This window comes from Macaca fascicularis, chromosome 6, assembly GCF_037993035.2.
Source record: "Macaca fascicularis isolate 582-1 chromosome 6, T2T-MFA8v1.1".
NCBI classification, from domain to species: domain Eukaryota; kingdom Metazoa; phylum Chordata; class Mammalia; order Primates; family Cercopithecidae; genus Macaca; species Macaca fascicularis.
Window position 1 is genome coordinate 58,996,096 of NC_088380.1, and position 144,179 is coordinate 59,140,274.

At 35.9% G+C, this 144,179-nt stretch overlaps 1 protein-coding gene across 16 annotated transcripts; it reads left to right on the forward strand.

Annotated features, from left to right (window-relative positions):
- Window positions 1-5,191: 5,191 nt before the first annotated feature.
- On the forward strand, window positions 5,192-121,549 carry NDUFS4 (NADH:ubiquinone oxidoreductase subunit S4). 16 transcript variants are annotated; one of them, XR_012413658.1, is made up of 6 exons: window positions 5,192-5,310; window positions 17,483-17,560; window positions 46,754-46,832; window positions 79,742-79,832; window positions 82,792-82,885; window positions 83,430-83,563. XR_012413658.1 is itself a non-coding variant. In XM_065546247.1 (6 exons), the coding sequence occupies exons 1-6, from the start codon at window positions 5,216-5,218 to the stop codon at window positions 121,439-121,441; spliced, it is 603 nt and encodes a 200-aa protein (XP_065402319.1). In that variant the 5' UTR covers window positions 5,192-5,215; the 3' UTR covers window positions 121,442-121,549. The 16 variants fall into 16 exon arrangements, 15 of the variants coding, with proteins under 15 accessions (XP_065402319.1, XP_073849539.1, XP_065402330.1 ...); XM_065546247.1 differs by lacking the exons at window positions 79,742-79,832; window positions 82,792-82,885; window positions 83,430-83,563 and adding exons at window positions 89,650-89,822; window positions 101,663-101,736; window positions 121,338-121,549; XM_073993438.1 differs by having other exon boundaries at window positions 82,792-82,848; window positions 83,430-83,566.
- The last annotated feature ends 22,630 nt before the right edge of the window (window positions 121,550-144,179 follow it).

Here is a 144,179-nt window from a genome sequence, read left to right on the forward strand (position 1 = left end):
GGCTACTCCAAGCTATAAAGAGGCTGAAAAATAAAGTCTTTATTCCAGAAACCAGTAAAAATAAAATAAAATAAAATAAAATAAAATAACAGGTTATATTACCAACAAAAGGGGGAGAAAATATATTGAGGCAGGCAATTACTATATTTCCTTGATTCTAAGATGTGCTTTTTCCCACAGTTTACCTCTCTGAAATCAAGATATATAATTAGTGCTATGTTATGGTTCAATTGCTGTGTTTTTTTCTTTCTTAATAGTACAGAAAATAATGGAGCCTTTTACAGTTGATGACAGGTATTAGAAGAAAGATGATAGTACGTATCTTGCCAAGGCAGAGATACTGAGGGGAAGAACAGATTTTCTTGGGGCAAGAGAAAGGGGAGAAATAGAATGAGTTTGGTTTTGTATATGTTAAGGTTGAGAATGACCTATATACAGTTGAAAATTTAAGGGTGAAACTCAAGCAGGTGATGAAGTATGTTCTGAAATTTATGTGGGAAAATTCCTTGAGTTCTTAAGAATTTGATTATTTGTACCTCTTGTTTTCCAAAAATAATTTCAAGTGACAGATCTTCACTATAGGTAGAAATTCTTTCATTTGTTGCCAAAACCTCAGCTGCACTGCTAGATGTCATGATAATTTTATAAGATGATAAGGTATTAAGTTTTTCAAATAAATTAGCAGTGAAAAATGAGATGTGATTAAAAAAATTAGTTTGTAGCCAATAAAGTGATGGTGGAATTTTGTCGTGTCTATAGTAATCGTATGTGAAACTTTTGATAGAAATGTCTGGTTTTAATTTATTTTTTTCTGAATGCTTTACTAAAGACCCATGTGCAAGCGGAAAAATTAAAAACAGACAACCTCAGATCCACTGTAACTTTCACATGCCATCAAAAAGTCTAAGATAAATGTTTCTTTTGGCCATCATGGATGAAGTGCAAGCAAAAAGTAAAGTCAATTTACATTTTAATACTCCTATTTGAAATAATAAAACAGTATTTGGACATAGGCATTTTACTAGCTTGCTGATAGAAGGTATAGTTTGGTTGAAGTTATGAAAAAAACGCACACAGCAAATTATTTCTGTTCCATTCTCAGGTCTGTATCCTTATTTGAAATGTAAGAAAAAAGGAAATGAAAGAGGTTATTACATTTTTTTAATGCAAGCTCAGTAAAAGGTAAATTTATGTTTTTGGGTATCTTGCCAGCAACATGGAGCTCCTATCCCCAATATCTCACCAAGTTCTTCAGGAAACAGAAACTGATCGAACATGAAATTTTAGAAACTAATAAGATCTGTAGACCCAAGAGATTAATCACATTAATTTGTACTAGCTTTTCCTAAGCAAAAATAGCAAATAGAGATAGCACTGGTTTTTTTTTTTTTTTTCATTTTTTGACATTTTAAAAGTTCCAGTTAGTTTCATTCACTTATTCCATATATCCTTTGGAGCCTACTATATGTGAGGGACTAGGCTAGTCCCTCACAGGGAAATTCATGAATGAAATTCATTCATTCAGGTGCTACGAAGAAGGAAGATATGATGCTAGGAGACTCTACAGAAAAAGTTGACATAAAGGAAAGTCAGAGAAGTACTTTTCACATAAGAGCATCGGAAAAGATGTTTCTAGATGCAGAATATCTAACTAATGGAGGTTTAAACAATTAAGTCATTTACTATCTCATGTAACAGGAAGTTTGGAGGTATTTTCATCAGGTTTGGTTTAGAAGTCGGTTCAGGATTGGCTCAATGATGTCAACAAAGCCCTAGACTCTTTTCCTCTCTTTATTCTTCCACCTCTTCTTGCTAGCTAAGTTCTTATGCTTGTCCCCTCAAGTTCAGAAGATGCCACAATTCTAGGCATTATGTTCTCATACAACTGAATTCAGAGGCAGGAAAAGAGGTATTTCTTCTTGTATGTCTTTTTTTTTTTTTTCCGGAAGTCTTTTTTCTCAAAAGGGATTTCAGATCCCGTTGGCTTTGGACATGTTCATGTGCTACCTGTAGGAGCTCATGGGAAAGCCAACATAGAGCAACTTCAGTGTCTATCATTGGAGTCAGGCTCTGTCAGCAAGGATGGTGGAGGTGAAAAATGCCTGTAAAACGTAATTTCTACTACGGGGAGTGACTCTGAAGGATGTGACTCACAGCTGTGATTTGAAGGGCAAGGAAGATGACTACAGAAGAGGCAAAGAAGTGGACTCCAGTAGTTAATATCTTCTGGGGCAGCACATTGAAATAACAAAAATGGCACTTGGACCTAGACATTCTATTAAGGTTAATGGTACAGCCTGTGGTATAGGTGAGATAGTATAAACAAATAAATGCACATATCAAGTTATTTCTGTTCCATTCTAAGACCTATGTCCTGTATGTAAGGTCAGAAAGGACCTCAGGAATGGGCAGCTGAGGGAATCCAGCAGAAGTTGAAGGGAATCAAAGATTCCACTGGAGTGCTGGCAATGCTGATGTTGGATTATGGACTGCATGAAAGACAAAGAGACTAGAGACTGGGGGCTTTCCTGGGGAATTCAGATCCATGGAAGTTGGGGACTAGAATAGGTAGTAGGTGGAGAGGTTGAGCTTTGGTTGATAGGGCCAGTAACAGGGCTATAGTAAGTTGCTCTTATGAACACTGGGACACATCCCGTTACTTCTTGACATAGAAAATCTTTATTAAAATTCACCCAGACACCAAAGCCACCCTTGGGCTTAAAATTTCTCTCTGAAATAGAGAACCCAGAAATAGCCACACACAAGTATGGCCAACTGATATTTTGACAAAGGTGCAAAAGGTACTCTACGGAAGAAGGCTAAACTTTTCAATAAGTAATGCTAGAGTAATTGGATAGCCACCAGCAAAAACCTGAACCGAAACCTCACACCTATTAATGGAAAACTTAACTCACAAAAATGAACCCAAAATGAGCCATAGACTTAAATGTAAAAGGTAAAACTAAAACAACCTTTGAAAGAAAACAAGACAAAATCTTTAGGATGTAGGATTAGAGAATAGTTCTCGGACATGACACCAAAAGCACAATCCATAAATTTAAAAAATGAATAAACTGGACTTCATCAAAATTAAAAATATTTGTTCTGTGGCAGATCTTGTTAAGAAAATGAAAATACAAACTGCAGATTGAAGAAAATATTTGTGAATCATGCATCTGACAAAAGACACATCTAATATATGAAGAACTCTCAGAATGTTACAGGAAAAAAACAAATAATACTAATTAGAAAAAGGGCAAAAGACATAAGATATTTAACTGAATGGAATATACAGATGGCAGATAAAAACATGAAAAGATATTCAAGATTATTAGCCACCAGGGGAATAAATGTAAAACTGTGATGAGGTATTACTATACATTTATTATTTACTTTAGCTCAGCTAAAATAAAAATAATAATAGAAAATGCTGGTGAGGATACGAAGAAACTGGATTGCTGGAGGGAATGTAAAATGTTACAGTCACTCTGGAAAATAGATTCTAATTTCTTTAAAAAATGAAACATACATGTATCACATGACCCGGCAATTGCACTTTTGGGCATGTATCTCAGAGAAATGAAGATTTCTGTCCACATAAAAACCCGTATTCAATTATTCACAGCAGTTTTATTTGTAATAGCCCCAAATGGGAAATAACCAAAAGGTTCTGCAATAGGTGAATGATTAAACAAATCGTGGTACATCCATGCTGTGGAGGAATATTACTCAGCAATAAAAAAGGAATGAACTACTGATAAATGCAACAACTTGCATGGGTCTCAAGTGCATTATGCTAAGTGAAAGCAGCCAATCTCAGAAGGTCACATACTGCATAAGTCCATTTATATAACATCTCAAAATATCAAAATTATAAAATCAGAAACAGAGATCACTAGGGTTAGGAGGGCAGGTGTTACTAAAAAGGTTAGCACCAGGGAGATCTTTGTGAGGGTGGAATAGTTCTGTATCTTGATCATGGTGGTGGTTACACAAAATATGTAATAGAATGACATAGGACTATACAAATACTTTATATCAATGCCAGTTTCCTGGCTTTGATACTGTACTAGAGTTATATGAGATGTAATCACTGGGGGAAACAGGTACACAAGACATCTCTGTACTGTCTTTGCAACTTCATGTGAATCTACAACTATTTCAAAATGAAAAGTTTAAAAGAAAATTTTCTCTGAGGCATCTCTCTCTTGCTTTCTTTCATCCTGTGCATTTCTCTTTACCCGAGTATGACTTTTTTTCTTTCTTTCCCCCTTTCCCTTATGTACTGGGTTTTCCTTTAACCCATAATGCCAAACTAAGTCATTCCCCATCTTCCTGTTGTTCCTATTTATTTAATGAAGGTTATTCTTTCATGTGCTTAATTTTAAAAGCAGGAAAATACTAACTCTTTAAACAAATTTCTTAAAAAACAAAATCCAAAACTAACCTGCTTTTTATTTTATATAATTCAGTTAATCATTGTTCTTTAAGGTCAGAAGTCCACAATACAAACATGTTTCCAACACTTGTATTGGAAGATAATTTTTGTCGTATACGCATGGAGCATTAATATCATTCTTCATGTCTATGGATTATGAACGCACATTTAGGATTTACTGGGGAAACAATGACATAAAATATTATGTTCTATTGATTCTTCATATAAATCTACATGTCAAAAATAATCCTTTGCCAGATCATGTATCTAGATTTTTCGTTTGGAAAATATGAACATTACAACTACAGAACATCAAATGCAGCCCTGTCCTGAGGGCTTGCAAAGTGAATCTGGCAATACTTTGGAAAAGTACTACTTTAGATTCTAAAGGACCCAAAGAGCTCTCCGGCTTTTCCAGTGGGCTCAGCCCCAACCATTCTAATTTCTTCAATAAATTACGACTTGCAGGTGTTTAAATATGCAAGTATCTTTTGATCTTTTCATTATCATTGTAAAACACCAGTCCTAACAAGCAGTAAAGATTACACTTTATGGCGGTAATATTTACATTTAATGCACTTCTGCATTTCTTCCCACACATTTTTCGTCTTAATTCTTTCAACTAAACGTTTACCCTCTTTTTTTAAGCCTCAGTATTAAAAAGAAAATAAAATCCCACAGAATTTCGCAACATTGCGATTGCACTGGCTTGAGAACGAAGGAAGTTAGTCCCTTGTGGTGATCCGTCCTTTCATCCTGGTGTTTGCCTGCAGCAAGATGGCGGCGGTCTCAATGTCAGTGGCGCTGAGGCAGGCGTTGTGGCGAAGGGTAGTGGCTGTAGCTGCCCTTTCCGTTTCCAGGGTTCCGACCAGGTAACAGAATTGTCACACTTTTCTTCAAGCTTCTTGGGTCCCTCCACTTTTGCGGAGTCTCTGCTGGCTGAATTCCGGAGGAGGCCTCGGGGAAAGCGTCCTCTGCTGACCCTTTTCTCGGGAGAGGTCGGGCGGACTAGGGACTGTCTGCTATCAATGGGCGCTGGCCAGGCGAGTGAGGGCGTGAGTGAGAGGCCGGGGAGGAGGACCTGTGGTTTTCTGGAAGCTTTTGGCTTATGGCTGAGGGAGAGGGTCCGTGGGGAGGATTTGCCGCCGGAGCTGCATGCTGAACCTTAGCTTAGAAGGAGAGGTGTCTCACTGATTTCTGTCTTCACTTTCTGCATCCCTTCCATTTGTCACCTGTTTGCCCACGCAGCACTCCAGTCCTTACAGAAGGGTTAAATCACGTATTCCTTCCATGGTTTTAAGTGGTTTTAATTTGGTTTCTGCATAGGAAAGTTGTTTATTCATCAGTCTGCTTGGGAGGAAAACTTGTTTGGAATTCAGTGTTAGTAAAAATATCACGGTTAGTGATATTGGAAGGTAATTTTTAAAAGGCTGGTGGTAATGCCCGGAAGTTTTCTAGGGATTTTATTAAAACCTCACAATAATTGAGGGATTGAATTGAGTTGTTGAGAGCTCTTTGCGTCCTTGAGAACCTAAAGTAGTACTCTTCCAAAGTATTGTCAGATTCAGTTGTCAGTTGATTGTTACTGTGTTTCCTTGAAACATTTTTGTGATGATTTTTTTTCGGCCGTATTAACCCTCCATTTTCTGTTTTTCAGAATTTTCCAGAGCTTTATTATAGTGCTACTATACATACATACACACACATATTAGAACAAAGATTAGAAAGGCTGGATGGAGAGATTTGAAGGGGGTAGGAGGGGGATGCAAGTGGTTAAAGGTTGAAAAGAAAGTCTAATGGAATGCTAATTGATTTAGTGTTAAATAAATATAAATGGAATGCAGAAAATTAGGATGAGTTAATTCGGAAGAATTTTTAAGGATGAGTTTTATTAAGGTTTAAATAATGGGTGTTGAGTGGGAAAGAAGAGAGTGTCCCAGTAGGGTCCGTGGCTTGTGAAAAGGCTTGAAAGCTTTAGTAAAACGATTACTAAATACATGGAATATAGTCACTCAAAAGTAAGGGTGCTAAGGTTAGGGAAAGGCAAATGATGTTTGTAGTTAAGTGTTCCATATATGGAAAGTATTTTTCTTTTTTCTTTTCTTTTTTTTCTTTTTTGAGATATAGTCTCACTCTGTCGCCCAGGCTGGAGTGCAGTGGCGCGATCTGGGTTCACTGCAACCTCCGCCTCCCGAGTTCAAGCATTCTCCTGCCGCAGCCTCCTGAGTAGCTGGGATTACAGGCGCGCACCACCATGCCTGGCTAATTTTTGTATTTTTAGTGGAGACGGGGTCTCACCATGTTGGTCAGCCTGGGTTGAGTATTTTTCTAAGGTAAAATACTGGTTAAGGTAAAACACTGGGTAACTTAGAGTAATATAGCGGTGACCAAGATTAGCCCTTCCCTTCGTACACGCTATGGGGATTAATTGTGCATTCCCAGATAATAATGTATTCATGGTAGCCCCAGAACTGAAAACAAGTTTGATGGGACCACTGGTTTATGGCTAATCAAAACATGGCTGTAATTTTAAGTCACAGCCATTTTGTCAGCAATTATAGTAATTGAAGTTAAGATGATATTAGAATTTTGAAACTCTGATGATAATTATTACTGCATATCCAAACTTAAGAGTTTTTGCTTGCAAATGTAAGAGATTTGAAAATAAATCATTTAATCTTGAAAAAAATCTTAGCATAACGCCCAAGAAGACATTTTCTAAATACAAATTAACACATTTATTTGTTTTCTGTGCCACATTTTTACCCCAAGAGCTTGTCATGTTCATCTTAATTTGAGGGAGATTTATAGACCCTCTCCCTTACATATTGTTTGTTCTTCGCCGTTAAGCATTCTTTTTCCATTATGATTTGATAGTAATGAGGATCCGAAAAAGGTGAGTAGAAAGAACCAATTAATGGGAAAATCTACATCTAAAATTCATTTTACTGTAATGCTTAGAAAAACATTTGCAAATCATGTAACATTTCAGATCATTTGAGTAGAATATGGGAAGTGGAATCAGTAAGGTAAGGAGTGGAGTAGGGAACTGAAGAAAAGGATGCTGTTAGCTGCTACTTTAACTTATGAATTCAATTATAGTATATCATCAGTAAAAAGCAAAACAAAGAATGCAACAACATATACACACAAGAGAAAAAATTAAGTAATGTGAGTGATTCACCTGATCTAATGTGGGCGATTCACCTAATCTAGTTACTCACTGAGCTTGTGCCGTAGTGTTGGTCTCCGTTTCCGTGTGCTTCTCATTTCCCTGTACTGAATGTGAGAAGGGAAAAAAACGGGTTAAATTGTCTACATTATTATTATTTTTTTTTTGATATGTAGTTTCGCTCTGTCCCAGTTTAGAGTGCAATGGCGCAATCTCAGCTCACTGCAACCTCTGCCTCCCAGGTTTAAGCGATTCTCCCGCCCCAGCCTCCGGAGTAGCTGGGATTACAGGTGCCCGCCACCACGCCCAGCTAATTTTTGTATTTTTAGTAGAGACGGAGTTTCACCGTGTTATCCAGGCTGGTCTCAAACTCCTAACCTCAGATGATCCACCCACCCGGGCCTCCCAGAGGGCTGGGATGACGGGTAAGCCACCGCGCCCCTCCCTAAATTGTCTACATTTATCCTTACTTTCCCTGACTTTCCTAAGGGATTTTCCAGGGTAAATTTAACTATTCTAAATGCATTTATGAGGCAGATGAAATGGCACTGTATTTCAAAATAGCAATACTTAAGATATTTGATGCAGTGCTGTTATTATTTATTCACTTATTTAAGTATCTTCATGTATATTTATCTCACCTCAGTATTTACTAGGTCTTGTATTTTCCTCCAACAAGTCTTTAGGGTGTTAAGTCACCAGAGGATTTTAATTAATGACTGGTGGGGACTGAGTGTATGGGACCTGTTTGTGAGGCCTCTTTTATGCCCTGATAAAGCAGGCTTTATTCTGTTGCTGTATTTCGTTCTTCAGCGTTATATAAGGTAGCATGAAATTGAGTCTTCAATTCGATGGGGAATTGAATTTGGACCCTCCAATTAGTAAGCAGTCCTTAAGATTGACAAGAATTCTGTGTGTGTTAACAGCTTGCTGGGAAATAGGCTAAGCTCAGATTTAGGACAATTCAGACCAATAGGTTCACTTCTACCTCAGATAAACTAAATTCCTCTCCGAGGGGCAGCTATTTTTGCTATCTTTATAACACATTCAAGCCAGAGTTTGAGAGCTTGAAAGGTTTCTAGTATGTTTTCTGATAGGTTTATTTGTTTTGTTTCTTTTCCTGTTTCCAAATGCCCATACTTAGTCAGTTTTCATCAGTAGCAGACATCTTCGTTTAATTTTTGTTAGAAAAATTATTATTAGTTTTTGAGACACAGTCTCATTCTGTTGCTCAGGCTGGAGTGCAGTGGCACAATCTTGGCTAATGCAGTCTCCACCCTCTGGGCTCAGGTGATCCTCCTGCCTTAGCCTTCACAAGTAGCTGGGACTATAGGTGTGCTTGCCACCACGCCCGGCTAATTTTTGCATTTTCAGTACAGACGGAGTTTCACACTGGTCTTGAACACCTGACCACAAGTGATCCGCCCGCCTTGGCCTCCCAAAATGTTGGGATTACAGGCATGAGCCACCGTACCCAACCGGAAAATTAAATATTTTGATATGTAACGTCTGGCATATAGTAAGCCTTCCCTAGATAAATGGTAATTTTATTATCGGTTTGAATAGTCTGAATATTTTTCATTTCTTTAATCTTGGTCATAAGTATTTTGATAGATTGTGTTATTGTTCAAAGTATTCACTACCATTATGTGTAACAGGATTACATATCCAAAAACCACTGGCCAAATGACTTGCTTTATCCAGTGAAATGTTAGTGGAAATAATATACCATGTCAAACAGGAGCTTTGAGAGCTGTCCTGTGTTTTGTCATATTCCTTTTCCCTCTGATGTGAGGTAGGCATACTCTAGGTGGGGTCTGCTGTTTTAGCCCACATCTTGGATTGTAGACTACATAGCACAAAGCGGAGAACTGATTCTTGTTGCAAGATTTTATAGAATATAAATTGAGTGAAAAATAAACCTTTGCTGTAAGCCACAAAAGTGTTTGGTTGTTGGTTACCTCAGCATTGCAACCTATACTGACTCTATTTTATATACACGCATATTTGCAATTGCACAGGTTTTAGCACATGAACTGGTATATCAGCAGTGAGGTTTCAAGCTTTTTGAGGACATGACCACATTTTTATTTATTTTTGTGTACTTCATGGCATCTAGTGTAATGGCTTGCATGGAGCAGGTAAATGCTTATCTTACAGATGAATAAATACATATTTAGAGATGAGTGGTTGTGAGGAAAAGCAGGGAGCATTACACAGTGTTTCTTTTAATAGCCTCATCAGCGATAGCCAGGTAGGCACTAACCTACATAAATATGAATATAAACTATATACAACACGTATTCTTTCTAATTATTTGCAATTGTCTGAGTGTAGGATATTCACCTAGAACTCTCTTAACTTTTGGATTGAAGTTGTCTTATGAATAGCTTTTGTACTCATACACTTTGACAATGTTCAGACACTTCTTTTGTATTCAAATTTAAAAATGCAAGAGGAAATGAATCTATTTGGGAAGGGGTACCCTTGGAACATGAGAACTTTTTTGGAGTAAGAGTAACTTTGTGAAGTTTTAGAAAGTTGGTAATACGGCCAGGTGCGGTGGCTCACGCCTGTAATCCTAGCACTTTGGGAGGCCGAGGCGGGTGGATCATGAGGTCAGGATTTGGAGACCAGCCTGGTCAACATGGTGAAATGCCGTCTCTACTAAAAAATACAAAAATTAGCTGGGTGCGTTGGCGGGTGCCTGTAATCCCAGCTACTCGGGAGGCTGAGGCAGGAGAATCGCTTGAACCTGGGAGGCGGAGGTTGCAGTGACACGAGATCGCGCCACTGCACTCTAGCCTGGGTGACAGGGCAAGACTCCAAAAAAAAAAAAAAGTTAATACATGGAACTTAATGGAGAAAGATGGAGCAACTTGGTTCCTGTATAATACTTGCTAGAAGAGATCTGTTTGGTATGAGGTATACATAGAATTTAGACAGAATGCATATTGTCTGTACTGAATACAAACAATTTCAAATGGAAGAGCTTCTAAAATAGATCCCTTGATAGAAGCTGAGAATGGTTTATTCTGAGTAAAATTAATTCCAAGTAACATTTACTTTTAATTTACTGTGTATCAGCTACTGTGCCAAGGATTTCACCTGTATTGTCTCATATGTTTCCCACACTAATCCTATCAACTCAGGTGTTGTAATCCTTATTTTTCAGATGAGGAAACAGGTACAGAAGTGAAATTACTTAAGTTTACATTGCCAGGAAATGATTGGTTCCAGGACTCCTCAAGGACACCAAAATCCGTGGATGCTCAAGTCCCTGATTTAAGATGGTGTAGTATTTGCGTATAAGTTCTGCACGTCCTCCTATATACTTTAAATCATCTCTAGATTACTTATGATACCTAATACAATGTAAGTGCTTTGTAAATAATTGTTATCTTGTATTGTTTAGGAAATAATGACAAGAAAAAAGACTGTACATGATTAAGTACAATATCTGTAAAGATAAGTACAGATGCAGTTATTCCCCCCCGCCGAGTGTTTTATTTATTTATTTATTTTATTATTTTTTTTTGAGATGGAGTCTTGCTTTGTCACCCAGGCTGGAATGCAGTGGCGCGATCTCGGCTCACTGCGACCTCTGCCTCCCGGGTTCAGGCAATTCTCCTGCCTCAGCCTCCCGAGTAGCTGGTATTACAGGCACGCACCACCACGCCCGGCTAATTTCTTTGTATTTTAATTAGAGATGGGTTTCACCATGTTGGTCAGGCTGGTCTCAAACTCCTGACCTCGTGATCCACCTGCCTTGGCCTCCCAAAGTGCTGGAATTACAGGAGTGAGCCACTGAGCCCAGCCCCCTTTAATATTTTAAATCTGAGGTTGGTTGAATTCATGATGTGGAACCCACGGATGCAGAGGGTTAACTGTAGTCTGATATAGCAGTCTAAATGAATATGTTGACTTTTGCAGTGAGGAGTATTATGTCTAGTAATCAGTTCAAACCCTAATGTCCTCTCTGTTTTTTCTGCCTTTTAGCAAAGTGTTTCTTTATTTGAGAGACCATGGAATACTCTTATTTTTACTGTTGCTCCATGGTTCCGTTTATACAGTGAGAGTTACCAAATGCACAATTAGTTGTTTATTTTTTTTAAGCTAATGATTTTTTCCCCCTTAATTTTGTAATTATTTTTGGTGAGGGACTTTCCATAGGTGACTTATACTTTTTTACCCTCTTAAAAAATATATAGTGCATGTATTAAACAAGATATACTGGACATGTTTTTTTTTCTGTTTTCTTACTGATTCCATTGATCATTAGGAAAAGCAGTTGTATTCTGTGGCCTTTAGGAAGGATTAAGTGTCTGCTGTGCTTTCTGAGTTCTCATGTCTGCTTTTTAATAGTGTTACATTCTTCCTTAACTGGTCTGCTTCCCTTTAGCAGTTTTAGCACCCCTTTTTCATTTATTATGGATTTGAATGTCAACCAACTAAACCTATTAGAATTTTGTGTAAAACCAAGTATGCTTAATAAAATTCTGATGATGACAGAAGTTTACTGTTTGTGATTAAAGACTTGAGCTCTTTTAAGGTTAACAAGTAATTGTATTTAATATATGAGCTCTTGTGACTTTTCTAGCTTGTAGAAGTCCAAAGATCCTGATGGAACCCTGTTGAACCTGCATTATGCAGTGACCACGTTCTTCACAACAACTTTCATCTAAATATTTGAATAGTTTAATAAACTATTTTAATTTTTTTCTTTTAATTCAGCAATTCTGAATTCTTGTTTCAAGTTCTATTTTGTTGTCTGTTACTGAGTATTTTGGTAGTTAAATACGACTTTAGGTTCTTTAGAACTAGTTAATTGCTCAAAGGTGACCTTTTCTTCTTGTCTGTACTCACTAGACTTAATTTTTCTTTTATGGGCTCATTCTCCAGGTCACTGGTTTTTAAACCCTTGTGTATCAAAATTATCTGTTGTGTGCCTAAAAAATTCAGATGCCTTGTCCCCAGTCTATGTTGGTTCAGTAAGTTTAGGTTGAGGCTTAGCTCTATGGTGATTCTAATGGGAAGCTAGGGCTGAAAACTGATTAAAAAAAAAAGAAGTTTCCATATTATATCCTGTAAGACTTAGGAAATACATTTTTCCTTGGAAGAAAGTTCAGGGAGATTTCCAGAAACAAAAATTCTTCCATTTTTGCATATTTTTCTATTCTAAATTAAGTTTTATGCTTTTCACCCATGCACATAAGAGGTATTTTCTTGGAGAAAGTTTCCTTAGAGGGAAAAAAGGCATTTTGATAATTTTGGAGAAAGCAGGCCATATTACTGTCTCTCCAGAGACTCTTGTTCTTCCTTTTGGAAGGGCTCAGATTTAATATAGCACAGCTGTTGAACTCTGCCCTTCAAAATTTTAAGAAAGTGTTTTATCCTTTAAAATGGAAAGGGCTTTTTTTAGGGGGGTGGTCTTTGGCTGGTTGTAGTTCTCTAAGAAAGTTTCATGCTTCTCTATTCTTTTGTGTTTGAATTGTTTCAAATGTTGAGAGAACTGTCTCTGGGAGTAAAATCTGGCTGCTTTTGCAATATGTTTTCTGTATTCTTAAACAAAGCTAGATGAAGAGTTTGTTTTTTTGTGTTTTCTAGGACTCAAAAATATGTTTTTCCCTTTATTCAGCCACTTCATACATAAGTAAATGGTCCTTGAATAGGGCTTACTAGACAAAAGATTCTGTTCTAGATGACTGTTCAGCAAGCCATATGCTTCTCCTAAAAATGTCAGTCTGTCTTGATGAGCTTTAAAGTGAATACAGATGTTTTGGCTCTTTTGAGGACTACCACTCTTTGTATGGAAAGAGTACTTCTTTTTCAAATGATCTCTTCAATATACTTACAGAAATTTGCATGAAATTTATGACTTTTGCCTTTTAAGTCTAACAAGATTAGACTTAGACATTTGTAATTTGAATTTAATTTTAATATTCATAGTACAAATGAGATTTGGGGAAATAAAATACATTTCATAATATGGCTTTTTGTTCAGATCTTGTATTCAACCTTTTAAAAAATGTGAAACTTAAAGTGCTTTGTAATATTTACTTTTGTGCAATAAAAAGTGATATTTTGGCAGGAAAGGTTGCCTTTTTAGATGTTCAGTGTCTTCTATCTTTGTAGGTTAACTCTAGAGTTATAGTTCATAGATTTATGTAATATTTAAGTTGGAAGAAAACTCTAGAATCATTAAGTCCAATCCTTTGTTTAATGCAAGAATCTTTAGAACTTCCTGCTTCTTGATTATCTAGTTGTTGAGGAAGTTTGGTGACTTTCTGATAACCCCAGAAAACACACTGTACGTTTAGACTTACTGGTAAGTGATATTTTTCTTTGAAACTATGTAGAACAAGTTTAACCCCGTATACACTTGTCAGCCCTTCAGATAATTGAAGACATTTGTCGTCACTCATTCTCCCTGCAAGTCTGTGCTCCAGGCTTAGCATGTCCAGTTTGTTTACTCTTTATTAATGATCAAATTTCCTGATGCTTTACTACCTCTTGGTACCCTTTAGGATGTTTTCCATTTTGTCAGTGTTGATCTTTGAACTATATACTGTACTTTTGTTTAAATGAGATTATCAGAGATGATAGTTTCATGAGCTGTGATTGAATTGAGGAAAAAAGTTGACTCTAGGTTGGATTTATTTTATTTTTAAAATTATAAAGAAAAATTAACTGTTTCTCTTTTGGTGTATACTTCTTAGAGTTTTAACACATGTATGGGTTATGTGTAATCACCACCATAATCGTAGTACAGAATACAGTAATATTATGCAAATAACTGTTTTACTGTATTGTTTCAGGGTACAGAATACCAAAAGACTTCATTACCCCAAGACTCCCTCATGTTATCCTTCCCTGAACGCTGTAATCCCTGTTCACAGTTACCTGTTTTCATCTTTATAGTTTTACAGTTTTGAGACTGTAATATAAATGTAGTCATATAGTATATAACCTTTTGAGATTGTCTTTATTCAGCATAAAGCCTTTGAACTTCATATAAGTTTCATGTATCAATGGTTTGTTCTTTTTTACTGCTAAGTAGTATTCCATTGTGTGGAGGTACCACAGTTTATCCGTTTATCTATTGAAGGACATATGAATTATTTCTGGCTTTTGGCAGTGTAAATAGAGCTGCTGTAAACACTTGCATACAGGATTTTATGTGAATTATGATTTTGTTTTTCTACAGTAAATGCCTAGGTAGGAGATTCCTGGGTCATAGCTAAGTATATGTTTAACTTTATAAGAAACTGTCAGACTGTTTTCCGGAGTGGTTGTACCATTTTGCTTTCCACCAGCACCACATGAAACTTTTAGTTGTTTTGCATCGTTGTTAACATTTGTATTGTCAGTTTTTTTTTTTTTTTTTTTTTTTTTCCTTGAGACGGAGTCTTGCTCTGTCACCCAGGCTGAAGTGCAGTGGCAACATCTTGGCTCACTGCAAGCTTCGACTCCCGATTTCAAGCGATTGTCCTGCCTCAGCCTCCTGAGTAGCTGGGATTACAGGTGCACGCCACCATGCTTGGCTAATTTTTGTATTTTTAGTAGAGACGGAGTTTCACCATGTTGGTCAGGCTGGTCTCGAACTCCTGACCTCGTAATCTGCCTGCCTCGGCCTCCCCAAGTGCTGGGATTATAGGCATGAGCCACCGCGCCTGGCTGTATTTTTTATTTTAGCCATTCTAGTAGGTGTTTAATGGTATTTCATTATGGATTTTTATTTTGGAATGGCTTTATTGAGCTATAATTTATATATTATAAAATTTACTCATATAAAGTATACAATTTGATGGGTTTTAGTATATTCACAGAATTGTACAACCAAAACTACAATTTTAGAACATTTCCATCACTCAAAAGGAAACTCTGTACCCATTAGCAGTCACTTCTCCTCGAGTCCTAGATAATGACTAACCTTCTTTTTGTCTCTGTAGATTTGCTTATTCTGGACATTTTATACAAATGCAGTCATATAATATATCATCTTTTGTGACAGGCTTCTTTCACTTAGCATAATGTTTTCAAAGTTTATCCAAGTTGTAGCATGTACCAGTACTTTATTCCTTTTTATTGAAGAATAGTTTTCTATTGTATGGACAAACCACATTTTATTTTTAAGGGACATCTGGATTGTTTCTACCTTTTGGCTATATGAATAGTGTTCTGTGGACATTCAGGTACAAGTTTTTATGTCAACATATGTTTTTATTGTTTTGGGTGTATACCTCAGAGTAGAATTGCAGGATAATGTAATAACTCTATATTTAGCCTTTTGAGTAACTGTCAGACTGTTTTCCAAAGTGGCTGTACTGTTTTACATTCCCACCAGCAGTGAATGAGGGTTTCACTGTCTTTGCATCCTCTCCAACTTTGTTATTATCTATCTTTTTGAAATTAAAACTATCCTAGTGAGTGTAAGATGGTGTCTCATTCTGGTTTTGATATGTACTTATACGATGGCTAACTCATTGTGGTTTTAATATGCATTTCTCTAATGGCAGATGATGTTGAACTTTGGTGAAGTATCTGTTTATGTCTTTTGCCCATTTTTAATCATGTTATTTTCTTATTGTTCAGCTTTTATAGTTCCTAAAATATTCTGGATACAAATTCTTTGTCATGTATGGGAAAAAATATATCTCTCTAGGTTCATGGTTGAGCCCCCTACAACAAAAGACAGTTGAAGAAGAGAAAAGCATACAAATGTATTTAGTATAAGTTTTATGTAACATGGGAGCTTTCATAAGGAGATAAAGATCCAAAGAAACAGTTAAACTTGTGTATTTTTATGCTTAGGTTAGGTGAAGAGTACATAGTCAGGGAGAAATATGATAGAACAAAGGGGATTTGATATATGGTAATAAGCTGGGGGAAACAGCAAAGCCAGTTTTTTTGGTTCATCTCTGTGGTGGACCATTTGTCTTCAGAGATAACAGTGTTCCTTTCTTTTGGATATAGGGAAGACACCTCTCACATTAGAGTTTTATAGGGAAGGTTAGATAATCCTAGATTTCATAACCTACTTCAGAAAAGAAGGGATGGGGGAAGAAGGTCAAAGGTACCTTCCTACTTTGGGCGTTTTTCAGTATTACAAGGTGGCACATTTTGGGGTAGCATGTCCTGAACTCTACCAATCAGATGTGTAATTTTCAAATATTTTCTCCTAATGTGTAGTTTTCCTTTTTCATTCTTTAACATTAGTTTTCACAAAGTAAAAGTTTTAAATTTTGATGAAGTTAGTTTACTAGTATTTTTCCTTTTAATGATTGTGCTTTTGCTGTTGAGCTCTTTGCCTGACCCCAGGCTGTGAAGATTTTTTTCTGTATTTTCTTCTTGAAGTTTTTGTTTTGTTTTGTTTTGTTTTTGTTTTTTTAGGTAGTGTCTCACCCTGTTGCCCAGGCTGGAGTGCAATGGCACAATCTTGGCTCACGGCAACCTCCACCTCCCGGATTCAAGTGGATTGTCCTGCCTTAGCCTCCCAAGTAGCTGGGATTATAGGCACATGCCACCACACCTGGCTAATTTTTTGTATCTTTAGTAGAGACGGGGTTTCACCATGCTGGCCAGGCTGGTCTTGAACTCCCGACCTCGTGATCCACCTGCCTTGGCCTCCCAAAGTCCTGGGATTAGAGGCGTGAGCTACCGTGCCTGGCCTTTGTTTTTTTTTTTTTTTTTTTTTAAGAGACAGAGTCTTGCTCTGTTACTCAGGCTGTAGGGTAGTGGTATGATAATGGCTCACCACAGCCTCGACCTCCTGTACTCTAGCGATTCTCTCCCACCTCAGCCTCCTGAGTAGCCAGGACTACAGGTGCACACCACCATGCCAGGCTAATTTTTATATTTTTTTTTTGTAGAGATGGATGCCTCCCTATGTTGCCCAGACTGGTCTTGAATCCTGGGTTGAAGCAGTCCGCCTGCCTAGGCTCCCCAAAGTACTGGGATTACAGTTGTGAGCCACTGCACCTGGCCCATCTTTCTTTTTTCAAAATTGTAGCTATTTTAGCTCCCTTCCATCGTTTAGATTCAGCTCTTTTATATCTATGAAATCCTACTATGATTTTGATTGTATTGTATTAAATCTATAGATTAATTTGGGAAAAGTTGACATTTCTGCTGTGTTGAATCTTTCAATACATAAACATGGTATGTCTCTATTTATTTCATCAGTGTTGTAGTTTTGAATGTGCAGATCCTGTATATGTTTCGTTAGATTTATGCCTAAGTATCTCAATTTGGGGGAGCTATGGTAAAGAGCATTGCTTTTAAAATTTTCTTTTCTTTATTTTTTAGAGACAGGGCCTTGCTCTGTCATCCAGGTTGGAGTGCAGTGATGCAGTCATAGCTCACTACATCCTTGAGCTCCTGGGCTTAAGCAGTCCTCCCACCTCAGCCTCCCAGGTAGCTGCTACTATAGGCATGTACCACTAAGCTTGACTAATTTTCTTATTTTATTTTATTTATTTTATTTTATTTTATTTTATTTTATTTTTTTGTAGAGACAGGTTGCTATACTGCCCATGCTGGTCTCAAACTCCTGACCTCAGGTGATCCTCCTTCTTCAGCCTCCCAGAATACTAGGATTATAGATACGAGCCATTGCATCCAGCCTAAATTTTATTCTCAAATTGCTGTAGATAGAAGTGTGATCGATTTTTGTGGTTGACTTTGTATCCTGCGACCTTGCCACATTTATTTGTTACATCAAGTTATAGAAATTTTTTGTAGATTCTTTGGGCTTTCTAAGAAAATAATCATGCAGTCTGTGAAGATAGAAATTTTGTTTCTTCCTTTCTAATCACTAGGTCTTTTGTTTCTTTTTTATTTCCAGGAGGATGCTAAGAATGGTAACAGCAGACATTCTTTTCATTTACCAATATTAAGGGAAAGCATTCAGTTTTTCACCTTTAAGTATAATGTTAGCTAAAGGTTTTTTGTAGAAATACCCTTTATTAGATCGAGGAGGTTCCCTTCTGCTTCTGCTTTGCTAACAGTTTTCATCATGAATGGATGTGTCTAATGCCTTTTATGCATCAGTTGGTGTAGTCTTGTTTTTCTTCTTTAGACTGTTAATATGGTAGATTGATTTTCAAATATTGCATCAGCTTGCATTCTCAATAAACCCCACTTAGTTGTGGTGTTGAATTCTTTTCATATACTGGCATATTTGGTTTGCTAGTGCTTTGTTGAAGATTTTTACATCTGTGTTTATGAAGGATACTGATCTGTAGTTTGTTGCTTTTTTATTTTGGTACTGTGTTTAGATTTGGTATCAGGGTAATGCTGGACTCATAAAATGAGCTAGGAAATTTTTCTTCATCTTTTCTTTTGAAGTGCTTAGTTTCATGTTACAAATTTAGATATGTTGTATTTTCATTTGGTTCAAAATATTTTATTTCCTTTGAGACTTCGTTTTTGATCTGTAGATTATTTAGAGGTATTTTGTTTAATTTCCATGTATTTGGAGACTTTCTTTTTTGTTGTTGTTGTTATTTATTTTTTGTTTATATTTATGTTCTGAGAACCCAGTTCCCTGAAGTTTCCTTTATCAGTGTCCATCCAGAAAATTGTGGCTGTCATTACCTTACACTATAGTTGTACCTAAATCAGGGGCTAAGGGACTAAAGGACAGAGAGAGAAAAAACAGAAAAGCAATGGGTGTTGGCCCCACCTTTTCAGAACCACAGCTCCAACGGACATAGAGGAAGAACCCTCCTTCAGATTTTTGGCTCCTGCACGTTCCACACTGCATGTGGCTATAGGATTGCCTATGGCTGATTCATGGTGTATGAGAGAAAAGAGAAGAAAATGGGGATTTTCTGTCATTTCTCTGAGCATTCGTTTCTTTTCTTGCTCCTTGAGGCAGAGTGCTTCTCCTGGAGAATTGCTCATTTCATGTTTCCAGCCGCATTTAAGTTCAGGCTGGGGACATTCAAGGGAAAAGCTGTTTCAGACTCACTGCTGGTTCAGTGGTCCTTCGAAGTCTGATGATCTTCCCTGATTTGCCTGCTATTTCCTTTTCAGAGCCTTCAAACAGCTGCTCCATGCATCCTTTCCAGATTTTATGGTTGCATTCAGTGGGAAATACAGGGTAGAGTGTGTTTGCTGCATTTTACTCAGGACAAGCCCATCCTAGGATGGATTATTTTTAAAGCTAAACTCTAACATTTCTTGCATCTTAGCACATCTGAATGGATTAAAGGATCTAAAATGACTCAAAATATTATTTATATGATCAGATTCTTTTTCTTTTTTTTTTTTTTTTTTTGGAGACAGAGTCTTGCTCTGTCGCCCAGGCTGGAGCACACTGACATGATCTTGGTTCACTGCAACCTCTGCCTCCCGGGTTCAATCGATTCATGTACCTCAGCCTCCTGAGTAGCTGGAATTGCAGGTGTGCACCACCATGCCTGGCTAATTTTTTTTTATTTTTGATAGAGATGGGGATTTCGCCATGATGGCCAGGCTGGTTTCAAACTCCTGGCCTCAAGTGGTCTGCCTGCCTCTCTCTCCCAAAGTGCTGGGACTACAGGCGTTAGCCACCATGCCTAGCTTATACAATCAGATTCTTAACCAGTTGATTCTCAACTGTGGTGGGAGAAAGGGAGGAATTCACATATCATAATCTTGGAAATGGCATAGAGAAAGGGTTTCACAATACATGTACTTGTGGTTGAAAATCATGACTTTAAATAAAAGATATTGCCCATGTAAGTGATGCAGAGGCAGAAAAATACATGGAATCACTGGTTTTGACCATCAAACAATAAATCTTCTTTGAGAGGGTGTAGAGGTCAGAGATCTGTTTGGAGTAATTGATGGAAGTTTCGGTGACTTTTTTCTAGAAATAGATACAGTCATATATATAAAATCAGAGTGGGGGATTAATGGATCCCAGGCTTTGTAGCCTTTCCATAGATAGTATTAGGTCTCATACAGTGTTTTGTTCATACTTGTGTTTAAGTTCTTCTGTTAAGCCTTTCTCACAAGTGACAGAAACCTAAAATCTCAGATGGCTGGCTTAGGCAAGAAGAGAGAATTGGTTTACATTACCAAACAATGGAAAGGGTAAGGGTGCACCTAGCTAGTCTCAGGGACCTGAGCTAGAAAGCCACCAGGCTGTTTTTCTAATTTGTCTCTGTCTCGGAATGACAGCTAGTATTTCAGATTGTTTTTTCCCATGTGGTAGAAACTGTAACTGATATAAATTTTTTCAGGTTTATATCTCCATAGCTTTATTACCAGGGAGGAACTGAAAGTTCCTTTCTCTGATACCAAGTTTAAAAATCCTGGAGAAATACTTGATTTGAGTCAGATTAAACAGACTAAGGGTTTACAAAAAATACTCAATGTTTGTGGTTCTTTTTATACTGCTGTATCGTATGAATGTAGATCATAGGAACCTTGAGAGTGAGATGTAATAAAAGCTGGGACCTCCTAGTCAAAAATTTCAAAAAGGAATATTTTGTGTAGTGTTATCTTCAGGGAACAAATAAAGTTTGTGTATATTTTATGGGTTAACCTTCTACCTTTTTTCCTAATGAATTCTGAGACTTTGTTTGCTAATGTTTGTTCACCCATTCAACAAATATTTGTATTTCTTTTCTAGCTTCAAAGGCTGCATTTCTACAGACTTGACTAGGGTGTATGCTCTTGGAACATCTGTTTCGAGGATTAGCAGTGTTCAAGCAAAGGCCAAATACTCATTTCTCAGGGTTTGTATAGGGCTTCGTCTTAGTTTGGCTTCTCCTTGAGTAGAGTCTGAGACAAGGATATAAGCCTAGATGGTTTATTTGAGAGCTTACCTGGAAATTAGTAGTGAAAAGCCTGGGGAGTGAGATGGGGAACAAAAAAATATGATGTTGCAATTGTTGCTGTGAGCAGTAGAGAAACCTGAGTAGTGTGTAGAATACTACCCAGTGTTACCCATTTGAAAGGTGGAAGGTTTGACCATTTATCCATAAGTTCTCATTCCCCTTTGATTAAAGGTGTTAACTCTTCTGTGCTTTAAACTATACTTGTGCTTCTGAAGATGCTGAGGCATAATGGGTTCACTTGAGGTGGGATGCTAGATGATAATGGGAGTATGAGCTCCTATAGCTGTGGGCCAAGGGAGTGTGACATGAGCATCAAAGATGTCTGTTATAGGAACCTCATAACTAAAGAGTCTCTATAACCTGCTTTTTTTTCTTTTTGGCCCTGGTAAGGGGTCTAATAGCTATTGTTTATTGAGCACTTAGGCATTGAGGTAATTACTTTAGGTATATTGTTTCATCTCACTATAGTAAACATCTCATTTTAGATAGTCTCTTGGTGATTATATTATAGTTTGATATTTTCCCAGGTTGTAGAAGAATTCACCCTTACTGGAATTTGTTTTACTCACCTGTTCTGAAGGATATGACAAAGGATTTGGAAATTGAGATCTTCCAACTCACTTAACTATAAATAATAATAGTTCTCATGGAAAGAGATAGCTTCTTCTATATAATGTTATGTTTAAAGAATTCATGATAGCAGAATATTCCTATGCCATGTGCCAGGGTAGTTGACCCAGGATTGTGTATAACATCCCAGCTAACAAAGATCAACCTACAGTTTTCTTTGAATTTGGTAGCCTAGATGATCTGATTCTCTGGATGAGCATATATTTTCTCTTCAATGATACTGTCTGAAAGACTTAGGGTAGTTAAGAGAATTTTCTTCAACAGCTGCCTTTTAGTCTTGCTCCTGTCCCACTTTCATCTCTGACTGATTATCATTGTGGCAGTCTTGTCTTCCATTTTATTAATGTTTCAGCATACCATTTTAGTGCATAGTTTATACTAGAATGGATGCAACATGCATCTGAGTTTATTTAACAATTTTTAGATTCTTCTTTCCTTAGCTGAGACTTTAAACATTGTTATTCTGTTGCTGATGAAGTCCATGGTTTATGTCCATCTTAGTTACTGCTTGTAAGTGGCCCCTTATTAAGGCTCAAGTTTTTAATTTTGGTTCCAGATTTAGTTTTTTGGCTTTAAGTTCAAATTATTGCTGTGGCCAACTCCCTTAATAGTCTCTTACCAGTGTCCTTGACCCTAGCTTTGGGAAAGACTACTTTCTAGAAATTTTCTGTTGGTTCATGATATTAGCCATGCTGTTAGGCTGTTTTCTTAGCCTTCTCATACTTGAGCTACTATATTGGACCCGTCATGTCAGTCTAGCAGACTAGTTAAGAACCCAGGTTTTAGAGTCAGCTCTACCTACATTTAAGTTCCTGGTCTGATAGTTCCTAACTCTGTGCTTTCCTTGTTTCTGTGTCCTGTTCCGTAACATGGACATAATAATTCCTGTTTTGTAAAGTATATAAAATGCATAGTACAGTGCTTGGCATATGCTATAAGTGCCTGAAAAATCATAAAAAGAACATTATCATCACTGTCCTGCTCCTCCGCAATAGCATCATCATCATTCTTTCTTTTGTAGGTTCTTTCTTTTCCTTTTTGCTTCTTTCTCCCTCCCTACTTTTTTTCTTTCTGTTTTCTTTCCTTTTTTTTTTTTTTGGTAAATCTTACCTAGATTCCAATTTCTTGTTTTGGTTTATCAGAACATCCTTGATTTCGTCTTATTTATTTGCAGTATTTTATGCATAAATATATAATAGAATTTTGTGCACCTGGCTTTTTCCAAATTGTGACCTCCCATGCACTCCCCAACCCAAAACAGTCTATCTTTGGCATCTACCATTCCACTGAAATAGCTTTGATCAAGGTAAGCAGTAACCCTGTTGCTAATTGAATGTATTCTTCTCGGTTCTTATTTTCCGTGACCTTTACCATCCAAGGAGATGACTGTCTCATTCTTGAAAGATTCTTCCCTTGACTTCTGTTTTGGCTTTACTCCGTCTCAGTTTTCTTTGATTATACATTATCTTTGCCCATTCATTGAACTATCATTGTTTCTTAAGAGTTTGATTTATACCTTTTTACTCTTTCTAAAATGTTTCAAATTATATAATATTTTATATACACATGAATATATGTATCATATATATGTTAGGAACCATAATAGCAAAATGAATTCTTGTGAACCCACCATCCAATTTACACACTAGACAATTACCAGTACCTTTATTTTTCTGTATTCTCTGTGGTTGGCTGAATAATGACACATCCACCACCAAATATTTTCATGTCCTCATCCCCAGAAAGGGGAAAAGGCAAAAGGGACTTTGCATGCCTGGGCAACATAGCAAGACCCTGTCTCCAAAAAAGTAAAATCAAATAAAAATTTAGCTTGGTGTTGTGTCATGTGCCTGTAGTCCCAGCTACTTGGAAGGCTGAGACGGGAGGATTGCTTGAGCCTAGAAGTTAGAGGCTTCAGTGAGCTGTGATTGCACCGCTGCACTCCAGCCTGGGTGACAGAGCGAGACCCCATCTCTTTAAAATGAAAAGGAAGGGAGGCTTTGCAGATGTGATTAAGCTGAGGATCTTGAGATGGGAAGATTACCCTGGTGGGCCTGATGTAATCACAGTGGTCCTTATAAGAAGGATGCAGGTGGAGTCAGAGAAACAGACAGTGTAGAGTTGGAAGCAGAGATTGGAGTGATGTGAGTACATGTCAAAGAATGCCAACAGTCTCTAAAAGTTAGAAGGAACAAGAAACAAATTCTCCCCTGGAGCCTCCAGAAGAGTCCATTCTTGCTGACACATTGATATTAGCCCTGTGAGACTGATTTCCAACTTCTGACTTCTAGAACTGTAAGAGAATAAATGTAATAAATGTGTGTTGTTTCAATCCACCAATTTCGTAGTAATTTGTTACTGCAGCTATAGGAAACTAATATACTTTCCCTGTATCTCATTATCCACCATGACTTCATTTACCATCTGTATACATTAAGGCCTAAATGTATATGATTTATTTGTGTCATATGTACTTTTCACTTAAGAAATTCAACACATCTACATGACAATTACAAATGGGTAGAGAATTTTTAAAAAGCAGTTAAAAATGCAAGCTACTGTGCCCGGCTACACTTATTTTCCTTTTTAGTAATTGTCACCAACACCCAGCCACTTGTCTAAGCCAACTCTAAGCCATCTCTCCGTCCTCTCTTAGGCTTCATATCACCTAGTCATTAAATTCTAGTGTTCATTTTCCTAACTCTGAATCAATTTCCATCTTTGCTGCAGCTATTGCTGTCATCCTGCCTCCTAACTGATCTCCCTCTCATCAGTCTCAATTTGTTCTCCATGTTGGGTACATGTTGCAAAAGTCTGAACTTCCCAACATGCCACAGAGTTCTTCGTATTCCCTGCTCACTTCATTCTTTGGCATTCATACTTTCATCAGTCCCCTTCTGACCCAATCTCCAGCTGTACATAAACTCTATATTTTAGTATTTCTCAACTGCTTGCAACCCCTAAATGTTTTCTCTCTCTTCTGTAATTAAGGCTCTGTCTGCCTAGACTATGTCTTCTGCTTTCCTATCTGTTCCTTCTCTGCCCCTGCCTTACCCGCAACACCCTTTGCCTATTTAAGTCTTGTTTATCCTTCAGGTGGCAGTTTAACCATCATTTTCTTTGAGGAGCATTGTCTGAACTCACAAGTTTAGATTAAGTACTTATCTATGAAGTCTTAGAGCGCCCTCTCTTACCTCATCATTATGTTTTTGGAAACTGCTACTTTAAGGGAAACAATGTATAAACAAAACCAATTTAACCATAGGCTAATTGATATAAAACAAGAGTTAAAAAAAACATCATCACATTTCTAAATAAAGGCCCACGCATTTCTAATATTAATCATTAAAATAAATGTGAGCTAGGGCTGGGTGCAGTGACTCACGCCTGTAATCCCAGCACTTTGGGAAGCTGAAGCAGGCGATCACGAGGTCAGGAGATTGAAACCATCCTGGCTAACATGGTGAAACCCCGTCTCTACTGAAAATACAAAAAATTAGCTGGGTGTGGTATTGGGCGCCTGTAGTCTCAGCTACTTGGGAGGCTGAGGCAGGAAGATGGCGTGAACCCAGGAGGCAGGGGTTGCAGTGAGCCGAGATCGTGCCACTGCACTCCAGCCTGGGCAACAGAGTGAGACTCTATCTCAAAATAAAATAAAATAAAATAAAAGTGAGCTATATACATGTTTAAGAAAGATGAATAAAAACAAGTAAGATACTTATCCATTTATTTCAGTTCAGGGTCAAGAGTGGCCAGAGCCTGCCCCTATAGCTCAGAGCACAGGACAGGAAACAGCATTGGACAGGATGCCATCACATTGCAGGGCACATTCATGCATACCCACACTCACTCAGACTGGGGCCATGTATACATGCCAATTCAGCTCTCATGCACATCCTTGGGATGTGGGAGGAAACTGGAGTACCCAGAGAAAACCCATGTGAACATGAGGAGGATGTGCAAACTTCACACACCCTGGCTGGGAATTAATTTCGTTTTTTCTTTTTCATCAACATATAACAAAATGAACTTGAACAAGCTGATATTATTCAAAGACATGCTGTACTTATATGCTTCATCGTGATGGCCTGTTTACTTGTCTGTGTTTCTCCTTAGACTTAAGTTCTTCAAGATCAGGAACTTGTTTCTTCATCTGTGTGTTTTTATAGGATAACACAGTACTTAGCATGTAATAGATACTTCATATAATAGATACTTGGTAAACATCTATGGACTAATTTGATTATGGAATCATATAGAAATTTAAAACTAATGCATAGCAGCATCTCCATAAGCAGTATAGCATATGTATGTAATATATATAATGCAATTGTTTGCATTTGTTATAAAAATATATTTTTTATATTTGCATTTATATTTTATATTTGCACTTATAATGCAATTGTTTGCGTTTGTATATATAAAAAATATATATATATATATTTTGAGACGAAGTCTCACTCTGTTGCCCAGGCTGAATTGCAGTGGCGTGATCTTGGCTCACTGCAAGCTCTGCCTCCTGGGTTCACACTATTCTTCTGCTTCAGCCTCCTGAGTAGCTGGGACTACAGGCGCCTGCAACCATGCCTGGCTAACTTTTTGTATTTTTAGTTGAGGCAGGGTTTCACTGTGTTAGCCAGGATTGTCTTGATCTCCTGACCTCGTGATTGGCCCGTCTCAGCCTCCCAAAGTGCTGAGATTACAGGTGTGAGCCAACGCACCCGACCTTATATATTTTTTTTCTTATGAGATAACTATTTGGGTTTTAAATGTAGCCATCATGGACAATGTCAGAGATTACCAAAAAATGATGACTTTTATAACTTTATTATGCTTCTTATTTCATACTATTGAATAATACTATTGCAGACTTTATCTTATGGCAATATTTACTAAAATGTATATGTGGAATTCTGTCAGAAAGACAGCTTTCCATGTGATTTGGGTTATTAGAACTCCAAAGTTGTTCATGAAGGAATGGACATGTATTGCAAATCTAAGTAATTGCCAATTGTATTTTTTTCTGTAATAAATAGCTGTATAGCTATTATGTTATAGATTTTAGAATAATGGAGTGCTTGATATGAAGTATAAACCCAGACTTTTGAAATAGAAAATTATACATTCTGTTTATAGTCTGCATTAAATATACCACATGATTTTATTTGGCTAAATTTGTTCAATTCTATGTATCTTGGAAATAAAAGCAGCTCAAAAATAGGAATTAACTAGAGTTTAAGGGATTTTTAAATATTGTAGATATTGTTACATTTTATTATTTCATTTCAATTACTGGGAGTTGATGGGTGGCAAAATAAGAAGCATTGGTGGGAATAAATTTGGGAAGATGAAGAATTCATGGCTTTTCAACCAAAATATAAGCTACTGGTTAGGTGGTACTGTACCTACATTTAAAAGTTATGACCGTGGTTGTAAGTACAAAATGTGTGAAAGAATTCAAGTCATATGCTAAATGTTTAATTCCCTTTTCAGTCTTGGAGCCTTGGATGATCAATGAAAACAAAAGTATCTGACAGGTACAGGCAACATTGTTAAGAAAGCTTTTCCTTACAGTCCTGCTGCATCTCACTATACCTCCCACTCCCCAATGCACAGTTATTTCTCCATGCATAGAAAAGTACCTCATATGTACCTTTTTCATAGAAATTACCATTTGCATTCAAACTATTGGCATTGAAATTATTGTTTATATGTCTGCCTTCTCGCAATAAACTATAAAATCTTGAAAGCAAGTTATTGAGTTTAGCATTGTGTATAAGACATAATAGATATTTCATAGTAGATGTTTGGTGAATTGAGAATAGGAATCAGAATCTTGGTATACATTCTTAAATATGTATGGTTGACAGAGTTCAACTGAGCTTCTTTTCTTTTTTTCTTTTTTTTTTGTTTTTTGACACGGATTTTTGCCCTTATCGCCCAGGCTGGAGTGCAGTGGTGCTATCTCGGCTCACTGAAACCTCTGCGTCCTGGGTTCAAGTGATTCTTCTGCCTCAGCCTCCCGAGTAACTGCCACCATGCCTGGCTAATTTTTGTATTTTTAGTAGAGATGGGGTTACACCATGTTGGCCAGGCTGGTCTCGAGCTCCCAACCTCAGGTGATCCACCTGCCTCTGCCTCCCAAAGTGCTGGGATTACAGGCATGAGCCACTATGCCTGGCCTCAAATGAGTTTTTAAACATAGGTATGCCAATTTGTAATAAGTATTAACTCTTGTTAGATCTTTTAAACTTCTCTTCAGAGTATTTTATTGCATGGATATTTACCAGCATAACTAAAAATGTTTTTTGTTTTTGTTTTTGTTTTGAGACAGTCTCACTCTGTCGCCCAAGCTCGAGTGCCGTGGCGGGATCTCAGCTCACTGCATCCTCTGCCTGCTGGGTGTAAGTGATTCTTGTGCCTCAGCCTCCCAAGTAGCTGGGATTACAGGTGTATGCCACCACACCCGGCTAACTTTTCTATTTTTAGTAGAGACGGGGTTTTACAATGTTGGCCAGGCTGGTCTCAAACTCCTGACCTCAAGCGATATACCCACCTCAGACTCCCAAAGTGTTGAGATTTCAGACGTGAACCATAGTGCCTGGCCACAAATGTTTTAAAGTTAAAAAATCTTAGGTGAATATTTTAAAATTATGGGATATTATGAAAAGTCAGTTGAAGAAGTACTGGTTTTGTGTTTCATTTTCTTGTTGATTAGATTGGTTTTGTGATTAAAAGCAAATTGCCTATATAATTCTGGTAGTATTTATTAAAAAGTCATTGACTTAGGCTTTTAGGTAACTATTAATAATTTATAAGGGAAGCCAGTGGGAGTTTTGATTACTCATTCTGTTCTAGTGGTCTACAGTTTTATCAACTTGATTTGAATCAATCTTATAATAAATAATTGTTGAGTTTTTCCTAAGCAGTATGAAGGCCTGTAAAAGCATAAGTTGAATAACAAGCAGACTATTTTCCTCATTAAGCTAACCACTATAAAAATGTTTGTGCTGGGCGTGGTGGCTCACGCCTGTAATCTCAGCACTTTGTTTGTTTGCTTGTTTGTTTGTTTGTTTATTTATTTATTTAAGACAGAGTCTCACTCTGTTGCCCAGGCTGGAGTGCAGTGGCGTGATCTCGGGTCACTGCAACCTCCACCTCCCAGGTTCAAGCAATTCTCCTGCCTCAGCCTCCTGAGTAGCTGGGATTACAGGCGTGTGCCACCAACGCCCGGCTAATTTTTGTATTTTTAGTAGAGACGGGGTTTCACCTTGTTGGTCAGGCTGGCCTTGAACTCCTGACCTTGTGATTGGCCCTCCTCGGTCTCCCAAAGTGCTGGGATTACAGGCGTGAGCCACCACGCCCGGCCTGTTTAGTTATTTTTAATCTGAACCCTTTTTTTAGTTGAATGTAATCTAGCAACTTTAGTTTCTCAGAAGTAATAATAATGATCATTGCTAATAATTTTTCTTGGAATAGGTAAGGAACTATACTTAAATGCTTAACATTTACATCTCATTTAAGTTTCTTAGCAGCTCTACGAGGTGATACCTTGGCTCACTAAAGATGAGGTAGAGAACATATTCTGATTATAGGAATGGTCACCTGTCTAGTCAAGCCATGCTTTGGTGTCCTCTATGAAGAGGTGGTTTATAGGCCCCATGAGGAGAATCTTAGTTCACTAAAGCTAAATAACAGTAGTAGTCTGACGGCAGGACTAGTCAGGTCAGGCAACAGTATCTTCCACCAAGTAGTAAATCCTAGGTCCAAATGGAGCTCTAACAGTGTGTGTTACTCTAAAAGTCTGGGCTGCTGAGCCTGCTAAATCGTACAGGCTTGTCTAGTGGTGCCCAAGCAGGTTTTCTAGCCAACCATATATTTCAAATACTACTCATTTCATTAAAGGAAAATAATTTCAGTGTTGATTTATGCCAGTCAGAAAAGCCCTTTGATCTACATTTTGATAATGCTGTTTGAAGTTCATGTTCACAAATAGCCACTTCTAGAGAGTATGGCTGGCCATCTCTATGGTTTGATTAAAATTAACTTGTACTGTTAGTACTGAAGATTATTTTTCTTACTTCAACAGCTGGACTATATTCATTGAACCTTGACCAAGTGCCAAGCACTTACTAAGGTTTTAATGTACATTATCTGATTTAATCCTCACCATAATCATGTCATAAGCAAAAATATAGTCAACATTACTCTTCAGTGTAGTATCTTGAATAATACAGTCACAGAGTTTTTTGTGTGTGTGTTTGTTTCTTCTATTTTTTTGAGACAGAGTTGTACTCCATCACCGAGGCAGGAGTGCAGTGGCACAGTATCGGCTCACTGCAACTTCCACTTCCCGGGTTCAGGTGATTCTTCTGCTTCAGCCTCCCGAGTAACTGGGATTACAGGCATGTGCCGCCATGCCCGGCTAATTTTTATATTTTTAGTAGAGATGGGGTTTCACCATGTTGGCCAGTCTGGTTTCGAACTTCTTACCTCAAGTGATCTGCCTGCCTGGGCCTCCCAAAGTGCTGGGATTACAGGCGTGAGTGATCGCGCCCGGCCGAGTTTTATATATATATAAAATAAATTCTGAGGGTCTCCTTCTCTGTCCCATCTGCTCGTTTACCACTGCTTACCCCACTCCCAAAAAATCATTATTAGTTTCTTATGCTTAGAGTCCATTTATGCATATTTAAGAAAATATATTTTTCCACAGAGGAGGCATACTAATCATAATTTTCATTTTGCTTTCAATTTTTTAACTTTCCATTAAAATTTTCACACATGCAGAAGAGTGGAGTACAGTGAATGTATAAACCTACCACCTAGATTTAACATGGTTAGTAGGTTAGTATTTTGCTGATTTTGCATATATATGTATATAAATGAGCAAAATGCATATATATGAGTATCTGTGTATAGCTGAGCAACAGACAAACACATATATTGATCTAAGCCATCTGAAAGTCAATTGTAAATACCATGGTATTCCATCCCTAAATACTTTTTTTTTTTTTTGAGACGGTGTCTCGCTGTGTCTCACAGGCTGGAGCATGTGGTGCGATCATGGCTCACTGCAACTTCTGCCTTCCAGGCTCATGTGATACTCCCAGGTAGCTGGGACCACAGGCATGTGCCACCACGCCCAGCTAATTTTTGTGTTTTTTTGGTAGAGATGGGATTTTGCCTTGTTCCCCAGCCTGGTCTTGAACTCTTGGGCTCAGGGGATCCACCGGCCTCGGTCTCCCAAAGAACTGGGATTACAGGCGTGACAACATGCCTGGCAATACTTCAATTTTTTAAGGTAAATTACCACTCAGTCAATGAAGGATTTCAACCAAAAGAGTTGCATGATTGAGTATAATTACTTGTTTAGGTTGACGGTACCTTTGAGGAAGAGAAGACTAGAGGCAGAGAGGCCAATTATTAATAAGTGATTGTTGTACAGGCATACTTTGGAGATACTGCAGGTTTGGTTCCAGACCACCACTATATTGTGCAAATACCATGGTAAAGTGAGTCACACAAATTTTTTGTTTTCCCAGTGATAAAAGTTATTTTTCCACCACACTCTAAGACTGTTAAGTGTGCAGTAGCATTATATCTAAAAAATATTATACATATCCTTATTTAAAAATCCTTTACCGCTCAAGAATGTTAACAATCATCTGAGCCTTCAGTGGGGTTCTCTTTCCTCTCTTGCCTTCCTATTAATTGGTCCTGCTTGTGACTAGAGGGAAAGAAGTGAGCATTTGTTTCTCCGCACACCAGCTACTTCATGCCAATTACTTAACTAGTTATTTAATTCTACCAGTATTTCTTTGCGGTATTATTATCCTTATTTCTGCAGATGAGGAAATTGAAGTGCAGAGTTGTGAAATAATTTGTTTAAGATCATATTGCTCTTAAGTGGCAGATCTAGAATTTTCTCATGAGTCTAACTCTGAAGTTAGTACATGACTGTTTTCTAGTTTGTTTCATGAAGTGAAAAATATATGAATGCTGATGATTTTTGTTTTCTTCTGCATGTATTCATTAGTCTTAATGATGTGAACAGTCTTTTAAAAAACTGTATGTCAATCTTGTTCGCAAGTATACCACTCTTAGGCACTTAATTTTTGAATTGAAGTATTCAACTTATACCAGCTAGCTTTCCCTTTGATGTAATATTGCCAAACAATGAAATGTCATGCCTTATATTTTCACCATATTTTCTTTTTCAATTCACTTTTTATTTTATTTTTAATATATTTTTTACACAAACGTAATCTCAGTGGTCTTAGGGCTGATACAGAGAAGTTTTAGACCAAAAGAATCCTAAACTGAAGCAAAAAGTGACAAGTTGGAATACATCAAAGTGAAGAGAAAACGCATAGCCATCTTTAAAAAAAAAAAAAAAAAATTAGAAGGTGATCTGTCCAAGATGACACAGCAGCATTAGAGCAGTTGTGAAGCAGATCATCTAATGGCTTTTTGACACCTTCTGACCTTCAAAAGCGTAAGGAAATAAATTATTCTGCCCTTAAAGACCAAAATGTAGGTTTTTAAAAGCAACATCTTGATTCATTTGAAAATAGTAAACTCTCAAGCTGTAACACTCCCAACCTCAGTGTAAAACAGACATCGTACAACTTAAATTCTCATGTGGTCGTCCCTAGAGAAGTACTTGAATAGAGAATTGCTTATCAAGCTGTATCAGTCAGGATACTAAACCCCAAAATACCTGTAGCTTAAAATAACAGATACCTATTCCTTGTTCATGCTGCATTTCCCTTGTGAGACAGTCAGGAATGCTACTCCGTGTATCCTCACTTGGGAACTCAGACTAACCACTGTTGGTTACTGGGATGTAGGCAAAGAGGCCAATGCCTACACATTGACTTCTAAAGCTACTGCTGGATAATGTCATTTCCCCTCGTATTTCACTAATTTAAGTAAGTTACTTTCCTATACCTAACCAAGAAGTGTCTATGGGAGTGTAGTCTCAAAATATGATTAGAAGGAGAATGTGATTGTTAATACTGAGTGTCAACTTGATTGTATTGAAGGATGCAGTGTATCCTGGGTGTGTCTGTGAGGGTGTTGCCAAAGGAGATTAACATTTGAGTCAGTGGGCTGGGAAAGGCAGCCACATAATCTGGGTATGATCAGCTGCCAGTGTGGCTAGACTATAAAGCAGGCTGAAAAACATGGAAAGACTAGACTGGCCTAGCCTCCCAGCCATACATCTTTCTCCAGTGCTGGATGCTTCCTGCCCTTAAACATCGGACTCCAAGTTCTTCAGTTTTGGGACTTGGGCTGGCTTTCCTTGCTCTCAGCTTGCAGATGGCTTATTGTGGGACCTTGTGATAATGTGAGTTAATAATAAACTTCCCTTTACATATATATATGTATATATGTAAAATAAACTTCCCTTTACATATATATATGTGTGTATATATATCCTGTTCTGTCCCTCTAGAGAACCCTGACTAATACAGAGAACAACTGGAATATGGGTGCCCAGCTGGAATGACTAACAAGCCTTTTGAGGAATATACAGAATTACGCATGATTGATTGGTGGAATGATTTTTTTAAAAAAATATGCCAAGTAGCTTTGAAGTAATCCTGTTTTGATTGAATTAAGGATCTTGTTGCTGAAAGGTGAACTAGACAGTTTAGCCAAAAATGTCCAGTAGAGGAGTAAACTGGTTAATTGGAAATCCTTTTCCTTGTGTTTTGTCTGTTACATTTTCATAAGTATATTTAAGATTTGCTCTTATGTGCTTGCTTATAACATAAATCTATTAATAAAGATTCATAATTATCAACTATTTTTATGTAAAACGTGTTGAATAATGATACTATGCAAAGTCTAAAAAATCAAGAGGTTAGTAATTGGTAGGACATGTAACAAAAACTCACATATTTTGTATTACATAGACAAGCACTAGTAGTTTTTTAAAAGTATGTAATTTGGGAAAATTTGTTCCATGAGGCAGTACAAATGAATAATCATATTGAAGTTCAACAGCTTTATTCTGGACTTCTGTAATTTTCCAAGGAGATGAGTGATTAATAGATTCAAACGTAGTATTTTTATGTACATATGTGAAGAGGCTGTCTCTAGGCAGTTGTGAATCTTCATCTTTGACAAACTTTTGCGTATGTGTCTTTATTGGTGTTGTAAACCAGGGTTTGTCTGTTTCTTCACAAGGCATGCTCTTTTTAAAATAGTGTGATGGTTTATACATACTATGAAATTTACTATTTTAAATATTTTTGAGTATAATTAATTGGCATTAAGTACATTCACATTGTTGTGCAACCATTACTATCAGATATCTCCAGAACTTTTTCATCTTCTAAAACTAAAGTCCGTACCCAGTAAACAGTAATTCTCTATTCTTCTCTCCCATAAGCCCTTGGCGACCACCATTTTACCTTCTATTTCTATGAGTTTGACTACTTCACATACCCCATATAAATAGAATCTTATACTATTCTTTTGTGATTGGCTTATTTCACCTATCACAATGTCTTCATGGTTCATCCATGGTGTAGCGTATATCATAATCTGCTTCCATTTAAGGCAAAATAATATTCAATCGTATGTATATACCACATTTTGTTTACACATTCATCTGCCAATGGACAGTAGGGTTGCTTCTGTCTTCTGGCTGCCGTGAATAATGCTGCTATAATCATTAGTGTACAGATATCTGTTCTAGTCCCTGCTTTAGTTTGTCTGAATATAAATCCCAAAGTGAAGCTGCTGGTTTATATGATGATTTTATTTTAAATATTTTGAGGAATCACCCTACCATTTTCTATAATGGCATTCCCATCAGCAGTGAGCAAGTATTCCATTTTCTTCACATCCTTGCCAGTACTTGCTACTTTTTATTTGCTTGGTTTTTTGTTTTTTGGGGAGTGATAATAGCTATCTTAATGAACATGAAGTGGTATCTTATGATTTTCTTTTTCATTTCCCTTGCATTCTTTTGCATGTTTTCATTTGGACTTGTGATTTCAGCTCTTTTGGGTAAATACCTAGGAGCACAGTTGCTGATCATATGTTAAAACTATGTTTTAGTTTTGTAGAAAACTGCCAGACTGTCTTCCAAATTGGCCGTACCATTTCACATTCTCACCAGCAGTGAATGAGACTTCTGTTCTCTTCATCCTTTCTAGCATTTGGTGTGGTATTTTGGATTTTAGCCGTTCTAATAGGTGTGTAGTGCTGTCTTATTATTTATAATTTCCTAATGATATATGATTTTGAGCACCTTTTCATATGCTTATTTATCATCTGTATATCTTCTTTGGTGAGGTGTGTGTTTAGATCTTTTACCCACTTTTCAGTTGGCAAGGTTGTTTGTTTTCTTATTGATGAGTTTTGTTGTTGTTGTTGTTGTTGTTGTTGTTTTGAGATGGGATCTCGCTCTGTTGCCCAGTGGAGTGCATTGTGGCGCAATCTTGGCTCACTGCAACCTCTGTCTCCCAGGTTCAGGTGATTCTCCTGCCACAGCCTCTCTAGTAGCTGGAATTACAGGCATGTGCCACCATGCCCAGCTAATTTTTTGTATTTTTAGTAGAGAAGAGCAGGGAGGGGCAGGTTTCATCATGTTGGCCAGGCTGGTCTTGAACTCCTGACCTCAAGTGGTCCGTCCGTCTCAGCCTCCCAAAATGCTGGGATTACAGGCGTGAGCCACTGCACCCGGCATTGTTGAGTTTTAAGAGTTCTTTGTTTATTGTAGATACAAGTTCTTTATCAGATATATGTTTTGCGGATATTTTCTCCTAGCATGTGACTTGTCTTTTCATTCTTTTAGTATTAATAGTATCTTTCACAGAGCCAAAGCTGTTAATTTTAATGAAGTCCAGCTTACTCATTTATTTTTCATGGATCATGTTTTTGCCTTTGTAATCTAGGGGACCCAAGGTCACCTAGATTTTCTCTTATGTTATCTTTGAGAAGTTGATCGTTTTGCTTCCTACATTTAGGTGCATGAGCCATTTTCAGTTAATTTCTGTGAAAGGTATAATGTCACTGTGTAGATTAAGTTTTTGCATGTGGATGTCTGGTTGTTCCAGCATCATTTATTGAAGAGACTGCCATTATCGGATTGCCCTTGTTTCTTTCTCAGAGATCAGTTGACTATATTCGAATAGTCTGTTTCTGTTCCATTCATCTATTTATTCTATAGCTAATACCACAGTCTTGATTACTATAACTGTGCAGTGTGTAGTAAGCCTTAAAGTCAGGTAATAACAGTTTTCTGACTTCATTCTTCAGTATTGTGTTGGCTATTTTGAGTCTTTTGTCTTTCCATATGAATTTTAGAATCATACCTGGAATAAATCCTGCGTGGTCATAGTATATAAATCTTTTTATGCATTGTTGAATTCCGTGCTAATATCTGTTAAGGATTTTTGCATGTATATTTATAAGAGAATTAGTCTATAGTTTTCCTTTTCTGTAATGCCTTTATCTAGTTTTGATGTTTGGGTAATGCTTGTCCCATAGAATGAGTTACTACATTCTTCTATTTCCTAGAAGAGATTGTAGAGATTTAGTGTCATTTCTTCCTTAAATGTTTGGTAGAATTCACCAGGAAACCGTCTGGATGTTATGCTTTCTTTTTTTGGAAGGTTATTGATTCAATATCTTTAATAGATATAGGCCTGTCCAGATTATTGCTCCTTGTAAGATTTTTAGTAATTCCTGTTTGTCAAATAATTAGCCCATTTCATTTAAGTTATCAAATTTGTGGGTATAGAGTTGTTCATAATATTTCCCTATTTTTTTAATGTCCATGGTCTCAGTAGCGATGACACCTGTTTCATTTTATGTATTAGGGCTTTGTCTCTCTCTCTCTCTCTCTCATCTGTCTCTCTCTTTCTCTTTTTTGTTAGCCTGACTAAAGATTTATCAGTTTTAATGCTCTTTTCAAAGAACAGCTTTTGGTTTTGTTTATTTTTCTTTACCAATTTCCTATTTACAATTTCATTGATGTTTACTGTAATTTTTTTGTCTTCTTCTTGCCTTAGGTTTATATTGCCCTTTTTTTTTTTTTTTTTTCTAGTTTCCTATGGTGGAAGCTTAGATTATTTTATTTAGTTAGACCTTTCTTCTTTTCTAATATATGCATTCAGAGCTATAAGTTTTTCTCTAAGCACTGTTTTTGGTGCATCGCACAAATTTTGAACATTGTATTTTCATTTTCATTTAGTTCAAAATATTTTAAAATTTTTCTTGAGACTTTTTTGACCCATGAATTATTTAGAAGTGTATTGTTTGATCTCCAAGTAATTGGAGATTTTCTAGTTTTCTGTTACTGATTTCTAGTTTAATTCCATTGCTGACTGAGAGCTTGCATTGTGTGGTTTCTATTCTTTTAAATTAGTTAAGGTATGTTTTATGTCCCAGAATGTGGCCCATCTTGGCGAAGGTTTCACTTGAGTTTGAGAAGAATGAGTCTTTTGCCATTGTTAGATGAAGCAGTTGACAGATGCCAATTATATCCAGTTAATTGATTGTGCTGTTTAGTTCAACCATATTCTTACTGATACTCTGCCTACTGGCTCTGTCAATTATTATTCGAAGAATGTTGAAGTGTCCAACAATAATAATGCATTTCTCCTTGTAGTTTCATCAGTGTTTGCATAGCATATTTTGACATTTTCTTGTTAGGTACGTACACACTAACTATTGTTATGTCTTGTTGGAGAACTGATCCCTTTATCACTATGTATGCCTTCTTCATCCCTGTTAATTTTTCTTGTTCTGGAGTCCCCTTTGTCTGAGATTAATATAGCTATTGAAGCAAGATTTGACTAGTGTTAAAACATGCTATGTCTTTTTCCATCCCTTTACTTTTAATCTGTGTCTTTATAATTAAAAATGAGTTTCTTTTCAGTAACATGTAGTTGTGTCTTATTTTTTTAAATCTACTCTGATAACTCTCTTTCAATTGGTGTATTTTGACTATTCGCATTTAAAGTGGTTATTGATATTAATATTAATATCTATTGTGCTCATATCATCTGCATTCCTTCTCCCTTTTTGGAATGATTTTGCTTTTGCTTTGTAAGCATTTTTTATGTATACTATAGATTGGTCCTTTATGTTTTACTTATTAACTCTGATTTTTCCTTTATATGAATTTGTTGATCAGAAATTATTTTTCATTCCTAGTTTGTGGATATTTTGCCTTAATTTGGAAGACTTTAACCACTCAAAAGTTATTAAAACAAACCTCTTTTATATATTATCCCAGTATTTTTTACACACAGCTACACACACATTGCATTTTATGTGTGTGTGTGTGTGTGTGTATGTGCGTAGATTTTTAAATCCATCTGGAATTCTTCAGTATATGATGTAATTCTTTTAGAAAGGGATTCAGACATTATGGTTCCATGAAAGGATGGCCAGTTGTCTCAATGTTATTTATTGAATAGTCCACCCTTTCACCACTGATTTAAAATTGTATTTTTATTATGTAATACATCTATAGATCTACATAGTCTGTTTTTGTACTCTGATCTGTACTATTTGTTTGATGTATATGTCTGTGCCTGGGCATATACAATGATATTTTAATTACAGTAGTCTGTTATCTGACGAGGAAATCTTACTTTATTATTTTTCAAATTTCCTTAGTTATTTTTTATGAATTTTTTCTTCCCCATGAGAATCACCTAATTTTATACAGATTCTATTAGGATTTGTGTTACTATTGTATTTAATTTATAAGTTAATAATTGACATATTTGTGGTGAATTGCTTCCAGTTATTAATAAGACATGTCAAAGGACAGCAACACAGTTTCTTCCATTAAGGCATTCCAAGCCAGTAGACATATTCTTTTGTGGCCAAGGTAGCTCAATGATTTGACCTGCTTACATGTGAACATTTCATATGTTCATTGTGTTTTGTAATATAATTACTATCATCACCATGACATGTTTATTTCTTATTCTTCTTATTTTTACCTCATGTATGTTTATTTTGATAACCCGTTGCTATAAATGTAGATACATTTCTTTCTCCTTTACGTTACATTTTCTGTCACACCCTCCGGTTTCTTTGTTATGATCTTCCAGTATCTTGCCCACATTCTCCTACTTATTACTCCTCAATTCCATTTCAGAGTCTGTTATGTGAACATAATTACCCTTATCCCTCTTGCACAAATCTTTCTTTAATCTGTTGGATGACTCTCAAAGGATTAGTTTCAGTTTTGGGCTTGACTGTGTCCAGACACACAACTGCTGTTAGTTCCTACCATAGTTCTACCTGGCGGTTCCGAAGAATAAGAAAAAGGATCCTTACTTTTTCCTCCTCTATGAGCAGGAGATGCTTACTTTTTACTGATTTGATCAGCTGAACATTTTAAGATAATATTCAGTACTGTAGATGAAGATTAGAAATTATTGCAAAAAATTTAAATGAGAATAAAAATTTGTGGTGTTCTAAAGAGATTTTAAATACATTTTCTTCAGTATTGTTTTCTCTAATTTAAACAAAGCATTTGTGGGTTCTTTTCTTTTACTTTTTTTCTTTTCTTTTACTCAGTCTTTCCAGAATGTTAAAAAGGTCCCTTAGGCTGGGCTCAGTGTCTCACATCTGTAATCCTAGCGCTTTGGGAGGCCAAGGCAGGAGGATTGCTTGAGCCCAAGAGTTCAAGACCAGCTTAGGCAACATGGTGAAACCATATCCCTACAAAAAAATCCAAAAAGTTAGCCAAGTGGGATGGTGTGTGCCTCTAGTTCCAGCTCCTCAGGAGACTGAGGTGGGAGGATCACTTGAGCCAAGGATGTCGTGGTTGCAGTGAGCCATGGTTTTGCCACTGTACTCCAGTCTAGGTGATAAAGCCGTATCCTGTGTCAAAAAGTAAATAATAAAATAAAGTGGTCCCTTGACCTTTCATCTTTAATTTTCCCATTAACAATTGGTTCTCTCTTTTTTCTATCTAATGAATACAGTATGCTGAAGACAGTTTAAATTTTCTTTATTGATTCAAGGTAATTGAAAAGCTTCAAGATTATTAGCTTGAAAGTTTTCAAAGGTTTAATATCCACACATTTAATTATTGTGCCATGGAGAATATGTATATATTTTATTTCAATTAGAACTCTCAGTAATATTTCCTTATGACTTAGCATGGAAATACTTTATGATATAATGTGAATCAGAGTTAATTTAATTTGTAATAAATTGACAACCAACATAATTAGTTCTAATCAAAAGGCTAAAGATTGACTCCATAATGGTTTTTATAGGATTAGGACTTTTATCTAAAAGTTCAACACATTTTTGGTCTTTTGAAATTACTGGTTCAATTTTAATGTTTATAAAATCATATTCAGTTATTTATAGGGATGTTTTTAAATCTATAGCTGGACACAAACTGTCCCAATCATCAGTTGCTTAAAACAACAATAGTCTTCTGTTTTGCTCGCAAATGTACAATTTGGGCAGGTTTTGGCAGGGAAGTTGGTCTGCTCCATGTGGTGTGTGCTGGGATAGCTCAACTTCCACTAGAGGTTTCATGTCCAACATACCTCACCCACATGGTCGGCAAAGTGCTATTCCTCTTCACATATACCTCTCTGTGGGACAGCTTGGTCTTCTTTACAACTTGGTGGCTGGGTTCCAAAAGCGAAACATCCTAAGAAACGATATTCTAAGAGACAGGGAGTGAAAACTGCTAGTTTCTTAAGGTCTGATGCTGGAAACACACATAACCTCCGTTTAACTTTCTTATATTGGTCAAGGAATCACAGAGCTCAGATTCTAGGAGAATGGGATACAGACTTCAGCTCTTAATGGGAGGGAGGAGTGTCAAAGAAATTTGTAGTCACAGTTTTAAACTGCTACAAGGAATATGGGAATTTTACTGAATTATTCTTAGTTGATAGGTTGTTTCAAAAGGGACATAGTGTTAGTACGTTGGGTCAGTAGTGTTGTTCAGATACTGTTTTTCAGTGTAATTTTAAAAAAATCTTTTCACTGTTTAAGACTTTTTGAAAAGTGTATTTTGAAGTGTTAAAAACAACATTTACAAGATCTATATGAAGAAAATTAGAAAACTCTGACAAAGGATTATCAAAGAAGATCCTAAAAGATACATGGATAGGAAGACACTAAGCATCATCCATGAATGAAAAATGCGTCAGTTAGGCTTCATTAAGATTAAAGGCTTCTGCTCTGTGAAAGATACTCCTCTAAGAGAATGAAAGGACAAGCCACAGACTAGGAGGATATATTTGCAAAACACCTATCTCATGAAGAGCTATGTCTATAGTAACAAATAATTCTTAAAATTCAATAAGAAAACAACCAACCCAATTAAAAAGTGGGCAAAAGATCTAAGCAGACACCTCACCAAAGAAGATATACAGATGACACATAAGCGTATGAAAATGTGTTCAACATCATATGTCATTTGGGAATTACAAATTAAAACAACAATGAAATAGTACTACACACCTGTTAGAATGCCTGCAATCCAAAATACCACACGAAATGCTGGCAAGGATGAAGAGAACAAGTCTCATTTATTGTTGGTGACAGTGCAAAATGGTACAGCACTTTGGAAGACAGTCTGGCAGTTTCCTATAAAGCTAAAACATAGTCTTAACATATGATCAGCAGTTGCGCTCCTGCGTATTTACCCAAACGAGTGGCAAAGTTAATGTCCACACAGAAACTTGCACACGAATGTTTGTAGCAAAATAACCCAAATGTTCATTGATGGATGAATAAAGAAAGAAAATGTGGTGGATGTATGTGATTTTGAAAGATTTTTTAAAGAAAAACAGATTATTATGTGAGTTGGGTGATTCTTGCATAGCATTTCTATAGGGGATTATTAAAACAAAGTAGAACTATTGTCAATTCCACTTACTAGAATCAAATACACTGCCATCACTAGAAGAAACTTTAGAGCAAGAAGTTCCTCATTTTATGTTTTCAAAAAATAAAATATAACAGCAGAGGAGTTGAGATTTTCTCATCTATAGCAAAACATCTTTTGTAAACATTTGAGCTATTTATTATAAACAAATACACTGATAAAAATTTATTTCATATTGTTATCAAGCTGTATGTAAAAGACAACACAATAAAAAAGACAAAAATCTCACCAAATTGTTTTACTTAACCAGAGTTAGAAATAAGATTTATTGATAAAAACCAGGATTAGAAATAAGGGTTATTGATTTTCATTTTCAAGATATCTCTTTTTCAGGAAACTTATTCAGAAAAACAGAATAAATGGCTTGTACGCTTACAGTTACCTTGACTAGTAATGGTAATTGATAATCACAATCACAACCCTCAGAGTTTATCCTTTGGGCTGAGAATTAAGAATGATACTTTACAAACCTGGAAATTGAATGGGCAAATTAACAAAACAAACAGATGGACAAAAATAAAGGCAAACCCATGAGGCAAACAATGTTTTTAAGTTTGTCAAAAATGAGTATTAAACAGCAGAGTAAGTAAAATTACCATTTATTTTCTAATGATTACACATTAGTCATTGTTTCTACATGAACACTTACTACTATTTGATACATTGACCAGTAAAATCTGATTATTAATATTTTGGATATTTTTGCTTTTGGCTATTCTGGAAAATGCTGCTATAAACATTGGTGTGCAAATGTTTATTCGAGTCTCCACTTTTAGTTCTTTTAGGTGTATACTCATAGAATTGTTGGATTATAGGATAATTCTGTTTAATTTTTTGAGAAACTGCCATACCATTTTCCATAGTAGTAGTACCATTTTATATTCCCATAAGGGTACCAATTTCTATACATTTCTGTTAATACTTATTTTCTGTTTTTTTATATACTAAAATGTTGTAAAAGGGAGTAAAATGCTATCTCATTGTGTTTTGATTTGCATTTCTCTAATTAGTTCTGTTGAGCATCGTTTCATGTGCTTATTAGCCATTTGTATATCTTTTTTGGATAAATGTTTATTTAGGTCTTTTCCCCATTTCTAATTGGGTTGTTTTGTTGCTGTTCGAGTTCATCTTTTAAAATTTAGAAATGACCCCCTACTTATTTCTACTTATTTGTAGTTCTTTTACCTCTTTTAGATGTTGATTCCTTACTATTCTATTTTGTATTATTTTCTTCTTGTCTGTCTTACACTTCACTTACTGTATGTTTAGTTCTGATGTTTTTGGTTTTATGTAATAGCTTCTGTCATTTTTTTCCTTTATACTTTGTAGGCCTTGTATCTTTTTTTCTTAGCAAGGTTTTTGTACTCTTAATATTTTCTTTACATCTACCATTTCACTGATGTGACATTCCTTACAGGCTAATCAACAAACAGATATTTACTATGTAATTCATGCATAGTCTAAAATTTACTATAGATTATACTTTGTAGGCATAATTTTTATCTATTTATTTATTTATTTATTTATTTATTATTTTTTGAGACGGAGTTTCTCTCTTTGTTGCCCAGGCTGGAGTGCAATGGCACGATCTCGGCTCACCGCAACCTCCGCCTCCCGGGTTCAAGTGATTCTCCTATCTCAGCCTCCTGAGTAGATGGGATTACAGGCATGCACCACCATACCTGGCTAATTTTGTATTTTTAGTGGAGACTGGGTTTCTCCATGTTGGTCAGGTTGGTCTCCAACTCCCGACCTCAGGTGATCCGCCCACCTCGGCCTCCCAAAGTGCTGGGATTACAGGCATGAGCCGCTGCGCCCGGCGTATTTTTATTTTTTATTTATTTATTTATTTTTTGAGACAGAGTCTGACTTTGCTGCCCAGGCTGGAGTGCAGTGGTGCAATCTTGGCTCACTGCAACCTCTGCCTCCCGTGTTCAAGTGATTCTCCTGCCTCAGCCTCCTAAGTAGCTGGGACTACAGGCATGCCCCACTAAGCCCAGCTAATTTTTGTAGTTTTAGTAGAGATGGGATTTTGCCATGTTGGCCAGGTTGGTCTCGAATTCCTGACCTCAGGTGATCAATCCACCCGCCTCAGCCTCCCAAAGTGCTGGGATTACAGGTGTGAGTCACTGTGCCAAGCCCGGTAGGTATAATTTATCAAATGCTGTGTTCATAGTTGACTCTGGACCTTCGTTGCTACCTTAACTGTCCGGAATTGGAGAAAAACTTTTCTCCACATCTGATATTTGAGTCTTTTAATAATTGTTTTCTGCTTAGAGGGTAGTTACTTATCACATGGTACAACTTACACAAGCACACATTATATATACATTTTAATTTAGGCAGATTTTTCTGAAATATATACATATATTTTAAGTAAAAATTAAAATCCCTCTTTGCAGTCTAACCTATCTTAAAAAAATTTTTTTACCACAGATTTTTATTGTGAGTTTTAACTTTATGGTAGGATTGTTTTACTTAACATTTTTGCCCTTTTTATTGTCTTGTCTTTTACATACAGCTTGATATAAATTTTTATCAGTTCATTTGTTTATAATAATTTCACATGTTTATAAAAGATGTTATATAACTGTATTATTACAGTAAGTTGGAGGTTAACCTAAAATTATTAAAGTATACCTATCCTTAAAGTAAATTATATATGTATTTTAATATAAAATTATTAAAGTATACCTATCCTTAAAGTAAAATATGGTTTTATAAATTAAGAACTTTACTTTGGATTACAACTAATATATACTAAGATTTTCTTAAACAATTATGACATAATTGTTGTAAGTTAAATCCCCTTTGCAGTAAAAAATTGCACAAAATGGGTATAGAGTTTTAATCTACCTAATAATTTGTACTGTTTTCATCTAACAAGTGGCTTCATTTGAGAAAATATAGTGTAGCTTTTCACGGTTTTAGTTACCCACGGTCAACTGTGGTCCAAAAATATGCAGTGGAAAATTCCCAAAACAATTCATGAATTTAATATTTGCTCCATTCTGAGTAGTGTGATGAAATCTCATGCCATCCAACTCTGTCTCACCCAGGATGTGAATCGTCCCTTTATCTAGTTTATCCAGGTTGTATAGGATACCTGCCTGTGTTAGTCGAAACTTAGTAGCCATCTTGGTGATAAGACTGACTGTCTCAGTATTGCAGTGCTTGTTTTCAAGTAATGTTTATTTTACTTAATTGATCTGTTTTATTATTAGTTATTGTTAATTTCTTATTGCCTGATTTGTAAATTAAGCTTTATCATAGGTGCGTATGTATTTAAAAAACAGTATATGTAGGGTTCAGTTCTATCAACAGTTTTAGGCATCCACTGGGCGTCTTAAAATGTATCCTGCAAGGATGAGGGGGAACTCCTTACTGTATTTAGAAACTGTGATGACATTTTCTGATATTTCAGGTTCTCATGAGTTCTCTTATCATTACCCAGTGTTTTTCTTGTAATATGTGGATTTTAAAGTATTTAAATTTTTTATTGCCATGTTATTGACCTTAATGATTCCCAAAATAAAATAGATATTAAGAGGTGCTTAATTATACTTTAATACAACAACTAGGACATATATTTTAAGTTTGTGTAAATCATCTAAAGTTATTTCCATGTTAATACATTTTGTGTAGGTGTATTTCTGAGTGGGGCATTTACAATGATAAAGAATTACAAAATACCTTAAATTTGGGAAATAATTGACACATTTTAAAGTAGATTCATAAAGCAGTAAAGCCTCTTGTATTATGTTATCTTTAAATTATAACTAAGAAGGTTTTCTATATGACTGTGTACACATTATCAAAAGTTGAACTTATAGCACAAAAAGTTCAACTATTTGTGTCAATTATTTTTGTCAATTATTGGTTATTATGTTGCATTAAAACTATGATAGTGAATATATTGTATTAAAAAAAAGAAAGTACCAAATCCATATATTTGGGTTGGAAATTTGAGCCATAGTTGTATATACTTACTTTTTTGCAAGAGAAATCTATATCAGATAGCCTAATAGTTTGGAAAACTCTTTAAGATGCTAAAATGCCACAGCACAGTCAGGGATAGGTATGACATTCAGTAATATAAACAACAATGTGTACATGAAACGTCCGTTAATGTTAAGTAATTAGAGAGACAGTAGGAAAATGCTAATGTAAAGGGGCTAGATTCTCTGTCCATTTTACTTCTAACCTAATATTTTCATTTTAACCAATTTTATTTCTCCCATTTTGTGAATGGGCTACAGAACTAAACTAATAACATTAGTTAAAATAATTATACAAATCATTCCCATGTAAAGTACTTTTGGTGTGAAATTAGAGTGAAGAAACTTTTTATTATGATTGGGATTTTTTTCTTTTCATTTCTGATGCCATCCATTTAAGAATCAGTGTTCCAGAACAATTGGTATAGCTTTGCATGTTTCTGGCTGGTCGTGACAAATCAGCCACTGTACACTCATAGACAGCAGTACAGTAGTTGTCACTGGTGGCCTTTCTGTGACAGAGAGCCTGAAGACTGACATAAAGCGCAGCCTGTTGTGAACTGTCAAGTGAGTCTGCCAAAAACTCAGCAGACAGAACTAATTGCAGAGAAAAAGGACTTTTGTGCCCTCTTCTCTTTCTTTCCTTTCCTTTTTTTTTTTTTTTTTTTTTTTTAAATAAGACAGATATTGTTAAAGTAGCTTGTTTATGTAAGATTTGTCTGTCTCTCCTCTCATTGCCTGGATCCTTTCTTAACTTAAAGTCTTGCACTGCAGGTCATTGAGCACTTCCACATGGAGATTGGCACAGGACCAGACTCAAGACACACAACTCATAACAGTTGATGAAAAATTGGTAAGAATTTTCTACTACACACTGCTATGGTTCTGCCTTCAGGGTTATTTTTGTACTATAGATATTCAGTATGGTGTTCCAAGTTTTCAGGAAAGTGGTTTGAATTTGAATTTCTAGATTATACCTAAATTTTAAGAAGAAATATTTGTCATCAAAAGATAATTTATATTAAGCATTATATACAAAAATAAAATCATATGCAAATATTAATATATTAAAATTATGAAAGGCTTTCATTTTTGTGGTGTTTATAACTAGCAGTTAGAACATTCACTACTTTTTGTAATGAATGTTTTGCTTTTTATTTTCTCAGTTGCACTCCTATTTAAGTTGTGAGATACTTGCTAGTACTGTCTAAAACTAAGTATATTAGGTTTTCCTGGAAGCATACAATATTTATTGTCACTGTATGTATATATGTGTATATGTATACACACACACACACATTTTATTTCTTCATATGTATGAGAGATTACAACTAGCAAGACTAACAACAAATGAGTAATAATCTTTTGTAAATCAGTAACAAACAGAATTTTGGCAGCCATCACTTATAAAATTTTTTAGAGTGTGGTCTGTTACTTTACATGCAACTTAATATTTATGCTTCAATAGCATACATTTTGTAATGTTTCCAAAACTTCTGATAGAATTGAGTAATTGTATATGTATGCTTTTCATTTTATATCTGTTTTATAATTATCAGATATATAGGTGTGTTTCTTAGCTACCCCCTTTATTATTGTACAGTATTTTATCACTCAACTTTGAGCCTATAAACATAATCTAAGTAATAGGTCACACTTAAATTTCTATTTGTACCATTAAAGATACAGACAAATAAATGTATAAGTAAATAGAGACAGTTTGGAAAATTCACATCTTATGCTGACTGGTTTTATTTTAAAATTATCTCTTAGGTCTACCTATTGACATTGTCATCATCCTGATCTAGGTTACATCATCTTTCACCTAGATTTCTACAGTGGTCTCTTACCTGATCTCCCTAGACTCTTTAATCCTAATCTGATTAATTTTCCTTAGGATGGCCAAAATCGTCTTTGAAATGCTGGTATTGTCACCCTCTTTGCGTCCTTTGGTGCTTTCCATTGCCTTTAGAGTAAACATTAAAATCCTAACATGGCCTTTGACATCTTGCATGATTTAACTCCTGCCTTCCTCTCTAGGTTTATCTTATACTACTGTGTTTTATATTCTGTGGTCTAGCCACATCAAGCCTGGAACTTGCTATTCTTTTTCCTGCTTCAAGGCATTTGGAGTTCTGTTCACTCTACCTGGATGCTTTTTACTAACCCTGAGGTCTTCATCCAGTCACCATCTACCTATTCTTTAAATGTTAATCAAACACCAGTTGCTTAGTCAAGTATAAAAGAAATGAGGGGCCGGGCATGGTGGCTCATGCCTGTAATCCCAGCACTTTGGGAGACTGAGGTGGGCGGATCACCAGGTCAGGAGTTCGTGACCAGCCTGACAAACATGGTGATACCCCGTCTCTACTAAAAATACAAACAGTTAGCTGGGTGTGGTGGCGAGTGCCTGTAATCTCAGCTCCTTAGGAGGCCGAGGCAGGAGAATCGCTTAAACCTGGGAGGCAGAGGTTGCAGTGAGCCGAGATTGCGCCATTGCACTCCAGCCTGGGTGACAAGGGAAACTCCCATCTCAAAAACAAAACAAAACAAAAGAAATGAGGCAGTTATGTGTGTATGAGGTGAGGATGATTTTCACATCCTGTGTATTCATTAATGAGAGCACTATTATTTTAATTTTTCCTACGAGCATCTTTTTTAACTCTCAAGAGGTTGCCTTTTCTATAGTTTTCAAATTTTAGAGTTCACTAATAACCCTTCTAAGTTCTCTTCTTTCTAGTTTGAAGAATGAGTGAGTCAGCCAGTAATACATTGCCCGAAACAGAGTGCTATGAAGTGTATCAGAGAGGTAGACAGACTGGATTGGTTTGGTATTTTTAATTATATGTCATTTGGTTGCATACTGTTGAATTTTCTTGCCCTATATAGATTTTCCCCAGCTTTGTTATATCTTTCTTGAAGTATTAGTTGTCCCTCAGTACCTGTAAGGGGATTGGTTCTAGGACTCCCCTCAAGTACTAAAATCAATGGATACTTAAGTCCTGTGTTAGACTGTTCTCATATTGTTATAAAGAAATACCTGAGGCTGGGCGTGGTGGCTCATGCCTGTAATCCCAGCACTTTGGGAGGCCAAGGCGGGCAGATCACAAGGTCAGGAGATCAAGACCATCCTTGCTAACGTGGTGAAACCCCGTCTCTACTAAAAATAAAAAAAAATAAGCCATACATGGTGGTGGGCGCCTGTAGTCCCAGCTACTTGAGAGGCTGAGGCAGGAGAATGGCGTGAACCCGGGAGGCGGAGCTTGCAGTGAGCCGAGATGGCACCACTGCACTCCAGTCTAGGCGACAGAGCGAGACTCTGTCTCAAAAAATTAAAAAAATAAAAAATAAAAGAAAGAAATACCTGAGACTGGGTAATTTATAAAGAAAAGAAGTTTAATTGGTTCATGGTCCTGCAGGCTGTACAAGTATGGCACCAACATTACTTGGCTTCTGAGGCCTTAGGGAGCTTTTACTCATGGTGGAAGGTGAAGCGGGAGCAGGCACATCACATGGCAAAAACATGTGCAAGGGACGGGGTGGTGCCATACACTTTTTTTTCCTCCCTTTTTTTTTTTTTTTGAAGCAAAGTCTCACTCTGTCGCCCAGTGCAGCAGTGCAAAGTCGGCTCACTGCCACCTCCGCTTCCAGGTTCAAGTGATTCTTGTGCCTCAGCCTTACCAGTAGCTAGGATTACAGGCACCCGCCACCATGCCCAGCTAATTTTTGTATTTTTAGTAGAGACGTTTTCACCCTGGTGACCAGGCTGGTCTCGAACTCCTGACCTCAGGTAATCCACCTGCCTCAGCTTCCCACAGTGCTGGGATTACAGGCGTGAGTCACTGTGCCCGGCTGCCATGCACTTTTAAATAACCAGATCCCATAAGAACTCACTATCACTAAGACAGCACTAAGCTATGCATGAGATATCTGCTTCCATAACCTAATCACCTCCCATCCGTCCCCACTTTCAACATTGAGGATTACATTTCAACATGAGAGTTGGGCAGGGACAAATATGCAAACTATATCAAGTCTCATATCAAATGGCATAGTATTTGCATATAAACTATGCATATTCTCCCATATACTTTAAATCATCTCTAGAAAACTTATAATGCCTAATACAATGTAACTGTTATACTGTACTGTTTAAAGAATAATGACAAGAAAAATGGAGGTATATGTTCAGTACAAATACAACCATACTTTTCGGTTTTTTAATAAAAAACTGTAGATCAGGCCAGAATGTCACTGTGGTTCTCCAGCTGAAATCAATTGGTTATTATTTTTGGTACATGACAGACATTTTCTTGAAAATGAACCTGTCACTTCAAGGAAGTGTTGCCCATGATACACTTCAAATGCAGTGTTAGTATTTGAACCCTTGTGCTCATCTCTCACTCCCGGAACAGTCTTTACATACTAGAAGGATGTCAAGCTCAATCACATCAATGGCAGAATTAAGTTCTATAAAAATTCTAACATTGTGTACTATGCTCAGTGCTAGGTTGATGGGATTTAGCTGCCACAAATCTCAGCATCACAAAATACACCCAGGTAACAAACATGCACATGTACCTCTTGATTCTAAAATTAAAAATTGAAATTATATAAAAAAAGAAAAAAAAGGCTGTTCTAGCGGGATTGGTAACAGATGTGATTTTTGATACTGTGTAACACAATATATTAACGTTTGGAATATCTGTATACCTCTGTGAACCAGTATTTTTCATATGGCCAGTGCCTGATATAAAATCATACATATGGGTAAACATTTCCTTTAAAGTACAAAATAGAACAATGGATTTTTAAGGTAATCAAGTATGAAAATATTAGGGCTATCAAAATTTTGCTCCTTCTTCTAACAACATATCTGTATGATAATGAGTTTCCTTTATATATTGCAATAGAAACAATCCACCAAAATGGTTTGAATGCAAGAACAGATGTTAGAATTCAGCTGTCCTCCATTAAGCTAGATATTAAATTTTCAAACGAGTGCCAAAATGCAAATGAGTGCCACTCTTCTCACTTTTTAGTTTTTGAAAATAGCGTTTTTAAAATTAAAATCTTTATATTATTACATAACTGGCTTATTTTAAATTAATTTTTTTCTTCATTTTAATTTATTATGTGATAGATATCTATGGATATACAGGCATACTTTGAAGATATTGCTGGTTTGGTTCCAGACCACCACAGTTAAACAAATACCACATTAAAGTGAGTCATGAAATTTTGTTTTGGCTTCCCAGTGCGTATAAAAGTTACGTTTCTACCACACTGAGGTCTGCTAAGTGTGCAATAGCATTATGTCTAAAAAATAATGTACATACCTTAATTTTAAAACATTTTATTGCTCAAAAATGCTAACGATCAGCCGAGCCTTTAGGGAATTGTAATCGTTTGACTGGTGGAAGGTCTTGCGTCCATGTTGATGGCTACTGACTCTGATCAGGGTGTTGGTTGCTGAAGGTTGGGGTGGCTGTGGTAATTTCTTAAAATAAGACAACAGTGAACTCTGACACACTGATTGACTCTTCCTTTCATGAAAAATTTCTCTGTAGTGTGTGACACTGTTTGATATCATTTCACTCACAGTAAAACTTCTTTCAAAATTGGAGTCAAGCCTCTTAAACCCCACTGCTGCTTTATCAGCTAAGTTTATGGAATAATCAATCCTTTGTTGTCATTTCAACAACGTTCACAGTCTTTATCAGGAGTAGATTCTATCTCAAGATACGACTTAGCTCATGCATGAGAAGCAGCTTCTCATTTGTTCCAGTTTAATCATGAGATTGTAGCAACTTAATGATTTCTTTAGGCTCCACCTACCACATCTGCAATGACTTCCTCCACTGAAGTCTTAGACCCTTCAAAGTCATTCATGAGGGTTGGATTCAACTTCTTTCTTTTTTGTTTTTGTTTTTCCATATCAAATCAATATTTATTTCAGGACATGCCATGTCAAAATAAAACAAAGAGTCAACCCTTGCCTTTAACAATTATATTGTATTATAAAAGCACTTTACAACTCCATCCCATCTTTAAGTATAAGTTATTCGCATGTGGGTTAATGATTATCTGTAAGCATTTCTCTGTTCAGATCCATAATCCAAGTGCTCTCTGAATATTACAAGGTGACAATAAGTGAGAAGTGAAGGAGGAAGAGGAAAGAAAGGGAAAGGTTCTCCCAGTTTAAGGTTTTGGACTTAATTTCTTTCAAACGCATGCTAATGTTGCTATTTTCATCTCCTATGAATCACAAATGTTCTTAGTGGCATCTTGAATGGTGAATCCTTTCCAGAATGTTTTCAATTTACTTTGTTCAGATCCGTCAGAGGAATCACTCTCTATGGCAGCTATAGCCTTATGAAATGTGTTTCCTAAATAATAAGACTTGAAAGTCAAAATTGCTCCTTAGTCCACGGGCTGCAGAGTGGATGTTGTGTTAGCAAGCATGAAAATGACATCGTTGTACATCTCCATCTTGGGTGACCAGGTGCATGGTCAGTGAGCAGTAATATTTTGAAAATAATCTTTTTTTCTGAGCAGTAGATATCAACACTGGGCATAAAATATTTAGTAAACCATGCTGTAAACAGCTATATTGCCTTCAGACTTTGTTACTCATTTATAGAGCAGAGGCAGAAGAGATTTAGCATAATTCTTAAGGGCCCTAGGGTTTCAGAGTGGTCAGTGAGCACTGGAATTGCATTGGCCTCTAAGAGTCAGCCTGTCTTCTGAAGCTTTGAAGCCAGGCATTGACTTCTTTCTTGCTATGAAAGTCTTAACTGGCATCTTTTTCTGATACAAGGCTGTACATTGAAAATCTGTTGTTTAGTATAGCCACCTTCGTCAGTTATCTTACCTAGATCTTCTGGATCACTTGCTGTGGCTTCTCCCTCAGCACTTGCTGCTTCACCTTGCACTTTTATATTATATAGATGGCTTCTTTCCTTAAACCTCCTGAGCCAACCTCTGCTTTCCTCCCCTCTCAGCCTTCATAGAATTGAAGAGACTTAGGGCCTTGCTCTGTATTAGACTTTGAATTAAGGGGATGTTGTAGCTGGTTTGATCTTCTATCCAGACCACTGAAACTTTCTCCAGTTAGCAATAAGGCTGTCTAGCTTTCTTATCATTCATGTGTTCACTGGAATAGCATTTGTAACTTTCCTCAATAACTTTTCCTTTGCATTCGCAGCTTGGCTGTTTGGTGCAAGAGGCCTGGCTTTTGGTCTGTCTAGGTTTTTGACATGCCTTCTTCACCTAGCTTAATCATTTCTAAATTTTTACTTAAAGTGAGAGACAGGAGACTCTTCCTTTCACTTGAACTCTTATTGTTGGGTTATTAACTGGCCTAATTTCAGTATTATTGTCTCAGTGAATAGAGAGACCCAAGGAAAGGGTGAGGTATGAGGAAATGGCTTGTCAGTGGAGGACACACACAACCTTTATTAATTTAGTTTGCTATCTAATATGGACGCAGTTTGTGGCACCCCAAAACAGTTACAATAGTAACATCAAAGATCACTGATCACAGAGCACCGTAACAGATATAATAATGCAAAAGTTTGAAATATTGGAAGAATTGTCAGAATGTGACTCAAAGACTTGAAGTGAGCACACACCAGTAGACTTCTCAACAGAGGGTTGCCAGAGTCCTTAAATTTGGGGAAAAAAAACAAAAAAAAAAACCAACAAAGCACCATTAATCTGTGAAGCACAGTAAAGCAAAGTTCATAAAATGAGATATGCCTATATCTTTTAAAAACAAAACCTTGGAGTCCCAGTAGCTTTTAACAGTATAAAGGAATTTCAACATCAAAAAGCTTGCGAATCATTCTCCTAAGTCTTCTCTTTTCTGGGTTAAACATCGCCAGGGCTTTGATTTATTTCAGATGAGTTCCAGTCAGTTAATCATCTTGATTGCCAGTCAGTTTGACTGAATCTCTTTTAAAATGTTTTTACCAGAATTTTTCATACTACAGATGTGGTGGGGATTATTGCCTTATTCCTTTTAATCATAGCAGTTCTAGTAAGGCAACTTTAAATTTAGGTTGTCATACTTCTTATGTGGATTTCATGGAGAGCTAAAACCTCAGATTCTTTCTTATGTGTGCTGTTATCAAGTTGTGTTTCTTTTCATCCATCTTTAGTATGTGATCATCATTTTTAACATATTCACAGAGTCACTGAAAGGACATCTTACCCAATAAAGTTTATTTTATTTTTTTACTGTTACATTTTAGAATTTTCTATACAGTATATAATAAATTACAAGAATTTTCATAGTACTTTGGATATCAGTGCTAATATAAATACGAAGAAAAAAATTGTGTTTTTTTTTTTCTGAACATCAATTGTATATCAACAACATGTATCCTATCTTTCTTTTAGGCATAAAATGTAGAAAGGAAAAGTCTGCCTAGCATTTTCTAGTGCAAGAATCCATTCTTTCATTTTGGAACTATATACAAAGTTAACATTGTTGAGTACAAATCTTCAGATAATAAAATTGTGGCAAATCCTGGATTATTGTTAATAAAGAATATGGTATCAGAGTACTTTCTGTGCTTCTAATTAGTCAATTTTAGTTTGTTATGTATAAACTGCTAACTAATCTTTTTACTCTTGAAACTAACAAGAATGTAAATATCAAAAGAGTAGATGACAGCATCTGAAAATAATCCTGTAAGCTTATGTTTAGAAGCACAATGCTTAAAAAAAAAAAAAAAAAAAAAAAAAAACTTTTTGTGGGCTGTACCATTATTTCCTAATATATGATACTTCCTACAGATACTAAGGAGATCTTATGAATGGTTGTTTGCTTGGCCCTTGGTTTTTGTTGCAGGAGGAGCTGTGCCATGGAGGTTAGGTGAAGAATGTCTTTGCCTTTGTGCTTTATTATAAGGGTAACTTTTTTTTCTTTATGCCTCCCTCCACCTCAGTCTCCTTTCAGGACATTTGATGAATACCCAAGTCCAATGAACATGTTGTCTTTTTTATATTCACTTCAGCTATAGAAAAGAGAGAAGTTAAATTTGCAATGCTCTTTAAAGATTTTAAGTAGGTATTCCCCTAAAAAACAACCAAAATATAAATTAGTCCTACATAGGTATACCTTCAATTTGCTTTCTAATCATTTTTTAGCCCGCTTTTTACACCCTGATTCCTTGTTTGTGACAATTGCCTTATATGACTGTTTAGTACAGTTAAAATATTACTAAGAAAATAGAAAAATACCCTCCGAAAATATAGGAGTAGTTTCAATTTCTTATTAAAAATGACACAAAATAAGCTTTAATAGTTTAGACAGTAATATATTGTTTTTATGTAAATCATGTTGGCTGCTATCTTTCCTTCATTCTTCGTTTATTTATTCAATAAATACTTACATGTGCCAGGCACTATGCTTCAGTGTTGTATTGACACTTTACATTGTTTTCATTTATATACTGAGTTATTTTGTTTAAAAACTATTAAGCACCACCTGTTTTAACTTTTACAGAGGTAGTATAGTTAGATATGCATCCTCAATTTAAATGTATGTGAAAAAGGAAACTTTTTATTTAGCAATCTGTAAAACTTAAATCTTTCGGAGGTATGTGGAGTGGGGAAGGACATCTATTATTTCAAAACTTTCTTGAGAAATTATAACACAATGCTATTAATGTAAAATCCTAATACTTTGGACATTTTTAACACTCTAATATCTTTATTTAAAAATCAGATGTGCATGTAAAACAAATGTTGTCAGTATTCTGAATGTTGCCAATTGGTTGTATTTTGCTACTTGAAAATTTCTTCCAAATAGCAATTAAACAGCACTTACACTTTGGTACTTGCTGAGGCTTGTGATAAATAAATTGCTGTTTGATTAATTAGCACGCAGTACTGGTAGCATGCTCAGCCGATGAGGTTTTAATATTGCTGTTTTAGAATGTCTGTAAGCAGCAGCAGGTTATTTAATACAATTTTTTTTGTCAATTTGTAATAGTTAAAATTTTTTTTATTACTTTAACTTACTCTAAGAAGTTTGTAAAATTGAATGGTTTTTGCAAGCCTTCGAAAATAAAACAACTACATTTGCTGTACAAGTATTTATTTATGTTGTTTTTTCTTCCTGACATATTAAAGGTTTATAGATTAAAACTTATATAAGTCTGCTAACTTGAATTAAAAATTGATAATTAAGAGGTGACCTACACAAAAAGATAACCCTAAGTTAAAGGCTTGCTTTTGCTTTGACTATTTACTTTTTTTTCCCCCTCTAAGGGGTCAGTTTTCTTTTGGTGAGATTACTTTCTTTTGGTATATGGCAGTGGTATCTCTGCTAGATTATTGGAAGGAGTAGTGTCTGCAATTGGGGTTATACAGCTTTCTAGCATCTCAAGTGTCTGTTTTGTCTGGACTTTACTCACGCAGCATTCTTGTGCAAAAATTTCAAGGCTTTAGTCTGGAGCTCTGGGTCAAAGGATATGTCTCTTTGAAGGGTAGACAGGAGGAGTTTTTTATGTTTTATTCACTAAGTAGTATTTCATTTTACATCAAAGAATAGCAGCCTTTGAGAACCTACCATGGTGGCAGTTTAGCGTGTGGGTTTTTTTCTTTAGGACTTTCACTAAATATGTATAGTGTTTCTTCAAGTGTTTCATCCTACAAAATACTTATTTTTATTCTTTTACTTAGATGAAACTTCTAATATAAAAAGAGAAGAATCATGACTAAAGATAAATGTTTGTTGCAGTAAATTTTGTTTTAAAAGCAAATAAAGTTTTTTTGTTTTTTGTTTTTTTTTACAATGTATTTCCCTGTGTCAGTTTTTACACTACCCACAAGCTATTGGAAAAAAAAAAAAAAGGATGAATAGCCTTTAAGATTGCAGCAATACTGTTGCTTAAAATTCTAAGGAAGAAGTAATGACTAGTGATTTTGGAAGTGTAGATTTCATAGTGAAATGGTCATTCCTTAATTGTTCCTTTTTTAATACTGTCGTGTGTGTGTAGGAGAGATTGATTTTGAAAAATACCAGACTCAAGTAATGAAAAACGTTAAGACTTCCTGAAGCTAGAAGGAAAGTTCTTTTTTTTGTACTTTTTGTGTAAGTTAATCAGTAAATAATCATAAAAAAAGTGATTGCTTTACATGTTTGGAAGATTATTACATTGTATTTCATATTTTTAATCTCATGACATATATCTATAAACATGAATTAATATTAAAAGTTTGTTTTTATGTTTATAAATAAAACATGCTCTTAAATAGTTGAAAGTTTATCAAAATAGTTAAACGTTTAAAATGAATGTTTTCTGCTTTCCTTGATACGATTTTAAAACCTGTTATATTTAACTATGGTGATCATTAAATCAAATCAGTTACTATTTTTCAAATGTAATTATTTCTAAATTCTTTAGATAAGTAAAATTCTGCAGAACTTTGTTTAAAATATATGCTTATTGAAATGTTTTTATGTAGTATCAAGCTATATAAACTTAGATTTACTAAATATCACAAAGAAAATGAATGTTAAGTATTACAGTTTTTATATACAGACAGGAACCATTAAAACTTAGGTTCTATATTTAAATTGTTTAAGGAACAAAAGATCTTTCCCCTACAGTATTCAGCCATCTCTATTATCTGTGATTCTTCAGCAATTAAAGCAGATTTATTTTCCTCTTTGTTCCTACTTGGAATACTTGAACAATACTGGAGAATTGAACTGACTGAAATGTTGTATCTTTCAAAAGGTTTAAAGTTCTATGTACCAATTAGCAAAATACAGTAAAGGTTTAAACTGTTAATAGCCACAACATCTTTAATGCATAGACCTGTAGTATGCTAGTGCTGTGTAACAGTTCTCCTTTGTATGTCTCTTTTAAGGAGAGTAACTGTGTCAGTTCTTTTCTTGCTTTACTACCTGCTGTGTATGGAAATTGTGTATAGTACTTGGCACTTGCTTTCAAGAATTTAAAATTCTTGCATGTTATTATGTAGGAAACTTTGGCTCTCAAGAAAATAGAATTGATAATATTTTATTTGTTTGGATTTTAAGTTTAGGTTTTTTGTCATATTCTAGAGAGTACTCATTTATATCGGAAAATATATTATTAGTCTGTTACTCATTAGTGAATTTGAAGTACATAAACTGTATATTATCTCCTTGAAAATTACTTATCCAATACTTTTCATTTAACTGAATGTAATTGTAAAGAAACCATCAAATTTATATTAGTGTATGCAGATAGATACCTGATGCTTTATTTTACACTGTATTTGAGTTTGGTTTTGGAGTTTTTTGTTTTGTTTTGGTCTTTTTGGTAGTAAATAGTACTTTGTTTTTAAAGTTATAGCTTTTGAATTAGCTAGCTTGCCAGATAATTTTATAACCCAAGAATTAATCCAAATACTTAAACTTGTTAAAGCCTTATATCTATCATTTTGTAGTAAGTTCTCAATGAAGGTAGGGTGAGAGGAGGTAGAGAAATAGAAGTAGCATCTTTTGGTGACAGTTATGTTTTCTTTTTATATCATGTATCTCAGAATAGAATTAGAGCAAAAGAAAGGAGAATGTAGACTTTAAAATTTGAGACTAGAAAACTTTGATTCTATTTCTGTGTTCAGGCTTTCTAATTTTATATGACCTAGTCTCTGCTTCTATTCTGTTCTTCAAAATACCACCTGCAAGTATGTGAGATATTTATGTTTTACAAGATGGGAAAGTTTGAAAAATAGGGCAGTGATATGGAAGTTTTACTGTATGCAGTATACGATGTCTCCACAAAGCCGCTTCTTTATAAGGCATACTTTTCTAGAAACATGTGAATAGGCTTTTTGTTCAGTTGTTGTTTCATGTTTAATACTTTACTTCTAAAGGCTTTCAGCATATTGCATGTTAGTTGATGAGAGTTTTTAAAATGTTAATGCTTCCAATAAAATAGACATGAAAAATAAACTTAGCTTTCTCTAAACAACATACAGGATACAGAAATATACTAAAATGTTGGACTGAGAATGCTAACTTAAAGAACTGAGGATCTGATTAGTGTACTGATGTACATCTATTCCAGTGACTACTGAGTATGTATTGTGTTAAGATGTATCAATTAAAGATAATTTTTAAACCTAATTAGGTAGTTTAAGATTTGACATCCAAAGAATTAAAACCAGATTTCTGATTTAGTATGCATTATAATATCTTAAACATTCAAATATGGCTGCTATAGCCTGTGCCTAGGTTGTTCTGAGATTAAAACTCCTCTCGGTCTAGTAGTTTTCATCTAGGACAATATATGAAGATCATTCAAGAGATTTTTTGCTTGTCTCTTATTTATAATGTAAAATATTACTATACTTTCCTTCCTTCATTCAATTTTTTTAAGCATATGGGGATGTAGCTATGAACAAAGCACAACATCCATGTCCTTAGAGCTTATATTCTCATGCTTAAGCATATGCTAGCTTTATTCATAAATAATTACGGTATTTTTCATAGATAATATTATGGAAAAAACAAAGCTAGGTGATGAGACAGAATAGCTGAGGTTTGGGTGAAATAGGGGTCATTTCAGTAGGGCAGTCAACGAAACCCACTTTGAGATGGTGTGCTATGTGAATTAAGATCTGAATTGATGAGAAAGAAGCAGCTATGTGAGAATCTAAGGTAAGAGCATTTTGAGTAAAGGGAAAAGCTAATGACCAAAAGTGTAGCTGGTAGTAGTCAAATAACAGATGGAAAGATATGACATAACAAGAAAGGAGAATAAAATGAGATCAGAGGTGTGGGCAGGAGCTGGATCAGGTGAGAAGGCCCTTTAGGCCCATAGTAAGAAATTTGAATATTATTCGAATTATAATTAGAAGCCTTTATATAATTCTGAGTACAAAAGTGGTTTGATCTGATTTAATTCTAAAAGCTAGAAAATTACTAAGCTATTATGATTAAGGGCAACTTTAAAGAAGCTCAAAGGAAATGGTTAGTTTGCTGCCATTTTTATTTGAAGGAACCTAATTTTTGTCTTTGCATAGGTTTTATATATGATATAACAATTTGGTGATTTTTTTTTTTTTCTATTAAGGAATCTTCTGAATTTGAAATTGCTTTTTGAGAAAGGCAATATTGGGACCAGGAATAATAAACTTATCTCTCTCATTCTCCATAGCCCTTCTTTCTCTGCCCCGCCCCCTTCTCCACCAAGGGAAAAAATGTTACAGGCTTGTCATAGTGGTAAAGGAAGATAAGAATAAATTGGCTGAGGTGCTGTCCACCAGTTTGGTGCTGATAGCTTCAAATACATTTGAGTTCTGCACCTTGCTTTTGCCAGTGGCATGGTTTGATGGTGATAGTTGTCTGTCTTCATCTTAACTTTAACTCCACTTCCTCTTGCCCTGCCTCTCCTCTCCCCTCTTTCTCTCTGCTTCTTGAAATCTCTCTTTGCTGTTTGTATGGCTTTTTCCCTCTGTCTTTTGACTCTCTCTCTGTCTTTTGCTATGTAGCTGTAGGTCATCTCTCTCTCCCTTTCTGGCTACATGTTTTCCTGATACCCCCTTGTTGCCTCCCATTTTTTTCATTTTTTCTGCCTTCTCCTGTCTCTCTTCAGTTTTGGCTTTCTGTGTCATTCTTTGGCTGTCATTTTTTCCCCCATTCCCCTGTCTCTTCTTCTTCCCATTTTCTTCTTCCTTCCATTCTTTTTATTCCATACTTCTGTTCCTTTCATCATTTTTCTTCTTTCTCTCACTTTCCCAAAATTACTAAGGAGCAATATCAGAACTAGTGGGGAGAGACAAAAGGTGGCCCCAACCTCTAAGCACTTGTTTTTAAATTGTCGTATTTCCTCTTTTGTAAATATATAGGACTTTTAGAGACATTTAATAACTGAAAAAGAAATGGGTTATACATTATTACATTATTTGAAATGTTCACTCTAGTGAGATATATGGGATATTGGCAAGATCATGGACTAATTATAAATACAGCCTTAGATCTTTAGTCATCTCTTCTTTTAGCTGTATAACCTGAAGCAAATTATTTAACCTCTGTGAGTGTCCTCATCTTATAAAATGAACATACCTTTTTATATTTGTTTTGAAAGTTAATTGAGAATACCAACACTAAACAAGAGGAGAGGCTGAGTGCAGTGGCTCACAACTGTAACCCCAGCACTTTGGGAGGCCGAGGTGCGAGGATCACTTGGGCCCAGGAGTTTGAGACCAGCCTAGGCAAATGGGGAGACCTCATCTCTACCAAAGAACAAAAATTAGCCAAGGGTAGTGGCGCGTGCCTGTGGTCCTCACTTCCCGGGAGACTGAGGCAGGAGCTGAGCTATTAATACTCAGGAGGTTGAGGTTGCAGTGAGACGTGATCATTCCACTGCACTCTGGCCTGGGTGACAGAGCGAGACCCTGTCCCCAAAATAAATAAATAACACATTTATGTTCATTATTCAGTAAAAAGTGTTTTTCTTCCCTTTTTTTGCTACTTGGAGTTGTTAGCATGGAGAGAGAAGCAAACTGGAATTATAATTATTATTATTAATCAATTTTGAATTATTATGGAGACCATTCTTGTGAATCAAATCTGCAGTGCAGGTACTGAGTTCTAGGGTACCTGGGAGCCCAATGTTGACCTCACAGTGGTCCTATGTCAGTCATGTGTGTATATGTATGTACATGTATAGTTGGTAATGATTTTTGTCATGTAACTTGCCTTTTCTAACAGCCTGTGGCACTAATATCATCTATGATATTATCTCTCATTATACAGTTTCTGATAATCAACTATGTAATTCTTTAATTGGTAGATAGATGTATTGCTATATAATTATCCTTCCAGTGAGAAATTTCTTTAGTCATTTATAATTTATTTTTAATGGTGGAAATTTGAAACTGTATTACTTCAAGGAAGTTTCCAAAGTACTTATTCCTATTATTATATTTGGCCATTAAACCCTGTGTGATTAAAAAATTACTGGTTTTTAGGCTGGGCAGAGTGGCTCACACCTGTAATCCTAGCACTTTGGGAGGCTGAGGTGGGCAGATTGCCTGAGCTCTGGAGTTCAAGACCAGCCTGGGCAAAATGGTGAAACCCCGTCCCTACTAAAACACAAAAAATTAGCCGGTTGTGGGGTCGCGCACCTGCAGTCACAGCTACTCAGGCGTCTGAGAAATGAAAATTGCTTGAACTCGGGAGGCAGAGGTTGCAGTGAGCCAAGATCATGCCACTATACTCCAGCTCGGGCAACTGAATGAGGTATCTCCAATAATAATAATAATAATAATGGGTTTTAATAGTAAGGCATAGACATACCAAAAATCACATTAGAGGCTGGGCACAGTGGCTCACACCTGTAATCCCAGTACTTTGGGAGGCTGAGGCGGGTGGATCACGAGGTCAGGAGTTCAAAACCAGCCTGGCCAACATAGTGAAACCCTGTTTCTACTAAAAATACAGAAAAAAAAAAAAAAAAAAAAAAGGATGGGCGTGGTGGCGGGTGCCTGTAGTCCTCGTAAATATATCAATTTTTACTACCAATAAAAAAAATTTTTTTTAAGCATAGTTATATATACATATTGTGGAAACATTAATTTGGAAATGAAGAAAGTTAAGATCACCTTAATCTCAGTCTTGGTGAATTTACTTCTTTTTTATATGAATATTTAAACACACTCATATCTAATGTATTTATATGTAAGACAAACTTATAGTTTTTTATCCTGTTTTTTCACTTTATTATAATGTGACTATATTTCTTTAAAATTATTCAAAAGCATAATTATAAATGAATGTATAATCTGTCATTGGCTGTACCATAACACCTCAGCCATCGTGCAGCTTTTGTACTGCAGGTTGTTTACAGTGTTTTGCAACTATACGCAATGCTAGAATGAACCTCTTTATACCTAAGTCTAATCTTTGATGACATCTTTATTTTAGAATCAATTCTTTGAAGTGGGATTACTAAATTGAAGGGTTTAGTATCAACATTTTAGGCCAGGCACAGTGGCAAGGTGGGAGGATTGCCTGAGCCCAGGAATTCAAGACCAGCCTGGGCAACATAGCAAGACCCTATCTCAAAAAATGTAAAGAAAACAAAAAAGTATCAACATTTTAAATATTTTTTGGTACCTAGAGATAATTGATACAGAATACTTTAGAGAGGATTTTACCAATTAACTCAATGTAACTTCAGAGATATGGCTTTATTTTTAATATACATGGCCTAGTTCTGTGGATACTTTTCAGACTCTGACACAGGGGGTGTGTAGCAAATTCTACCTAATAGATAAATACCATATATCTAAGAATTAGAGTATAAAAAAAATACTTAACACATTAATGATGTAACATTGATTTAGAAGTACTTCAAGGCTTAGTACATCCTGAGGATCAACTTGTAAATTTATGTATCATTGTACTATAAATTGGTGGGTATTGCTGGTTGATGAGATTTCTATCACAAATCTCTGTAAAATACTAGGCCAATGCATAGCAGTTAGTGCTACATAAGCGTTAACTATTGCTGCTGCTACTACATTAGTACCACTGTTACTATTATTTTATAATGCATTATAGCAGAGTTTGTGGCATAAATAATGTATCTGAGGAAGTTATGAAACTTTCTCCCTATTCTTACATTCAGTCTATGTTTTTGTTTTGTTATAAAGCCTTTCCAGAACAATGCAAGGTAAACATCATCCTCTGAAATATCTACAGTACTTATCTTCATTTATTTGGTGAACTACATTATTACTGATTTCAAATTTAATTTTGTAGTCAGCAACATACTGTATGATTTCAGTTTTCAGATTTCTTGAGACTTTTTTGTCACCTAGTATATAGTCTGTCTTGATTAATGTTTCATGTACATTTTGAAGGAATATGCATTCTTCAGTTTTTGAGTTTGGTGTTCCAAAAATTTCAATTAAGCTTTAAGTTGACTGGTAGTGTCACTCACATTTTGTATATCTTTACCAATATTTTTATCCACGTTTTCTGTTAGTTCTTGAGAGAGAAGAGTTAACATCTCAGACCATAAGTGGTATCTTTCCTGTGTGTGTGGGATCACTTTTTTGCTTCACTTATTTTGAAACTCCACTGTTGGGTGGTGTATCAACATTGAAAATTGTTGTGTGTTCTTGATAAGTTGTTGCTTTATCCTTGCGTGATATCCCTCTTTATTCTGATGCTGTTCCTTTTTCTGAAGTCGAATTTGATAATAATATATACCTGCCTCAGTTTTCTTATTCTTTTTTTTGTATGGTACATCTTATTCTCATTTGTGAGTTTATATTTAAAGTTTGACCTTCGTGCTTACATGTGGACCTTACTTTTTTGTTTAATTTGACAATTTCTGTCTTTTAATTTTGTGTTTAAAAAATTATGTGCAAAATATTTATTGATATAATTGGGTTTAAATTTACCATCTTGCTGCTTGTTTTCTATTCATCCTGATTTCCTTTTTCTTTCTTTTCTTTTCTTTTTTTTTTACAGTTGCTTTAGGGATTACAATATGCATCCTTAACTTTTCATAGTCTACCATGAACTAATAATATGTCACTTTATATGTAATATAAGAACCTTAAAACAATACTTCCACCTGTCACTCCAGTCCTTTGTTAATGTTGACACACATTTTACTTCCGTATTTGTTGTAAACCTAATAGTAAATTATTATTTTTGCATTAAACAGTTGTCTTTTAAATAAATTTAGAAGTGAGAAGAAAAATCTTTTATATTTACTCACAAATTTTTCATTTTTGTTACTCTTAATAATTATACTTCATATAGATAAAATTTCCATTTGGTATCCTTTTCCTTTAGACTAAAGAGCCTTATTTAACATGTCTTACAGTGCTGTTCTGTTGGGCAAAAATCTCTCAGCTTTTGTTTATCTGGAAATTCCTTTATTTTGACTCCGGTTTTGAAAGACGTTGTCTTAGCTCAGGGTGCCACAACAAAATACCATAGACTGCGTGGTTCAAACAGCAGAAATTTATTTTCGAACAGTTTTGAGGGCTAGAATTCCAAGGTTGAGGTGCCAGCATGGTCGTTTCTGTTGAGGGCTCTGTTCCTAGCTTGTAGAAGGCCACCTCCTTGATGTGTCTGCATGGCCACAGAGAGAGAGAAAAAGCAAGTGAGCTTTGTCATGTCTCTTCTCATAAGGGCGCCTTACTCTCATGATCTCATCTAACCCTAATTACCTCTCAAAGGCCCCATTTCTAAACACCATCACATTTAGAATGAGGGCCTCACTATACAAATTTTGGGAGAATACAAACATTCAGTTCATAGCAGACCTTTTCGTTGGATATAGAATTCTAGGTTGAAGATTGGAATGAGTTAAAAATGTCATTCCAGTTTCCTTTAAAAAAAAAAATTGTGGTAAAATATACATTGCACACCAAGTTTACCATTTTTAAGAGCACAATTCAGTGGCATTAACCACATTCATAATGTTGAGCAGTCATCACCACTACCTATTTCCAGGCTTTTTCATCATCCCGAATAGAAACTCTGTACCCATTAAATAGTAACTATCCTTTATGCTCTCCCCTGTTCCTCATAACCTGTATTATACTTTCTGTGTTATAGCATGTGTCAGAATTTCACTCCTTTTAAAGGCTATATATAATAGTTCCATTTTATGTGTATATCACAGTTTATCGATCATGGAACATTTGGATTGTTTCTAGGGCTATTGGAAATAATGCTGCTATTAATATGGATGTCCAAATATTTGTTCAAATCTCTGCTTTCAAGTTTTTAGGAAGATGCCCCAAAGTAGAATTGTTGGATCATGTGGTTATTATATGTTTAGCATTTTGAGGAACTACATGCTGTTTTCCCTATTGGCTGCACCATTTTACATTCCCACAACAATACACAAAGTTTCCAATTTCTCTACATCCTCACCAACACGTGTTATTTTCCATTTTCATTATAATAGCCATCCTAATGTGTGTGAAGTAGTATCTCAGTGTGGTTTTGATTTGCATGTTCTTAATAAATTAGTGATGTTGAGCATCTTTTTGTGTGTTTATTAGCCATTTATATATCTTTGGAGAAATGTCTGTTCAGGTTCTTTGCTCATTTTGAATTGGATTGTTGTTTTTTTGTTGAGTTTTCAGAATTTTCTGTATATTCTGAATATTAATCCTCTATCAGCTAGATGTCCTTTGATGCAAAAAAAAATTTTACTTTTGATGACATGTCTTTTATCTGTAGTTTTTTTATTGCATATGCTTTTATTGTCATATCCAGTAATTCCTTGCCAAATTCACTGTCAAGAAGATTTCCTCCTATGTTTTCTTCTCAAAGTTTTGTAGTTTTAGCTCTTCCATTGAGGTCTTTGATCTGTTTTTTTTTTTGTTTTGTTTTGTTTTTTGATGGAATCTCCCTCTGTTGTCCAGGCTGGAGTGCAGTGTTCAATATCTGCTCACTACAACCTCAACTTCCTGAGTAGCTGGGGCTACAGGCGCGTACCACCATGCCCGGCTAATTTTTGTATTCTTAGTAGAGACGGGGTTTTACCATATTGGTCAGGCTGCTCTTGAATTCCTGACCTCGTGATCTGCCCGCCTCAGCCTCCCAAAGTGCTGGGATTACAGGCGTGAGCCACCGTGCCCGGCCCTTTGATCCATTTTGAGTTAACTGTTGTATATGGTGTAAGACAAGGATTCATTTTCATTCTTTAGAATTGGATATCCAGTTTTCCCTGCACCATTTGTTGGTGCTTTCCACATCGAATGATCTGGGCATTCCTTTAAAAAACCAGTTGGCTGTATATGCAAGGGTTTATTTCTAGGCTCTCTATTTTATTTCATTGGCCCGTATGTCTATTCTCTGTCAGTACCACACTAGTTATTGTAGCTTTGTAGTAAGTTTTGTAATCGGGATTTGTGAGTTCTCCAGCTTTTTTCTTCATTTTCAAGATTGTTTTGAAACAAAGATTTCACATGAATTTTAGGATGGATTTTTCTTTTCCTACCCCAAAATGTCACTTTTTGATAGGGATTGCATTGAATCTGTAGATTGATTTGGGTAGTGTTGTCATCTTAACAATACTGACATTTCCAGTTGACGAATACAGGATGTCTTCCCGCTTCTTTATGTCTTTAATTTCTTTAAACTGTGTTTTGTAGTTTTCAGTATACAGATATTTTGTTTTCTTAGTTACATTTGTTCCTAAGTATTACATTGTTTTCTATGCTATTGTAAATGGGGTTGTTTTTGTAATTTACTTTTTAGATTTTTCATTGTGAGTGTATAGAACATAACTGATTTTTGTATATTGATTTTATATTTGCCACCTTGGTGAATTTGTTTATTATCTCTAACAGATTTTTTTGGTGAAATCTTTAGGGTTTTTCACATAAGTCATCTGGGAACAGAGATAATTATACATCTTTACAAGTTTGGATGGCTTTTATTTCTTTTTCTTGTCTAATTGCTCTGGCTAAAACTTCCAATACTACACTGAATTGAATTAGTAAAGGTGGGCATCATTGTCTTTTTTCTCATTTAAAAGAAGAGCTGTCAGTCTTTTCTGGGTTTTTTGTTGTTGTTGCTGTTTGGTGTGTTTTTTCTGTTTGTTTGTTTTTGTTTTTTGAGATAGGGTCTCACTGTGTGCAGTGGCACAATCTTGTCTCACTGCAGTCTTGACCTGCTGGGCGCAAGAGATCCTCCCACCTCATCCTCCTGAGTAACTGGGACTATAGGCACACACCACTATACCCAGATAGTTTTGGCTTTATTTTTTGTAGAAATGGGGTTCACCATGTTACCCAGGCTGGTTTTGAACTCCTGAGCTCATGCAATCTGCCTGCCTCAGCCTCCCAAAGTGCTGGGATTACAGTTGCCTGTTTTCTTTTAGCATCATTACCATGTAGGTAGAGTGTCTTAAGACTACTTTTATGATTATTATCTTTAAACTTTAGAAATTTCGTTATACTATGTTTATGTGTGGTTTTCTTTACATATATCTTGGTTAGGGTTCATTAAGATTCTTGGAATTTTTTATTAGTATTCTTAAAATTTGGAAAATTTGGAAATTTTTCTTCAAAAACCATTTCTGCTTCAGTCTTTCCTCTTCTGTAAGTATAACACTTATATTGTATGGCCTAATATTTTCCAGCCAGTCACTGAGGCCCAGTTTGTTTTACTTCCAGTCTTTTTCCACTATGTAGTGCAATTTGGTTAGTTTCTATTGTCCTGTCTTCAAATTTAATGATCTTTTCTTCTGTTGGTGTCCAGTTTTCTATTAATCCCTTACAGTATTTATCATTTTAGATACTATATTTTTCAGCACTAGAATTTCTATTTAGTTCTTTAATATAGTTTCCATTTTTCTGTAGAAATTTTTGACCTGTTCACTCATTTTGTCCATCTTTTTTCTTTAAATCTTTAAACATATTTATAGTAGTTATTTATAAATCTACATCGTTTCAGGGCCTATTTCTATTGATTATTTTGTTATTGTAGTTGTTTCCCTTTTACATACACATTTAATTTTTTATTATTATTATTATACTTTAAGTTCTGGGGTACATGTGCACAACATGCAGGTCTGTTACATAGGTACACATGTGCCATGTTGGTTTGCTGCACCTATCAACTCATCATTTACATTAGGTATTTCTCCTAATGCTATCCCTCCCCTAGCCCCGACCCTCTAACAGGCCCCGGGTTGTGATGTTCCCCACCCTGTATCCATGTATTCTCATTGTTCAACTCTCACTTATGAGTGAGAACATGCGGGTGTTAGGTTTTCTCTTCTTGTGTTCCATTGCTGATAATGATGATTTCCAGTTTCATCCATGTCCCTGCAAAAGACATGAACTCATCCCTTTTTATGGCTGCATAGTATTCCATTGTGTATATGTGCCACATTTTCTTTATCCAGTCTATCGTTGATGGGCATTTGGGTTGGTTCCAAGTCTTTGCTGTTGTGAACACTCCTGCAATAAACGTGTGCATGTGTCTTTATAGTAGCATGATTTATAATCATTTGGGTATATACCCAGTAATGGGATGGCTGGGTCAAATGGTATTTCTAGTTCTAGATCCTTGAGGAGTTACCACACTGTTTTCCACAATGGTGGCACTAATTTACACTCCCTGTTGTTTCCTGACATTTTAATGATCACCATTCTAACTGGCATGAGATGGTATCTCATTGTGGTTTTGATTTACATTTTTCTAATGACCAGTGATGATGAGCATTTTTTCATAAGTTTGTTGGCTGCATTAATGTCTTCTTTTGAGAAGTGTCTGTTCATATCCTTCACCCATTTTTGATGGGGCTGTTTGTTTTTTTCTCATAAATTTGTTTAAGTTCTTCACAGATTCTGGATATTAGCCTTTGTCAGTTGGATACATTGCAAACATTTTCTCCCTTTCTGTAGGTTGCCTGTTCCTGCTGATGACAGTTTCTTTTGCTCTGCAGTAGCTGTTTAGTTTAATTAGATCCCATATGTCTATTTTGGCTTTTGTTGCCATTGCTTTTGGTGTTTTAGTCATGAAGACTTTGTCCACGCCTGTGTCCTGAATGGTATTGCCTAGGTTATCTTCTTGAGTTTTTATAGCGCTAGGTCTTGCATTTAACTCTTTCATTTATCTCGAGTTAACTTTTGTATAAGGTGTAAGGAAGGGATCCAGTTTCAGCTTTCTACATATGGCTAGCCAGTTCCCAGCACCATTTATTAAATAGAGAATCTTTTCCTATTGCTTGTTTTTGTCAGGTTTGTCAAAGATCAGATGGTTGTAGATATGTGGGGTTATTTCTGAGGCCTCTATTCTGTTCCATTGGTCTGTCTGTTTTGGTACCAGTACCATGCTGTTTTGGTTACTGTAGCCTTGTAGTATAGTTTGAAGTCAGGGAGCATGATGCCTCCAGCTTTGTTCTTTTTGCTTAGGATTGTCTAGGCTATGCAGGCTCTTTTGGTTCTGTATGAAATTTAAAGTAGTTTTTTCCAATTCTGTGAACAAAGTCAGTGGTAGCTTAATGGGGATAGCATTGAATCTATAAATTACTTTGGGCAGTATGCTTATTTTCACGATATTGATTCTTCCTATCCATGAGCATGGAATGTTCTTCCATTTGTTTGTATCCTCTTTTATTTTGTTGAGTAGTGGTTTGTAGTTCTCCTTGAAGAGGTCTGTCACATCCCTTGTAAGTTGGATTCCTAGGTATTTTATTCTCTTTGTAGCAATTGTGAATGGGAGTTCACTGATGATTTGGCTCTCTGTTTGTCTGGTATTTGTGTATAGGAATGCTTGTGATTTTTGCACATTGATTTTGTATCCTGAGACTTTGCTGAAGTTGCTTATCAGCTTAAGGGGATTTTGGGCTGAGACAATGGGGTTTTCATGATATACAGTCATGTCATCTGCAATCAGAGGCAATTTGACTTCCTCTTTTCCTAAGTGAATACCCTTTATTTCTTTCGCTTGCCTGATTCCCCTGACCAGAAATTCCAATACTGTGTTGAATAGGAGTAGTGAGAGAGGGCATCCTTGTCTTGTGCTGGTTTTTAAAGGGAATGCTTCCAGTTTTTGCCCATCCAATATGATATTGGCTGTGGGTTTGTCACAAATAGCTCTTATTATTTTGAGATACATTCCATCAATACCTAGTTTATTGAGAGTTTTTAGCATGAAGGGCTGTTGAATTTTGTCGAAGGCCTTTTCTGCATCTATTGAGATAATCATGTGGTTTTTGTCTTTGGTTCTGTTTACGTGATGGATTACATTTATCGATTTGCATATGTTGAACCAGCCTTGCATCCCAGGGATGAAGCCGACTTGATCGTGGTGGATAAGCTTTTTGATGTGCTGCTGGATTTGGTTTCCTAGTATTTTATTGAGGATTTTCTCATTGATGTTCATCGGGGATATTGGCCTAAAATTTTCTTTTCTTTTTTTGGTCTCTGCTGGTTTTTGGTGTCAGGATGATACTGGCCTCATAAAATGAGTTAAGGAGGATTCCCTCTTTTTCTATTGATTGGAATAGTTTCAGAAGGAATGGTACCAGCTCCTCTTTGTACCTCTGGTAGAATTCGGCTGTGAATCCTTCTGGTCCTGGACTTTTTTTGGTTGGTAGGCTACTATAGCCCCATTTTTAGAATCCATTACTGGTCAATTCAGAGATTCAACTTCTTCCTGGTTTAGTCTTGGGAGGGTGTATGTGTCCAGGAATTTATTCATTTCTTCCAGATTTTCTAGTTTATTTGCATAGAGGTGTTTATAGTATTCTCTGATGGTAGTTTGTATTTCTGTGGGTTCAGTGGTGATATCCCCTTTATTATTTTTTATTGCATCTATTTGATTCTTCTCTCTTTTCTTCTTTATTAGTCTTGCTAGCAGTCTATCAATTTTGTTGATCTTTTTAAAAAACCAGCTCCTGGATTCATTGATTTTTTTGAAGGGTTTTTAATGCCTCTATCTCCTTCAGTTCTGCTCTGACTTTAGTTATTTCTTGCCTTCTGCTAGCTTTTGAATTTATTTGCTCTTGCTTCTCTAGTTCTTGTAATTGTGATGTTAGGGTGTCAATTTTAGATCTTTCCTGCTTTCTCTTGTGGGCATTTAGTGCTATAAATTTCTCTCTACACATTGCTTTAAATGTGTCCCAGAGATTCTGGTCCATCGTGTCTTTGTTCTCATTGGTTTCAAAGAACATCTGTATTTCTGCCTTCATTTTATTATTTACCCAGTAGTCATTCAGGAGCAAGTTGTTCAGTTTCCATGTAGCTGTGCAGTTTTGAGTGAGTTTCTTAATCCTGAGTTCTATTTGATTGCACTGTGGTTTGAGAGACGGTTTGTTGTGATTTCTGTTCTTTTACATTTGCTGCGGAGTGTTTTACTTCTAATTATGTGGTCAGTTTTAAAATAAGTACGATGTGGTGCTGAGAAGAATGTATATTCTGTTGATTTGGAGTGGAGAGTTCTGTAGATGTCTATTAGGTCTGCTTGGTCCAGAACTGAGTTCAAGTCCTGGATATCCTTCTTAATTTTCTGTCTCGCTGATGTGTCTAGTATTGACAGTGGGGTGTTAAAGTCTTCCATTATTATTGTGTGGGAGTCTAAGTCTCTTTGTAGGTCTCTAAGAACTTGCTTTGTGAATCTGGGTGCTCCTGTATTGGGTGCATGCACATTTAGGAGAGTTAGCTCTTCTTGTTGAATTGATCTCCCTTTACCATTATGTAATGCCCTTCTTTGTCTTTTTTTGATCTTTGTTGGTTTAAAGTCTGTTTTATCAGAGACTAGGATTGCAACACCTGGTTGTTGTTTTTGTTTGTTTGTTTGTTGCTTTCCATTCGCTTGGTATATCTTCTTTTCTCATCCCTTTGTTTTGAGCCGATGCATGTCTTTGCATGTGAGATGGGCCTCCTGAATACAGCACACAAATGGGTCTTGACTCTATCCAATTTACCAGCCTGTGTCTTTTAATTGGCACATTTAGCCCATTTACATTTAAGGTTAATATTGTTATGTGTGAATTTGATCCTATCATTATGATGCTAGCTGGTTATTTTGCCTGTTAGTTGATGCAGTTTCTTCATAGCATTGATGGTCTTTACAATCTGGCATGTTTTTGCAGTGGCTGGTACCAGTTGTTCCTTTCCATGTTTAGTGCTTCCTTCAGGAGCTCTTGTAAGGCAGGCCTGGTGGTGACAAAGTCTCTCAGCATTTGCTTGTCTGTAAAGGATTTTATTTCTCCATCACTTACGAAACTTGTTTTGGCTGGATATGAAATTCTGGGTTGAAAATTGTTTTCTTTAAAAATGTTGAATATTGGTCCCCACTCTCTTCTGGCTTGTAGAGTTTCTGCCAAGAAATCTGCTGTTAGTCTGATGGGCTTCCCTTTGTGGTTAACTCGACCTTTCTCTCTGGCTGCCCTTAACATTTTTTCCTTCATTTCCACCTTGGTGAATCTGACAATTATGTGTCTTGGGGTCGCTCTTCTCGAGGAGTCTCTTTTTGGTGGTCTCTGTATTTCCTCAATTTGAATGTTGGCCTACCTTGCTAGGTTGGGGAACTTCTGGATAATATCCTAAAGAGTGTTTTCCAACTTGGTTCCATTCTCCCTGTCACTTTCAGGTACACCAATTAAATGTATATTTGGTCTTTTCGCATAGTCCCATATTTCTTGGAGGCTTTGTTCGTTTCTTTTCATTCTTTTTTCTCTAATCATGTCTTCTCGCTTTATTTCATTAATTTGATCTTCAGTCACTGATATCCTTTCTTCAGCTTGATAGATTCAGCTACTGAAGCTTGTGTATGCTTCCTGAAGTTCTCCTGCTGCATTTTTCAGTTCCATCACGTCATGTATATTCTTCTCTACACTGGTTATTCTAGTTAGCCATTCATCTAATCTTTTTCCAAGGTTCTTAGCTTCCTTGTGTTGGGTTAGAACATGCTCCTTTAGCTCGGAGGAGTTTGTTACTACCCACCTTCTAAAGCCCACTTCTGTTGTCAAACTCATTCTCTGTCCCATTTTGTTTTCTTGCTAGTGAGGAGTTGTGAACCTTTGGAGGAGAAGAGGCGTTCTGGTTTTTGAGCCTTTCTGCACTGGTTTCTCCCCATCTTTGTGGTTTTATCTACCTTTAGTCTTTGATGTTGGTGACCTATGGATGGGGTTTTGGTGTGGACGTTGTTTTTGTTGATGTTGATGATATTCCTTTCTGTTTGTTAGTTTTCCTTTTAACAGGCCCCTCAGCAGCAGATCAGTTGGAGTTTGCTGGAGGTCCACTCTAGACCCTGTTTGCCTGGGTATCACCAGCGGATGCTGCAGAGCAGCAAATATTGCCACCTGATCCTTCCTCTAGAAACTTTGTCCCAGTGAGGCACCCACCAGATGCCAGCCGGAGCTCTCCTCCATGAGGTGTCTGTCGGCCCCTACTGGGAGGTGTCTCCCAGTCAGGCTGCATGGCGGTCAGGGACCCACTTGAGGAGGCAGTCTGTCCATTATCAGAACTTGAACACTGTGCTAGGAGAACCACTGCTCTCTTCAGAGCTGTGAGGCAGGGATGTTTAAGTCTGCTGAAGCTGCCCACAGCTGTCCCTTCCCCCAGGTGCTCTGTCCCAGGGGGATTGGGGATTTATCTATAAGTCCCTGACTGGGACTGCTGTCTTTTGTTCAGCGATGCCTTGCCCACAAAGGTGAAATCTAGAGAGGCAGTCTGCCTTGCTGAGCTGTGGTGGGGTCCTCCCAGTTCGAACTTCCCAGTGGCGTTGTTTACACTGTAAGCATAAAACTGCCTATTCAAGCCTCAGCAATGGCGGACTCCACTCCCACCACCAAGCTTCAGCATCCCAGGTTGATCTCAGACTACTATGCTAGCCATGAGAATTTCAAGCCAATGGATCTTAGCTTTGATGGGCTCCGTGGGCATGGGACCCACCAAGCCAGGCACCGAAGGGAATCTCCTGGTCTGCCAGTTGCAAAGACTATGGAAAAAAGCACAGTATGTGGGCTGCAGTGTACTGTTCCTCCAGGTACAGTCTGTCATGGCTTCCCCTAGCTAGGAAAGGGAAATTCCCGACCCCTTGTGCTTCCCTGGTAGGGCAATGCCCCGTCCTGCTTTGGCTTGCCCTCCATGGGCTGCACCCACTGTCCAACCAGTCCCAGTGAGATGAACCAGGTACTTCAGTTAGAACTGCAGAAATCACCTGTCTTCTGCGCCCATCTCGCTGGGAGCCACAGACCAGAGCAGTTCCTATTTGGCCAGCTTGCCAGAAAATACATTTAATGATTTTTTAAGTGTGTAATTGATGTTCTGATTGCTTTGTTACTGGGAGCCTAGATTTTATTGTCTTCCTTTATACAGCGTTTAGTTTTGTTTCAGCAGTCTACTACTGCTGATCAGCTTAATCCTTTTAGTGATTGATATTAAGCATTGCATGGGCGGTCATAGAGTTGCTCTGCTTCTTATGTTTTACCTTTCTTGTGTATCAATTTAATGCCCAGAGTGTTCAGCAAAATCTTCACTCTGACTTGTTAGAACTTCTCATTGCTTGTCCTACTTCACAGACTCTCATTGTAGACAAAGACTGTGCAGATTTCTGAAACTCCTGTTTTGCTTAACTCCTCTTCAGAACTCTGCCTCAGAAATGTCATTTGACTCAGCATGTCTGAATGCCAATCCCTACCTTTTCTGCTCTGTGAGATTGCTTTGTTCTGCTTGGGATTTACTTCTCTGTACCATAGTCTGAAATGTGCCCCCATGCATAAAGCTGAGACAATTATAGTACTACATCTTGAGTTTTCCTTCTTTCAGAGATCACAGTGCTGTGCTTTCTGTCATCAGGTTGTCCAATATCTGAAAATAGTTGCTTAAAATAACTTTCCTAGTTTTTTTTTTTTTTAATTTTTATTTTTTTTTATTTTTTTTTTTTGAGACGGAGTCTCGCTCTGTCGCCCAGGCTGGAGTGCAGTGGCGCTATCTCGGCTCACTGCAAGCTCCGCCTCCCGGGTTCACACCGTTCTCCTGCCTCAGCCTCTCGAGTAGCTGGGACTACAGGCGCCCGCCACCGTGCCCGGCTAATTTTTTATATTTTTAGTAGATATGGGGTTTCACAGTGTTAGCCAGGATGGGATGGTCTCGATCTCCTGACCTCGTGATCCACCTGTCTCGGCCTCCCAAAGTGCTGGGATTACAGGCGTGAACCACCGGCACCCAGCAACTTTCCTAGTTTTATAGTTTGTAAAAGGCAAGAGTGGTAGCCTGATACCATTATGGATTGCAGCAGGATCCATCTACTACACTGTGACAGTTCTTTTGCAACAATGGCTTTGTTAATAAATCTTTACTTTTTAAACCAACCTTTAAAAATGTACTCAGTTACTGATATTCTCAATTCTTTATAAAATATACCTACTAACACCCTTGACATACTACATATATAGCTTAATTAAGGCTTCATTTTAGTATATTGCCAAACTTCAGCTCTGTCATTGAGTCGTATGCTTTCTCAAGACTCAGCGAGCTTACTTCCATACCTGTCTCTGCCAGTTATACTTGACATTGTAATTCATAATGTAATTGAGTGCTACAGTCTGCTTATATGAGGACAAGAGAGTCCTTTCTGTTACAGTTCTGTTGAATACTTTGAGAAGACGATAAAGGTGAATTTCTAATGATAGTATTCAAGACTTGCAACCCCACAATATGGCGACGTGGCATATTGAATATTTTATGAAGAAAGCAGAAGCAAAAGGTCATTCTGACCTTCCCTGCTCCCTGTCTCTTATGAGGTAGGTTGTAAAATGAAGGATTTTTTTTAACCTTTCCCTGAAGCAGGTTATACAACCTTTTTGTGAGAGGTGCCTTACCTATATGTTGAGGAAGATAAAGGATCACAGAGAAGAATCTGAACAAAAAGCTTTGCTAAGTTTCTGCAGTATGTTACCATTAGATCACACCCCCTTTGTCGTATCATATTTCTGACTACTTCTAGCCTACCCATAAAAACACTCTTCATCTAGCCTACCCATAAAAACACACAGGTTTAACTCTTTTTTGGGTCTTCATTTCCGTATGAAGCCTTACGTGTCACATAAAACTTATATTAAATAAATTTGTAAGCTTTTCTCTTGTTAAACTGTCTTCTGTTTTGGGACTCTCAACCATGAACCTAAGATGGGTAGAAGAAAAGATATTTTGTCTCCCCCATACTAATAATTCCTGTCAAAGTATGTCGAGTAAAAGGATTGTGTGTGGTGTAAAAGGAAATCATTAAATTCTAGACAGATTTTGGACTCAGATTATTTCACAAACATTTTTATATTCTCACTTCACATTTACAAAACCAAAACTATAAATTGTAGATGGCGTATTTTCTTGATGGTTTATGGAAAAAACAACACTTGGGATTCTGATAAATGGACCTATACTCAAAAGGCATGGCCCAAATCAGATTATTAAAAGAATGCACATGTATATTCTTGCATTATAATATAATGTTTAAGGTTTGTGTATATTTGCTTACTTAGTGCTTCCCTGGTTTTAATAGTATATTCAGGCAACTGAGCTAGGACCAGTTCTTAACAACAGAAAGGAAACTTCTGTTGCATAGTTTTTTATTCTTATGCTAAATTGACAAGGAATCCCCTTACACTTTTTAAATATGCCTTCTTGCAATCTAGTTTGACTTGCACATCATTGCCTCATGAATATTTCATTATTAAATCATAAGCATCCAGTTTTCAATCCATTATTTTCTCTTATTTCCAATGTCCTTTTCAGATATAATTAAGTTCCTTTATTGCTTAAACCATTGCTTGATTTTAGGAAATTTATGTTCTGGCCCTTTGTCCTGATGTTTGTTTATTTAAGAATTATTTCATCTTTAGTTGTTTACTGCCATACCTTTTGTTTTCATAATTCTTAATGTATGCTATATGTTCTTTAGTCTTTTTAATTTATTACCAGGAGATGAAGAGTATTATTTAATTAAGAAATAATAGATTGGTTCCGTTCTGTTCTGTTCTTTCTTGGCTTCCCTTTCTTTTCCTTCCCTTCCCCCTCCTTCCTGTTGCTCTTACCTTTTTCCTTCCCTGTGGGTCCTGCTTTATTGCCCAGGCTGATCTACAATTTCCTGTGCTCAAACAGTTGATTTGCCTCAGCCTTCCAAGTAGCTGGGATTACAGACATATTCCATCTTATCTGGTTTAGATTGGTTCTTTGCAAAAGGTAATGTTATATAAGCTCCAGGTACCTAATGACCAGACTTCCCCCCCACCCCACCTTTTATTATAGCTTCTGAAAAGCTGCCAGGTATCCTAAAATAGGTACATGACTTGATGATTTAAAAATCTGAAAAATCCGGCCAGGTGTGGTGACTCATGCCTGTAATCCTAGCACTTTGGGAGGCCAAGGCAAGTAGATCACCTTGAGGTCAAGAGTTCGAGACTAGCCCGGCCAACATGGTGAAACCCCATCTCTACTGAAAATACAAAAATTAGCCAGGCGAGGTGGCGGGCGCCTGTAATTGCAGCTACTTGGAAGGCTGAGGTGGAAGAATTGCTTGAACCCAGGAGGCAGAGGTTACAGTGAGCTGAGATCACGCCATTGCACTCCAGACTGGGCAACAGAGCAAAAACTCTGTCAAATAAATAAATAAATAATCAACCAACCAATCAACCAAAAAATCCATCCAGACATGGTGGCTCATGCCTGTAATCCCAGCTACTCAGCAGGAGGTGGATTGCTAGAGTTCAAGACCAGCCTAGCAACATAGTGAAACCCCGTCTCTACAAAAAAAAAATACAAAAAATTTGCCAGGCATGGTGGCATGTGGCCTATAGTCTTAGCTACTCAGGAGGCTGAGGTGGTAGGATCACCTGAGCCCAGAAACTCAAGGCTGCAGTAAGCCATGATCATGCCACTGCATCCTAGCCTGGGTGATGGAGTGAGATCCTTTCTCAAAATAAATAAATAAGTAAAAATTAAAAAAAAATTCCTGAAGTATTGGGTTAAAAAGCAAATCCATTTAGCTGCTAAAAAGTTGAAATTATCAAATGTTACATTTTTGTAATTGTATTAAAAAATATATTTAATAATTTTCAAAATGCTTCTGTTAAACATACTGGTTTTCATCGAGGCATTGATCCTTGGTTTATTTGTTAAGCATATTTTTCAACAATTTCAGTTGTTCCAAAGTTTGAACTTAGAAAACTAAGATTTTTAAGTTTTCCTTATAAAAATGCAAAAAGGTGTTCCAATAGATTTTTCTTATTTGGGGGAAAAATTGTATTTTTACATCATTTTTCTAAAATTGCATTCATCATAAAATACTTCCTTAGTAGACTTGATTTGGTTATGTCATATGTCAAATCATATACTACTATTAGGGGGAAAATCTTTTGAATACCCATTGCAAAGTTTATGACTGACACTACTGTAACAAAAGACAGATTAACAAGAAAAAAGCATAACAAATGTTTTACTTACTATTTATTTTTTAAAGAGATGGGGTCTCCCCAGCTGCTTTCAAACTTCTGGCTTCAAGCAGTCCTCCCACTTCAGCCTCCCTAGGAGCTGGTATTACAGACGCATGTCACTGTATCCAGCTAACAGATTTTTTAAAAAAACAAAGTTTTACAGGCAGTGGCAGTCTGATAGATTTTCCTGGTTTGCAGTTTGAATGTCATAAACGTTGTCTACACATGAGTTGTTGTGATTTCTCTGAAGTTTCTATCAATTTATCCAGCCTCAGTTTATAAGACTTCAGGAAAAAGGAACTTTTAATTTCAGTAATTGCAAGTCAAAGGTTGAGAGAAAACTAGAAATATTAGTTTGGACAACTGTAGGTAGATATTAGAAGAAACCAGAAGAATTTAGGATTCATTCCAGTTTGTAGGTAAGTAACAAAACTTCAAAAACAATGTGCTAAGATCTAATAAGTGCACTGTAGTTTTCTTCTAAAACATAATTTTTCTTTCTACAGTCATCCTCATTTTTATCAAAGATAATCAAACTAAGACTAATTTGTTTGCAAAATAAGTTTAATCATACTAAACTTAGTGATATGGTTTGGATCTGTGTTCCTACCAAATCTCGTGTGGAGATATAATCCCCGACACTGGAGGTAGAGCCTGTTGGGAGGTAATTGGATCATCGTGGTGGTTCTTCTTGAACAGGTTAGCACCATCCCGTCTGTGCTGTTCTAGTGATAGTAAGTAAATTAGTTATCATGAGATCTGGTTTTTTAAAAGTATGTAGCATCTGCCCTCTTCTCTTTTCCTTCTACTCCAGCCACATGAAGATGCCTGCTCTGGCTTTGCAGTGAAAAGTAAAAGCTCTCTGAGGCCTCCCCAGCCATGCTTCTTGTACAGCTGGCTAAACTGTGAGCCAATTAAACCTCTTTTCTTTATAAAATACCCAGTTTCAGGTATTTCTGTATAGCAATGTGGGAACAGACTAATATACTTAGCCTGATTATTTACATTGTGTGCAGCATAGGCTCTTTTTAAGTCTGTTTTGTTGGAACTTTTCATGAGGAGTCTCAAATTGAATTTGTAAAAGCCTCTCGAGACTAGAAGGCCAAGCCAAGGACTCTTCATAAGACTTTGCATTCCTAGAGATTAGGTGAATTCCTCTTTGAGGACCCCAAATATCCTGAGGTTCCTGGGCCTTCCAAGAAGTGGCATTCCTTACTCACCTAGCTGTAAGGCAACCATACAACCATGTATTCTAGTTACCAGGCCAGTTTTTTAACCCATAAAGGGTTTTTATTGGCTCCATAAAGTCAAACTTAGCTTCTTAAAGTTATTTGGTTGTATTTGAAAATAAGACATTCTAGTCAAAGTCTTGGTAATATAAGCAGTAAATACACAATTTCCTGTTACAAGAACAGATTCTTCCTGAACTTGTGCAAGTAACTATGATATAAAAATAAGAATACTTGCTAATAGTTCCCGGATTCTAGAAGGATTATGCAGGGAGAGAATTTTTTCAATTTTTGTTTATAAAAGTATACTTTACTAAATTGCTGTAAGCTATATAGATAGCTTAAAAGAAAAGAAAAACGAATTTCCTTAAATCTGGAAAACAAAACATTAAAGACCCGCAATGTTTCAGACAAACAAACTATTATCCTCATTAGTTCATTCACCTTCATGTAATTAGTTCTTGTTCTGCTTCATCTTGATGAGCAGTTTCACGAACCCATTAGTTTCTTCATTCGAGTTCTGGAAATTCTTATGCAGTCCAATGGTATAATCTTAAAGTTACCAGAAATCTGTGTTCTAGAGTACTTGTCAGTCTTTTTCATTAATCCTCTTGAAGATGAGGCAATTTAAACTACAGCTCACTGCAAACACTTTCAGAAAAGGATCAAAATATATAGTAACTGTCTTATGAATGACAGAAGACTTAAAATGGCCATGGTTAAAAGTCTGATGACTGTTCATTATCATAATGATGCAGTTGGCAAGGAAGTTTGGCAGTTTTTTGGTATACAAAATGTTAACATACTAGCCAGAATTATGACCGATAGCATTACACCAGAACATATCAGAATTTTTGAAATGTCAAATAATTTATGGAACGCTCATTAATAACATAGATAATAATTTTGAGAAGTCTGAACATCACTTATTATTTAACAGTGCTTCCCATATAATTTAATATATCAAATAAGCCTAATTAATATCTCCAACAGGTTGAGAGACAAATCCTTTGAGACTTTCCAGGGACCCTCTGGAAAGTTCCAAAATTAGAGGTTTAAAAGACATTCTAGTCAAAGCTTTGGTAATATAAGCAGTAAATACACAATTTCCTGTTACAAGAACAGATTCTTCCTGAACTTGTGCAAGTAACTATATTGTATAAAAATAAGAATTTTACTTTAAGAAGTAAAAAAATGTCAAAAAGTTTAAAGCATTTGATTAAATAGGCCCATAGGGCACTGTGAAACATCACCAGTTACAAAAGATTTTAGAGGCAAATACAGAAAACTACATAGTTATAAATATGTGGAGCTAAATAATGAGAACAAATGGACACAAAGAGGGAACAACAGACACTGGGGCCTACTTGAGGTAGGAGGGTGGGAGAAGGTAGAGGACTAGAAAAAAATAACTATTAGGTACTATGCTTAGTACCTGGGTGATGAAATAATTGTCCACCAGACTCCCATGATATGAGTTTACCGATATAACAAACTTGCACTTGTATTCCTGAATCTAAAATAAAAGTTAAAAAAAAATTATCTTGATAAAACACAAAATCTTTGTTTATTTGGCCAGTTACTTAACAGATAAAGAAAATTCTTCACTTTCTTAAACCAGTACTCCAGGAAAATTTGTCATTTTAACAGAGAAAACCTAATTTCTAGTTTTGCATCAGTGTACTATTAATACTATAGCTATAGCTAATTTTAATAAAACTATGTAAATGAATTCATTCAATCTCAGCCATCTTTGACCACATGAGATAAGATTTTTTTTCCCCAAGATTCCTTTTCCATAAGCCTTTTTTAGTCTTGAAACAAATATCCAACTGCTTTTTCTTCCTGCTTTTTTCTCTTATTCTGGCAAACTACTCATTTTACTTTAGCACGGAATTAATTTACTCTCTTTTCCCATAATGGAAAATATATCCTCATGCCTTAGAACTTCTCTTACCAAAAAATACATCCTTTATTGCATATTTTTTTGTATAAAAGTTGTTTCTCTTCACCCTTCTAAATTTGTAACTTAAACTATATATATATTAGAATATTAATACTTAACAATTGTGAACTGTCATGTAGTAATATTCTGTAGATTAATATTATGATTTCTAGAAACATGCTTCCTTATAGTACAATTTCTCATTTTTATTAACAGACCAAATATGTTTAGATACTCTATAGTGTATAAAAGCAATATGCCAAAAGTATATAAATTCAAATTTATGTTCAGCAATTAATGTTTCACCATTTTATTTTACTAAGAAATGACCTAGACGTTTAATGAATATCTGTAACTTAATCTTACTTAAGTATAACTTTAAGGTTGCAAGTTACCAAAAAGATTTTGGAACCTCTTTTTAAGTTGACGTCTTGTATAAAATGTTATTATTGAAAAGTTCACTTACAAATTTTACTCCAGTTATATTTATTTAACTTACTTGTGCTCAACAATTATACTCAAACTGCTCATGACAACTTCTTGAGACATTAAACAAAGCTAAGCATCATTTTATTTTTCTTGTTGAAAAATCAGGCAATTATCAAAAATATCATAGAAGCAAAGAAACTAAATAGTTAAACTTATGTTTAAACTTGCTTCTTCCTGTCTCTTTTTTTCTTTTGGTAACAGTTGTCTCCCTGAAGTTTGTATTTCTAAAAGATAACTATTGAGTTCAAGAGAAGACAGGTAGGAAATTTACATCTCAAAGGCACAGAAAAAGAATGTAAGTTTTTTCCAAGGAGGAGTTTTGTAACGTATTTTTGCCTATTATCAAAGATTTTTCTTACAGAGGCTGTGGATGAAATTTTTAGGTGAGTGAGTGACTGAGGAAACATCTAGCAGTTGTCTTTCCCCAAAGTTCATCTAAGTGAACAAAACATCCATTTCTGTTTTCAGATAGTTTTTTTTTTTTTTCCTCTTCTCAGCCTTACATGGTTGCTTTTGGGATACCTTGAATCCCTGGAGAGTAGGGGTACTTGAAGTTCAAATTACTGAGGGGCTGGAGTGGAAAGAGAGGGAGTCTGGCAGGGGTAGACAGAAGGATGGCAAAGTAGGAACTTGAAGGGGAAAATATCAAGATTCAAAGTTACTTTATGGAAGATCAGGAGGAGGAAAGGGGAGCAGAAGAAAATGGAAAAAAAGGTCCAGAAGGAAGAGGAAGGAGCCAGTGTGGGCAGTATCTTAGTCTATTTGTGTTGCTCTAAAGGAATACCTGAGACTGGGTAATTTATAAAGAAAAGAAGTATATTTGGTTCATGGTTCTGTAGGCTGTGCAAGAAGCATGGTGCCGGCATCTGCTTCTGATGAAGACTTCAGGCTGATTCTACTCATGGCAGAAGGTGAAGGTGAACCGGCTTGTGCAGAGATCACATGGTGATAGAGGAGGCAAGAGAGAGAGAAGTAATATGTCAGGCTCTTCTAAACAACCAGCTCTTGGAGGAACTCTTGCAGAAACTAATAGAGCAAGAACTCACCCATTACCACAAGGACAGCACCAGACCATTCATGAGGTATCTGCTCCAATGATCAAAACACCTCCCATTAGGCCACACTTCCAACATTGGGGATCAAATTTTAACATGAAATTGGGAGGAGACAACCCTTTCCAAAGATAAGCAAAAAGAAAGAAAAGACCTTTGTTGTTATAGTGGTTATGGATCTCCAGTTTCCCATGAAACGTGGCATGCCTGTAATCACGCACACATTAACCTGTGACATTAACTAAGTGACTAACCAAGCAGCTAAGGTTGAGATGACAGAATCCCCTTAAAGACCGGGATCTTTATTACAAACTTCCCTGAGAGCTGGTGTGGTTGGACAGAGAATGTCCTTTAAAAAATGTTTAATTGTTATTTTCTTGAGGACAGAGATCCTGTTTTCACTGTTGCTGATTGTGTTCGGTGTCTAATATGTAGTAGGTTCTGAAAATACGTTGAATAAATGAGAAACATTCTTTTTGTTGTTGAAGGTAAGCACTTCACATCTGTTATTTAGTACTCATTTTGGCATAGCAAACTGATTTTATACGTGATGAAAAAGGAGAGGTCTATTAATTTGCCCAAAGTTGAGAACTGGGATTCCAACCCAGTTTTGACTCAGCCCTTTGCTTTTAGCCAGGGCTTTCCTGCTCAGAAGGATCTAGGAATGGTAAAAATAGTTTGAGATTGAAAAACATGTCTCTAATTATTAGTTTTTTACTCCTTGTATGATCAGTAGCATCATTTGCATGAACTATTTCTATCATATTATCCACAGCATTTCATTTAAACTACACTTTTGGCTCGATGATAATTTTGCCCAGTATGCAAAATATAACAGATGTCACATTCCAACACTTAATTCATTGCCTGGTTGGACTCCAACATCAATTTCTTACTTTAACAAACAAACAAAAGTTGGTTCTACTGGCACAACTCAAATTTATTTTTATATTTTTTATTATATCTGAATCCTTATGGCCCCTAAGTTTTTAGAAGTGTTCAGGTTCTTCCACAGTAAGTAAATAGATATGATAATGCTATCTGCCAACTCTTTATATTTTTTAAACTATAAAATTTATTTTGTAAAATGTCCTTATTTATGAGACCTTTAATGAGTTTCTTACTTTAAGTATCTGTAGGTTACTTGAAAGAAAGTTTTTATTACAGGCCAAAGACTTGTTTTTCTTTTAACATCTTTCATGGTTGAAATAGAATATAAATTCAGGCATCAAATTTAGATTAGTTTTAGCTGTAAATAACTAATAGTCTGCAATAGAACAAGTTTCTATAAGCAGTATTTTTAATGTTTCAGTATGTACTCTACTAAAACTTTTCAGCATTAATTCATACTAACATGCAGTTTAATGAACTTACTAGGAAAAGCATGGTAAAAATTTTGGATTTTCTGGGTGTACTGAGAGATCTAGCAAAAATGCATCCCAAAGTGCAAAAACCTTACATTTATTTCTCTTTATGACAAGTGTAAACTGTTAAGGTTAAGTGGGTGGGGCAACCGGAAGTAATTACTAAGGCCAGTGGCATTTTTGTGGTTTAATAAAGGCAGAAGCTAATTATTCAGTTTTTATTTAAGTGAAATGGTGCCAAAAAGGAGGTTCCTGCAGAGCAGCTGCACTCCTTCAGTGTTACCCTAATTTACCAAAGACACAACTGTCACAAACAAAACTTTTAAACTTGATATATAGCCACAAAAGTAAGGAGGCTTTTGTTTGGAGTGCATGCAGAAGAACTCCTTTATACAAATCAACCGGCAGATGATGGACAATGATGAAAATTTGATTCTTTGAAGTCATAATAGTCATTGAAATGTGTGAAATTCTGGTATTGAAAAGAGAGCGGCCAGCAAGACTCTAAATCCTGGGTGGTTGCAAGAAGCTTGCTGGGAGGTTTTTCTGCATTTTGACACCAACTTCCCATTGCTTGTTCCCTGCTTCCTTTGTTAAAGAAAAAAAAAGTTGAATTCACAGAAGATAAATGGAGACAGTTGATAACCGAATCATACAATTTTAATATGGAAAACTAATATTTTATCATGGAAATTGGTATTTGAAAGAATAAAGTTCATATACATATACTGGTACATTCATAGTGATTTTTTAAATTCCTCTTCATTTATGTAGACTTGTGAAATGGCGGGTCAGCTATCATCTCCTCCAAAATTTAAAATTGTTGAAGATATAGTATTGAAAGAATGAACTTTGGAATTATAACATGCATCTTTCCATTAGCAAATTTTGACTTGAATGCCCTTAATCTGTGAATTATTGACTTATTAGTTATCATTTATTAAAATAGCATATTGTACATAAGGTTGTATTTCTGAAACTTTATTAGGATAATGACATTAATAATGGAAACATAGGTTTCATACTTGACCCAACTATTCAACAATTAAAAGTTTTAAAATTCAATAAATCTGTGTATATTACTTATGGAGTAGCTTGTTTTATTGGAATTTATAGATAATTATTAATTGGTGAGTCTTGAGGTTCTTCAGGTGCCAGCTTGAAGGCTTTTCATACCTATGTGATTTCGTTTTTTGAATTATTATTTATAAATTATTTATCTCTATTTTACCAGTAAAATGAGAAATTTGTAAAAGGCAATAGTGACGTCTTTCTCCAAAGCATTTCTAGCTTTTCTAAATAGGTTTCAAAAACTCACAGGTGATCCATATTGCCATACAAAAGTAGAAATCCATAAAGAATACAGTTAGTTCAATATAATTTAAATAGTTTACAGATTTTAAATTTTTTTTGTGAAAGATCTCAGGTAGCTCCGTGAGAATTTAGAGGGAACCACACAAAGCATTGAAGACACAAGTAGAGTTCAGCATAGCGCCTCGTAGTTCTTTTCAAGTGTTACATTGTTTTCATGGAATCTTGGAGTGGGAGCTTTAACCCATTGAAATGCACTTAAAGAACAGGTTCTTCTGTCACTAGCCGAAGCTGTGTGGATGAAATGATAACAATAGGGTGTCGTGATGCATTTTTAAAGTGTGAGAAATCAGGTTGTCTAGACTGAGAGTGTGCCTACAGGGACTAGGAATTTTAGAGCCTCTGTGCCCTTTAGGTGTCAAGTATATGAGAGATGCCAAGCCTCTTTATTCTGTCTTTGGCAGCAGCTCAACTGGGCTGTAGTACCTTACATGTCTTCTGCATGCAAAAACAGTGATTCTGTGTCATGACAACTTGGATTCCCAAAATCAGAAACCCACTTGTTCAAATGCCAACTTTAAATTAGGGGAAGATATCAAATAATTGCCGTAATTTGAGGAGACATGGAAGTTTGGTAGTTACGAGTTCAAAATATAAATAGCTTAGCAACATTGTGTAGACACTTTTTAAAAAAGGTTTTCTATCCTAAAATTTATACTGTCCTTTCTACTTTGTAGATCAAATACTGTTTTATAGTATAAATCAAGAAATACTATTTCAATTTTTTTCAAAACTTGAAAAAGTTTAAAATCTTAAGTTCTTTAATCACTTTGACATATATGTATCACAGTATAGAAGTAGGTAAAGTAAAAGTGTTTCCTCTAATCTTCCTGAGGTAACTATGTTAAGAGTTTAATGTGTTTCCTTTCATATAGTTCTAAAAATAGACATAATTTACAGCTCCAGCTTTTATGAACTCAGCTCAGAACAGAGGGAATGCTTTGGAATTTGGAAAAGATGCCCCACCCCATAATTCTATAACATGCTTATAGTGTTCATTTATACCCAGCTTAAGCTGTATATAATATTAAATAATAAACTACTATGGCAGATTGCAAGTATTACAGTGAATTCAAAGGAGGATTTAAACATTGAGGACTTCCCAGGAGTTGAGCCACTTAAGCTCTTAAGTAGAGACATATATGCTTCAGGAAGTCGTTAAATGTAATAATGCTTAAACTTTTTTTGAAGTTGAACCTGAATATTAGAAATTACCAATTAAAATATTTCACACCTTTAAAAATTATGTGCCAACTTCACTCATTTTGTTTTTACTTTAACCTAGATATAGAGAAACTTTAAAAATAAATAAATGTAGGCACATATTAGAAGTGCATATTTGTGTAAATATTTATATGGATAATTTTGATAGTTTCTCTAAACAGACAAGCTGTGACAAAGTAGCCACACCTAATTATTGATGCAGGTGGAAAGGTATTGTGTTAAATAGAGGATTGGTTGCCAACTAAAATAACTTTAAAGAACTGGTTTTCAATCTTGTGGATAGAGAGACTAGTCAAGTCAGAAATGTGCCTAAGTGTTTTTCCCACTAGTATGTACTGCAGCTAAGTATTCTTGCCAATTATTTGGTTCATAGCATTGATAGATTGAAACTACAAATAAACATTAGTCTTCATTAGGGTGTGTATTATAATGACATAAAAATTCACAGACATTTTCTAGTTTTCACAAGTTTGGTATAATCGTTTTTATGTTAACTCTTGTTTTTACCAAGTTATCCAAAATTTACGTTAGTAAGTGAACCATGATTTTAAAATGCTTCATTATTAAGCATATGGTTGACCCCAGTGTGATTTACTTTGATCACATAAAGTATTTTACCATTACTAAATGGAGGTTTAACCCATTTATGTCTGAGGTTGCAATTTTTTGAATGTTTGCAATCAGACTTTGGCAATGGCCTTAAGCAGTAGGATATAAATAACTCCCACGTGCTTAGAGTTCCAATAATGAAACAGTAGGCATAAATAGGTTTTAAACTCTGAATTACTTTACTAATTTGTGTCCTGACTGCCACTATGTTTGGATAAATGTATCTATTCTGGGGCATCAAAATTCTGTGCATTTTTAAAATGAGCATTTGTTACTGGATAACATTATAGAAAATCAAGTTAAAGTTACCATTGATTTCATCTCACATTTTGGCAAGAATTGTGCCACTGTTTGGGATTACTTTTGCAGAATATGTTTGATCGTATCATTTCTCTAGTAGGTTTCACCAAAGGGAGATACATCAAAATGCTAATTAAAGTTGTTAATTTTAATTGTTTACAAAAAGTTCAGGTGTCCCTCTGAAGGTAATGCCTTGTGGGTAAGCAATTTGACACAGAAACTGTAAATAACAGATTGTCTTCTATTTAAGATTTAAATATTAGCCCTTTGTCAGATGAGTAGATTGCAAAAATTTTCTCCCATTCTGTAGGTTGCCTGTTCACTCTGATGGTAGTTTCTTTTGCTGTGCAGAAGCTCTTAGTTTAATTAGATCCCATTTGTCAATTTTGGCTTTTGCTGCCATTGCTTTTGGTGTTTTAGACATGAAGTCTTTGCCCATGCCTATGTCCTGTATGGTACTACCTAGGTTTTCCTCTAGGGTTTTTATGGTATTAGGTCTAACATTTAAGTCTCTAATCCATCTTGAACTAATTTTCGTATAAGGAGTAAGGAAAGGATCCAGTTTCAGCTTTCTACTTATGGCTAGCCAATTTTCCCAGCACCATTTATTAAATAGGGAATCTTCCCCATTTCTTGTTTCTCTCAGGTTTGTCAAAGATCAGATGGCTGTAGATGATATAATTATATTAAAATCATTTTCAAAAAAAAAAAGATTTAAATAAACATGCAAATAAAGATATACTTTTTATATCCCCTTTTCATATTTCCTTTATATTTTTTCTCCTCTGACTAGTTCACACTTATTCACAAAGTAAGAGCATTGTTGACTATAGGCTCTTCTCCTAGCAAACAGTCTCTTCAGAAAATGCCAATGCTTTGTTGGACAAAAGGGCGTAAATTTTTTTACAATCCTTTTCCACTGTCTCCTACCACCTCCCCCTAATAAACCATTTACAGGTATCTAAATAGCAATTTATGTTGTAAAGTATCAGAATGGTAGTGAAATAAACCAGAAAGTTTCTCTCAATTTATGAACAAATCTGAATGGAGTCGTATGAATATAGGAAACAACAAAAGTACATTAGTGAGTATATAGTCTGTTTGAAATTTTTTTTTTTTTTTGGCTTGTTTTTCTGTAGGATATCACTACTTTAACTGGCGTTCCAGAAGAGCATATAAAAACTAGAAAAGTCAGGATCTTTGTTCCTGCTCGCAATAACATGCAGTCTGGAGTAAACAACACAAAGAAATGGAAGATGGAGTTTGATACCAGGGAGCGATGGGAAAATCCTTTGATGGGTTGGGCATCAACGTGAGTACTTTAGTTTAATGTGAATATTGTCAGCTCTCTTTTTCTGTGTAGATTTTTATTTTAAATATGATTTCAAACTCCTTTATGTACAGTATACTTAGGACAGTACTTTTTGATGCTGTGCTCTTAGCACAATAAACTGTGACATAGTCTTTTTCAGAGTACTACTTATTAGATAAAAATGACTGAGTTTGAGAGCACTGTTATGGAACTCAAAGCTATGTATACAGTAGTCCCCCCTTATCTGCAGTTTTGCTTTCTACGGTTTCAGTTATCCGACGGACGGTACAATAAGATATTTCGAGAGATGGAGAGAGACTACACTTATATAACTTTTCTTACAGTATATCTTTATAATTGTTCAATTTTATTGTAACTTATTGTTAATGTCTTACTATGCTTAATTTATAAGTTATACTTTATCATAGGTCTGTGTGTTTAGGAAAATACAGGATTTGGTACTATTCGTGATTTTAAGCATCCACTGGCATTCAATAGGAGTTTTGGAACTTGTCCCCCCTCCTCAGATAAGGGGGAATACTCTTTTATCCAAGATACTGTATGAATAATATTTGTAATATAGTGACACTAACTTGTCTTAAAATTACAATAAACTTCTTTGTAATATTTTATATATATTATATATAAAATATATATATCTTTTTTGTTTGGGGGGGTAAGAACTAGGTGAATTTAGAAATTAGCTAACGAGGGAAACTTGCAAGTTCCTGAGATATTGTGATTAATAAATTACATTTTATTTTTATTTATTTATTATTTTCTTTAGAGATGGGGTCTCGCCCCCTTGCCCAGGCTGGAGTGCAGTGATGTGATCCTAGCTCACTGCAGCCCTGAACTCCTGGGTGATAAAGCAGTCCTCCCACCTTAATCCCCCAAGTAGCTGGGAATATAGGTACATACCACAGCTCCTGGCTAATTTTTTTTATCTTTTTGTAGAAATGGAGCCTTGCTTTGTTGCCCGGGCTGGTCTCCAACTCCCGGCTTCAAGCGATCCACCCACCTCAGCCTCGAAAAGTACTGGGATTACAGGTGTGAGCCACCACGCCTGGCCATTGAATTGCTTTTTAACAGTGTGTTGGAATAAATTCTTGTGGTACTAATGAAGTCAGTGACCTAATTCTCCATAATGGAATAGGGCCCAAATGTTAAATAGAAGGGCTGATTCTAGTTAAATTTAAAAAGCTGACATTAGAGAAAACATTAGGCAGATAAGCTAGAAAATTGTCATTCATATTGAAACTCTTAGAACATTGTATGTGTCCAGTCTCCAGTTGAAGGTAGTTATAAACTTAAATTAGAAAATGTAGACTGTCTTGTTTTAGAAAAGTATAATATGCAACATCATTTCCTGTTGATTACTTGGGAGACTTTTTTTTAGAAAACATCATGTTGCAGTTTAAATATAATTATTTTATTAGGCAAATGATATATAGGCACAATATTTTAGTTTTCTTCTTATGTTGCAGTTTAGTTCATTTATTAAAATGAGAAAAAAGTCAAACAATACAAATTCAATTAGAACATCATAAAAATACAAATGTACTTCCACAGATCTACAAATTTGTTATAAGATTAGTTATAATTCAATGTGTTATAAAATTAAGAGAACCAAAATGAAACACTTTGCTAAGAATATTCTGCTTTGTCATACCACCTAAGTAGAGTCTGGAGCACTCACTGGTAATAAAGCTGAGAAATAGATACTTATCCAACTTAGTCTTTGTAGTGAATCTGTATATGTGAGATGAGGCCGCCACGTCATGGTTACAAGGAAGGGATGGAATCAGCTCATCTCCCTCGAAGCCCATAGTTGTCATGTCTCATGTAGAAGTAGTATAAGAACTGGCCTGGAAATTGTTAGAAAGGGAGCTACCAAATGGAAAACTGAATCTACCCAGTTTCTGGAAAACAACAGATGGAGGAACATTTGGCTTCCAAACTTTTTCATACATGAGATAATTTTCTTAAGTAATCTTGCTCTGGTGTTGTATATTCTGAGTGCTTGTCAAGAAAACAGAAGTCTCCCATTAACTCTAACTTCAAAGAATAAATACCAGGTCAGATTTCCCAATGCACCTTACTGTTTCAAGAGATTCCTGGTGGTGCCTGCATCAGTAAGTATGATCATATATAGACAAAAGCAGTGGTTCTCAACTGAGGGTGCTTTTGTTTCCTTAAGACATTTGCCAGTGTGTGGAGACATTCCTGGTTGTAACAAGTGATGGCTTCTGCTGACATCTAGTTAATAATGGCAGTGCTATGAGACACAGGACTGCCCTCCTTTGCAACCAAGAAAGAATTTTCTGGCCTCCCAAAAGTAGAAGATGCTGAGGATTAAAAGCCCCAGTATCAAGGAGAATACTTTGAGACCTTTTTTTTTTTTCCTTACAAAAACGCAATATCCCCACCAATGTGAGATGTTAGATCACATTTTTGTACAAGGGTGGTTGTGGTAGGTGGAATTCTAAGATGCCCCAGGATATCTGCTTTTTTGTTGCAACTCTCATCATCCTCTTCCATAAGGTATGGCTACGTCCGTGACTTGTTCTAGATAGTTGATTATGGCATAGGTGAGGGGATGCTCTCTGGGGATTACCTTTCCTTATATCAGAAACAATAGGAATCTATATTTTCTTTCTATCTTGTGTTTGCTTTCATAATAAAGTGATTTAGAATATCCCCCTGTTCATGGAAATTTTGCCCTGTAGTCTAAGGCCTTTCATACGTAATTGAATATTTTTGTTCTTTTTTAAATTTTAGATCCAGGGGGTACATGTGCAGGTTTGTTACATGAATGTATTGGGTGATGCTGGGGTTTGGGCTTCTAGTCAACTCATCACCCAAATAGTAAACACAATGCCCAATAGGCAGTTTTTCAACTCTTGCCCCCTCTCCCTCTCCTCTCTATTGGAGTTCCCAGTGTTTATTGTTTCCATCTTTATATCCATGTGTACCCATCGTTCAGCTTTCACAAATGAGAACATGCAGTATTTTGATTTTCTGTTTCTGCATTAATTCACTTAGGATGATGTCCTCCAGCTTCATCCATGTTGCCGCAGAGGACATGATTTGATTCTTCTTTATTGCTGCATAGGATTGCATGATGTTTATGTATCACATTTTCTTTATGTACCACATTTCTGTATCCAATCCATTGTTGATGGACACTTAGGTTGATTCCTTGACTTTGCTATTATGAATGGTTTCTTTCTGATAAAATGAGTTCTTTTCCTTTGGGTAGATACCCAGTAGTGAGACTGCTAGGTCAAATGGTAGTTCTGTTTTTAGTTATTTGAGAAATCTCCATACTGTATTCCATAGGGGTTGAATTGCTTTACATTCCCACCATTAGAATGTAAGCATTTCCTTTTCTCTGCATCCTTGCCAACAATAGCCATTCTGACTGGTATGAAATGGTATCTCATGGTAGTTTTGATTTGCATTTCTGTGATGATTAGTGCTGTTGAGCATTTTTCATGTTTATTGGCCATTTGTATATTTTCTTTTGAGGAGTAGGTGTTGGTATCCTTTTTATTTTATGTTTCACATAATATATGGAGTCATTTGGTAAACCACAGGCTTCTAGAAGCTGAAGGAATTTATAAGGAAAAACATTTGTCCCTATCCAGTGATTGAAATGTTAATGATTACTGTTTTTCAATCACATGAGATTTTTACATGTTCATCTATTCCCCAGACTCACTGTTGTAATACATTCCCAGCAACATTCAGTAATAAATCATTATTTGAGTACTTGTGCCTTATATACTCTAAATTGTTTATGGGTAAAATATTTATATAAGAATATACATTTGAGTGGTATAGAGGAGAAAAAGTAATATCTTCCTCACATCTATTGCAAAGTTTGTGGCTGAGACATCTGTAACAAAAGATAGTTTAATGAGAGACTCTAGCACACAGTTTGATTTTGTGTAAGTTTTATGTGATACAGGAGCCTTCAGGAATGAAGACCCAAAGAAACAGGGAAATCTGTGTATTTTTGTGCTTAGTTTTGAGGAAGAGTAGACAGTCATACAGAAAGATGGTTGGACAGAGTTTATGATCTAATGATCATAAAGTAGGAAGAACTTAGCCAGACCTGTTTGTTCAGATTCTTGTCTGTGTCTCTGTGTCTTCAGAAATGAGGACATTCCGTTCCTCCTGTTACAGGGTGGACAGTTCTGGAATGAGGGTCTTAGGACTGACTTCAGAAGGTCAGATAATTCTGTTATGTCCTACTTCAGGGGAGAGTGTCAGAGAGACCTTCCTGCTTCTGCTGTTTTCTCAAATGCCAAGCTGCCATATTTTGGGGATACTGTGTCCTGAAGACCATTAGTGGGTTGTTTAAATAAATAAAGTTTTACTTTGCTGTGCTTGTACAAAGGTTCACACAATCATTATTATAGTATTGCTTAGTCTGGAAATAGCATAATTAAATTTTGAAATATGTAGTGATTTAATACTCTGATGCTTTAAGACAAAACTGTAACCTACTGTGCATAAAAATGGAAATGCTGTTTTTATTACATATTGATTGAAAATGAGATATACTACATGTTTGGGAGGTAAAGTTCTTTTCAAAACGTAGTTTTGCCAAAGTAAAATGTTTTTTGAAGCAATAGACCCTGTCTGCAATTGGTTTATCTGAGACGTTATTTTGAATCTTGAATATTTTTAAAAAATATTCATTACTTGTTTTTGTTCTGATGTTAAGAAGCAACCAGTAGCATGAAAAAATGTAAGAAAAAAATTATTATTTAAAATATTTACTTATTTGATTTGATTAGAATAGAGAATTGCTACTCTTTTTTTAGCATTTTTAATGACACAAAAATAGTATATAATTTTACTGCTTGAACATATTGAATTCTGACTTCTTTTGGTGAGATATTTTAAAGCTTTTTATAAAATTGTTGGAATTGTAAGCTGAAGGTTTTTCATGATCATCTAATTAAATTTTATCACTTAATTAAAAAGTAAACCTGTGTCCCAGATAAATTAATGGGTTGACCATAGTTTGGGTTCTCAACCGGCTTATATTTTATTTTACAATTATATATATAATACTAATATGTAGAATATTAAAGATATAAAATACTTTAAACCTGGCTAGATAAGTTCATATAGACTTGTATTTTTTTTTTAATCAGGAGAATTACTATATTTAATGGAGAAAAGAGAATGTTAATATTTTCATGTGTTTTTTGCTGTGGTCAAGGAATGATTTTAGGATATGCTAAAAGAGAAATGACTATCCATCCTATACCTAGAATATATTTGTTACCAAAGCCACAAGGTTTCCTAATTTAGGGGATCTTGGGCTTAACTTTATTCATTTCTTCTAACTGATAGATAATTCTATCTAGGTCTATTATATTGATGGAATGGCTTGGAGGATTTAACAAACATCTAACCCTGCTAATGTAAGAGTATTACAGAGGATTAGAAGTATGCAGTATAAGAAATACGACAAATGTAACACCTGCAGAGATTATTTTTATATACCTTTGGAAGGATTTTTTTTTTTCTTTTTTTATCTTGCTTTTAAATACACAGGAAAGGACACATTTCATTGAGCAGCAGAGGCAGTGCTAATGGAAAAGGTAATTTTACAAAGTTACAATGGTAATATTGTGACAGAAATTTGAAATCTTAAGTCTTTTCCCATATGTTTTCCTCAGTGGGGATTGAGGAGAAGGATCCTCATTGTGAAAATGGGCTTCGTGACTATAAACATCATTTTATTTTTTAAAAATATGCTGAATACATTTCATTGTTATCTGCTTATCTACAGTATTTTTTTGAAAGGCCACTTTGGTTCACATGTAGGATTTTAAGATAAATGTGTTTGATCTTTGTTTTTAGATTTCTAAACTCATATTTTAAAGTACTGTATTTACATTTCTTCTCTCATCCAAAGTGGAGCTTTTCTTATGCTCTTTTAATTGCCTGAGTCTTTAAATGTTAGAACTCAAAGGTAAAAGATTTATCTTTGTGTAAATATGAAAAATATCTTCAGGTGCAAAATTATCCTTTGGGTTTGACTCAAGTGTTTTTACTTTTTAAATCTCCTTGATCCTGTTGCACGGAGAGAACATGACTTATCCTTGTTTAATATTGTAGCGAGTTGCCAAAGATAACTATTGGTTATTAATCTCATTTTTTTTTTTAGTCTTTTATATTTTAGGTTAGTAGATACTTACTTTTCATTTATTTCTGTAAGCAGGACTTTAATTTTGATTAAACCTAAAAATGATTTATTTTTCCTCAGCTGTATTAGTGTACATTGGTCATTGAAACTCAGTGATCATTGGACTCAGTACTTTTTGTGTTAATCACATTCTGAAAATGTGACTTCTGTGTTAAATTTTAAAAATATTTTTTCATTGGAAAATTATGAATCTGTCATTCAGCTTCTGGAAACAAGGATTTGTTCCACATCATAGTGGACATAGAAGGTCAAACAGTTTAAGCAGAGATATGCACTAATGTAGATGTTGCAAATTCTCTCATCACTTGATCCTCAAGCCTTAAGTTATCAAAGTGGACATCTTACTTAAGTTGGCAGATAATTCTTTTGATGATGAGTAAGTAGCAAATGGAAGTATTGTCTGTATCATCTTTCCCCTTTATGTTGTAACACATTGCCAAGGCACTTTTAAAATTTGCTTTAATCAGGTCATTCAGGTTTTTTTTAATTAAATTTAAATAAGGATTCTGTCTACTTTTCATCTCATTACTGACTTTTGAACAAGTAAATGACTGTGTTTGCATTTTAGATTTAAACTATAGATACATATTTCCATATATAACATATAAGCCAGGAATGTTACCAGTTACTCCTCTCCCTCCCCTGCTTACTACCCTCTCACCAGTATACTCCCCTCCCTCCATAGAAGCTCCCACAACAATTTGGTATATATCCTTCCAGACTTTTTACACTGTATGTATATGCATATATTTAAGTTCATATGTCTTTTGGTGAAATGTAATGATTTTCTTAGTATAAGTTTTTCACATTTGTTATTAAAATTATGCCTAGATATTTTAGTTTTATCACTATTTCAGATGAGGTTTCTTCATTACATTTTCTAGTTGAGTATTGCTAATATTTAAAGTTGATTTTACATATAAGCCACATTATGTACTGTCTCTTTAGTTCTCATGGTTTTTCAAGGGATTCACTTTGATTTTCTAGTTGTATAATCCAACAATAGTGGCAGTTTGTTTTCTCCTTATAGCCAATTTCTCTTTCTTGCCTTGTTGCATTGGCTAAAATTTGCAAAGTTGAATATTAGTTATGATATTCAACATCCTTATTGCCTTTTCATTTTTTAGCAGAAATGTTTCTGATATACTAAAATGGACAAAGTTCTTTTCTAATCTTGATCTACCAATAATTAAAAAAAAAATCAGGAATGGGTATTGAGTTTTAATGTTTTTGTAATATCTATTGAAGGGCATTTTCTTCTTTAATCTGTTGATGTAGTGAATTTCAGTTATATATTTTCTAATCCAATTATGTGTTCTATAATTGGATATGGATTTACTATTTTTAAGTAATATGTGTTTGGTAATATGTATTTAACATTTTTGCATTCACCCAATCAGTGGAATTGGCCTGATGGAGGGTGGAGGGAGTATGCACACATAACTTCTATAGCAGAATATAATTTTTTTTTTGCCCAGCTATTTGGCATTTCTTACATCAGAATATTTTTAAAATAACAAAAGTATTTATTAAAATATTGGTTTTAATATTACATATTTTTTCTCTATGGTCTTCATTATATATGTCTGCTATTTGCAGAAAGATAACCACCTGATATTTCTGAATGGTGCTAATCAAACTAACAGCATTTAGAGCCACTTATAACTGCTATTGATACTTAAACTAAAAAAATAAATAAATAAGCTAAGCTTCCCAAGAAGAAAGTCATTCACTTGCTGTTCTGTGCCATTCAGAGGGCATCTAAGAAAAATTCGCAGTGCCAAAATGTTTCACCAATATATTTTATGCATGAATAGTTCTCTTAGGTAAAGTCAAGAGTCAGTTGATATTTATAATGCTAATTTTTATATTGTATTGATACTTAGATCTGTTTTGAATAATATTAAATAGGCTTTGCTCGTAAGCAGAAAATGATCATTGAAATACACCAATGGTAGATATCTTCACAAAGTCTGTTTTATGGTGTAGAACAAAAAGCAATTTGCCAACCAATGTTGGACATTATAATTATGAAACAATTTTTGGTATCATTTTATTGGTTTACTGATGTTCATTAGTGTGTAGTAAAGTATATGAAATGATATTGGAGGAAAAATAACCTAAAATCAACCTTGGAAATATGAACAGATACAATGTATTATTTTGCCAGGCTTAATATTGCTTTTTAAACTTTATTGAAATATACATTAAGAAAAGTATACAGATCAGAAGCATACAGCTTTGTGAATTTTTACAACCTGAACACATATGCATGTGAGTAGTACCCAAATTGAGAAACAGCATTTCCAGTACCTCAGAAGTTCCCATTTCATCCCATGCTTTTTTTGGATTTCAGCCTTCCAGAGGTAACCACTGTTCTGACTTCTAACAACATAGATTAGTTTTGCCTATTTTTTTTTTTTTTTTCCACTTCAAGAAAATCATCCTTTATGTGCTCTTTCGTGACTGGCTTTTTTGCTTAACTTTGTGAGATTTATCCATTGCACACTGTTTATTGATGGTTATTTGTGTAAATTTGTTTGGGTTATTATGTATGATACAGTACTAAAATGAAGAATCTCACATATATCTTATAGTGGATATGTGGCTTTCTAATATGCTAATTAGTCCCTGAAATATTAGTCACTAGTTAATATTCAAACAATTTATATTAAGAAATAACAATCTATTAATTATCTGATCCCTAATGTTTCTCAAATTAATGACAGTAGCAACTTGATAAGTTTTGTTCCAACAGACAGTGAAATTACTGACAGATCACCTTGAACTTGTGGAGGATTATGCATTGTTGGAGTGGATCTGTTTGTTTTACTCTTAGTCTTGGAACCTAGTGTTAAAAAATAAAAAGGCACGGCCTTTCTGAAGTTTTGATAGAAAGCACAAGGTGTTTACCCACATTCTCCCTTCAGACTCAGTCTCCCCTGTAACAGGCAGCTGCTGAAATCTTTGCTCAGTTCTTTCAGCCTTCCCAGCTATCATTTTGAAGCCTTGCTCAATCATGTACAGTTCAAAAGCTCCCTGCTCTGTGGATTACTCCTTTCCGGCTGCTCTGGCAATCCTGGACTCCATTTCCAGGCACCTTGCACTAAGATTACAGCTTTCTGCTTGAGTTCTCGATGCTCCTAGCTTGTCTAGACTAGAGAATACCTTATGGGAAACACCGTATAAAGTTGGATCTAAATCCATTGTGGTTCCTTTTTTTTAAGAAAACTCTAGTTTTTTTCCTGCTATTAGTCACTCTCTGGTCTCTGAAAATTATTTTTCTGTTTTGTCCAGAGTTTATAGTTAGATAAATCTGATATAATATTCTGCCATTACTCAAATTGGAACTTCAGTAATTGAGAAATGAGCAAATAAAGTCTAAAAATAAAAGCACAAATTATATTTAGTGGATATTGAAAAAGAGATTATATACAGTTGGAGGAGGGTAGGATGTGAAAGACTTCATGGAATAAGTTAGTATTCAAAGTGAACCATGAGGGATTATTTGAATGGACTTCCATATACAGATAATAGGAGAGTATTCCAAGAGGAAGGAACAAATTGAACTGATGGGAAAGTACAGCCTGCATTTATATAAAAACAATTAGCAACCTGATTTGACTGGTTGGTTACTTCTCAGGGGAGTAATTAAAAAGAAGGCTTGCAAGTAGTTCTGCCCATGTTATAGCAGTGCTTAAATGCCAGGGTAGAAGCCTGAAGTTAATGTGATAGACAGTGAAAACTATTTGAAATTGTTGAACTGGGCAGTGAGTAAGTTTGGGATTTGAACTTTAGGAAGACTAATCTTGGTGAAGGATGGATTGGAGTCAAGGAGGCAGAAAGATTAGTTAGGATGGGGTTATGGGAAGAATGAAAAAGAGCTTAAACTGGTGGTGACAGCATACCTAGAAAAGAACTGCAAAATACAGGAAATGAAGGAGAATGAGAAGGGTAGAAACTGAATGGCTGGAAGAATAGTGGCTTCTTCCAGTGGATGAATGTTGTTACTATTGGATACAATGGATATAAGTTGTTACTATTTGATTTCTATATGTATGTATTCATAAAGTGAGGATAATAATACAGGCTATACCATCTTTGCAGGAAACAGCTCTGGTCTCCTGGCTAAGTTTTCCTGCAATTTTTTCTGTCTTGTTTCTTATTCTCAACTAAGCCCGTGTGCCTATCAACACTTAACAGATTACTGCATCATATTTATGTTGACACTTCTGTTCTCAGTATGTATAGTTTAACTATCAACTGGAAATCGTGTGTGCTTTGAAAAGGAGGAACCAATATAAAATTATGATGTTAGTACTAATATAGCCAGCCATATGAAGCTCTTTTGCTTACAAAGGGTAGGGGGTGGGTTATGATAAAAATATATATAATTATAGAAATCTCAGAGTAGCAACCATGGTCTGTGACCAGAACTTTGGCAGCAGTAATTTGTGGGTCTTCCCGTTAGTGAGAGGTACTCCCCATGTATTCTCTTCTCATATCTTTCCACTATCCAAATTACCTTTTGAATCCTCCTTTATATATTCTTTACTTCCACATTTCTAAACAATGTTTCATAGAATGCTATATTATTCACCTCTGAGAGAGTCACAATAAACATTTGTAGCAAACAGTGTTCTACCTTGTTGTAAGAATAAAAGTGGGGCGGGCACAGTGGCTCACGCCTGTAATCCCAGCACTTTGGGAGGCTGAGGCAGGTAGATCACTTGAGGTCAGGAGTTCGAGACCAGCCTGGCCAACACAGTGAAACCCTGTCTCTACTAAAAATACAAAAATTAGCCAGGTGTGGTGGTGCATACCTCTAATCCCAGCTGCTTAGGAGGCTGAGGCACGAGAATTGCTTGAACCTGGGAGGCAGAGGTTGCAGTGAGCCCACATCACGCCACTGTACTCCAGCCTGGGCGACAGAGTGAGAGTCCATCTCAAAAAAAAGAAAAAAAATTAAACAATTAAAAAATTTTAAAAAATAAATAAAAGTGACATTTCTTGAAGTTGGATTTTCTAAAGAGCCTATGTAGATTTGTAAACATTAACACTGTACTACATTGAAGAATTCAATTGGGTGTCAGATCTTGGAGCTTTATTTTTTTGTGCTTTAAAAGAATATTGTTAGTGATGGAAGGTTTGTCAAGAGTGGATAATCTTCAAAAAGGAGACTCAGAAGAAGTTAATTAAAAAAAAACAAGAATGTGTTGTTGCATTTTCTTGGGTAATGATAGTACTAGCAATTTTACACATCAGTAATCTTGATAGTAAAATTTAAGTTCCATTTAAGAATCCTCCTGGGTTTTTTTAATTCATCTCAGATTTTTTTTTAGAGTTGAATAAAATTGTTAAAGACTAACTGAATGCCTTTGCAATTATGAATTTTATTATTTGACAATACATATTAGAAAATCTCCCAAATTTAACACAGAAAAAGGTATTCCAATTAACAGTTTTAAAGAGATTATTACAAATAAAATATTCCATCGGTAATGTACTTATTTGATTTTATAGTAGCTGTTTATTTTATTTTAAATATTGATTTTGTTTCTCAGCCAAAGCTTAATGTTAAACCTTGGAAAAAAATTGTTTCTTACAGGGCTGATCCCTTATCCAACATGGTTCTAACCTTCCGTACTAAAGAAGATGCAGTTTCCTTTGCTGAAAAAAATGGTATGTTTGGTCTGTTTTTGACAAAGTCAAGATATGGTTTTATGTTCTTACCTTAATTAAAATCAATCGGGTATACAGAATTTGAGTTGAAATCCAGTGCTTTCAATGTATCTAATATTTAATGTATCTAATCCAGTGGTTTCAGACTTTTTAATCTGCGTCAGAACACCCACCTCCAAAAAAAAAACCTAAATTGGAATACTCATCTAACATGTAAAAGACAAAGTGCTCTAATTTAAAGTACAGACAGGGAATGAAACTACTGAACACCTACCTTGTTTATGAATTCGTCTGTAAAATTACTAACATTTGGTTAAACTTAATTGAACATATATGGCAGCCTAGTCCAGTTTTGACACTTCCATTTACGATTAAGTTCTTTGAGCCAAAATGCAATGCCAAAATCTAGTCTATTAATCTATTTAATAACTCTTCAATTATTTGAAAATATTGTCATTTTGCCTGTAAAATTTCCCTTCAGCCTAAATGCCCACATTTGCTACTTTTCTAGATATGGTGGGCGTAATACCAACCCTAATCTCAACTGTATAATAATATTAATGTGGCCTAAGAGTATATTCGCTTTTAGGGCAGCCACCTAACATCATTGGGTTATATTGATCTTGCTATCAACAAAAATGCAAAATGTCTTCCTTTTTCCTTATTTTCTGCTGTTAAGCCAACATAGTATAGTGAAAGGAAGTTTTGTAGTCAGACTAGTGTGGATTCTAATCTTGATTATGCCACTTTGAAGCTATATGATTTTGGATTAGTTTCATAATGGACAATGTTTCTTAGTTGAAATAAGGGTACCTACCTCATGAGGCGGGAGATAGCTGATACATAATAGATACTCTACTTGATAACTATTAGTTCTGACCTTCATCTCCCTCCAGCCAGTATGTCTGCTGTTTGTTTTCCTTAGATTCAAATGCACTACTAAACATTTGTACCTAATGTATCCTGTTATTCTAGTTTGTCAAATTGAATTTGTCTAAGTGCATCGTCACTGTAAGGCAGTATATAAAAATAAGAGATTATTAGTGTTGTCTAACATATCTGACATACAAATGTGAAAGCCCTATAAAGGTTATAATCTAACATATTTGCTTTCTTTTCCACTTGGTATTGTATAGCTTATGATTAAAAGTCTGAAGTCAACCTATCGGCCTTTGAATCTGTGTTGAGTCACTACCTGTATGACTTTATACTTCTGTTTCCCCATATGTGCAATGAGAATTACTATGAGGATTAAATGAGTTAATAAAAGTAAAAGTGCATAGTTAGACTAGGGTCTCACAAATAGTAAGTATATGATAGTATATAAATATATCCTATTATGTTATTAATAGACTTTAAAAAACTTTTTTCAAAAGGTTCTTAAGTGTAATTCCTTATTTATACTTTCTTGGCAAGTTCCAAGTTTCTTAATTACATAATTGTTCTTAAAAGTGGTCTTTTAAAATATTATTTTGACTTAAAATAACATTGCTCTCTTTTTAAACTGTAACATAGTTATGGAAAACAGTTCCATTAATTTTTTTATCTTTTCAGCTTACCATATTTCATGTCCAACACTTTGAAAATTATTCCTTTGAAGTCTGTGACGTGAGTTTAATAACAGGAAATCTAATTAAATTGTTAAATCCCTGATTAGTCTTTCTCTAAGTGGTCACAAGGACTGCATGACTACAGTTGCCATGTGAATTGCCGGTGTGAGCTCACCACTGTTCCTATTAAAATCAAGTGGCTTTCTCATCTGACTTCTACCTCCCCAGGAAAGAAAATTGAGGAACACTATCAAAGTCTATAGAAAGTGTAACTTTAAAAAGCCTAATGGTTAGTGACATAAAATTGTAGGCTAACAGTGAATCAGGAATTTTAACCTATAAGATAGCAGAACTATGTCCTGTCTTGGTTACTGCTTTGTGCCTAGCACCCAGCACAAAACCGGACATATAATGGACACTCAATATCTGATGGAATAAATGACTTTCTAAAATATATTTCTCTGGCCGGGCACAGTGGCTTATGCCTGTTATCCCAGCACTTTGGGAGGTTGAGGTGGGTGGATCACTTGAGGTCAGGAGTTGTAGACCAGCCTGGCCAACAAAGCAAAACCCTGTCTCTACTAAAAATACAAAAATTAGCTGGGCATGGTGGTGCACGCTTGTAGTCCTAGCTACTCAAGAGGCTGAGGCGGGAGAATCACAAGGCGGAGGTTGCAGTGAGCTGAGATCCTACCACTACACCCCAGCCTGGGTGACAGAGTGAGACTCAGTCTCAAAAAATAATTAATAAATAAATAGAAAGAAACATATTTCTTTACTCAAGAATTTGAAACCATTCTCATCTCCTGGAAACGTCCTCAATGATTATTCCACTCTTGATTTCGCTATAGTACTTACGATCTGCCTTATTTATTTAATGTATAGCATTCTATGTCTTTAAATAGATAAAGCCTGTTTCTTCAGCTACAGTGGAAGCAAGATCTAAATAAACACCATTGAAGCATTACAGAAGTGGAGGTGGGGGATCTTTTCCAAATTCCACAGCATCCCCTTCCTTCTGATTTGCCCCTCTTGGGTAGGTAAATAGTAGTGAAGGACATACAAATGGATCCTCCCTGTCCCCCAGCTAAGTCATCTGTTGTCAGCTAGTGCTATTGAAGGTTGAGTGAACCAATGTTCTGATAAGTTAAGGCATTAAAAAAAAAAAAAAAGTTCAGATGCACTACTATGTAAAGACTACTGGATTAAGAGGCTGGTAACTAAGATTCTCATTCCACAGTGGTCTGCCTCACAGCAGAACTTGAACAAGTCATACTTCAGTACACTTAGCCTTTTAGAAGCATATTTCTTTATCTTTGAAATGAGAAGTGGATTGGGTAATGTTCAAAACCTATAGACTTAAGGATGTTAAAGCCCATGGGCTAGTTCATATATGTCTTTATTTCTTTGCTATCTAGCCCAGTGCCCTAATCATATGCTGTCTAGGGGAAAATGAGTTTTTGTTAATACAGCTGATTCTGTGTTAACAGTAAAATATGACAAAGGTTATACATTTATGGGCGTTAGTGCTTTCCTTTCAGTAGTATCTAGAAATAGGAAGTTAGGGTAAAACTGCCACATTCCTACACAAAAGATGATTTGTATATCATTTATCAAATTATATTTTATATTAATGTAGCCTAAAAGTATATTAGCTTTTGACAGTTATCAAATTGTATTTGATAATTGATATACAAATCAAATATCAATTGTATTTGATATACAGTTGATTATTTGTATATCAATTCAGGGACTATTCTGAAAATAAAAGCCTACCTTTCATCACCTTAGTTTTTTCATTTCCCTTTTAAATGTCAAATAAAAAGAGAAGTCATGAGCATGGTTTCCCTTGACATTAAAGATTGTAGAAAATCAATACAATAAGGGGAGTAAGATTTTCAGATTCAGTTGCTTTCTGGAAAACTTTTTTTTGAGAGGGGGTGGGGAGACAGTCTCACTCTGTCACCCAGGCTAGAGTGCAGTGGCATGATCTCTACTCAATGCAACCTCCACCTCCCAGGTTCAAGCGATTCTCCTGCCTCAGCTTCCTGGACTACAGGCATGCCACCACCATGTCCAACTAATTTTTTTTTTTTTTTTTTTTTGAAGAGACAGGAGTTTCACCATGTTGGCCAGGCCAGCCTTGAACTCCTGACCTCAGATGATCCACCCGCCTTGGCCTCCCAAAGTGCTGGGATTACAGGCGTGAGCCACTGCACCCAGCCTTACAAAACATATTTAATGCCCCCTAATTATATTTTGAGACTTGGGTAATAAGTATTATCACCACAGAAAGTAACATAAACACTAAATCATGAGCTAGGCACTATGCTAAGTGCTTTTCATTCTCATTTAGTAACTCTATGAAGCAGGAACAGTTATCTCCATTTAATTGTTCAAGGAAACAGGTTTAGAGACATTAAGTAACAGGGTCACTGACATACTTACAAGAAGGTGAACAAGTTTTACTTGAACAGTGGTGTTTATTCATTTATATATGGTCTATGACTGCTTTTCAGCTACAGTGGTAGAAAAGTAGTTGTAATATAGACTATATGGCCCCAGAGCCTAAAAATAATTACTACTTGGCCCTTTACAGAAAATTTTAGGTGATCTCTAGTCTAAACTGTTATGTATACTGCCTCAATACTCTGACATTTGTGTAAGTCCCAAAATACCTTTTATTCAAACATCTTCAAAAGTCTATGTTTAATAGACAAATTCCTCAACTGATAATTCAAAGTTCTTCACAGTATAGGCACCAACTTATTACCAAAGCACTAACAAGTTTTATCTTACTGTGTTCCAACTCTACTTTCTGCCCTTACATTCCAAACCTGCTATACACCTTACTCCCTCTACAAGCTCATTAATACTGTTCTCATTCTTATCCCTGCCTATGAAACTCCAACCTAGTCTTCAAAGTCTATTTCATATGCTGTCTCATTTCTTGATCCCTTTTCTTATTCCCCTCCTTCACTTCCACCTCCCGTCTACTACTGGATGAACTCCTCTTTCTTCCTTTTAACTTTCACAGTAATTTGTTCCTTTCTTGCAGCTCTTATAGTATGGTTTTTTCTTTTACCTTTTTTGTACTGCACTCAGTCAGAAGCATGTTGAACACACCCTATTTTATGTCAGCGCTATATGGCTAGGCTCTGGGGATAGTTAAATAAGGCATGGTTCTTACACTCAAACTGTAATATTTTATCCTGCCTATTGGATTATAAGAATTTACCAGGGAAAACAAGTCCTATTTATATTTTAATGTGCTCAATAAATATTGGTGAATTTTAACAGCAAATTTAGTAATATTGTAAATGATTCTCCAGATTATGCTTTAAACTTTTCTTTATATCACCTTAATTTGGTGACTTACTGTTTTTTTTAGAAGAACTGTTAATCTGTTAATTCCCTGTAATTAGAAACCTGAAGAAAGCAAAGTATAGTAGGATGATTAACAATTTATTACATTTTAGTGTGTTTGTAAAATACAACTAATGAATGTTTTCCTATCAAGTTAATTTGGAGTTTATCCTGAGTTTATTAAGGTTTAGCATCCTGAAGTGTATTGAAACATACATAAAATGATGATTTCATAATGTTTGAATTGCTTCCAAACTGTATGTTATTTATTCTAAACTCTCCCTTTGATAGGATATCAAAACCTAGAGAAGTTAACAAAACAAGCCCCAGATCAATCACATTGCTTCTGACAACGCCTAACCTTCTAGATTCCAAGTCCAATGGTTTTCCTGATACTATGATGCTAGTAGATCTTAACAAATAATAATCTGGATCTACACGAATCCAATATGGTAGCCACTAGCCACATGTGATTTTAGCTCTTGATATGTGTTTAATTCGAATTTAGATGTGCTGTAAGTGTAAATGCACACTGGATTTCAAAGATTTAGTATAAAAAAACAAAATATCTCAATTCTTATTTTATGAAGTGATAATCTAGAAATATTGGACTTAAGTAAATTATTAAAATTAATTTTATATATTTCCTTTTATTTCTTTAATGTGGCTACTAGAAACTTATGTATGGCTTACATATTTCTACTGAACAGCACTGATATATTTAGCAATATACAGTTTATACATTATATATATATTCTATGTAAATAGAATATTCTATATAAATAGTTCATTAAATAATTCCTGTAGTAAATGTGAGAAACAGGAAAATCATATCCAACTTGGAAAAGTTCAAATGTAATACTTCTTAAGAAATATAGTTCTGTTCTTCAGGTACTCTTACCTAGAATGAATTAAGGATATGTAGAAACTCTTGTTACTTATAAAATAATATAGAGATACTGTAGGTCTCTACAGAGATACTATAGTGTTCCTATAGTATCTCTAGAGTATAATATAGAGATACTATATATATATTTACTATATAGATATATGGAATAGACTATAGAGTATCTCTAGACTATATATTATATATATTATATATACTATCTAGATCGTATCTATATAGAGAGATAATATACTATATATACTCTATATAGTGTACTCTAGAGATGCTATAAGTTTCTATAGTATCTTTATAGTAGAGATAATAGGGAGGGATAATAATGTAGGGATGTACTGTATACCTATAGTATCTCTATAAGTACACAAGTTCCCCCATTAATCATCTGTTTTCAGTTCTTAACCAAATAAGGTATTATGCAGGCTCATCTTTTTATATAAGAATACTCTCATTTTTGAGATGAAAAGAAGTTCTCTTTATCCTGCTATTGATAATTTCTGCAGCTGTCCCCTCAGCTTATATCTTTTTTGCATAGCTCGCTCTTCTTTACCTCACTTCTTATGGAAGGCTGGTGTTCTGAAATTGGGGAGTGGAAAAGAAGAAAAGATTGAATGTTCCCTATGACTTCTTTTTCTCCCTTTTTCCACTACCATGTCCCCAAACATACTGACACACAAAGCAAATATAAATAACCCCTGATTCTTTTAGCCTTAACCTTAGGGCCTCATCTTAAACATCTTAAGCTCAGCATCTATTCCAAAGGAACTCTTTAATGATAACGTTTCTTTGTAAAGAGGGAAAAAGAATATCTGGGGTTTCCTCTGAAATGTAGATGAACCTCAGTTCAGTTCTTTGTGTACTAAAAAGACTCACCTTTCTCACCCATGTGGCTTTTGTCTTTCCTTGTGTTATGTAGTAAGTGATGGGGTAGAAGGATCGGGGTGGAGGAAGCTACATCATGGAGAGAGGAGGTGGAAGACAGCTGTGGAAAATTTGGACGGTGGAAGACTAGAATCTACTACCATTTACATGCTAATGAAAACTAGAAATGGCCTTTTTTCCCCCGTTTGATCTGATTTGAAACTTTGTGACTTTTCTCTAGTATGTCATTTTACCCCCTGTGTTTTTCTCATTGTTGTTAGCTATAAAACTCTTTGAAATTCTCAAAATAAAGGAAGGTTTCTTTCAGGAATAGGAGGGCTGAGGACAAGCTGTGAAACTGCATTCTGTTCATAGTGGGTCTATTGAGGTGGAAAACCCGCCTCCGAAGTAATAGAAGGTAGAAGCAGGGAAGGAAACAGGTCTGGCCCTGGATCCAGGAAAATAAAGAAAGAAATAATTGGAGATGTAGCTTAGTACTTAGAATTATCCCAGAAGTGAACATCAGTAAGGTCTGGGCTTCCACCTAACGTAACTTCTTATGAGGGTCTCAACCTCACATCCATGTATCTTAAAAAAACAAAACGAAACAAAACAAAAACTCAAAGGCAAGAATCATGACTTTCATATAGGTATAAAATGCAAGTAAAAGAATTTATTTTACTCATATAAGGGGACAAGGCAGATATCATAACCAGTTTAAAGTAAAAGTCAAAACAGCGCTAATTCGTGTGAAATAAAGAAATGTAGTGGATTGCAAATAGAGACAAAATTGGGTTTTGGTGGGGGAGGTCTATTAAGTAGAACACAGGACAGAAATTACATGTGTATCAATTGTGTACAACCTAAAAAGAATTGCCCGGTAGCTAAAAGATAAGGAACTGATCTAAAATCTGACCTGGAAGGGAAAGGGTGTGCTAGAAACAATGCATAGTTTTCCATTGAAACAAAAATTTTTATTTTTCTATTCCTTCTCCGTTTTGATTAGGAGATAATCTCAGCGAGAGATTATTTGTGATCACAAAATAAGACTGGTATGATAGTTAGCCTTATTATTTATATACGTGTAGCAAGAGTGTTAATTTGTCATATACGCTTTCTTGTTTGCTTTGGTGAAAGTTTTTACAAGGAATCTCTGATTGGACTTTTAAGTCTCTTGAGCTAGGAAACCACGCTGGGAACTTGCCACTAGATTTATTTGGTATTACCTTTTAATTTGGGCAAATTCCTCCTTTCTCAGGATCTCCAAAATATCCTAAGAGTCCTTGCTACCATAAGACTGGGAATCCTATAAGCCAAGTGCTAGGCCACTTTTCCCAGAAGGACGTATTGTTATTGGACATATGCAAATAACTATATTGTCATGAAAATAAGAATACTCAATTAGAGTTTCTGAATTCTGGAGGAGTCATGGAGAATGAGATATTATTTACAAATATTTCAATTTACAAAGTAAACTCTACTAAAGTATAATGAGTTATAGATACCTTAAGATGAAAGAGAGCTTTCTTACATGTACAAAGAATACATTGAGACAATATCAGCAATATTCCAAACATAAAATTATGATCGATCCTCATCAGTTCTTCAGTCCTATATAATTATTATTTGTTCTACTGGATCATAAATGTATCTGCTTCTTGACTAGCGCTCTGGATATCCTGACTCAGTCTACTTGTATGGTCTTAAAATTAAGTGATGGCATCAAAAGCCTCTACCCTCAAAGCATCTGGCATGGGCCATTTCCGCAGGGTTCTGAGACAGTCCTTGTTTGTTGAAGATAAAGCACTCTGCTCTGTAGCTGATTGCAAGAGTTTGCCAGGAAGCATCAGAGTAAAGCAAAAAAAAATAAAAACTATTTGTAGATTATAAAAGACAAAATGGCTGTAGTTAACATTACTGGTAATTTTATTTCCTTCTTTTTTTTTTTTTCTTTTTTTTGAGACAGAGTCTCACTCTGTTGCCCAGGCTAGAATGCAATGGCGTGATCTTGGCTCACTGCAACCTCAGCCTCCTGGGTTCAAGCGATTCTCCTGCTTCAGCCTCCCAAGTAGCTGGGACTACAGGCGCCCACCACCATGCTCAGCTAATACAGCTAATATTTTGTATTTTAGTAGAGATGGGGTTTCACCATGTTGGCCAGGCTGTTCTCGAACTCCTGACCTCAGGTGATCCACCCACCTCAGCCTCCCAAAGTGCTGGAATTAGAGGCGTGAGCCACCATGCCTGGCCCATTAATGGTGAGGCAGGAGAATGGCGGAACCCAGGAGGCGGAGCTTGCAGTGAGCTGAGATCACGCCACTGCACTCCAGTCTGGGCAACAGAGCGAGACTCTGTCTCAAAAAAAAAAAAATTAAAGTGAAATATATGGTTAAGAGTTCATAGCAAGAATAATGCAACTTAATCCACAAACGTTTTCAGCAAAATATCTGGTAATGTGGTCACTTAAGCCTATTTTCAAAGACAGTGAATATTCATCTGATTTATAAAAATGAACATATTCTTTTATGGAGAAAAAATCTTGAGATACGACATAATAATACTGAAACATAACATGAATATGCTTGGCATATATTTAAAATATATAAATATCAAGTAAAAAGATTTCAGTCTGGAGTATGTCCTAAATATCAGTATATTAATAAAACTCAGAGAAGTGACATTGATTTCCAGTTGACATTTACTGGCCTAGAAGATGCAATATTTAAACTACAGAAGTAAAGATGCAATCAAGTTAATGTTTTTATTAAAAATAACAAATTATGACTGATAAACTATACTGTAATTATTTGTTGGGCAAAGCAGTACAAGGACTCAGGTAAATAGAACACATCTTGAGCAGTGAAGGCATTGATAATTCCCCAGGAACTTACCATATAGCATAAATTTTGGTTAATAACACTTTTCCCATGAAATATAACCTTGGGATGGCTAAGGATCTTTTCTGAATTGACAACTTTTCTCATAGTTGACAGCTCTTCCCAAGTAGCTCATTAATTATAGCATATAAAATAAACCTAATTCTTTTTAGCACCTCTGTTTTCACAAAATGAAAGAATATATCTTTGTAATTTTCCAGAGGCCCTCTAGGGAATCTCAAAGATAATTCTAGGTGCAATGATATCCTGAAAGTTTTATTTTACATTTAGGATTCAGTTGTGGGAAGGTAAATATCAAAAGTTGTCAGGAGATGTGAACAGTTAGGATAGATATAGAATCACAGGTACCTGAGAAATGATATGTGGCCACTCACTGCAAAGTCACAATAAAACTTAAACATAGAAAGTAATATGATGGTAAAGAACCTTAGCTCTTAGCATTCTCTTTCTCTTTCTGGCACAGTCACTTTACTTGAGGACATAACTATTCTCTTTTTCCTTTAATAAACAAAAACATCTCATAACCTTGCATGCAGAGTTTTACCTCTCTACCACCATTTCTCCTATTCGAGTTTCATTTATATGTATCTTTTAACCAAAGTGACTGATTCCATAGAGAAACTGGGAGATGGATAATTGAAATGGTTACACATCAGCATTTTAGTAGACTAGCAGATCTCATAAATACACGTAACTTTCTATAGCTATATGCATTCCTTATACTCCAGCTTCTCCAGGTGGCAAAAATGAAAATGTTCACTAACGAACCCAGAGATACAGCCTCTCTGTAGCATATGAAAATAAGTAGCAAGAGTATATACATTTAAAATTTTGCTTAGTAATTATAGTGGAGAAAATATGTCTTTTCTCACCCATCACATAGGTGCATCTCCTATAATAAAGGACAGTTAAAAATAGAAAAGCACATATTTAATGTAAATTTTATGTGATACAGGACCCTTCAGAAATGAAAACCCAAAGAAACAGGAATACTTGTGTATTTTATGCTAAATTTGAAGAAGAAGTACATTGTGTGTGGAAATATGACTGGATAAAGAAAGTATGATCCAGTAGTAATAAGCTAGAGAGAACTTAGCCAGGCCTGTTTGTTCAGATTCTTCTCTTAAGTCCATCCCTCTGTAATATTCTTTGCCTCTGGGTTATAGGGCACATGAATGTCTTATGATTTCTTCCATGAGAAGGCCAGGGAATTATTTTATGGTCTACTTCAAGGTACAAGGGTGGGAGGAGGTCAGAGTGGCCTTCTCTGTTTCTTCAAATGCCAAGGTGCCATTATTTTAGGGTAGCATGTCCTGAACCCTATCATTATCAATGGATTAGTATTCTGTCTTACTTAGAAGAGATCTAGGGTTCACAACTAATTGATCACAACCGATTACAGATTTCGTTACTCCTTTTCCACTCCCACAGCTTGACTCCACTAGTCTTAAAAAATAATTAAAAAAATAAGTAAAAGATCTGGATATCTAATAAATATCTATTAATTACTTGACGATCTTGGAAATTAATTTTGAAGGTGACATATTACAAAACATAATTATTGTTGAAATAAAGTTGTCAATAATGAATCAATTTGGTTAATCATAGGTTTACATTTTTCATGACTAAACATTAAACAAGTAATTCTGGCTTATTTGATCAGTAAACATATTTGGTAATTAAAAAAATACACAAGTGGAATAAAAGTCTGTTTGTATATTTAACATTGATAAACCAGAGAAAACCTTGCTGTTTTATTAAACCAAAATTATTAGTCTTGTTTGTCAAGATTTACCTACACGATATGAACTTGAAGTCTCAAAATGTTTGTTAGTTGCTCTAAGAGTACTCTTTAAGTACTCTTAAAAATTTCTAGCACACTGAACGTATTAGAAGTTCCATTTTCTTCTTCTCTGAAAATTTTAAGATTCAATTTACATAATCACTTATTTTTCTCTATAAGCTAATCAGAACAGAGTTCCTTAAAAAGACTTTATAATCTAATTCATCAATGCCACCTAAAGGTAGAAAAGCCTTAAATACATGCACAGTAAGGCTTTTCTCTATACAGACATTGATAGACATATAGTCACACAGAGTTTATAACTTCAGTTCTAAACTTTCAGCCATTAGTTAATAATACAAAATGATGAAATACCAAAGAGCTGTTCTTTTCTGAGTACTAATTCTTAATTGATTTGAGTCCAAAATAGAATAGATTAACAAACTAGATTCTCCATTTTTTTCCTACCCAACAGAGAATAGACCTCTATAAACCATTAATCCATTTACGGGGATCATCAGATGGTCAGATTGCAAAACCAATTCCCCAGATTAGTAGAGAGCAAAAGACCAGAGTCAGCAGAATTCTCTTGCTGCTGGATTCACCTTTTAGAGCCAAGAAAAGACGTATGCAGGCTTAAGCATAAGGTATACCATTTCTTTGATGAAGAAGTTTGCCTGCATTTGGTCGATAAATCTATAAGATGTCTCAAGGGGACCTCCAAAATTGTTAAATTTTCCAGAAAAAGATACATTGACTCTAGCATAGATATACAATAAACATGTATTGAAGGATTTTACTCATCTGATATAAGGGAGCAGGGCAAATGTTATAACCAGTTCAAAGGACAAGTCAAACAGCACAGATTTATGTAGGGTAAAGAAACGTTGAGATGAATTGCAAATTGAGACAAAACTGATTTTTCCAGGACTGGGTTGAGAGGGGAGTCAAAGCTACGAGAAAGGACAGACTTTATGTATCTATCAGTTATAGGTGATTCTCCTTATTTACAGTTAATGTTTTTTGTTTTTTGTTTTTTGAGACGGAGTCTCGCTCTGTCACCCAGGCTGGAGTGCACTGGCACGATCTCAGCTCATTGCAAGCTCCACCTCCCAGATTCACACCATTCTTCTGCCTCAGCCCCCCAAGTAGCTGGGACTACAGGTGCCCGCCACCATGCCTGGCTAATTTTTTGTATTTTTAGTGGAGATGGGGTTTCACCGTGTTAGCCAGGATGGTCTTGATCTCCTGACCTCATGATCTGCCTGCCTCGGCCTCCAAAAGTGCTGGAATTACAGGTGCAAGCCACCGTGCCAGGCCCCACAGTTACGTTCTTTAAAGTCACTATGAAACACTAAATTAGCAAGAATTCTTATTCCTGGGGATATACATGGTTAGGTTCCTGCAGGCCTCTGGTCACATAGTTTGTCATCTGACGAGTACATAACCTTTTTCTATGTGTGTTTTTGTTTAAAGACACCTTATTTAATACAGTTAATTCATCAACATTGAACTCACAACCAACAGCACTATAACTCATGCCTAAACAAAGCTTATCTGAAACACGTATTGGCACATCACAGCTTTCTTGGAACACTAGATAACATTTCAGCACACTGTTTGGGGACCATTTTAAACAGTGAAATTACCAAAAACCAGCACAGAAATGCAAAAAACTGGCACTAAATAGAGCACAGAAAGTATGCTTGTTTACAGTATGAGAGCTGAAACAAGAAGGCAGAGCGTTATCCTGCTTCCCTTCATTTAGAAATGTGTGTTACAGGACTCAAATTTTTTGGCATTCTCCACATGTCACAAATGACCACAGAAGCACCATGGGTGTTGATTTAGGAGTCACAAACTTTAGTTAATAGGTGAATTCACGAAAGATTTTTTTTTATATACATAGCTTTTTCCTCCCAGTGTCTAATCCCGTATCCTGTCTGTGGCTGGGAAGATACTGCTAAGGCAAGGGCGACAGCGAGCATGCAAGCGAGAGCGCGCGCGAGAGCTAGAGAGAATTATATATGGTGGCTTAGTGACATTTCTGATATATTGTAGATTAAATAGGATTCTGAGAATCCCTATGAGTAGCTTGCAGATCTCTGGGAGTGGTTTTTGGCTATTTGTGTAGTTTTTTTCTCCAGAAAAATGTGTTCTAAATTTCTAATGACTGATTTTCAGATGTACTTTTGGAACACAACAGCTGGAGTAGTGGATTACTATCTTGGTTTGTTTTGTGGCAAATGCTGAATAATTCCAACTACTCTTTTGAAAATAATAGTAATATTACATAACAAGTATATTATTTGAAAAGATAAAATTTCAAGGAGCCGTTGACTGTCACATCAAAGCAGTATTGAGAGGTGTCACAGCTACAGCAGGTGTAGGGTACTACTAATCTAACAAATATTTCAGGTGCCTCATGTTTTCACCTTATTTGCTTGTTTAAATCACTTTATATAAACTTATGGGAAGACTTGCTTTGCAGTGTATCCAAAACTGCTGTTATTTCTCCATAGTATTTTCTAAAGATCTAGGATACTTTTACGTTATTCTGAACCATTTACCCCCTATCCTACCCTACCCCCATATTATATATCTAATTGGTAATTTCAAAGTAAAGATACTTTTAAAGTGAAATTCCTAAAAAGCTATTTTTCTTTTCTGCTCCTTAAAATTATATGTTAGGGTTATGCTCTGCTTTCAGCCAGATATAATATGGGTGCATAGCCTGGTGAAGAATCTAGAAACCTGCCAAGTACCAGTGTACTTTGCTTTGGCCTCCCAAAGTTTTGCTCTTCTGATCCCATGCTTCAGTTGGAAGTGACTGTCAGTTATGTCAGTTTGTGCCAAATTATGTGGTAGTTCTTGTTCCGTGCACAAATGGAGAGTAGGAAAAATCATTTAGCTGTTCACTTCCAAACTCATGTCAGGGTTTGAGATTAGGTTATTAGAGAAGAAAGACCTTTAACAGAACGTTAATCAAGGTTGAGGTAAAACATTTCGCAAGCAATAAAAGAACTGATGGATGTTTGTATTTTTATATTACTGAACCATAAATGAAATGATTCTGCATAAAAATGAATGGAATTGATTTTATTTTTCTGTCTTATATGTGGAATTCGTAAGTTAATTGTGGCCTGGTTTTGTTCAGAGGTTGGGGATTTTTGGCATTTGAAAAGATTATACCATTTATATCATAGGAAATAGAATATTCCAACCACAATGTGGAGATCTACAAAATAAACTGGCATATTTCAGAAAAAAAAATTGGGCATGGGATGTTAAAGATCACATTTTAAGTTTACTACAGCATTTTCCAAAGGGAAGTGATACTAGGGCTTAAAGTTCAAGCTATTTTTGTGAAAGCATTTTTGTGAAAACATTTCAGTGTGTGAAACAGCAAAGGGAGTCAGCTTCTCATCATTTAGGTGCTGGTGGGTTTGTGGCAAATCTGTGCCATATGGCTACTGTCCTCTAGGAAGTGACGGCAGCACTGGGAGCTTTACCCATCCCTGGGGCAGCTGCCTTGGACTCCATTGCTTTAATCTTCTTCTGTTGCACAGCTGGGAAGAGCAAGGGGCTGGTTTTCAGTACCCTATAGGACAACATATGGGACCATTATGATTGTAGACTATACCTTCATTTTATATAAGCATATAAGCATTCTTCAGAGAGTGCAAGTATTTTCACTTCCATGTTCCCATTCAGAAAAACAAGTTTGGGCTCTTTCTTTAAAAAAAAGAAAATATATATATATATATTTATCTATTTTAGGGTTAAAAAGGACACTGTTATAGAAATTTAAACATTTAATATCTATATTTTATTTCTTGCAAAATATCTTCTTTCTTTTTAGCAACAAGTTTCAAATAGGAAGTAGGAAAGATGAGTATAATTTGTGTAACTTACCTATTCTTAAGCACACATGCTTAATGTCCTTTCAAGTGTTGTCCTTTTTAGCTCAACTTCACTGTTTGCTCAGGTAACCTTTATATTCGAGTATAGTGGGACCAGTAAATTTGTTCATCCAGGCACTGTAAGGAGGAGGATGCTTGGAAATGTGATCAGATTCTTAACAGTATCTCAAAAAACAGCAAATGTTTATTATGATGACAGCCCTACATAGTAGAAAAGTTTTCTGAATAATGAATAGAAAATCCAAAGATGTCCGTGGATTCTTTCTTTAGTTTTAGTCTCTATTGTGAATTGTCATTGGACTTCCTCATATACTCCTTTGCATTTAGGGAAGCACAGTTGCATGTGCAACTTTGGAAACAAAGTTGTTTATCACAGAGAAATGGGAAGATAATAAATGTTTTGCCCTACACATCCTAACAATCATGAGTGGTCAGTGGTAATTATATAGAGATGGATCTTATTAGCAAATGCAGGCTTCTTCTGTGTGTATTTTTGTTTGTTTTTCACAGGGTGCTTTGCCCATCCACATTCCAATCCCTGTCATGATACTTCTATTTATTGTTGTTATCAACAATAATCTGGCAACTGTAATCTGGCTCACAATTCCCAGGAGCCAGCTCACTCCTTAGTTACCAGGAAAAAACCCAAACCAGTTGTTCTTTTATGTGTATAAAACTTCATTCTTCTCACATTGCAGTGACCCTGACCACATTTTGAAACTCCATAACCAGAATAGATATTAGATCTGTGTCTGAGATCTGATGTAGTACAGAGAATTCTCCCTGGTGGCTGAAAGGATAATTGAGTGAATGAGAAAGTGACTATCAGGTTTGTGTTTGTGTGTATATTACTGGTTCCTAGATATTTGAGTGCTTTCTCATTTCTGCAGTTTCTTTCCTAATGTCTTTATTGACCTGGTGAGTGTGTGTTGGGAGGTAGTAAGAGGAGAGAGATTTAGGTTTCTTACCTATCATTTGGCAAGAAAAGATTATGGAGGTCTTGGGTTAATTTTCCAGCTGTCATTATAACCAAATACAGAATCTACACTAGAAACCATTTCCTTCCTCACAATTGTGGGAGAGCATATGTGGAACATAGATTTCCCAGGGATTCTTAAAAGTCTTTTCAACGTATTTTTTCAAATAAAAGGAAATGAATGAAATAGATAAAACTTGTAATTGCAGAATATTTTTAAAGAAATGCAGTTTTAGGCCGAGCGTGGTGGCTCACACCTGTAATCCCAGCACTTTGGGAGGCCGAGGTGGGCAGATCACAAGGTCAGTAGATCAAGACCATCCTGGCTAACATGGTGAAACCCCATCTCTACTAAAAATACAAAAACTTAGCCAGGCGGGTGCCTATAGTCCCAGCTACTCGGGAGGCTGAGGCAGGAGAATGGCGTGAACCCGGGAGGCGGAGCTTGCAGTGAGCTGAGATCGCGCCACTGCACTCCAGCCTGGGCAACAAAGCGAGACTCCGTCTCAAAAAAAAAAGAGAAAATAAAAGAAATGTAGTTTTATTAATAAAGTAGTTAGGTGTTAAAGTCCATCTGGGTTAAAATCCTGGTTTTGCCACTTATTAGCCCTGTGACCTTAGGCTGTTTATTCTCTCTATATTTTTTTAAGTTAATGTAAAATTTATATACAATGCCTTCCTTATAGCCATGCAACCTATAAACTCCATACATAAAATTTCAATAAAAATACATTTCAAGCACTCAGCATGGGGACTAGAACATACTACCTAGTGCACCAGGAATGCTCTTGCCTCAGGGCCTTTGCAGTTACTGTTCTCTGCCCACTTCTCAGGGAGGGAGGGCTCCGCTGTATACCCCATCTAAAATGTTTTCTCCTTAGTACTTACTAGGATGTAATACACATTTTTAATTTAGGTATTACTGTATTAGCACCTAATATACTATATACTTACTAACTTTTCTTCCCCTACTAACTTCAAGAAGTTCAGGAAAATTTTGTTTTATTCACTAGTCTGCCTCCACTGTCTAAAAACAGTCTCTGACATGGAGTTGGCAATCAATAATATTTATCAAATGAATAAATATTGGTAAATTTTTGTTATACCTTGTTAAATATTGTTATACCTCCTTTATTAAATTGAATATTTTTTGTAATTATCAGCATCGTTTGCTGGTTAATATGGGAAGTGCTTAAGAAGTTTATAATTTTAAAGTTGTTATGCTCAGATCACAGTATTAATTTGCTTACCAAAACCCGTTTCTGTAGTTAATAACTAGGTTAGATTATAGCTAGCTATACCCAAAACATCACAAATTCAAATTTAGTGGGCTCTAATGTAATGGAAATTTATATAGAGACATGGTGCTAGGAAGTTGTGAATCAAATTTGAGGACCAGATAATACTTAACATTTATTGAGTGCCTACTATAAACCACAAGAGACAGTGTAGCATAATAGGTAAGGCGTAGCCTCCAAAATCTGGCCAGCTGTGTTTAAATCCTGATTCTGTCCCTTCTTGGCTGAGTGACCTTACGCTAGTTACCTAACCTCTCTGAGCCTCAGTTTACTCAGCTGTACAAGGGGGATAATATTACTTCATATAAAGGTTCTTTCTTATAGAACTCAATAAATGTTAAGTGGGGGTGCTTTCTAAGCACTTTACATGAATTATGACATCCATATGAAGTACAAGACGTGTACTTTAATCCTCATGACAACCTTATGAAATATAAACTTTTCTTATGCCCTTTAGTAAATTTTTTGAAATGGAGATAACTACTTGTTACGTACATACTTTATAAGTCCAGATTCTCTTAAAGTAAGCTATAGCTTTGTAACTTTTTTTTAATGGATAAGAAAGTTCTCAAAACGTATTTTCTACTCTGTGAAAATAAGATTATGTTGAGCAAGTAAATTAATATTTTCTCTCCTGGATTCTGATGTTTCATTTGCTTTCCTGCTTCCCCATTTCCTTATAGTTATTGGACTTTCTTTGGAGATGGAGTTCCAGCAGTTGGGAATGTAATATTCTGTTATGGATAAAGTAGATTAAAAGTTTAAATTAAAATACTCTGTTAAATGTTGTTACTTTCCTTTGTGTACAGTAGCAGTAGTATACTTTGATGAGTTGAGTTTCATAGGCTTAACTTTTGTGGTAAAACTGAGTACTAACTAAGGGACTATTGAAATGTAAGCTTTGTGGCAGAAGGTACTATACTCACCAAGATCAAGAAGCTCACTTAATTAGACCATATAATAATCACATTTTGGACGTTTTATACGTGACTGCATGATACAGCCATGAATTAGAGGTTTCAAGATGAGTTCTTTGAATAAAATCCTAAGAGAAGAATAAATTACAGGTGTGGGAAAATGGATTTTATGAAGAAAAGTGAATGTTACAGGAGTTGCCTAGCTTAGGGAATAAAAGAATGACTTAATTATATTTTTAAGGAGGAGGATGTTGATTTGTTTCCCATGTTTTAGGAGAACTACAGAATAGAACTTAGTACAGAAAATGTAGACATACATATACCCAGTTTTCAAAATTACAAAATGCTGAAAAGACTTTGGATGAAAAATATAAATACTCAGAAGAGAATAGACAACTTTGATTAGTGGCCCTTACTTTTGTATGCATAAAAATCTCCTGGAATTGATAAAGTGTAGTTTCCTGGGTCCCTACCCGAGATTCTGATCTAGTGGGCCTTTGGTCAGGCCTAACAATTTGCACCGTTTATCGGGTACTCGCATGTGAGTCCAATTAGTGAGATAGCCCTTGAAATAAATGTTGAAAATCTTTTTGAGTTTAATCAGTAGCCTGTCCAAGTCCAGGAGGTTGAACCAAGTAAACTCTCATGGTCCACTTCAACTATGTAGTACACACACGCACCCACACACACGTACATATTTTTCTATATCCCTTTGGAAGAGTTCTAAACTAACTCTTGTAAAGAAACCAATTTTTGGAAGAATAGTGAGGTTGGTTATGTTGTTCATCGCTCTTCATTGCAACTGTTTTTAAAGCCCTTTGTTAAACCACATAGAGCAATGGAAATTTTAATGTAATACATAGATATCAGTAATTGAACAAGGAGAAACTGAATCATAGTTTACATCTTTAACTTGAGATATGGTAAATAATCTGTAGGCAATCTTTTGGACCCTTTTCTCACAGAGGATTATAAGGGAACAAATAGTAAGTATATCTCAGATGTGTTGACATATACTCTTGATGATAAGTGAACATTAAGTTACAAAAGCTAGCCTCCGCTTGCTGTGCTTTTCAGGTATCCTCTTTAATTCTGTTTCTGTGGATTTGTCTTTGTTTTTTCCTCCTAGGATGGAGCTATGACGTTGAAGAGAGGAAGGTTCCAAAACCCAAGTCCAAGTCTTATGGTGCAAACTTTTCTTGGAACAAAAGAACAAGAGTATCTACAAAATAGGTTGGCACTGACTATATCTGTGCTTGACTGTGAATAAAGTCAGCTGTGCAGTATTTATAGTCCATATACATCGCTTAATCTCCTAATAAATTTGACCTTTAAACTATAGATACATTTTGTGGTGTCTATTTTAAATGTCTTTTGATGGCTCAAATTGGGCATGTTTCAATTTCCTATATATAGAGAAGATTTGAGGTGATCATACTTCTGGGAAATCTTGGTACTTAGAATCTGTTAACAGGAATGCTTGAAATCAGCTGCAACATTGAAGTTTTATATTTGTTTTTTATAGCCATTCTCAAGTTAATATTGTTTATAAATCACCAGCCAACATTATTAAAATGTTGTCTTAGAAATTGTTTTATCATAGGTAGAGAAGTACACGATAACACTGCAGTCTTACAAACTTAAACCCCTGTCCCATCATTATTAAAGTTCTCTTCTTTTAATTACTACTTTATAATTTACTAAGGTACTTTGAGCCTGAATGAATTGCATTTCATAGTAATCTCTGCCCAGAATCAACACTTCCTGATTATGAGGAGTTCAGATGAAGATTTCATATTCTTAGGAATTAAGACTCAGAGAAAATAAAAATCAGTTCATTCACAGGGATTGTAATATTCAGTTGTTTTTTTGAACTATAAGCAGATACATGCTTTTATTGTTAAACATTTAGGTCATACATTATGAGTTAAACAAACACATGCTTTGTTTGGCTATTCAAAAAACACTTTGTATACTAACCCTCATAATAACCCTATTAGCAGGAACTATTATTTTACCCATTTTGCAAAGAAAAGACAAAAATCAAGGCTGAAAATGATTAAATAGTCTGCTCAAGATCACACAGGTCATGCACTGTGGCTCATGCTTATAATCCCAGCTATGCAGAAGACTGAGGTGGGAGAATCACTTGAAGCCAGGAGTTCGAGACCAGCTTGAGCAACATAGCAAGACTCCATCTCTAAAAATATATAAATAAATAATTTTAAAAATAAATAAATTAGCCTGGCATAGTGGCATTCATGTGTAGTCAGCTACTTAGAAGGCTGAGACAGGAGGATCACTTCACCTCAGGAGGTCAAGGCTAAAGTGAGCTATCATGCCACTGCACTCCAGCCTGAGCAACAGAGTAAGACTCTATATCTTAAAGTTATGCCAGTCCTAAGTGCCAAATCTGGGGCTTGAACTTATGTCTGTCTGTCTGCAAAACTCATACTCTATTTTTAGTTATGAAAATAATTAAAAATAGCTAATGGAGTTAATGGCAGATGATTTCTTAGGATTTTTTTTTTTTTTTTTTGGAGACGGAATCTTGCTCTGTCGCCAAGGCTGGAGTGCAGTGGCACATTCTCCGCTCACTGCAAGCTCTGCCGCCTCCCGGGTTCACCCCATTCTCCTGCCTCAGCCTCTCTAGAAGCTGGGACTACAGGCACCCGCCACCACGCCCAGCTAATTTTTTTGTATTTTTAGTAGAGACGGGGTTTCACCGTGTTAGCCAGGATGGTCTCGATCTCCTGACCTCATGATCCGCTCACCTCGGCCTCCCAAAGCGCTGGGATTACAGGCGTGAGCCACCGCGCCCAGTCGATTTCTTAGGATTTTTAATGTTACTTGATGTTTCCAAAGTTATAAACTAAATATATGTTTTCTTACAACTGCATTTCAGAAAACAATAGCACATTGACAGAGTTTTGGAGAGCATATTGGCAGCCTTTTTCCAAACTGTTAACTTCGTATTCCATTTAATTTGAAAAGGGCACTTATAGGCAAATAGCCTGTGGGATATACAGAGGTAAATGTCCAAAGATGTTTATTGTAAAGTTGTTTCTAGTAGCTAAAATGTCAAAACAATCTAAACATCTATTAAAGGGGGAATAGAGTTCAAGAGTATGATACAGCTATTTAAAACAACAAAAGAAGTATATTAGCTTTTTGGAATGAAGTTCAAGGTATATTGCTAAGTGAAAAACACCAAGAATAGTAGATAACATGTGGGGGTGAGGTGAGGCAGCAGATGCTTACATATATGTACTTGGAATATATTAGAGTAGATATATAAGAAATTCTTAATGGTGACTTTAATGGATACCATTGGTTGTAGGAAAAGGGGAGGTCTTTTACATTTATTTCAGCTTTTAATACACTGGCTAAATTATTACCGTACAGCTGTATGGTAATATATATTTTTATAATTGTATACATACACACACAAAACCCACTACATTTCATATGTTGGCCATCTTAAGCCTTACTTGACTAATATACATTTTAATAATTACTATTTTACAATTTTATTTCAGATGAAAGGTAAACTTTAAGAAATAAGGTAAACCTGTTAAGAAGTTACCCAGTTTTACTGGACCCTTTCCTTACACCATATACAAAAATTAACTCAAAATCAATCAAAGACTTAAACGTAAAACCCAAAACAACCACTCAGGACACAGGCAGGGGCAAAGATTTCATGACAAAAACGCCAAAAACAATTGCGACTAAAGCAAAAATTGACAAATGGGATCCAACAGCTTCTGCACAGCAAAATAAACTATCATCAGAGTAAACAGACACCCTACAGAATGGGAGAAAAATTTTGCAATTTATCCATCTGACAAAAGACTAATATCCAGAGTCTACAAGGAAGTTAAATTTATAAGAAAAACTCCCATTAAAAAGTGGGCAAAGGACACGAAAAGACACTTCTCGAAAGAAGACACACATGCAGCCAACAAACATGAAAAAAAGGTCAGCATCACTGATCATTAGAGAAATGCAAATCAAAATCACAGTGAGATACTATTTCATGCCAGTCAGAATGGCTACTATTAAAACGTCAAAAAACAACAGATGCTGGTAAAGTTGTGAAGAAAAATGAATGCTTTCACACTCTTGGTAGGAGTTTAATTAGTTCAACCATTGTGGAAGACAGAGTAATGATTCCTCAAAGACCTAGAGGCAGAAATCCCATTTGACCCAGAAATCCCATTACTGGGCATATACCCAAAGGAATATAAATCATTTTATTATAAAGATACATGCATGTGTGTGTTCATTACAGCACTATTCACAATAGCAAAGACATGGAATCAACCTAAATGTCCATCAATGATAGACTGGATAAAGAAAATGTACATATACACCATGGCATACTATGCAACCATAAGAAAGAATGAGATTATGTCCTTTGCAGAGCCATGGATGGAGTCGGAAGCCATTGTCCTCAGCAAACTAACAAAGGAACAGAAAACCAAACACTGCATGTTCTAACTTGTAAGTGGGAGCTGATAGATGAGAACACATGGACACATGGCAGGGAACAACACACACTGAGTCCTATTGGTGATGGTGGGGGAAGGAGAGCATCAGAAAGAATAGCTAATGGATGCTGGGCAAAATACGTAGGTGATGGGATGATCTGCAGAAACCACCATGGCACACATGTACCTATATAACAAACCTGCACATCCTTCACATGTATCCCTGAACTTAAAAGTTGAAGGAAAAAAAAAATCATCCCAAAGCCAAAAGTAAATAAAATACTGTCTTCAACTAGTGCTCTTAACTTCTGGCCAGGCACAGTGGCTCATGCCTGTAATCCCAGCACTTTGGAAGGTTGAGGTGGGAGGATCACTTGAGCCCAGAATTCAAGATAAGCCTGGGCAATGTAGTGGGACCCTGTCTCAAAAAAAAAAAAAAAAAAAAAAAAAAAAAAAGCTCAGTTTTGGAAAATCGACAAATACCTGGAAATAACATGCTCCTGAACACCCAATTAATAACAGAAATTAAGGGAATTTACCTTCCGCCAGACACAATGGCTCACACCTGTAATCCCAGCACTTTGGGAAGCCAAGGCAGGAGTATTGCTTGAGCTCAGGAGTTCGAGACCAGTCTGAGCAACATGGCAACAGAGCATATCAGGCCAATATGGCTGATACGGGCATACACCCAACTCTACAAAAAATAAAATTAGCCAGGCCTGGTGGTGTGTGCCTATGGTCCCAGCTATTTAGGTGGCTGAGTTGGGAGGATTACTTGAGCCCAGGAGGTTGAGGCTACAGTGAGCCATATTCATGTCACTGTACTCCAGCCTGGGTGACAGAGCAAGACCCAGTCTCAAATATATATATATATATAATTTTCAAGTGAAATTGGACATACACATACCATGCAGCAAAAAGCAGTTCTAAGAGGGAAGGTTATAGCAATAAATGCCTACATCAAAAAAGAAGAAAGATCTCAATTAATGACATCTCAGGAAAGTATAAAAAGAAGAACAAATTAGACTCAAAGTTAGTAGAAGGAGGAAATAATAAAAATCAGAACAGAAATGAAGTAGATACTAGAAAAACAATAGAAAAGATAGTATTTATAAACCCTTAGCTAGACTAAGAAAAAAAGAAGACTCAAAGGGGTGATATTACAATTGATACCACAGAAATTCAAAAGATCATAAAAGACCACTGTGAATAATTATACACTAACAAATTGGATAACCTAGAAAAAGTAAATCAATTCCTAGACACATACAACATATCAAGGCTGAACAGTAAAGAAGAAAAAAAAAAAGAAAATGTCAACAAATCAATAATGAGAACGAAAATTGAATCAGTAGTAAAAAGTCTCCCATCAAAGAAAATCCAAGTAACTGATGGCTTCCCTACTGAGTTCTACTAAGCATTTAAAGAATTAATATAAATCCTCAAACTCTTCCTGAAAACTGAATAGGAGGGAATACTTCCCAACTCAGTTTACAAGGCCAGCATTACCCTGATACCAAGCCAGGCAAAGACAATATAAGAAAAGAAAATTACAGGCCAGTTTCCCTGATGAACACAGATGCAAAAATTCTCAACAAAGTACTTACAAAACAAATTCAATAACACATTTAAAGGATCATAAATCATGATCAAGTGGGATTTATCCCTGGGATGCAAGGATGGTTCAACATATGTAAATCTAAAAATGTGATATACCACAGTAACAGAATGAAGGACAAAAACCATATGATCATCTCCACAGGTGTCAAAAAAACATTTGACAAAGTTTAACATCTGTTCAGGATACAAGCTCTCAACAAATTAGGTATGGAAGGAATGTACCTCAACATAATAAAGGCCATACATGAGAAGCTCACAGCTAACACATACTCAGCAGGGAGAAGTTGGAAGCTTTTTTCCTGAGATCAGGAACAAGACAAGGATGTTCACCCTTGCCACTTCTATTCAACATAGTATTAGAAGTTGTAGCCAGATCAGTTAGGCAAGAGAAAAATTATAACATCCAAATTGGAAAGGAAGAAGCTAAATTGTCCTTATTTTTTTTGCAGACTCACTCCACACCTCCCGCCCCCAATCTCTCTTGTCTCTACACACACACACACACACACACACACACACACACACACAGTCATATTAGTCATATGTTGCTTAATGACAGGGATATGTTCTGATAAATGGGTCGCCATTAGGCAATTTTATCTTTGAACATCATAGTGTGTGTTTACACAAACCTAGATAGTATATAGCCTATACATACCTAGGCTATATGGTATAGCCTATTGGTCCTAGGCTACAAACCTGTACAGCATGTTACTGTATAGAATACAGTAGGCAATTGTAAACCAATGGGAGGTATTTGTGTATCTAAACATATCTACACTTAGAAAAGATACAGTAAAAATGTAGTATAAAAGATAAAAGTTGGTATACCTATATAGGGCACTTAAGCATGAATGGAGCTTGTAGGACTGGAAGTTGCTCTGGGTGTCAATGAATGGTGGATGATTGTAAAGGTCTAGGACATTACTGTATACTGCCGTATACTACTGCAAGCTTTATAGGCAGTGTGCACTTAACCTACACTAAATTTTTTAGAACATGTTTTTCCTTCAATAAGCTGTTGTTTATGGTAACTTTATAAACCTTAATTTTTTAAATGTTTTGACTTATAGCATTTAGCTGAAATCAGTTCATTGTACAATGCTACAAAAATATTTTCTTTCATATATTCTTATGTCATAAGCTTTTACTTTCAAAATGTTATTTTTACTTTATTTTTAAACGTTTTTACTTTACTTTTTAAACTGTTAAAGACACAGACACACAATTAATTTAGGCCAACACAGGGTCAGGATCATCAATCATCACTATCTTCCACCTCTACATTTTGTCCCTGGAAGATCTTAAAGGGTAATAATAAATGGGCTGTCATTTCCTGTTATGCCTTCTGGAATACCTCCTGAAGGACCTACTTGAGGCTGTTTTACTGCTAATTTCTTTTTAATAAATAGGAGTACACTCTAAAATAATAGAGTAAATACAAAATCCAGTAACATAGTTATCATTATCAAGTATTATGTACTGTCCCTAATTGTGAGATATATATGTGTATATATGTACACACACACTATATACACACACACTATATATATATATTTTATAGGTATATATAGTGTATATATATTTTATAGGTATATATAGTGTGTGTGTATATATACATATTTTATATATATATATATATTTTTTTTTTTATGGTTTTTTTTTTTTTTTTTTTGAGAGGGAGTCTCGCTCTGTTGCCCAGGCTGGAGTTCAATGGCACAGTCTTGGCTCACTGCAGCCTCTGCCTCCCAGGCTTAAGCAATTCTCCTGCCTCAGCCCCTCAGGTAGCTGGAATTACAGGCATGCACCACCACACCCAGCTAATTTCTGTATTTTTTAGTAGAGATGAGGTTTCACCATGTTGGCCAGGCTGGTCTCAAACTCGTGACCTTAGGTGATCTGCCCGCCTTGGTTACCCAAAGTGCTGGAATTACAGGCGTGAGCCACTGTGCCCGGCCAAGTGTTGTATTTTTATACAACTAGTAGCTCAGTAGGTTTGTTTATACCAGCATTAACACAAACACATGGGTAATGTGTTGTATTATTATAGCTACAGCATAACTAGGCAATAGGAATTTTTCATCTCTGTTATAATCTTACAGCATCACTGTTGTGTATGTGGTTCATCATTGCCCCAAACATTATATGTGGCACATGACTCTGTGTGTGTACACATCCCTAAGACTTGACCAAAAATAGAACTAATAAATGGATTCAGTGAAGTTACAGAATTCAAAATCAACATTCAAAAACTGGTGGTATTTTTAACACTAACAATAAACTATTTGAAAAAGAAATCAGGAGAATAATCACATGTAAGCTATAAAAATTATACAAGGAATAAATTTAATGGAGGAGATAAAAGGTCTGTACACTGAAAACTATAAAACATTGATAAAAGACACTGAAGGTGACACAAATAAATGGAAAGATATGCAGTGTTCATGGTTAAGAAAAACTTTACAAATTGCCTGAAAAGGAATTCAAAGTAAGGATCTTAAGGAAACTTAGCAAGGTATAGGAGGGTACAGATAAACGATTCACAGAAATCTGGAAAATAATTCATGATCTGAATGAGGAATTTAACAAAGTGATAGATATCACTAAAAAGAACCCAATAGAAGTCTTAGCATGGAAGAATTCAATTAATTAAATAAAAAATACAATTGAGAGCTTAGACAGCAGACTAGATCAAACAGAAAGAATCTATGCACTTGAAGACAGGTCTTTTGAAATAGTCAGAAGAGACAGAAAAAAAAAAGAGAAAGAGTGAAAACAGCCTATCAGATGTATATGATATTATTAAACTTCCACCATCCACATTATGGGAGTTTCAGAAGGAAAAGGAACAAAAAAGGAGACAGGAAGTTTATTGAATAAAATAATGGCTGAAAACTTCCCAAATCTTTGCAAATATCTGGACATTTAATTCCATGAAGCTCAAAAGTTCCCAAAAAGACTGAACTCAAAGAAGTCTTCCCGAAGGCACATTATACTCAAACTGTCAAAAGTCAAAGAGAATTTTAAAAGCAGCAAGAGAATAGTGTCAAATCACACGTAAGGGAATCTCCATTAGACTCTCAGTGGATTTCTCAGCCAAAACCTGTGGGCCAGGAGAGAACTGAATGATACATTCAAAGTGGTAAATTAAAAAGACAAACAAACAAACAAAAACCCTGCTACCAAGAATAGTATACCCAGCAAAGATGTCATTTAGAAATGAAGGATAGTCTTTCACAAACAAGAAAAAGCTGAGGGAATTCATTTCCACTAGACCTGCCTTACAAGAAATGCTTAATGGAGTTCTTCAAGTGGAAATGAAAAGATAATTACTATCATGAGTACATATGAAAGTGTAAAGTTCACTAATATTGATAAATACATAGTCAAATCCAGAATATTACAATACTATAATGGTGGTGTGTAAATCATACATAACTTTAGTATGAAAGTCAAAATGGTCAAACATGACTAAAGTTAAAATAATTTGTCAAAAGAACACACAATATAAAGAGATGTAACTTGTGACATCAAAAGACCACAAGAGAGGAAGAAAGGAACAAAAGAGCTACAAAACAACCAGTAACAGTGATATAGTTTAAATATATGCCCCTTCCAAGTCTCATGTTGAATTGTAATTCCCAGTGTTGGAGGTGGGATGGCTTGGTGCTGTTCTAGTAGTGAGTTGTCATGAGATCTGATCCTTCTAAAGTGTGGCATCTTGTCTCCCCAACTCTCTCTCTCTTGCTTTCACCATGTGACATGCTCACTCTTGCTTCTCCATCTGCCATGAGTAAAATCTCCCTACGGCCTCCTCAGAAGCTGAACAGATGCCAGCCCTATGCTTCCTGTACAGCCTGCAGAACTGTGAGACAATTAAACCTCTTTTCTTTATAAATTACCTAGTCTCTAGTGTTTCTTTATGGCAATGCAAGAATGAACTAATACAAATAGGAAGTTGTTACTTATCAATAATAACCTTGAATGTAAATGGATTAAATCCTCCAATCAAAAGATATAAAGTGGTTAAATGGATTAAAACAAAAACAGTATCCAACTATATGCTCTCTACAAGAGACCCACATACGCTTTAAGGACACACATAAGCTGAAAGTGAAAGGACAGAAGAAGATATTCCATGCAAATAGTAACCAAAAGAGAACAGAGGTGGCTATACTTATATGTGATAAAAATGGACTTCAAATCAAAAAATGTCATGAGAAAAAGTCATTATTTAAAGATAAAGGGATCAGTTAATGAAGTGGAATAGCCATTATAAATATATATGCACCCAACACTGGAGCACCTAAGTACATAAAGCAAATATTAATGGACTTGAAGGGAGAAATAGGTAGCACACAATATTAGGAGGTTTCAATACCCCACTTTCAACAATTGATAGATAAGCTAAATAGAAAATTAATAAGGAAATACTGGATTTGAATTGTACTTTTGGCCAAATGGGTCCAATAGACATATACAGAACTTTCCATCCAACAGCAGTAGAATATGCATTTTCTTTCTCCAGCGACATGGAACATTTGACAGGATAGAGCATATGTTAGGCCACAATGCAGTCCTCACAAATTTAAAATTAAAATCATGTCTAGTATTTCAGACCACAATGTTATGTAACTAAAAATTAATAACAAGAGGAATCTTGGAAAATTCACAAATAAGGGGATATTAAACAAGATGCTCCTGAAAAAGCAATGGGAAAAAAAATCAAAATAAAAATTTTAAGGTATATTGAGACAAACAACAATGGAAACACAAAATACCAAAACCTATGGAATACAAAAACCAGTTCTATGGCAATAAAAATTTGCATTAAAATATATAGCAATAAACGCCTGAATCAAAGAAGAGAGATCCCAAAAGGTCTAACATTACACCTCAAGAAACTAGAAAAAGATTAAACCCAAATTTAGAAGGAAGAAAATAATAAAAATCAGAAGAGAAATAAGTCAAATAGAGAACAGAAAAGCCATAGAAAGAATAAAACAGCTTGTTTTTTGAAAAAGCTGACAAACCCTTAGCTAGTCTAAGAAAATCAGAGAGAAGATGCACATAAAATAAAAAATAACATTACGACAGATGCCTCAGAAACAAAAAGGATCATAAGAAACTATTATGAACAATTATATGCAAACAAATCGGATTACCTAGAAGAAATGGATAAATCTCTAGAAAATTACAACTTACTGAGATTGACACAGGAAGAAATAGCCTCAACAGACCAATAAAAAAGTAATTAAATAAGTCGTCAAAAACTTCCCAACAGCTGGGCATGGTGGCTTACACCTGTAATCCCAACACTTTGGGAGGCTGAGGTGGGTGGCTCACTTGAGGTCAGGAGTTCGAGTCCAACCTGGCCAACGTGGTGAAATGCCTTCTCTACCAAAAATATAAAAATTAGCCAGAAGTGGTGGTGCACACCTGTAATCCCAGCTGCTCAGGAGGCTGTGGCAGGAGAATCGCTTGAACCCAAGAGGTGGCGGTTGCAGTGAGCCAAGATCACGCCACTGCATTCCGGCATGGGCAACAAGTGTGAGATTCCATCTCAAAACAAAACAAAACAAACAACAACAACAACAAATCCTCCCAACAAAGAAAAGCAAAGTACCAAGTGACTTTACATCTAAATTGTACCCAACCTTCAAGGAAAAGTTAATGTCAATACTTTTAAAGCTCTTCCAATAAAAAGAGCAAGAGGAAATACTTCTAAACCCTTTTATTGACATATATGAAATCACATTATGATACATCACATTAACAGAATGAAAGATAAAAACACACATGATCATCTTAATTAATTCAGATACGCAGGATGAAGTAGTCTAGAGACCTAATGTACAACATGAGGACTACAGGTAACAAACTATAGGTAATAAAGTTTTACTGTATATGAGATTAATGCTAAATGACATTTTAAGCTGTTCTTGCCACAAAAACAAACCCCAAATAGTCTAACTATATGAGGTGAAAAATATAATTCACTTCCATATAGTAGCCTTTTTATTATCTATGTGTATCCCTTAACATCATGCTACATACCTCAAATATACTCAGTTTTTAGTTAGAGGTCAACTATTGCTTTCATGTCATTTTCTGTTTTTTCACCATAAAATCAATTTTTTAATGCAATAAAAATTAAATGTTCTTTGGGAGGCCGAGACGGGCGGATCACGAGGTCAGGAGATGGAGACCATCCTGGCGAACACGGTGAAACCCCGTCTCTACTAAAAAGTACAAAAAAACTAGCCAGGCGAGGTGGCGGGCGCCTGTAGTCCCAGCTACTCGGGAGGCTGAGGCAGGAGAATGGCGTAAACCCGGGAGGCGGAGCTTGCAGTGAGCTGAGATCCGGCCACTGCACTCCAGCCTATGCGACAGAGTGAGACTCCCTCTCAAAAAAAAAAAAAAAAAAAAAAAAAAAATTAAATGTTGAATTCATAGAGGCAGAGTACAATGCTGGTTACCAGGGACTAGTGAAATGTGGTCAAAGGGTACAAAATTTCACTTAGCTAGGAGAATTAAGTTGAAGAGATCTATTGTACAACATGGTGACTATAGTTAATAAGAATGTATTATTTTCTTGAAAATTGCTAAGAGTATATTTTTAAGTGTTCTCACCACAAAAAGGAGATAAATATGTGAGGTAATATATTTGTAAATTAGCTTGGTATAGTCATTCCGCAATGCATACATATTTTAAAACATCCTGTTGTACACAATATATACAATTTTAATTAGTCAACATAAATTTTTCTTAAATACTTTAACTTCTAGGGTTCATATGCACAACGTGCAGGTTTGTTACCTATGTATACATGTGCCATGTTGGTTTGCTGCACCCATTAACTCATCATTTACATTAGATATTTCTCCTAATGCTATCCCTCTGCCATTCCCCGCCCCTCCCACCCCATGACAGGCCCCAGTGTGTGATGTTCCCCACCCTGTGTCCAAGTGTTCTCATTGTTCAATTCCCACCTATGAGTGACAACATGCAGTGTTTGGTTTTCTGTCCTTGTGACAGTTTGCTCAGAATGATGGTTTCCAACTTCATCCATGTCTGTACAAAGGACATGAACTCATCATTTTTTATGGCTGCATAGTATTCCATGGTGTATATGTGCTATATTTTCTTAATCCAGTCTATCATTGATGGATATTTGGGTTGGTTCCAAGTCTTTGCTATTGTGAATAGTGCCACAATAAACATACATGTGCATGTGTCTTTATAGTACCATGATTTATAATCCTTTGAGTACAAACTCAAAGGACCCAGTAATGGGATCGCTGGGTCAAATGGTATTTCTAGTTCTACATCCTTAAGGAATTGCCACATTGTCTTCCACAGTGGTTGAACTAGTTTATACTCTCACTAATAGTGTAAAAGTTTTCCTATTTCTCCACATCCTCTCCAGCACCTGTTGTTTCCTGATTTTTAACGATCACTGTTCTAACTTGTGTGAGATGGTATCTCATTGTGGTTTTGATTTGCATTTCTCTGATGACCAGTGATGAATATTTTTTCATGGCTGATGGCTGCATAAATGTCTTCTTTTGAAAAGTGTCTGTTCATACACTTTGCCTACTTTTTGATGGGGTTGTTTGATTTTTTTCTTGTAAATCTGCTTAAGTTCTTTGTATATTCTGCATATTAGCCCTTTGTCAGATGGGTAGGTTGCAAAAATTGTCTCCCATTCTGTAGGTTGAGTGTTCACTCTGATGGTAGTTTCTTGTGCCGTGCAGAAGCTCTTTAGTTTAATTAGGCCCCATTTGTCGATTTTGGCTTTGTTCCCATTGCTTTTGGTGCTTGAGTCATGAACTCCTTGTCCATTCCTATGTCCTGAATGGTATTGCCTAGGTTTTCTTCTAGGGTTTTTATGGTTTTAGGTCTAACAGTTAAGTCTTTAATCCATCTTGAATTAATTTTTGTATAAGGTGTAAGGAAGGGATCCAATTTTAGCTTTCTACATATGGCTAGCCAGTTTTCCCAGCACCATTTATTAAATAGGGAATCCTTTCCCCATTTCTTATTTTGGTCAGGTTTGTCAAAGATCAGATGGTTGTAGATACGTGGTGTTATTTCTGAAGGCTCTGTTCTGTTCCATTGGTCTATATCTCTGTTTTGGTACCAGTACCATGCTGTTTTGGATACTGTAGACTTGTACTATAGTTTGAAGTCAGGTAATGTGATGCCTCCAGCTTTGTTATTTTTGCTTATGATTGTCTTGGCAATGCAGGCTCTTTTTTGGTTCCGTATGAAATTTAAAGTAGTTTTTTCTAATTCTGTGAAGAAAGTCATTGGTAGCTTGATGGAAATGGCATTGAATCTATAAATTACCTTTGGCAGTATGGCTGTTTTCACAATATTGATTCTTTTTATCCATGAGCATGGAATGTTCTTCCATTTGTCTTTTATTTCATTGAGCGGTGGTTTGTAGTTCTCCTTGAAGAGGTCCTTCACAATCCTTGTAAGTTGGATTCCTAGGTATTTTATTCTCTTTGTAGCAATTGTGAATGGGAGTTCACTCGTGATTTGGCTATTTGTCTGTTATTGGTATATAGGAATGCTTGTGATTTTTGCGCATTGATTTTGTATCCTGAGACTTTGCTGAAGTTGCTTATCAGCTTGAGGAGATTTTGGGCTGAGATGATGGGGTTTTCTAAATATACAATCATGTCATCTGCATACATTGACAATTTGACTTCCTCTTTTCCTAATTGAATACCATTTATTTTTTTCTCTTGCCTATTTGCCCTGGCCAGAACTTCCAACACTATGTTGAATAGGAGTGGTGAGAAAGGCATCCCAGTCTTGTGCCAGTTTTCAAAGGGAATGCTTGCAGTTTTTGCCCATTCAGTAGGATATTGACTGTGGGTTTGTCATAAGTAGCTCTTATTATTTTGAGATACATTCCATCAATACCTAGTTTATTGAGAGTTTTTAGCATGAAGGGCTGTTGAATTTTGTCAAAGGCCTTTTCTGCATCTATTGAGATAATCATGTGGGTTTTGTCTTTGGTTCTGTTTATGTGACAGATTACATTTATTGATTTGTGTATGCTGAACCAGCCTTGCATCCCAGGGATGAAGTCAACTTGATCTTGGTGGATAAGCTTTTTGATGTGCTGCTGGATTGAGGATTTTCACATCAATGTTCACCAGAGGTATTGGTCTAGAATTCTTTTTTTGTCATGTCTCTGCCAGGCCTTGTTATCAGGATGGTGCTGGCCTCATGAAATGAGTTAGGGAGGATTCCCTCTTTTTCTATTGATTGGAATAGTTTCAGAAGGAATGGTACCAGCTCCTCTTTGTACCTCTGGTAGAATTCGGCTGTGAATCCATCTAGTCCTGGACTTTTTTTGTTGGTAGGCTATTAATTATTGTCTCAATTTTAGAGCCTGTTATTGGTCTATTCAGTGATTCAACCTCTTCCTGGTTTAGTCTTAGAGGGTGTATCTGTCCAGGAATTTATCCATTTCTTCTAGATTTTCTAGTTTATTTGCATAGAGGTGTTTATACTATTCTCTGATAGTAGTTTGTATTTCTGTGGGATTGGTGGTGGTATCACTTTTATCATTTTTTGTTGTGTCTTTTGGATTCTTCTCTCTTTTCTTCTTTATTAGTCTTGCTAGCGGTCTATCAGTTTTGTTGATCTTTTCAAAAAACCAGCTCCTGGGATTCCTTGATTTTTTTGAAGGGTTTTTTTGTGTCTCTATCCCCTTCAGTTCTGCTCTGATCTCAGTTATTTCTTGCCTTCTGCTAGCTTTTGAATTTGTTTGCTCTTGCTTCTCTAGTTCTTTTAATTTTCATGTGAGAGTGTTGATTTTAGGTCTTTCCTGCTTTCTCTTGTGGGCATTTAATGCTATAAATTTCCCTCTACACACTGCTTTAAATGTGTCCCAGAGATTCTGGTACATTGTGTCTTTGTTCTCATTGGTTTCAAAGAACATCTTTATTTCTGTCTTCATTTCGTTATTTACCCAGTAGTCATTCAGGAGCAGGTTGTTCAGTTTCCATGCAGTTGTGTGGTTTTGAGTGAGTTTCTTAATCCTGAGTTCTAATTTGATTGTACTGTGATCTGAGAGACAGTTTGTTGTCATTTCTGTTCCTTTACATTTGCTGAGGAGTGCTTTACTTCCAACTATGTGGTCACTTTTGGAATAAGTGCAATGTGATATTGAGAATAATGGATATTCTGTTGATGTGGGGTGGAGAATTCTGTAGATGTCTATTAGGTCTGCTTGGTACACAGCTGAGTTCAAGCCCTGGAGATCCTTGTTAACCTTCTGTCTTGATCTGTCTAATGTTGACAGTGGGGTGTTAAAGTCTCCCATTATTATTGTATGGGAGTCTAAGTCTCTTTGTAGGTCTCAAAGGACTTGCCTTATGAATCTGGGTGCTCCTGTATTTTGTACATATATGTTTAGGAGACTTAGCTCTTCTTGTTGAATTGATCCCTTTACCATTATATAATGGCCTTATTTGTCTCTTTGATCTTTGTTGGTTTAAATTCTGTTTTTTCAGAGACTAGGATTGCAAACCTTCCTCTTTTTTTTGCTTTCGATTTGTGTGGTAGATCTTCCGCCATCCCTTTATTTTCAGCCTATGTGTCTCTGCATGTGAGATGGGTCTCCTGAATACAGCACACTGATGGATCTTGACTCTTTATCCAATTTGCCATTCTGTGTCTTTTAATTGGCCCATTTTGCCCATTTACACTTAAGGTTAATATTGTTATGTGTGAATTTGATCCTGATATTATGATTTTCATGGTTATTTTGCCCTCTAGTTGATGCAGTTTCTTCCTAGCATCAATGGTTTTTACAATTTGGCATGTTTTTGCAGTGGCTGGTACAGGTTGTTCCTTTCCATATTTAGTGCTTCCTTCAGGAGCTCTTATAAGGCAGGCCTGGTGGTGACAAAATCCCTCAGCATTTGCTTGTCTGTAAAGGATTTTATTTCTCCACTTATGAAGCTTGGTATGACTGGATATGAAATTCTAGGTTAAAGAATTCTTTTCTTTAAGAATGTTGAATATTGGCCCCCACTCTCTTCTGGTTTGTAGAATTTCTGCTGAGAGATCCACTATTAGTCTCATGGTCTTCCCTTTGTGGGTAACCCGTCCTTTCTCTCTGGCTGACCTTAATATTTTTTCTTTCATTTTAACCTTGGTGAATCTGACAATTATGTGTCTTGGGGTTGCTCTTCTTGAGGAATATCTTTGTGGTATTCTTTGTATTTCCTGATTTGAATGTTGGCCTGCTTTGCTAGGTTGGGAAAGTTCTTCTGGATAATATCCTGAAGAGTGTTTTCCAACTTGGTTTCATTCTCCCCATCACTCTCAGGTACACCAGTCAGACGTAAATTTGGTCTTTTCATATAGTCCCATATTTCTTGGAGGCTTTGTTTCATTTTCCTCTTTTTTCTCTATGCTTCTCTTCTTGCTTCATTTCATTAATTTGATCTTCAATCACTGATACCCTTTCTTCCACTTGAGGTAATTGGCTATTGAAGCTTGTGCATGCGTCATGCAGTTCTTGTGCCATGGTTTTCAGTTCCATCAGGTCATTTAAGGTCTTCTCTACACTGTTTATTCTAGTTAGCCATTTAATCTTTTTTCAAGGTTTTTAGCCTCTTTGCTATGGGTTTGAACATCCTCCTTTAGGTTGGAGAAGTTTGTCATTACCGACCTTCTGAAGCCTGCTTCTGTCAACTCATTAAAGTCATTCTCCATCCAGCTTTGTTCCATTGCTGGCAAGAAGCTACAATCCTTTTGAGAAGAAGAGGCGCTCTGTTTTTTAGAATCTTCAGCTTTTCTGCTCTGGTTTCTCCCTCATCTTTGTGGTTTTGTCTACCTTTGGTCTTTGATGATGGTGACCTACAGATGGGGTTTTGGTGTGGATGTTGTTTTTGTTGATGTTGATGCTATTCCTTTCTGTTTGTTAGTTTTCCTTCTAACAGTCAGGTCCCTCAGCTGCAGTTCTGTTGGAGTTTGCCGGAGATGCCCTCCAGACCCTGTTTGCCTGGGTATCACCAGCAGAGGTTGCAGAACAGTAAATATTGCTGCCTGATCCTTCCTCTGGAAGCTTCATGTCAGAGTGGCACCAAGCTATATCAGGTGTCAGTTAGTCCCTACTGGGAGATGTCTCCCAGTTAGGCTACATGGGGATCAGGGACCCACTTGAGGAGGAAGTCTCTCTGTTCTCAGAGCTCAAACTCCTTGCTGGGAGGACCACTGTGCTCTTCAGAGCTGTCAGACAGGGTAGAAGTTTCTGCTGCCTTTTGTTCAGCTCTGCCCTGCCCCTAAAGGTGGAGTCAACAGAGGCAAGTGGGCCTCATTCAGCTGCGGTGGGCTCCACACGGTTCAAGCTTCCTGGCCAGTTTGTCTACCTACTCATGCCATTTGCTAAGACCATTGGAAAAGCCCAGTATTTAGGTGGCAGTGTCCCAATTTTTCCAGTACAGTCTGTCACAGCTTCCCTTGGCTAGGAAAGGGAAATCCCCCAACCCCTTGTGCTTCCTGGGTGAGGCAATGCCCCACCCTGCTTCAGCTCACCCTCCATGGTCTTCACCCACTGTCCAACCAGTCCCAGTGAGATGAACCAGGTACCTTAGTTGGAAATGCAGAAATCACTCATCTTCTGTGTCGATCACACTGGGAGTTGCAGACCGGAGCTGTTCCTATTAGGCTATCTTGAAACAGCATCTGCCTAAAAATATCTTAAAAGCTAAATGAAAAGGTTAAATGCAGTAATGAAGTTGGGGTCATAATCTGATAGGACCTTGGCTTTATAAGAAGAGGAGGAGAGATCACTCTTTCTATTCACCATGTGAGGACATAACTTTCTGTAAGCTTGGAGGACAACCCTGATTAGAACATAAATCAGTTGGCATCTTGATATTGGCCTTCCCAGCCTTTAAATCTGTGAGCAATAAATTTGTGTTAAGTAAAAAAAAAAAATCATCCCACAAGTATTTCAAAAGAGAATGAGTTTACATTTCAATAACAACCTATTTATATCAGCATACAACAAAGCAATCCTTAGTAATGTAGCCCTTTCAAACTATTCTTACAGAACTGACAGAACAATTTGTTTGGTGCTTGGCGTATACTGCTTTGTATTGTTAATTATGTTTAGAATTATTTTTTTTCAACGTTAAGTTCCAGAGTACATGCGCAGAATGTGCAGGTTTGTTACATAGGCAAAAGTGTGCTATGGTGGTTTGCTGCACAGATCAACCCATAACCTAGATATTAAGCCCAGCATCCATTAGCTATTCTTCCTCATGCACTCCCTCCTCCTGCCCCCATTGACAAGTCCTGGTGTATGTTGTTACCCAACCATGTGTCCATATCATTCAGCTCCCACTTACAAATGAGAACATGTGGTGTTTGGTTTTCTGTTCCTGTGTTAGTTTGCTGAGGATACAGCTTCCAGCTTCATCCATGTCCTGCAAAGGACATAATCTCATTCCTTTTTATGGCTGCATAGTATTCCATGGTGTGTATGTACCAGATTTTCTTTACCCAGTCTATCCTTGATGAGCGTTTTGGTTCATTCCATGTCTTTGCTGTTGCGAATAGTGCTGCAATGAACATATGCATGCATTTATCTTTATAAGAGAATGATTTATATTCCTTTGGGTGGATAGCCAGTAATGGGATTTCTGGGTCAAATGGTATTTCTGCTTCTAGATCTTTAAGGAATCACCACCACACTGCCTTCCACAATGGTTGAACTAATTTAAACTCCTGCCAATGGTGTGAAAGCATTTCTTTTTCTCTGCAACCTTGCCAACATCTGTTGTTTCTTGACTTTTTAATGATCACCATTCTGACTGGCATGAAATGGAATCTCATTGTGATTTTGATTTGCATTCTCTAATAATTCGTGATGTTAACCTTTTTTTCATCTATGTCTGCTGGCCGCATTTATGTCTTCTTTTGAGAAGTGTCTGTTTATGTCCTTTGCCCACTTTAATGGGGTTGTTTTTACTTGTAAATTTGATTAAGTTTCTTGTAGACTCTGGATATTAGACCCTTGTCAGATGGATACATTGCAAAATTTTTCTCCCCTTCTGTAGGTTGTCTGTTCACTCTGATAGTTTCTTTTGCTGTTCAGAAGCTGTTTTGCTTAATTAGATCCTATTTGTCACTTTTTGCTTTAGTTGCAATTGCTTTCGGCATTTTGTCATGAAATCTTTGCCCCTGTCTATGTCCTGAATGGTATTACCTAGATTTTCTTCAAAGGCTTTTATAGTTTGGGGTTTTATATTTATCCTTAATCCATCTTTAGTTAATTTTTTCTGCATATGGCTAACCAGTTCTCCCAGTACCACTTATTAAATAGGTAATCCTTCCCCTACTGCTTTTGTCAGGTTTCTAAAAAACCAGATAGTAGTAGGTGCATGGTCTTATTTCTGAGTTCTCTATCCTGTTTCATTGTGTCATTTCTGTGTGTCATTTTTTTGTACTGGTACCATGATGTTTGGGTTACTGTAGCCTTGTAGTATAATTTGAAGTCAGGTAGCATGATGCCTTCAGCTTTGTTCTTTCTGCATAGGGTTGTCTTGGCTATACAAGCTCTTTTTTTGGTTCCATATGAAATATAAAATAGGTTTTTCTAATTCTGTGAAGAATGGCAATGGTAGTTTAATGGGAATAGCATTGAATCTATAAAATACTCTGGGCAGTATGGCCATTTTCACAATATTGATTCATGCTACCCACAAACATGAAATATTTTTTTCATTTGTTTGTGTCTTCTCTGATGTCCTTGAGCAGTTGTTGGTAGTTCTCCTTGAAGAGGTACTTCACTTCCCTTGTTAGCTGTATTCCTGGGTATTTTAATCTCTTTGTAGCAATTGCGAATGGGAGTTCATTCCTGATTTGGCTCTCTGCTTGCCTGCTGCTGGTGTATAGGGATGCTAGCAAATTTTGTGCATTGATTTTTGTATCCTGAGACTTTGCTGAAGTTGCTTATCAACTTAAGAAGATTTTGCACTGAGATGATAGGGTTTTGTAGATACAGGATCATGTCATCTGCAAGCAAAGATAATTTGACTTCCTATCTTGAATAGTAGTGGGGAGAAAGGGCATCCTTGTCTTGTGCTGGATTCAAGGGGAATGCTTCCAGTTTTTGCCCATTAAGTATGATATTGGCTGTGATTTGTCTTACTATTTTGTGGTATATTCCTTCAACACCTAGGTTATTGAGAGTTTTTAACATGAAGACATGTTGAATTTTATCCAAGGCCTTTTCTGTGTCTATTGAGATAATCATGTGGTTTTTGTCTTTAGTTCTGCTTATATGATGTTATGTTTATTCTGTTTATGTGATAAATTACATTTATTGATTTGCATATGTTGAACCAGCTTTGCAATCCAGGGATGAAGCCAACTTGATCGTGGTGGACAAGTTTTTTGATGTGCTGCTGAATTTGGTTTGCTAGTATTTTATTGAGGATTTTTTGCATTGATGTTCATCAGGGATATTGGCCAGAAGTTTTCTTTTTTTTTTGTAGCATCTCTGCCAGGTTTTGGTATCAGGATGATGCTTGCTTCATGAAATGAGTTAGGGATGAGTCCCTTTTTTTCAATTGTTTGGAATAGTTTTGGTAGAAATCATACCAACTCTTCTTTGTACCTCTGATACAATTCAGCTATAAATCCATCTGGTCCTGGTTGATAGGCTATTTATTACTGCCTCCATTTCAGAACTTGTTATTGATCTATTCAGGGATTCAATTTCTTCCTGGTTCAATCTTGGGAGGGTGTATGTATCCAGCAATGTGTCCATTTCTTCTAGATTTTCTAGTTTATTTACATAGAAGTGTTTATAGTATTTTTCTGATGGTTATTTGTATTTCTGTGGAGTCAGTGGTGATGTCTCCTTATCATTTCTGATTGTGTCTATTTGATTCTTCTATTAGTCTAGCTAGCCATCTATTTTATTATTTTTTTCAAAAAACTGGCTCTTGGATTTGTTGATTTTTTGAAGAGTTTTTTGTGTCTCTGTCTCTTTCAGTTATTTCTGTGTGAGGGTTGTCTTTTTGTGTAGGGCTGTCTTTTGGTATGGGTTGCTCTGATCTTGGTTATTTCTTGTCTTCTGCTAGCTTTGGTGTTTGCTCTTGGTTCTTTAGTTATTTTAGTTATGATGTTAGGTTGTTGATTTCACATCTTTCTTGCTTTTTGATGTGGACATGTAGTGCTATAAATTTCCCTCTTAACACGGCATTAACTGCATCACAGAGATTCTGATATGCTGTCTCTCTGTTCTCATTAGTTTCAGGATACTACTTGATTTCTGCCTTAATTTCATTATTTACCCAGGAGTCATTCAGGAGCAGGTTGTTCAACTTCCATGTAGTTGTGTGGTTTTGAGTGACTTTCTTAAACTTGAGTTCTAATTTGATTGCACTGTGGTCTAAGAGACTGTTTGTTATGATTTCCATTCTTTTGCATTTGCTGAGGAGTGTTTTGCTTCCGTTTATGCAATCAGTTTTAGAGTAAGTTCTATGTGGCAATGAAAAGTATGTATATTCTTTTGCTTTTCAGTGGAGAGTCCTGTAGATATCTATCAGGTCGGCTTGATCCAGAGCTGAGTTCAAGTCCTGAACATCTTTGTCAATTTTCTGTCTTGATGATCTAATATGGTCAGTGGAGTGTTAAAGTCTCCCACTATTATTGTGTGGTAGTCTAAATCTCTTGGTAGGTCTCTAAGAACTTGCTTTATGAATCTGGGTGCTCCTATATTGGGTCCATATATATTTAGGATAGTTAGCTCTTGTTGAACTGAACCCTTTACCATTATATAAATGCCCTTCTTTGTCTTTTTTGATCTTTGTTGGTTTAAAGTCTGTTTTGTCAGAAATCAAGACCCTTGCTCTCTTCTGTTTTCCATTTGCTTGATAAATTTTCCTCCATTCCTTTATTTTGAGCCTATGTGTGTTTTTGCATGTAAGATGGGTCTCTTGAAGACAGTATACTAATGGGTCTTGACTCTTTATCCAGCTTGCCATTCTGTGTCTTTTAGTTGGGGCATTTAGTCCATTTACATTTAAGGTTAATATTGTTATGTATGAATCTGATCCTGTCATCATGATGCTAGCTGGTTATTTTGCAGACTTGTTTATGTGGTTGCTTCATAGTGTCACTGGTCTGTATACTTCAGGGGGGTTTTGTAGCTGCTGGTAACAGTTTTTCTTTTCATATTTAGTGCTTTTTCAGGGGTTTTTTACAAGGCAGGTCTGGTGGTGATTAATTCCCTCAGCATTTGCTTGTCTGAAAAGGATCTTATTTCTCCTTCACTTATGAAGCTTAGTTTGGCCAGATATAAAATTCTGGGTTGGAAATTTTTTTAAAAGAATGTTGACTATTGGCCTCCAATCTCTTCTGACTTGTAAGGTTTCTGCTGAGAGGTCTGCTGTTAGTCAATGGGTTTCCCTTTGTAGGTGACCTGGCTTTTCTCTCTGGTTGCCCTTGACATTTTTTCTTCCATTTCAACCTTGGAGATTCTGATGACCATGTGTCTTGGGGTTGATTTTCTCATGGAGAGGAACCCCTTACAGAGGTTCTCTGAAGTTACTGCATTTGAATGTTGGACTATCTTGCTAGGCTGGGGAAGTTCTCCTGGATGACATCCTAAAGTATGTTTTCCAACTTAGTTCTGTTCTCCCATCTCCTTAGGTAGCCCAATCAGTCATAGGCTTGGTCATTTAACATAATCTCATAGCTCTTGGAGGTTTTTAAAATACCTTTTGATTATTTTTTCTCTATTCTTGTCTGCCTGTCTTATTGCAGAAAGATAGTCTTGAAGCTCAGATTTTTTCCTCCACTTGGT

Bases quoted from the DNA above. Each gene is read 5' to 3' on its own strand.
- NDUFS4 (XM_065546247.1), top strand. From the start codon at position 5,216: ATGGCGGCGGTCTCAATGTCAGTGGCGCTGAGGCAGGCGTTGTGGCGA. The intron at 17,561-46,753 runs GTACTGGGATTA...CTTGCACTGCAG, and splicing joins GCCTGCCTAGGCTCCCCAAA to GTCATTGAGCACTTCCACAT. The intron at 89,823-101,662 runs GTGAGTACTTTA...TGTTTCTTACAG, and splicing joins TTGATGGGTTGGGCATCAAC to GGCTGATCCCTTATCCAACA.